The 125,526-nt window shown below is 52.5% G+C and overlaps 4 protein-coding genes and 2 non-coding genes across 13 annotated transcripts; 3 read left to right on the top strand and 3 right to left on the bottom strand.

The window, feature by feature from the left end:
- Window positions 1-11,309: 11,309 nt before the first annotated feature.
- Window positions 11,310-99,983, top strand: GDPD5 (glycerophosphodiester phosphodiesterase domain containing 5). 7 transcript variants are annotated; one of them, XM_069553141.1, is made up of 17 exons: window positions 11,310-12,141; window positions 34,080-34,161; window positions 58,744-58,920; window positions 72,700-72,803; window positions 75,900-75,993; window positions 76,861-76,920; window positions 82,431-82,529; window positions 82,816-82,909; window positions 83,285-83,430; window positions 87,880-87,962; window positions 89,298-89,448; window positions 89,992-90,210; window positions 90,839-90,996; window positions 91,272-91,419; window positions 92,606-92,688; window positions 95,460-95,572; window positions 98,351-99,983. In XM_069553141.1, the coding sequence occupies exons 3-17, from the start codon at window positions 58,804-58,806 to the stop codon at window positions 98,497-98,499; spliced, it is 1,818 nt and encodes a 605-aa protein (XP_069409242.1). In that variant the 5' UTR covers window positions 11,310-12,141; window positions 34,080-34,161; window positions 58,744-58,803; the 3' UTR covers window positions 98,500-99,983. The 7 variants fall into 7 exon arrangements, with proteins under 7 accessions (XP_069409242.1, XP_069409243.1, XP_069409248.1 ...); XM_069553147.1 differs by having other exon boundaries at window positions 11,340-12,141; window positions 75,715-75,993; XM_069553142.1 differs by lacking the exon at window positions 34,080-34,161 and having other exon boundaries at window positions 11,328-12,141.
- Window positions 24,171-24,660, top strand: LOC138420366 (small ribosomal subunit protein eS24-like). The gene has a single exon (XM_069553556.1). It carries the CDS (start codon window positions 24,196-24,198, stop codon window positions 24,589-24,591), a length of 396 nt encoding a protein of 131 aa, XP_069409657.1. The 5' UTR covers window positions 24,171-24,195; the 3' UTR covers window positions 24,592-24,660.
- Window positions 99,984-101,591: 1,608 nt separating the features above from the next.
- Window positions 101,592-111,699, top strand: KLHL35 (kelch like family member 35). 2 transcript variants are annotated; one of them, XM_069553139.1, is made up of 8 exons: window positions 101,592-102,352; window positions 104,905-105,777; window positions 106,739-106,923; window positions 107,601-107,719; window positions 108,595-108,783; window positions 110,027-110,215; window positions 111,150-111,334; window positions 111,451-111,699. In XM_069553139.1, the coding sequence occupies exons 1-8, from the start codon at window positions 102,345-102,347 to the stop codon at window positions 111,590-111,592; spliced, it is 1,890 nt and encodes a 629-aa protein (XP_069409240.1). In that variant the 5' UTR covers window positions 101,592-102,344; the 3' UTR covers window positions 111,593-111,699. The 2 variants fall into 2 exon arrangements, with proteins under 2 accessions (XP_069409240.1, XP_069409241.1); XM_069553140.1 differs by lacking the exon at window positions 111,451-111,699 and having other exon boundaries at window positions 102,205-102,352; window positions 111,150-111,423.
- A 4,210-nt stretch (window positions 111,700-115,909) lies between these two features.
- RPS3 (ribosomal protein S3) lies at window positions 115,910-120,586 on the bottom strand. The gene is made up of 7 exons (XM_069553155.1): window positions 120,499-120,586; window positions 119,532-119,662; window positions 119,167-119,260; window positions 118,192-118,286; window positions 116,958-117,145; window positions 116,332-116,528; window positions 115,910-115,983 (listed from the first exon to the last, which is right to left on the bottom strand). Exons 1-6 carry the CDS (start codon window positions 120,526-120,528, stop codon window positions 116,335-116,337), a joined length of 732 nt encoding a protein of 243 aa, XP_069409256.1. The 5' UTR covers window positions 120,529-120,586; the 3' UTR covers window positions 115,910-115,983; window positions 116,332-116,334.
- Window positions 116,641-116,784, bottom strand: LOC138421433 (small nucleolar RNA SNORD15). Its single transcript, XR_011249510.1, has one exon. It is a non-coding gene; the product is annotated as a small nucleolar RNA SNORD15 (small nucleolar RNA).
- LOC138421434 (small nucleolar RNA SNORD15) lies at window positions 119,808-119,957 on the bottom strand. Its single transcript, XR_011249511.1, has one exon. It is a non-coding gene; the product is annotated as a small nucleolar RNA SNORD15 (small nucleolar RNA).
- Window positions 120,587-125,526: the final 4,940 nt, after the last annotated feature.

Raw genomic sequence — 125,526 nt, 5'->3', positions numbered from 1 at the left:
CTGTGGGAGCACAGAGGCGCTTCCACGAGGGGGTGACTCACGAGCCCTGTCTGAAGCCACACCCTGCCAGTCTCCCCGCAGCAACACTTGAAGTCCAGTTTGACTTGGAGGCAGCTGTGAGACTGAAGGGCGCAGATGTAATGGCAGGGCTCCCTGGGTTGCATATTGGCTGGCCAGCTGGGGAACTTGGGGAAAATCAGGTGCCCTCACCACGTCTCATTTTGCTCATGTAAAATGTGGCAGCTGCTGGCCTAGAGCTGCTGTGTTCTTTTCAACCTCAAGTGTCAGTCAGGTCTTGGAGGCGTACTGCTCAGCTCTCCCTTCAAGAGAGAGCTTGCGAGACTTCCCTGGTGGTGCAGTGGCTAAGACTCTGCACTCCCAATGCAGGGTACCCAGGTCAGAGAACTAGATCCCACACACAGCTAAAGATGCTGCATGTTGCAATTAAGACTCGGCACAGGCAAAATAAGTACATTAAAATTTAAAAAAAAAATTAAACAGAGAAAGCTTGTAGGGTAGGGTGTTCTTAGCAACAGCTTCCTGCTGCAGCCCCTTGGGGATCTATAGCAGTGGTTGTGATGAGGTCACATCCTTCCTGGGCAATTCCCACCAGTGGCTGGGCAGGAAAACAAGGGCCTGGCGATTTCTGACCAATAGGGTGTTTCCTCTAACAGGTAACTCGTGCTCCGGTCTTCCCACCACTCTGGCAGGACTCTCTCGGAGCTGCCCTGCAGTCCGAGGCTCTTCCTATCTAATTCTTCCTTCCTTCTCTCCATTCACAGACCACAGGCCTACCTCACAGCCTGAGGGAGGCTCCTAGGAGGAGGCAAAGCTAGAGCTAGGTCTTCCAGGTTGGCCAGGGAAGAAGGCATTTTACGTAGAGGGTTCAGCAGGTGCCCAGGATTGGGGGGGCCAAAGGAGAGTTTTAATCAAGGGACTGGTGTGGTCAGATCTGAGTTAGATGGAGTGGGAGGTGAGGTGGAGAGGGCAAGAGAGGAGGTAGGCAGAGCAGTGAGGAGGCTGAGATGATGGGACCCAGCCTGCAGGGGTGTGATTATGGGAGCTACAGGGTCAAGGAATGGTTGGAAAGGTGTTTAGGGACCTCCCTGGTGGTCCAGTGGCTAAGACCCTGCACTCCCAATGCAGGGGCCTGGGACTGATTCCTGGTCAGAGAACTAGACCCATATGCTGCAACTGAGGCCCGGTGCAGCCAAATAAATAAAAAGAAAGATGTTTAGGTGTTTAAGAGACAGAAACTCCAGAGCTGGGAGGATGGAAATTCCAGTAACTCTGGAGTCCCCCTTTCTGAGTTCCATGAATGACTGGCTTTGGGGATCTGGCCTGGGCAACCAGGTGGACTCTGGGGCTTGCTACAGAGATGGGGAAGGGAAGGTGCTTAATGTCACTGAACTGCGTACTTTAAAATGGTTAAAATGTAAACTTTATGTTATGTCTATTTTACCACAATATATATTTTTTTAAAGAGTAAAATGCTTGGACCAAGTGCATAACACACGCTCCAGAGTAGACCCTTCTCCAGGTAGGGGAGTGGTCTTAAGATCCAAACTCTTTTCGTAATGATCCTGAAGCATCATTTGTCTTTTCACTGGGATGACATCTCACAGACGAGGCAAAAACAATGGTGGTAAAAACTGCTGGCATCTCAGCACAAATCAGAGAAGTGGCTCCACGTTCTATTAGTAGTCATTCAAACTCTCTGCCACCACACCCTCCCAGCAAATCCCTGCCAGTGTCAGTCAAGAAAGTCTCTCATGGAGACTTCTCTGATGGTCCAGTGAGAAAGAATCTGCCTGCCAACGCAGGGGATGTGGGTTCGGTCCCTGGTCTGGGAAGATGCCACATGATTCAGGGCAACTAAGCTGGTGAGCCATAACTACTAAGGCCCGTGTGCGCTAGAGTTCATGCTCCACAGCAAGAGAACCCACCACAATGAGAATAAGCAAATAAAATGTATAAAAAGAAATTTGTATACAAATAAATGTATAAAGTTTGTTGGAAATTCTCTGGTGGTCGAGTGGTTAAGAGTCTATGCTGTCACTGCTGAGGGTCTGAGTTCCACCCTTGGTCAGGGAACTAAGATGCCCCATAGCATGGACAAAAAAAAAGAAAGAAAGAAAGAAAAAGTCATTGATGAAGCAATAAAATTTATTTAATTTACTATACATTGACTCTTAAATGCACATCTTTTAAGGATCATGTGTGACAAAATGGTAAAGCCCTCCCTCTGTAGACCCAAACACAATAGTTTTCTCCAGAAACAGCATTTGTGAGGTTTGAATTGTGAGCTAAACTAGCCACTATTTTCATGGGACACCATTTTTCCTTGAAAGAAATATTGACATAAATTATGGTTATGCAAACTTGAGTATTTGGAGGACATTTTTCTCAAAAATGAATAAAATCTGTCATTTCAAGGTAAACTGACAGTACTTGTTGCTAATAATAAAACTCAAGCTCTCAGATAAAAATTAGAATTTTGGAAAGCTTGTGTTCACCAACTGTGAGCTTTATAGCTTCCAAAAATTTAAAGACTTTTCTGATGAGATTGGTGGTTATAGTAATGAATTTGATGTTTGATATTATATATTGAAATTTATCAGTATTTGAAATATCTGCATGACTTGGTGAACTATTTTTTCCCCAAATGGCCATTGCGTGCTTTCACAAAATCACTCATGGTAAAAGATACATGCAAAAGAGACCAATGGATTTTAATGTAACTGAGTAAGAAAATCTCATTGATATGGTTTCAGATTTTAATAGTAACAGAACTTCAAGAAATACATCAAGTTTAACTTAGTATCAAGTAATAGCCACAATTGTTTGAAAAGGCCATTAAAATATTCCTTCCCTTTCTAATTCATATCAGTTTGAGCCTGTATTTTCTTTGTAAACTTCAACAAAACAATATATTGCGTGACCGAAAGCAGAAGCAGGTATGAGAATCCAACTGTCTTCTATTGGGCCATCCAGTAACATTTTTTGTAAATATAGAAAGCAATGCCACTCTTTTTTTGTTTTGGAAAATGTAGTTATTTTTCATTAAAATATGTTAACATTTACTAAGGTTGTTATTATAATTTTAAATTAATCACTTAAGTATTTTAAATGTCTCAGTTTAAATTTATAATACTGTAAATATCGATACAAGCCATATAAATAAAGCTCTATGGGAACTTTAGGGTGTGAAAAATGGTCCTGAGACCAAAAAGTTTGAGAACCAGAGCACTAGTGTTCAGTTCAGTTCAGTCCTGTTTGGTACTAGTGTTAGTGGTTAGGATTATTGTTCTGCACCAACAAGGATTATACAGTAGGGGGCAGCAGAGGCAGCCAAATGAAGGTATCCCTTTTGCCTTTGTTTAGTGAAGGGTATTGTGTGCCGGTTTGTTGGGTGTCATTCATAAAGGAAATCAGTCCTGAATATTCATTGGAAGGACTGATGCTGAAGCTGAAACTCCAGTATTTTGGCCACCTGATGCTGGGAAAGATTGAAGGTGGGAGGAGAAGGGGATGACAGAGGATGAGACGGTTGGATGGCATCACTGACTCGATGGACTTGAGTCTGAGTAAACTCCAGGAGCTGGTGATGGACAGGGAAGCCTGGCATGCTGCAGTCCATGGGATCACAAAGAGTCAGACACAACTGGGTGACTGAACTGAACTGAACTCACACCCTGTACTAGAGATGCGAAAGTAAATCTCACAAGGAGTTCATGGTCCCGTGGGTAAGAGCCCCTGACAGTTGGTGGTGGTGGAGCCAACCCAGACACCCCCCACTTGAGAGCATCAGGAGGTACGGGTAGAGGTGAGCTTGGCATGATCATGGATATTCTCATCTGCTGGTGGCAAGGCCTGGTGGAAAGAAGAGAGCCCACAGGATCTGGGGTCAGAGAGGGCCCTGAACTTCCCTGCACTTTCAAGACTGGAGCCTGAGGGACTTCCCTGGTGGTCCAGTGGTTGAGTCCTGCCTGCCAATTCAGGGATTTGATCCCTGGTTCAGAAAGATCCCACATGCCCTGGAGCAACTAAGCCTGTGCACCACAACTCCTGAAGCTCCCTCACCCTAGAGCTGGTGCTCCGCGGCAAGAGAAGCCTGCACGCCACAAGTGGAGAGTAGCCCCCTGCTCACCGCAACTAGAGAAAGCCCACACAGAGCGATGAAGACTCAGGGCGGCCAGAAATATTAATAAATAAAGAAGAGCCTGGAGCCTGTGCACGGATCCAGGAGAACGAGAAGGGGGCCTGGTGTCATTTCTTACTTGACACAAGCATCCCCCGAAGCCGCCCCCAACCCACAGATTTCTGGCTTCCATCTCAGGCAAGTGTTTTCCTCGCTTCTCACATCAAGGCTCCCGGCTTCACGCCACTCCCTTGGCTGCTCCATTTGGCCCTCACCTTGCCCCCTGCTTCACGTGAGACCCTAGCGCTGACCTTCCTCAGCTGCCCCACCCTGACTCGGGTCCTCCCAGTCCCAGAAGTAAAGGAAAGCTGCCTCTCCTGCATCTCAGGCCACTGCCTGCCTCGCTACCCTTACCCATTACCTCCTCCTTGCATCTCTAAAAGCCTCCATCCCTGCCTCCTCCTCCAGCTGCTACCCAAGTATGCACCCTTCACAGCTACCCTGGGAGGGTGCCCACACCAACTTCAAACACACCCCTCCTCCTGTCTCAGTTCCCACCCCGACCCCCACCCTGGACCACCTTCAGTCCCAGCCACTGACCGCAGGATGCTTCCTTCTGGCCCTGCTAACCTCTCCCTTCTGCTCACTCTCCTCTCAGTGTTTGATTCCCCCGTTCCCTCCTCCCTTCTCTGACCAGTCCCTCTCTGGCTCTTTCCTGGGCCCCATTCCCTGCCCAACCCTCTCGCCGTGAGTTTCACACTCCTTCCGTGGGGCCGCTGACCCTCTCCTCCCTGTCTCAGGCTGTAACCTCGGGCCCAGCCCCTCTCCTGAGCTCTGGATCCCTCTCACGGTCTCTCTCCTTTGCCCTTCAGAGACACCATCAGTGGCCTGCCTCTCCCCCCTTTCCCCAAAGTGTTCCTGACCTCCCACCCCTGCCCCACAACAGGGGCCCAAATCGGACCCTCCTCTCTCCTTGTCACCCGGACTCTCAAAACAGTCCCCAGCCAGCCTCCTTGCTTCCATCTCTTCTCCAGACAGTGACCAGTGCAAGCTCGGAAGAGCAAACTCGATCTTGTTACCCCTGCTTAGACCCTCCCCAGGGATCCCCTCTGCCCTCAGCAGAGAAACCAAACTCAGTGACAAATGTGACAAGTCCCCCTGCCGCCTCTCCTTCCATCTGCTTCAGCTTCAAGGGGCCACTCTTCTCATCTCCACTTCACTCATGGAGAAGCCTAGACATAGAGTGGGTGATGCCCAGGCCAGGATGCGTGTCTGGCTCCGGCGGAGTCTGTTGCTTCAGGCCTCAAGTGCCCTATGTCCAACTTCACCTCCAGTTCTGGCACCGGACTTTGTTCCTCTCGCCCATTCTCCACTCAATACACCTTTGGATCCAGTCCCAACGTCCGTTCAGCCCAGCCAGGGCCTGGATACAAGGCCCTGCCCATGGGACCTGGGCCCCTCCTTGACCACCTTTGGCAATTAATTGGGCCATAAACTTTCCTCAACAAGTCAGAGAATTTTCTCTAGATCTGGCAATGATCTTAGGTTCAACATATTCACTATCATATCAGATACTGAGCATAACAAGGCAGGCCATTCAGTGTAATACAGGCTCTGCTGTTATTCAATCACTAAGTCGTGTCCAATCCTTTTTCACCCCATGGACTGTAGCCCACCAGGATCCTCTGTCCATGGGATTTCCCAGGCAAGAATACTGGAGTGGGTCGCCATTTCCTTCTCCAGGAAATCTTCCCAACCCAGGGATCGAACTGGCATCTCCTGCATTGGCAGGCAGATTCTTTACCACTGAGCCACCGGGGAAGCCCCAGAGGATAGGATGGTTAGATAATATCACCAACTCAACGGAGATGAATCTGAGCAGACTCTGGGAGATAGTGAAGGACAGGGGAGCCTGGCATGCTACAGTCCATGGGGTTGCAAAGAGTTAGACATGACTCAGAGACTGAACGACAACGTTTCTTCCTGTATGTCAGGGTGGGGGTGGCCCTAGCCCCTACAGTCTCACTATAAGTGAGACTTTCGATATAAGTCGACTGATGCCATAGGGCCACTGAGGGCACCGGAAGGCTGGGGAAGAGGAGCAGCAGGCACGGCTGGGGGCCAGCTGGGTGTTCACAGGCTGGGAGGAGTGACATTCCCCCTCTGCTAACGTTCTGGTGCCCTCTGGATATAAAGGCCAAACTCACAGCCCCACCTAACACGGCCTCTGCTGGCCCCTCCAGCTCCATCCTGTTTATCAGACACTCACAGTGAGGCTTATCATGTACCAACACTACCCTAAGCTTTGATAGAAGTTAACTCTTTTTAATCCCAGATAGACTACAATGTAGGTAGTTGTATAAGCCTCACTGTACAGATGCGGGACCAGGGCGCAGAGCAATGGTGAGTTGGTGATGGCAGAGCCGGACTTCAAACCCTGGCCATGTGGGTCCAGAGTCTGTGCTCTAGCTGTGCCCTCAATTTCTTCCTTCCTGTGTCATTCCTGCTCCTCCAAACGCACTGAACTCCTCACCCATCACCTGTTAGTTTCCACTTTCATGCTTTTGGGCTCAACGTCCCCTCTACCTCAAGTGTCACCTTCTCAGTGAACCCACCTCAAACCCCCTGCTCCCCTCGCCCCCACTGAATCACGCAACCTCCTCCACGTTCAAGGCACACTCTGTACACGTGGCTACTACAGACAGCCTGGGACTGGGATTCCTTGATGTTCAGGCGGTCCCTCCCTGACTGTCATATCCCTGGATGCCCAATATTTCATCTGAGACTTCATCCAGCCTAAGAATTATTGGTAAGAGACTTGCCTGGCTGTTCAGCGGTTAAAGCTCTGTGCTTCCAATGCAGGGGTTTTGGGTTTGATCCCTGGTTGGGGAACTAAGATCCCAGATGATGCATGGTGTGGCCAAAAAAATTAAATAAAATAGGAATAATACATAAATATATTAATACATAAATAGGAAAAAATAAGTAAAATTTTATTTTTAGTACTCTTTCTTTCTTTTTAGGAAGAACTATTGGTAAATGTGGAATGAGCACAGGCAGGGGGCACAGAGAAACAAGATTCCATTCTTTGCCCTCTAGAAGCTCACACTCCAGTGAGAAAACCGACCCATAAACAGCCAACATCTAAGTAGATCAGAGCCCCAGGAGAGGCACAAAGAGCCTGCAGCATCACCAGCTCCGTTTGATGATGCTGTGCTCCCCGCTAGGGGAGTCGGGCAGGCTTCTCAGAGAGGTCAACTTGCGTCCTGGGCCTTGGGGGATGAAGCAAAGTCCAGTGGCCAAGTGGGGCGCGTGCAGGCGGGAGACCTGGGGAAAGGGTTCCAGGCTGGCAGAGGCAGGAAAGCAGGATGTATTGTGAGCGTGAACTAGTTCAGCTGAGCCTGCTGATCCCACACCAGACAGTGAGCTGCAGGAGGGTGGTGTCTACCCGAACCAAGCGCAGTGCCTGCACACGGTGGGCGCACAGGAGCGGTGTACTGAAAGCAGGTCTCATGGGGCACCCTACCAAGGGGAAAAATGTGGAATTTTTAATGTAAATGTAAGCATCAAAGTGAATGTTTATTTGTACTGCAACTGGGAAGGCGCTTGCAACACAGTTGAAACTGCAGAAGAAAGTAAAGGTCAGAAGAATGTGGGAAGGGGGACTTCCCTGGCAGTCCAGTGGTTAAGAGGCAGGGGGCACAGTTCGACCCCTGGTCGGGGAACTAAGATCCTGCATGCCAAAAGACACGGCCGAAAAAAAGAAGAGTGTGAGGAGGGTGAAGGTCCTTGGAGCAGGCACCAGGCTGACAAGGCTCTCCTTTCCTGTCAGCCCCGGGGGCTCAGATTCAATCACCCTCAGACAAGCCACCGTGACTGTGACCGTGCCTCTGTCACGTGTCGTGAGCCTCTCTGGCTGCAGAAAGGCCTGATTCTCCTGGGTCGGGAGACTTCCTCCCCGGAGAGGGGAGTTAGAGGGCAACTGTGGGCGTCTGAGTCCTGTGTGCTGCGCCCCTCCTGCTGACCTTGGGCACTTGTCTCTGGGGCCTCAAGGATCATGGAGGGTCTGTGCTGAAAGCCTCCTTTTCATGCAGGCATTCTGCTCATCTGACCCCACTCTGGAGACTCTCACAGCAGGGGCGGCCAGAGAACAGCTTTGTGAGAGCCTCATTCATCTCCCAATGCTGAGGTCTCACAAGGGTGCCAGGCTCTCTGCTGGGTGCTGGTGCATGGGGGCACACAGCCTCAGAGGTACTGCTGACGCAGTGGGTCCAACTAGACATGAAATACCTGATTACGCAGCCTTCAAGCCAAGCCATTCCAGACTGAAGGTGGACTTCCTATGAGAATCCAAGGAAGGCTTCTCAGAGGAGGAGACACTTGATTTGAAAGACTGAGCATTCATTCAACAATTATTTACTGAGCACATACTACGTGCCAGACTATACTAGGCTCTGGGAATACAGCAACGAGGAGGACAGATGGGCATTTGCCCCAAAGCTTCTTCCCTTCAGGTCAGCAGGGAAATAGGAATTAACTCAGGAGGAAGGGAGAACATGGCTCCCAGACAAGCAGGAGCAACCACATGAAGGGAGAGACGTATCCTGCTTATAGATGAAGCTGAGAGAAGTGTGGTGTGAGGGGAGAGGGGAGTGATTGGGAGGTAAAGCCGGTGGGGTTGGCAGAGAGCAGCAACAGAGGGACCAGAACACCAGGCTAGGGAACTAGGTCTTGATCATGCTGGCAACTGGGAACCACAGAAGGTTCTGAGCAGAGGGAGCAGTCACAAGGTTTCTTAGCAAAATAGCTTGCAAACCCTCCAGCCACAGCCACCAGTGTTAGCTTCCTGGGGCCAACCTCCCCACCCCCTACCCCTGGGACTGGCTAGGAGAGAACACCTGCTTCTCCCCCCGCCCCCCACTTCCACACACAGCTTGGACTTCAGCCTCTGCTCACCCTTTTCCTTGTTCCTCCAGCCAGACTCTAAGGTGTACTCTGAAGAGGGATGGGGCAGAGCTCTGGGTCCAGGCCTCACAGAGGACTCCAACTCTTCATACCATCTGCCTCTTGTGGGCTTTAAATGTTTTCATGGTATCTGGCTTCCCTATCTGTCTTTCCCATATCAAGACCTGGCTTTAAAACATCCCAGGACTCCCCTCTGATAACCAGTGAGAGAAGAATCAGGGGCTTCAAGGCTGGGGCCTCAGCAAAAACCTGTTGGGTTCAGGGCCAGAAGCAAGACTCTAATAGAGTTCTTGGCCCTTAGAAAAAAAGTCTGGGGAATTCCCTGGTGGTCCAGGGTTATGCTTTAGTGCTTTCACTGTGGGGGTCTGGCCTTGATCCCTGGTTGGGGAACTGAGATCACAGTGCAGCCAAAGAAAGAGAAAAAAAGGAAAAAGTATTCTCCTGCTCCTGTCTAGCTCCATCTGCTTCTTCCATCCATTCTCCTGCTCCTTCTCTACGAGCACCAACTACCCTGAACTTGTCTGGATTCAACAGAGCAGTGCTCTCCCCCACTTCCAGCATTTAGTCCAGGCTGGCCTTTACAAAGACGGAGCACTGTCCGTTCCCCAGGGTTCCCTCCTAAGCTGCTGCTGCTACTGCTGCTAAGTCGCTTCAGTCGTGTCCAACTCTGTGCGACCCCATAGACCTCAGCCCATGAGGCTCCCCTGTCCCTGGGATTCTCCAGGCAAGAACACTGGAGTGGGTTGCCATTTCCTTCTCCAATGCATGAAAGTGAAAAGTGAAAGTGAAGTTGCTCAGTCGTGTCCAACTCTTAGCGACCCCATGGACTGCAGCCTACCAGGCTCTATTTCTGGGCTGAGTCTGCTTGTCACTCCCTGAGGGAAACCTCTCCTAATCCCCTCAGAATAGGCAAGGGATCCCCAGAGGAGTTCTTTCAGACTCCATGCTTTTGCACATGCTATTTCCTCTGCCGGAAGACCTTCCCTCCATCCTCTGAAGCCTGCTGCCTGTCCAGTCCTTGCTAAACAGCAACATCTTTATTTCCCTTTTACAGTTGAGGCACCAGAGGCTCAAGAGGTATCAAGTCACCTGTTTAGAGCCACATAGCTTTGCCCTAGAATGTGACAGTGATGAGTGGAAGGAATCCTGTGCCAGCTATATGGTCTTGGGAACATCACTTGGTGACATCTCTCTGCCTTTGTGGCCTCATCAGTGAAATGGCGTACCTACAGTACAAGGTTGGTGGTGAGGCTTACAGAAAACCTGTACTCTGTAGCCTCCATCCTTTCCCTCCCCAGGCCAATTAATGGCTTTTACATGGCCCCTGCTGGACGTTCAACACTCAGTCAATTATACATCCAAACCCTCCAAGACTAGCTCTGTGCCTCGCCCTGTACGGGGAACCTAGTGCCCAGAGATAAGTCAGACACAGCTCCAACTCCAAGGCTCTGGGGGATGGATGGGGTGGGAGTACAGGTCAGAAACTCAATACTACTGAGATGTCTGTGTGCTGTCCCTACCTAACCTCTGCTTTTAGCTTCTTATTTTTAAAACTAACAACGACGCCCCCCATTCCGTCCCCCTCCCCCGCAGATGGGCTCTGGGAAGGAGGAAATGTTAAAGAAAGACCAGCTCTTTATTTTCAAAAACTTATTTTTCATTGCTTCCAGAAACCTGAATATTTCACAGTATCCAAGTTCATCTCACACTGAGCCTTAGAAGCCAGAGAGGGAGAAGGATGCTGTGAGGCTGTATCCCACCAGTCTCGAGGGCTTCACTATTCCTGAGGACTCCACTCGCCCCAGGCTAACTACCCTAGTTTCCATCCTGTTCCTTTTCCCACCCCGACCCCTGTTCCTACCCCTTGACTGTCCTACTCTCGGTCTCAGATAAACCAGCCCTGCCCACTCCTACTTCCATCCGGGTCCCCAGGCTCCCCTCTCCCTCAGCTTAGCTCTTTCACACCCCACCGTGCCCTCCCTTGTCCAGTCTGCTGCTGCACCTCTCCGCTTCGGCCCCGCCCTCTCCGAGGTAGAGTCCACGTTCGGCTGAGTTCCGCTCTTTTCCCGCTCTCGGATTGGCTCCAGCTGCCCGACGGCGCGGGACCTGAGCCGGGTGGGGGTAGGGGCGGAATCTGGAGCTCGCCCCGCCCCTTGCTTGTAGCTCGGGTGGGCGGGGCCTCATACTGGTCCCGCCCCTACTCGGGAGGGGCCGCGCTGGCAGGCGCTCAGGCACTGAGCGGCGCTACCCCGGCTCTGCTCGGCTCCGGCTCAGACTGCAGCTCCAGTGGGGGTGGGCGGCGGGGATGACAGCGGCGGTGGCAGCGGCTGCGGCGCGGGATTGAGCGAGCAGCGAGCGAGCCGAGGAAAGAGGAGGAAGTATAGCCGCGGCCCGGAGCTCTGGAGTCAGCTGCCGCGCCGTGGACCGCCCCATATTGCAGAGCCAGCCGAGTCCGGACCTAGAAAGACTTCCCCGCAGGCTCCGGCCGCCGCGGCTCCGCGCTCCTCGCCGGCGCCCTGCCCTGCCCCGCCTGCCCCAGCCCGGGGTTCCGGCGGGACGCTCCCTGCTCCGCGGTCCGGGGCGTGTAGCCCGGACGCCCCGAGCCCCCGACCCAGATCCAGTGCACCGGGACGGGACGCTCCTCGCCCACCATACGGCTCCAGGGTTACGAGCTCGCTCGCAGCCTTTCTGTAGTGTGTGTCGGAGCCCCCAGCCCTCCGGCCAGGGTTAAGGCGGGGTGCACCCCAACCCCCTGATTGAGTGCAAAGGAGTCCGGACGCCTCCAGACTCTGGTTCCCCGAAACCCGGACCTTCTGCCTCCTCTGATACGGTACTTCGGACTTGGGATCCGTGCGAAAGTCCAGGAAGCCCCGGCCTGGTCCAGATCCCCGTGAGGGGTCCCAGGAGGGCTGGACAGTCAGACTGAGCCAGACTGGGTTGGTGCTGCGAGTCGAAGCTGCCACCTTCCTGCCGCCCAGACGAGGGGGCTGAACGCTTGCCCCGAAGAGAACACAAGAGAGAGCCGAGAGCTGCAGGTGAGAGCCCGGATGCCGAGCAAAGGCGGCCTCCGACCCCATCCTGGCAGCTCCGGGGCCACCTGCGGGTGTGCAAGGGGCGTAAGCTGCAGCTGGAACTGGCTAGGAGTGGGGCGCGGGAAAGGGAGGAGAAAAGGGGAGAAAACGGGCACTTATTGAGCGCCCATTGTGTGCGGGTCCGCGCCCCACCCTTGCGCAAAGGATCCCTCAAATGGCTCACTCCCACTGCGTGTGATGAAAGGTGTTGTGTGCTGTTAAGAGCGCTTACAGATGGGGAAACTGAGGTTCATCAGGGTTGATTGACCCTGCTCTTTTTTAGCCTGGTGCTGAGACTGGGGAGGAGTGTTAGGCTGGAGAGGGAGAGGAGCAGAGAATGGAGAAGAAAAGAAAGGAAGTGCATAGCTGCCAGGCAGGAGGCGGTGTCAAGGTGGGGCCACCGGGCCAGCGGAGAGCTGATCCTCAGGCTGGGAGGTGGTCTCTCCTGGCCTCTTTCCCTCCCACCCCGCTGTCATGTCACCTCCCAGGAAAGGTGACCCAGAGTTGAGAGCAGAAGTGGGAAGCTTACCAGTTTCACAGCTTCCCTCCCTGACAACTGCCCCGTCCCCTGTGTGCCAGGATCCAGCGTCTCTAAGAGGCTAGGAGGTCCTGAGACGCTGCCTATCTGCTAGGAGAACACACCATAGAGGTCCCCAAGTCAAAGCCTATCAGAGCTGAAGGAGATGAGGCCCTCAGCACTCACCCGGGGCACATGCTTAACATTGGAAAGGGGGACACTGAGGCCTGGGGACAAGGGGGTACCAATTGTTGAGGTCCTAAAGCAAGTGACAGGTTGAGCCAGAATTACACTTGAGAAAAACCTTTGCAAACATCCTGCAAGGCATCCACTCCGCTTCCCTGGTTAGCGTCTTCTGGATGGGTGGCTGGGGTTTTCCCACCCCTGATGTAAGGTCTCAGTGACCACATATGAGGCTGTTGTGAGAATCCATGTGGTTGGTGCTGGGGCCTGAGACAGACCAGCAGCCCCACAGCCTCTGGCCCAGACCTGACGTCTGACCGCAGCCTCTCCGAGTCAGGGGAACCTGCAAGACACCTCTGGTCCGTGAGGGCAGGGGTTTGCACAGGTTCCCAGGGTTGGGGCTGCCGGGGCGAAGGGCACAGTCCCAGGGGCCGGATTCCCAGGCAGGGGTCCTGTTGCCTCCTGGGGTTGTGCATGGAGAGGGATGTTGTGAAAGAGTGCTTGGCGTGGACTCCGTGGGCTCTTGTTCTTGGTAGGGAGGGAACGTAGCCTCAATAAGAGCCCTGGTGGCCTTGGCTGGGACTAGTTAACCCCTGCTGTGCCCAGCTTCCTAGAGTTGAGGGGAAACCACCTTGGAAAGCCCCTGGGAGGTAGGGGAGGGTGGAGCAGTCAGCTGAAGACAGGAAGCTCTCAGTCTCTGAGGGTGAGTGTTTAGGGGAACTGGAAGAGAAAGTGATTGGAGGGGCTTGGGATTCCCAGCCCCTACCTTCCCTGGGGGTTCAAATGCTCATAATAATCCCGCATCTAAACAAAGCTCCTCTTTGGTGAGATAATCTCACACCTGTGATCTCATTTCATGGTGGAGTAGAAAGGATCTGGAACACAGAGTGAGGCAGAAGAGGCTGGGGTGCCCCCCAGGGGCCTCTTGGATGCATCCGTGGCTCCACGCCTCACCTGTAAACTGGAGTCAAGGCAGGTGATATGTTACCTGCTCAGAGAATAGGGCTGTCTCGTCCAGCCGACTGTCAAGTGCTAAAGAGTGGTGTTTGCCGAGACAGGGCTTGTTGCTAATGGCTACCTTGTGTGGGAAACTGAGGCTCAGAGAGGTCAAACCATCTGCACAGAGCCTTTGAGTTTGCTTCAGGAACTGAGTGCTGACTGCGTACCAGATGCCCTGGAAGGTGTCCGGATGGAGAAGGGATTGTGGGGACTAGCACTCAATGGGGCGGGCTGAGTGCACGGGCAGACAGCAGTGAGTCACACCAGGCAGCAGAAATCTGCTCTGATTCCTCCCACTGGCCATGTGGTGTTGGGCAAGTCACTTCACTCCTCTGAGCCCCAGCTGCTTCTCTGTGAATTAGAACTCCTCTTTTACAAGGTTGTTGTGAGGTTTAAATGAGATATAAATATACAGCACGTGGCCAGATAGCTATCTCCTTCCCTGTAAGAAAAGGAAGCTTGAATTTTTGACCAGGAAAGCCAGAGAAATTCTCAGACTTGCCTTGGGTAGGAATGGAGGCTACTGTTGCAGGTTCACAGACCTGGATTTGCTCAGCTGTAAGGGTCAGGCACCTCTGGGCCACCGCCTTCATCCTATAACCCTTTTGAATCTGCTTGGGGGCCCTGGCAAAGGGGGCTTTGGGTTCTGATCCCTCACCTCAGGGCTGGTGGCTCCCTTCAGGGTCAGGGGGAGTGGGTGTTCATTCCCTCTGTCCCATTGTCTGGCCTCCCTAGCCACAAAGGTGCAGTAAATAATTTATGGCTACCCTTGCTGGGAGGCAGCTTGGAGAAATTGATTGCTCTGTGTTCAGCTGGGTTTCTGAACCCCACCAGAGGATGCAGGTTGTCCCTGTCAGTGCTAGATCAAGTCTTAGATACGGCAGAAAGGGGCGACAGGAAAAGAGTGCCCTGTTATCAACTCCAGCTCTCTTAAAGGGAGCAAGGTGGGCCTGCAGGAAACAATGGAAACCAAGCTAGACGAACAAGTATCAAGCTGTTGGGCCCCTGATGCCAAATGGGTCAGGAGGGGTGGCTGGGAGAGGCTCTTGGGGACCAGAGTAACCCGGAAGGCTTTATCAAGGAGAAAGGTGTCTAGACAGGGGCTAGAGGCAACTTGCTGTAGAGAATAGCGGTCCTAACATCAGCTCAAGGTTGAATTCTGGCTGTGCCACTTACTTATTGTGTGACTGTGAGCAAGGCACCTGCCCGGTCAGGCCTCTGCTCCCTCCTCTGTAAAATGAGGTTAGCTACAGGTAACTGTGAGGTCATATACATAAAGATAGCCTGATAGGCATTTAATGAAAGAGTGCCTCACTGTGAATGTGAGCCACAAGGTGGTCTAATGGCGAGAAAGATGAGCCGGTGTAATAAGCAGGGAGGTGGGGAGAACTTAGAGTGGTGATGAATCTGTGGAGTCAGAGAGGGGTGTGAATAAGTGGGGTGGGTGGCCAGATGGTGGAGACCCTTGAATGCCAGACAGAATTCACACTGCAGAAAGCGTCACAGGGCCCCATTGAGAACCCTCTGTGACTCCTTCTTACCAGTAAGATGGAGACTAGACCTCTTCGTGCATTCAAGGTCTTGCCCACCAAAGCCACTGCATGGACCCCTGGTCATTGCTCACCACTGTTTCCTAAACACATCGTGTGTGGCCCCTTTGTTTATGGGGTTCCTCCCATCATCCATGGGCTTCCCTGATAGCTCAAATGGTAGAGAATCTGCCTGCAACGCAAGAGACCCAGGTTTGATCCCTGAGTCAGGAAGATCCCCTGGAGAAGGGAATGGCAATCCACTCCAGTATTCTTGCCCGGAGAAGTTCATGGCCAGACCATGGGGTCGCAGAGAGTCAGACACTGAGTAACTAACACTTTCACTTTTCTTCCCCATTACCCATACCATCCTCTGCTCTGCCCACTTCCCCATCAGTCAAGACCCAATTCAGAACATAAATTCCCCCCACCCACTCACCCCCCACCGAGAAACATTCCTGGATTACCCAAGCCTCTGGTCACACTGCCTCTAAATCTTTCACACTTCATAGTAATAGTATAAACAATTCCTACCATTGCATCCCACTTTACAGTTGGTAATATGCATCCACATACTCATTTACTACTACTGTGATGGTGATATGAGCAATTGCTAATGCTCTTGAGTACTTGTTCTGAGCTAGACACGGTGCTGTTTTACAGACCCTCTCATTCACAACTCTGGGAGGAAGCTACTGTTATGCCTCAGAAACTAGGGCTCAGAAAGGCTCCTTGTCTTGCCCAAGGTCACACAGCTAGATGGTGGGAGAAGTCAGGAGTGCGCTGTTATCTGCGACTGAGCAGACAGCACAGCAGCTCTTAGATGTCCTGCCTCTTCAACTCCACCCAAGTACCTCGAGAGCAAACTGCACATGTGAAAAGCCTGGAAAGGGTCCTTCTTCCCAGGGCTAGGGAAGGGCAGTGCTGGGCTGAGCAGGGGGCCCTGGACCCTGCACTGGCTGGCTGTATGACTTGGGGTGAATCAGACCCGTCTGTGGTCCTGTTTCCCTGGGTCTATGGGGAGGGGAGTGGAGTATCCGAGCTTCCAGAGCTCCAGCCTTCTGCAGTGTCCTTTGTGACCCTGGAAGGTAGGGGAGGAGACCACAGCATCAGAGCCAGAGGATGTGGTACTATGGGCGGCTGTGATTTTTGGCCCAGGCGCTGTCTGGACCAGCAGGCTCTGTAGTTAGCCGCTGCCTCCTCCCCCTGAAGGAGGGAGGCAGCCTGGGCTGCTGGAGCATGGTCATTAACTGGGCCGAGACGACCCTGTGATTGGGAGCCGGCTGGGCCAGGCCGGGTTGGCAGGGCTGGAGGCAGGCGGGCCTGGTCACAGTGGGGTCACTGGCAGGGCAGCTGGCTGAGCAGCTGCCTCTCCTCCCTTTGCGGCCTCCAGGGCAGGACCCACGGGGCACCAGAACTTTGTCGGCCAAGGCTTGCCCTTCTTCCTGTGGTGGTCGTGGGGGTGGAACAATGAGGAAGCGAGCCAGGCCTGAAGGTGTCTCCTTCTAGAAGCTTCCAGGACTCCTCCTCTACAGATCTACAGCCCTTACTTGCCTGCTGTGGTCTGTGGATTGGGTTTATGTAGGTCTGCTTCCTTTGCTAGCCAGTCAGAAGCAGATTCTCTGCCACTCAATTCTCCCGCTGCTCCCAGAGTGCCTGGCACAGAGTGGGTGCCTCTACCCCGTCCCAGGAGAGACAGTACAAGCTGCCCCTTAGGCAAGTTACTCAATCTTTGTACCTCTGTTTCCTTCTCTATAAAATGGCACCGGTAATCACAGCGTTGCAGGGGTTAAATGAGACAATGGCAGGCAAGTGCCAGGCCTGACACACAGACTCTGTCAGCATGAGGCCCCTTGCCTGTCCCCACAGTTGCTTCGTGATCAAGTGACTCAGTAAGAAGCTGATGGAAGAGCCCAGCCACTGAGGCTGGGAGGGAGGGTGTGCCAAGCAGCAGGGAGGGCTTTGCCCAGGAGGAGGCTTTGCCACCTGGGGAGGACTCTGGCAGATCATCCGATTTGGAGAACTGCCATTCCCCCCACCCTCCCAGTAGGTAGGCCAAGTTCCAGGCAGAGGTCAGGACCAGGAGGGATGTCCAGGGACCTGGTCCTTCCCAGACCTTCACAGCAGGAATGACCCAGTTGGGAGGAGCCGTCTGGAGTCCAGGTAGCAGATGCTGAGCAGAACGAATCCTTCCTTTAAGGGAAGCAGTGTTCATTTGGTCTCCCTCTCTCTCTGCACACACACATGATTACATATTACAAAACATAACATGACTGGCGATTTTGGTCCGTGGGGGGAACAGACATTCAACAAGTAAACACAGATACAAAACCTCCAAATTGTGAATACTGAGCTCCCAAGGCGGGGGCCGATCCCATGGACATCTGTGGATGGTTAGAGGGCAATTCTCAGATCACAGCCCAAGTGCACACTTTCTAGCCATGTGACTTGGGCAAGTGATTTAACCTCTCTGGGTTTCAGTTTTGCCATCTGTAAAATGGGGACAGTTATAGTTGTGGCGAGGATTAAATGCATTATTCATGTAACACGCTCAGAAAAATGCCTGGCACATAATAAGCACTCAGTGCATATGTGCTGTTGTTGCCTGTATCTTGAGCATCTTCTGGAGTCTGAAAGAATAGGTGCTCAGCATGGACATAGGGAATGAGTCCCAGGCATAGGGCAGCTGCCCTGGATAATGAATGAATATGCGGCCTCTTCAGGAGGGGAGAACACAAGCAGTGGCAACACACAATGTGGAGGAGGAGGCCAGGGGCTGGGTTTGTTCAGTGCAGGGAAGAGGCGGAGTCTGGAAAGGCTTCCTGAAGGTGGTGCTCCTGGAGCTGCATTGAAAAGTATCACTTAACACGCATGCACACACACCCTGGTATCACTGTGCGGGCAACAGTAGGCACAGGCTCAGAGAGGAGTGGTTCCTGTCCAGGAGGAGTCCCTGCCTGGGCAGACCCTGGGTCTGCTGGACTCCACAGGCCTCCATCTTACCCCTGCCCCATGCTATCTCGCCACCTGTGACATCCTCCTGGAGGGCACCAAGGAGGCAGGTGGGAGGAAGTGTGGGCCGAGGTCTGAGAGCCTCAGCTCTTCCCAGGCTTGGGACCAAATCTCCAATGGAAAAGAATAAACAGGCCTTGCTTGGAGTTCTTTTATCTTCTTGCTCCCAAAGCACGCCCACCGGCAGAGGTGGTCTTCCAGCATTAATCCTACAGCTGTTTAGCTTTTGAATGAGTGAACTCTATGTAAAAGAAAAAAAGGCCTTGAAGAATTTGCCTCACCCTCCTACCCTGGAGGCTCAAAGAGAAACTTTTCTTCCACTAACAAAGCAGCCAGGACCCCCCCCAACTATCTTTTAAAAAGTTCACCCCAGAGGCACCCTAAAGTCAGGGTCCCCTCACGCTGCCTGCACTCACAGCTGATGGGCCCTGAGGACATGACCTTGGCCCTTCTGTTTTGCCTGGTTTTTGCCTCTCTTGTAAAATGAGGTCAGAGTAACAAAGCCCTTCTTTCCTTTATAAGGTGTAGGGTAGAAGAGGTTATAGTGAACATCTGGGCCCATGGCTCTCAAATTTGCTGCATACACTAGAATCACTGCAGAAACTTTTAAAAGGCCTGCCTGGTCCCCACTCCTGGGGCAAGACCTACACAACAGTAGTTTTTAAAGCTCCCCAGGTGATGTCAAAGCACAACCGAGATTGAGAACCACCTGGCCACCCTCTGCAGCGCGCCTCCTACCGCACCCCCAGGTGATACCCGTACATCCCCGAGACAAGGAGCTCTTTGCTTCCAGGGTATTGCCCTCCCTGGAGAAACAGGGACTGGAAAGACTTTGCAGTCTGATAAACCTAGATTCCAACACCCCTCTGATCCCTGCTTGAGTATCTTCTCTGAGCCTCAATGTCCTCATCTGGAAACAGAAATAACATCTCTCTCTGAAAGGACTGTGGAGACCAAATGGGGCCACGTGCAGGAGGCACCAGTGCGGCACTGGCCATGCCAGCAGTGTGCAGTCGAAGGTCACAGACAGTGGCGGAGCCTGCTGGACTCTGGATAATGGGCTCCCTGGGCTCCCCCTGCGCTGCTCCTTCTACTGGCCCAGCCACCTGAAGCTGGGTCTCGGAGACGGAGGCTGGCGTGGGGTGAGATCAGCAGCCAGTCTTGGGGCCCTTCCCATCCCCCTTCTCTCTAAGAGATAAGACAAGGCAGCAAGCATTTTGTCTTGCTTGGTTTTGTTTTAATGGCCCAAGAGTCAAGCTCTCCTTAACAATGAAGCCTTGTCTGAATCTGCTTGTTTTTCCAACCCGGACACCCAGTTGCACCGCCTGCTTGAGGCCTCCGTCCCACCTGGGAGAACTAAAGAATGCCAGAGGTTTTTTTTCTTTTTTCTTTTTTTTTTTTTTCCCATCTCGGGGAGGGTACTGGGGAGACATTGGAGGCCTCTGTGTGGCCCTCACCAATAACTGACCCCATTTAAGTCAGCTGCCTCTGTTGAAAGCCAATCCAAGAAAATTATTTCAGGGTGGTTACCAGGATGGGTTTCAGAAGCAGAGAAAGTCGCTTTTGTGCCCTGGCTTTGTCACTTACTGGAAATACAACCCTGGGAGAGTCATTTCAGCTTTGCTTTTTGAGCACCGGTATTCTCTTCTGTAAAATGCGCAAATAGGATGTGCAACCTCCTTGGGGAGGTTCTGAGAAGTGAATGAAGTGCCTGGTGTATAGTACACAGTGCCTACCGTGTCATGAGTGCTCACACCGGCCACGGCTGTCCTCACTGAACTCTGCCTCCTGCCTTCATGGCCCAGTCCTGCTCCCTGCTCCCAACCTGCTCTGAGTGCTGGCCCAGGCTGAGAGAGCAGAGGTCTGCACACTTATAACATGCCCCTCTGCAGACCCCTATTATGTAATCATTTGTTTCATGCACATTTAGAAGGGGCTCTGAGGGGGAAAGAAAGACTGCAAAAAGGGGTCACTGGCAACAGTACCTGGTCTCCTCTGCTCTGGCCCAGCAAGGTAGGGTGTATGAGCCCAGAATGAGCTGCTCAGACAACGTGGTGTGGCAAAGCAGCAAAGGGAGCACAGCTGCAGGGGGCCGGTTCCTGCCCAGGGCTGCAGGTGCCCCAGGAGGAAGTGGTCAGCTATCAGGAGAGAGGCTCTGTCCTGCAGGAGAGAGACCCAGGTAACCCAGGAGCCCCAGTGGTGGAATAAAACTTCCACTCCCTTCCTCCAGTCTCCCACTGGGGTTTCCCAGTGGGTGAACCTCCCAGAAACCAACAGCAGATAACTCAACACCTCAGCCTCCAGAGGCCCTGACGCACAGTGGGCTGGGCCCAGAGAGGCAAACAACAAACGCAAGGCTTTCAGGCAAAACCTATGAGGTACGTTGGACTCACCCTCCAAGGGATGCAGTTTAAGGCTCATCTTTGATGCTTGAGTTTATCCCTTTCAAAAGGAATCTCAGCCCCCACCCCAGAGCATCCCATCTTCCACAATCCTCTCCGAGAGGAGTGCTAGGGGCACCCATCTTTCTATTTCTGCCTCACCAGCAGTGCCTGAGCACCTCTTTGAGACTGGTGCTCAGGCCCCTGGCCACCATCCCCACCACTTGGCCCAGCTCTGCTGCCACTGGTCCTCAGAGGACCTAGCTGTGAGTTTTCAGCGTGTGTCTCTGTCCCTTTTGGTCAGGAAGCATGGAATAGTGGTTAGAACACAGGCTCTAAAACCGACTTTCTCCTGAAATCCTGACTCTGCCGTAATATGGCTGGGGGATTAACTGCTGTGTCCCTTAACCTCCCTGTGCCTGGGTTTCCTCGTCTTTGAACTGGGATTAGCAGAGAGTACCTCAGAGGGTTGTTGTGAAGATTGATGGGTGAATGAATGCAAAGTGCTTGGGACGGTGCCTGGTGAGCAGGAAGTGCCCAGGAAATAACGGTCTTTACCATTATCACAAATAAGACAGTGGGAGCCCAGTACTCACGATGTGGCCGGACCTTTAATGAGAGGATGGGGACTGTCACCGCCCTCAGTCTAGACTCTGCCCCGGTGACGAGGCCTGTGCCCGTTCCCCACGGCCTGACCCCGTTGTGGACACTTATCTGTCAGTTACCTCCCCCCTCCCCAGGTCCTCCTCTGCAAATCACGTCCTGTGAGAAGTGGCCTCATTCTATTAAGGCTCAGTGTCTGAGAGCAGTCGCCAGTCCCCCCGCAGATACCGAGGGATGACCGTAATCAAATAACTGATTTAATGTGATAAATGCTCTAAGAGGATGTCCAGGGTGTTTTGAAAATCAAAATGGATATTTGGTTTTTTTCTGCTTGCGAATAAATGGCTTATTTGTCAGAAAAAAAAAAAATAAAAGCAGTTGGATGAGATGTCCCCAAGTTCCACCACCAAGTCTGCATGAAGAGCTGGGAGGAAGAAGACTTGAGTGTCGCCACCCTGGAGAAGCCCCAAGGCTGGGGTGGCAGGGAACGGTTAGGGTGTGGGTCAAGTCTCTTCCTCACAGGGCAGGGCAGGCTGCTCTGAGCAGGATACAAGCAAAAACACAGGAGCTCAGAAGAGAATGAGAGAAGCCGGGGGGCTTCATGGAAAAGGAGGCATTTGAAATGAACCTTAAAAAGATAGGCTAGGAACTCTACTGGTCTGAATTGGGTGGGAAGGGTGTTCTGAAGAGGAAGCATAAGGCACGGAGGCATGGCCCTAGGGGCTGCAGCAAGCAGAGCTCAAGGAAGACACTCTGGGGTAGAGTGATGCTCCGGGGTGGAATGATGCTCTGGTGACACACAGGACTTCTGGAATCAGACAGACATGGGTTTGAATCCCTGCTCAGTTTCTTATTGAATTATTTCTTATTCTTTGACTGTGGGCAAGTGGCCTGGCTGCTCTGGCCCTCTGTTTCCCCAGCAGTGGAACAGGGCTAAGCCCTCCCAGGGCCCGGCAGTGACTCGGAGATTGCTGAGCGCAGCTGGAGGAGCCAGGCCTCCCTTTCACTTGTTGCTGCAGAGGAGGCAGGGACCTCGGGGCTCACCCTGGCCCATGCCTCTTCCCCCTAGATCAGGCTGCAGGTAGCTTCCAGGGTGGTCTTACCAGGTACAGCCTTATCTCAGGAGTCAGGCAAAGGCTACGGGGAGGCTGGCGTCAGATGAGCTCAGGTGCATAGTCAGACGGAAGATGTATCGGGCCATATTGCGTGGAAAGAGTCTGGAGGCCTTTGGGGCGTGGCGTTGTGGGGACAGCAGGGCAGTCCTAGAATGCAGAGCCCTCTCCTTAATAGCTGGCCACCACTGAGCACTCCCTCTTCTCCCGGATGGAAATCTCCAGCGTCTGAGGCTGAGGAGGAGCAGCGAGATGCCAGGGGTGGGTGTGGTCGTGCCTTGATCTCAACCGGCTGCCGTGTCAGTCCTGGCTTTGCAGCCCAGCTCTGCCTCTTTAGAGCTTTGAAGACATTGGGTAAGTTACTTACACTTTCTGAGCCTCAGTTGCCCACCTAGAAAGTAAGGGTAAGCAGAAGCAAAGGGTAGCCACACTTACCTTCCAGGTCTGTTTTGAAGCTAAAATGAATTCATGGATGGGATGCGTGCATGCGTGTTAAGTCACTTCAGTCCTGTCCAACTCTTTGCAATCCCCTGGACAGTAGCCTGCCAGGCCCCTCTATCCATGGGCTTCTCCAGGCAAGAACACTGGAGTGGGTTGCCATGCCCTCCTCCAGGGGGTCTTCCCGACCCAGGGATCGAACCCGCATCTCTCATGTCTCCTGTGTTGGTGGGCGGGTTCTTCACCACTATTGCCACCTGGGAAGCCCTGATGGATGAGATAGCATCTTGTATTTTAAGAAAATATGTATTTATTTGGCTCCTTGGGATCTTCCTTGCACCATGAGGATCTTTCATTGCGACAAATGGACTCTCTCTAGATGTGGCATTTGGGCTTAGTTGCTCCAAGTCATGTGATTCTTAGTTCCCTGGCTGGGCGTCCAACCTGTGTCCCCTGCATTGCAAGGCAGACTCTAACCACTGGACCATCAGGGAAGTCCAAGCATCTTGTATTTTAGAAGAGACTCCACAACCACTTTCATCCTGTTTCCTTTCTACCTGCACTGTCCATTTCTAATGCTGCCTCAGGAAGTTCTTTCTTGTGTCTAACTTAAGTCCACTAAGCTGCAATTGGAACCGCCTTCCTTTTGTTGAGGCCTGTGCAGAAGCAGGCTAAGCCCTTTCTGTACAGAAATGTGCCCGTCAGTACCTACAGTGAGTGAGGCAGGGAACAGCAGAGCAACTGGGTGTTGGTTTCCAACCTCTGTCTTGGGAGCCCAGTTGTCAATGGCCAGAGCCTACTGACCAGCATGATGTGGGTGTGGGTGCCTCATCTTGACTGTTTTCACTGTTCTTCCTCTCTGGGTTTTATCCATGCTCCAAAACGGGGACCCAGGAGTAGTGGAGAGTGCTCTGGGCTAGGTCTCGAAGGCATGGGTCCCAGCACCCACTTGACTCCTGACTTGCTGTGTGGCCGGAAGCCAGTGAGCAGCCTCTCTGGGCCACAGTAGGTCTATGAGGATGTCTGTGCCCAGGGTCCCAGATGTCTCCAGTAAAGATGGGTGCAGTTCAGCTGAAGCCCCCCCTTCTCTTTCTCATTTACCTGGGCTCCCACCACCCTGGGAAGTCAGCAAATTAGGGTCCTGCTGATGGCAGTGGTGGTAGGAGCTAAGCTCACCTCTCAGGCCGGGGCACGTTTAAGGTTAGACAGGGTCCTCCCTGGCTGCTTGAAGCTCACCCGCCATCATGAACGACACAGTAACTATCCGGACTAGGAAGTTCATGACCAACCGACTGCTTCAGCGGAAACAAATGCTCATCGGTGTTCTTCACCCTGGAAAGGCAACAGTACCTAAAACAGAAATTCGGGGAAAACTGGCCAAAATGTACAAGACCACACCAGATGTCATCTTTGCATTTGGATTCAGAACTCATTTGGGTGGTGGCAAGACAACTGGCTTCAGCATGATTTACGATTCCTTGGATTACGCGAAGAAGAATGAGCCCAAACATAGGCTTGCAAGACATGGCCTGTATGAGAAGAAAAAGACCTCAAGGAAACAGCGAATGGAACGCAAGAACAGAATGAAGAAAGTCAGGGGGACTGCAAAGGCCAACGCTGGTGCTGGCAAAAAGGCGTAAAGATTCTGCAGTGACTGTATCTGTGGCGATTGTGCAGACTTTTCATGAAAGAGAGAATAAACTAAGACCTTTAACAACAACAACAACAAAAATAGACAGAGAGTGGGGGTGGAGGGATTCCTGGTGGGTAGGGCAGCGCCTGCCTCCTCAAACAGGGATTTTGAGAGCCTGGATTTCCTTCTACCCACCCAGTTAAACTCATCCCACAAAAGGTCAGTTATATTTGTCGAGTCCCTCCTCCGAGCAGATCCTTTCCCACGTGAGGTCTGTCTGCTTTAATCCCTCTTTTGTGGGTGGGGAAACTCAAGGCTAAGAGAGATGAGGTGACTGGCTTGTCACTGGCGCCAAGGAGCTGCGGGGCTCTTGACTGTCCAGCCTCTACCCCGACTCACACCAGGCCAGGGCATCTAGGTCCTCAGCAGAGGAGGACCACAAGGGTTGTCGTGCGTGAGGCCATTTCCAGTCTGGGAGGGCACTGCATGGGCTGTGGGAGGTTGCCCAGGGCTCCTGGGACTGCCGTTTTCCTGGGAAGAAGTTGGTCAAGGAGGTAGAGGGATCAGGTACCCAGGAGTTCTGGGTTGCAGCTAGTTCTCAATGCTCCTGTGAACTTCAGTGTTTGTTTTCCTGGAGATTCCAGACTGATTTCTCTTTGGTTTTGGTCACAGGATAGTTTAGCTTTTATGAAGCAGTTTGCTATTTGTGATGTCACCGAACCTTAGCGGCCATCTGTGCGAGGCAGCGTGGGACTTGCTTGCAAGGGCCAGAGAAGGGGAGCTCTGGAGTCAGGCAAACCTAGATTTTAATTCTGGCTCCCGCCAACTCTCTGCCCTCAGGCATGTGAGTAACCAGCTGAGCCTCGATTTGCTCATCTGCAAAAGGGACAATCATTCCCCACCACAAATAGCAGCAGCTGTCTTGCTGGCTGTGTGCATTAGATAAGATCTGTAACCACTGGTGCAGAGTAGTACTTTAAGTGATTTTTTTGTTTTTAATCTGCCCCACTTTTTGGATGGGAATGTGGAGGCTCAAAGAAGGAAGGTCACTTGCCTGAGGTCACATGGTGATTTAGCTTGGTCCTCCAGAATTCCTGTCTGTGGCTTTTTTCTCCAACACCTCCTTCACTATCCTCAAGTGACCCAACACTTCATTAGTCTATCCAGGTCTTCAATGTGTTACACTGTCCGACGAGGCCTTCCCCCCAGCGCCTAACAGCACTTACCTGGCACACAATAGGCACTTTCAAAATGTCAGGACTTGCCTGGCAGTCCAGTGCTTAAAATTCTGTGCTTCCACTGCTGGGGGATGGGTTCCATCCCCAGGGAGCTAAGATCCCCAAAGAAAAGAAGAAAAAAAGAAAAAAAAAAGTAGTTTGTTCTGTGCATGAATATGTTGATGAGCTGGTATAAAAATGTAAAGTGTTAGTTGCAGTCATGTCCGACTCTTTCCAATCCCATGGACTGTAGCTCGCCAAGCTCCTCTGTCCATGAAATTTTCCAGGCAGAGATACTGGAGTGGGTTGCCATTCCCTTCTCCAGGGGATCCTCCTGACCTAGGGATCAAACCCAGGTCTTACTGCATTGCAGGCAGATTCTTTACCATCCGAGCCTATTTTTTCAGGCAGCTAAGGCTTGTGGCCCTGAGGCTTCCTCCTGCTCCCTGTTCCCTTTTAAAACATCCGTCTAATAGTTTGGGTTGGAAACCTTTTCGAAAAGGAGTGATGTCTTCCTTTCCCTGCACAAGGTCCACATGGTTAACTTCTTGGGATGGTGAACACTGTGAACACTGACTGCTTTGCTTGAAGAGCCAAGACCAGCTAAGACCCCATAGGTTTCCTGCACCCCATGAGCCAGGACTGCTCACTTGTTCAACAACAGTTTCTGCCTTTGTAGGTTCCTGACTCTTCTCTCCCTGACCCTTTATTTGCTGCCCACAGATCTGCCTCCAATGGTCTAGCACCTCTTTTTCCTCCCCTCTTGCCCCTGTGTGTATTTCCTAATTTGCTGCTTCTACCAGTTGGGGACTGAGAAATGGGACAATTGAGCTTATTAGAATTGCCTCATTGATTCATTCACTCGTAGCTATTCTACTAGAAATTTTTGTCCCTGGGTCTTGCATCCATCATCTATCCATCCTGATTGAGGACCTCTGCAGTGGCTTGTGATCAATCAAGGCATGACCACACCCTCCCAGGAGCACACACAGCTATATCATGGTGTACACAGCACAGGACTTTATAATCCACCTTTGCCTGCAGCAGCCCTGAGAATAGCATTATCTCTGTTTTGCAGACAGTGGAAACTCAGCTCAGCTGGAGGAGGTCCCTTGCCCAGTGGTCAGCAGTGAGCACAGAAGTGCAGTGGGAATTCAGGTCTCCAGCCTGGCCTGTTACCTCTTCCCTCTCCTGTGCTCTGTTTGCAAGCCCTGTGATGCCCCATTCATTTACTGCTTCTGTCACAAAGCTGGGGCAGGATCATCTGCCTCTGGATTGGCCTGCGGGGAGTGTGGGCTTGCCTTTAGCACACATACTAGTCCTGCAGTCGGCTTGGGCCCACCATCTGGTCCACACTGCCTGGACTGTGCTCTGCGGAGCCCTGATTCCCTGGGATGGTTCTGGGTCCCAGGACGCATAGATTTGGGAAATGTAAGGTCACATAGCTCAAAACAGGACTTCTCAGGGCCTTTACTGTGTTGATATGCACGAGAGATCCCCAACCTGTGGCACAGGTGCCACCAGCCTTTCCCAAGCTTGCCTGAACATGTGGCTGCTTTGTCACAGAGCAGAGTCTGGGGGCTGATAGCCTGGAGAAAACACAGGGGAGAGCTGATCTGTATACCATCACTTTCCAATTTGGCACAGAAGGCTTCAGCTAGAGCTTGTTTCTGCCCCGGGCAGCTGGCCTTTTGAGAGAGGATCTGCGGGAGGACCATTTGGCCCCAGGAAAGAATTGGTAATAATGGTGGAGTTTCAGGCAACAGGAGGAAGAGAATGGTGGAGATATTTTGATTCTTTCATCCACCAAACACACATCTCTCAGATGTCTTCTGGGTGCCAGGCGCACAGCCAGCGTTTGGAAATGCCAAGATGCATCTGACTAAGAACCTTTCATTTCATTTCCTTGTGCCCGCTAAGGGTTTTTAAAGAAAGATAAATACTAGCCCTAAAAGAAAGAAGTGTTTTTGCTTTTGTTTTTTATTGTTAGGGGTCTTTGTGGGAGGTCGGTGGGTGATGCAGCTACTGCTGAGTTCAGTGGCTCTGTAGTTGCTGGCCCAGAGGTGGGTGAGGGAGATAGTTCCAAGAACATTTACCCTAGACAGAGTTAATATTGCTCCCATATTACAGATGAGGAAACTGAGGCTCAGAAGTCAAGTTGCTTACCCATTTTCACACAGAAGGAGTTCCTTGATGTTGTCAGGAGTGAGGGGAGGCTCAGAAGAGGGAAGGAGCACTTCCCCTGGGCTCCGTTGGGCTGAGCTGGGCTCAGGAATCTGGGGTTAGTCTCTGCACAGAAAAGCAGGTCGCCTGGGGGTTGGAGGGGTAGACAGGCTCTGGCCAGCCAGGAAGGACATTCTTGGAAAGGCAACAGCCTGAAGCACAGGTACAGAGGTGGCAACCCGGTAAGTTACACCTTCTGGACCCTGTGTAGAGCCTGGGGTGATGGAGGCAGAGGGAGGAGAGGTGGGACATTGGAGCTGGGGCTGGAGAAGCTGGCTGGGCAGTTCACAAGGGTCCGAATACCAGCTGAGTGGGAGCACCTTGAGGGCCAAGCCGTTCATCCCAGTGTCCCCAGCACCTGGCCGCTGCCCACCTGGAGGTTTGTGGACTGACTGGACTCTTCCATCATGGGATCTTGGACAAGTCCTTTCCTGCTCTGGACCTTGAGTTGCTCATGCTCATGGTTGGGCTCAAGGTCACCTAGCATGTCCCTTCCAGCTCTGAAGGGCTCTTGGGAATTCTTGGCATGTGTGCAGGGGAGGACCAGACTGTTTCTCCCCCAGCTTTGAAGTCTCCTGGGAAGCCCTAGCAGGGCATGGGCCAGACATTTGCCAGGGCAGAGGTCAGGCTGACTTGGCTGGAGGAATTCAGTCCTCATTCTCTCTTCCTTTCAGCATCCAGTCTGCTGAGCTCAGGATGAAGTGCCATGGTGTCCTCACTGATGGCTCTTCTAAGGACCCAAACTGGGTGGCAGAGGGGAGTTGAGCTTGGCAGGGGTTGTGGGTTGCCTGCATGAAGCAGCTTGGTGCAGGATAGGGAGCTCTGCTTCTTCCTTCTGTGTGAAAATGGGTAAGCTACTTGACTTCTGAGCCTCAGTTTCCTCATCCGTAAAATGGGAGCAATAGTAACTCCCACACTGGGCTTCTATGAAGATTCAATGAGATAAAACTTGTGAAAGCATATAGTAAACTGACCCTCACTGCCCACAATCCCCCAGCCCTCTGGGGACTCACCCCTTTCCCAGAAGTGCTCCCGGGTGGCCACTCGCTAATCTCCGTGCAGACTTCTGTCGGGTATACTTTATCCAGGCCAAAGCGACCGGAGCCCATGAATTATGTACATGTTGCACAGGCAGGCCAGGCCTGCGTGTTTGCACTCCTGTGTATGTGTGCCTTCTGACAGGAGGAAAAGCAATGCTAGGTCCTGGGACCAGACACCACCCCCTCCCAGCTGCACCCCAGAGGCCTGCAGAGTGTTGAGTCTGGCCCCTGGGAAAGGGTGGGGCATGTGTCAGGAACGCTCCCTCCTCAACTTTTCTGTTCTGCTCACAGACTGGATCCAACAGGCTTGTCTTATCTGGGGGACTCTGGCCTGTGTCCCCGAGGGCAGAACAAGACTGTCACCCTCCCTCCCCTCTGCTTCCCAGGAGGTGTCAGTGGGAGCAACTCAGGTCTCTGGTGTGGCTGCTGCTTTATTTCCAATCTGGGGGCCCTGCAGCCTGTCACACACAGTGCTTGGTCAAAGCCACCTGTCCAGTGTGGGGGTGCAGAAGTGTAGGGCTGGGCTGCACCCAGCCTCCATTCCCCAAGAGCTCTGAGGGTCCCTCTCAGTGCCCTTGTTCCTGAGTGGCTCCCAGATGGTATTCCGGCCCCTCCAGGGCTGGGGGTTGGAGGTAGACAACTGGCATCACAGATGTTCCCTCCGCTTCCATTGGCACAGGGTTGGGGGCAGGGGAGGGGGCGGGCAGGAAGAAGGATATAGCAAGGGGGCAGCATAGACTTAAGGAGTTTATTGAAAAGAGAGCCCAGTGGACATAAATATCTATTCTCTCCCACCCCTCTGGCTTAAAAAGCCCTGACACACCTGGATTCTTGTCCCAGCTCCACCCTTATGTGTGCAACCTTGAGTCTGTGACATGGCCAGTCTGAGGCTCGGCCTAGGCTATAAAGCTTTTGAGATTGGTGTGAGGTCAAATCAAACTACCCAGCAGGAGGAACACCTTCTGGTGCCAGGTACTTAGTAGACCACTGATTTGCAGAAAAATTTAGTTCTAGCCCAGAACAAAGCAATTGGTTTTTTAGATACTTGGTCTGTGATCTCTCTCTAAGCAGGAAAGAGGAAATTTCTCTTAAGCTCCATAAAATGATCAGTGCAGCTTAGATACATTCTCCACTCATGAGCCCAGCAGGGGAGGCTCTGAGTCACCTGGGCATTCTCTCTGGGATGGGGCAGCCCTGACTCTGCGTTCTTGCCAGTGGTCTAGGGCGAGTCCCTGACCTCCTTGTTCCTGTAGAAGAAAGTTAAAGAACGCCTAACTCTCAGCATTGTGGAATTACCTATACAACTCTATTGAAGGACTTCCCTGGTGGTCGAGTGGCAAAGCCTGTGCTCCCAATGCAGGGAACCTGAGTTCAAGCGCTAGTCAGGGAACTAGATCCCACATGCCTCAACTAAGAGTTTCCATGCCACAGCTAAAGATCCCTCATGTTGCAACAAAGACCTGGAACAGTCAAAAAAAAATAAAAGAAAAAACACACTCTATTGGAAAGCAAAAAGCACCACTGATACATAGTGGGTGCAGGCCAGTGGCTCAGAAAGCCAAGGCTGTGTTTGTTCCCTGTTCTGGTGACCAGCAGGCTCTGTGACGCCAGCTCAGTGAAGCCTCGTTTGCTTTCCTTAATGGGACAGCTGGTTAATTAGCCTCTGAGTATTTCTGACAAATGCCCCTGTGAACTGACCAACACTGGGTCAGCACTCGCCAGACCTTGTCACTCCTTGTGCTTAGCTGGCCAGCTTTGGGCATGAGGTCATGACCCACCATCCCATCCCCTGATTCTCAGCTCGTCCCTTAGATGACCTGATGGAGCAGTTGCTGTGCTGGCGACGGAGAGCAGGACACAGCTCTGCCCCTGAAGCCTGGTTCCGGGTGGGCAGAAAGAGAGGATTTAGAGAAGGATCAGTGGCAGGGACCCAGTCAGGGCATGGGGGACAGTCAGTGGGAACAGTCCTGCTTGGCTCTGTTACCAATTCCCTGTGCCTTTGAGCACTTGACCTTTTTCTCTCTGGGCCTCAGTTTTGCATCTGAAAGAGCATGTTGGGGAAGGTGGACCCAGGAAGCTGTGAGCTAACATGAAGCAGTGTGAGTTGAGGAATGATCTCTGAAGCCAACCAGGCCTGGAGTTCTCACCCTGGCTCCTCCACGTCCCAGCTTTGACCTTGGACAGGTCACCTAGCCTTTCCAGACCTGTCTGACAGGTGTTTGCTGGTCCTGCTGGCCCAGGGCAGACACTGATAGTGGACGCCCTGCCCAGCAGTGTCTGGTGATGGTGGGCCTCAGGGCAGCTCTGGCCCGTCCCCACCTCCTTTCCCTAGGAGGAAGTTCCCTAGGAACTCTTGTGCCCAGCAGATCTGGGGGGGCTGGGGAGTATTGCAGATCCCAGCACTGAGTCCAGTGGGCTGTATGTGATGCTCTTGCCGGGGACTCCAGGATCAGGATGGAGCCAGCCATCCTCTGCCTCTTAAAGGGAAGGGTGGGGAGTGCATACTCTAAGCCCAGCCTCAGATCTTCAACAGCACCTTGGAAACTTGGTCATTTAGAACCATGGAATCTTTCTGTCCCCAACTCTTGGAAGCACTGAATCATGGAACCCTAGAATCTTGGCTGTTTGAAATCAAGACTTTAAGAAGCAGACTAGACTCAGAAGTAACCTCACAGATCCTCTGATTCACATCTCCCTCTAGCCCAGGCAACCCCTCTGTGGACCCGTGGTCATCCAGGGTCAGGGAGCCCTCATGCAGGCCTCAGGCTTGAGTCAGGTCACCAGGCTGCCCGCCACCTCCTTGTGGTCATGACTGACCCCAGGCCCATACACCAAGGGCTGGTAGCACTGACAGGCAACTGGGAGGGAGCTCGGCACTGCTCAGCTAAGAATAGAAGGCTTTGTGCGATTTAAGTAGCAGCCTGATCATATCAGGCCTCTCAGCCAGGCCTCAGAGAGCTTAGGAAGCAGGATCTGAGGCTACCGTGAGTCGCCTCTGGGTGAGAGAGGGAGAAGGTGAGTTAAAGGTGCTGGGGCCACCAGTGGGCTTCCCTGGGAGTTCCCTTCCATTTCCACGTGGTGATGATTTGACTTTCCATCAGGCGAAGCTCTTTGCTCCTCCCTTCTCCTCCCTGCAGTTGGCTGGGGAGCATCACTCAGCGTTCCCCTAGGAACGCTCAGGAACATCTCTTCTGGGAAGAATTCAGACAAACAAACCAGCCTCTGAAAGGAACAAACAGATCAATGAAAATGGCATCGTCTGCAAAGAGAGCTGATGATGGTGGCCATTTATTAAGCACGTACTATATGCCAGACCTTGGACACAGCGTTTTGTGTCCTTGCCCTCTCTGACCCTCACAGAGGAGGTATCTGTGTCCCCGAAATGCAGACGAGGACACTGAGGCCCAGGTAGTACTTGGTAGAGCTTGGATTGGGGCCAGGGACCATCCCACCTTGTCTGTTCTGGGGACAAAGGATTCCTGAGTTAGGGGAGGGGTGAGAGTCGGGGTTCTTGGAGAGAGCCCTGGGCATGGAGGGGCTCTATCTCTCAGCGCAAATGTGTCACTCTTGTACTGGATTGAGAGGTGGGATTGTGATCCTATCACAACATAGCAGGCACTGGCCCCTGTGTGTAGAGTTGGAATGAAACCTAACCCCTTCCTCTTTGAAGTGGGCAAAGGCTGCCTAGGGCAGGATCATGAGGCTGCTGCTTCTTTTTAAATTTTAATGTATTTGTGTATTTGACTATACCAAATCTTAGTTGCGGCATGTGGGATCTAGTTCCCTGAACAGGAATTGAACCCGGGCCCCCTGCATTGGGAGCTTGGAGTCTTAGCCACTGGACCACCAGGGAAGTTCCAAGACTGCAGCTTCTGATTCTTGCTCTTTTGACCAGTAGTGTCCTGGTGCCCTTCTTGGCAGGTCACTGGTACCTCCCACCTCCCCTCCCTCTCACAGATTATTCCCAGTGAGAACTGGAAGGAATTCTGGGTAACCTTCTGATTGTACAGATGGGAGAACTGAGGCCCCTGAAGAACAGGGATGGCCTGAGGTCATGAAGTAAGTGGGCCTGGGAACATATAGTAGGTGTTTCTTCAGGCCAAGGCTTGTTCCCCTGTGGGGTGCTACATCTGTGTGGAGATCATAGGGGCCTGGAGTGGGCTGGGGATCTCAGCTGGATCCTGAGAGTCAGGAAGGCAAAGGCCAAAGGCCCCGAGCCTTTGCTGTATGCCCCAGACTCATCTATGCTTGCCCCAACCCTGCCCAACTCAAAAGTCCCCTCTTCCATGAAGCCTGCCTGGACTCTCCCCTCTAAAACCTCTCCTAATCTCCCTATCTAACCCAAGAGTGGGATTGTGGTTCAAAAAAACACATAACTTAAAACATACTATCTTAATCATTTTTAAGAATACTGTTGATAGTCTTAACTGTATTCACATGTTGCACAGCAGGTCTCTAGAATGTTTTCATCTCAAACACCTGAAACTCTATACCCACTAAATAATAACTCCTCATCCTCCCACCAGCCCTTGGCAACCACCATTCTCCTTCCTGTTTCTATGAATTTGATTCCTGTAAATACCTCATATAAGTGGAATCATGCAGTGTTTGTCTTGTTGTGATTGGCTTATTTCACTTGACATAATGTCCTCATGGTTCATTCACGTTGTAGCATGTGATAAGGTTTTCTTCCTTTTTAAAGCCAAATAACAGTCCATAGTATATATATACCACATTTTGTTTATCAATTTGTTTGTCAATAGATCCTTAGGTTGCTCCTGTCTCTTGCTGCTGTGGAAAGAGCAGGAGTTTTGAGGTTGAATGAGCCTGGGTTGGATTCCTGGTTTCCAGCACCAGTTGAGCGGTAAGTCTGCTATTGCTATTGGTCACTTGATATTATACCAGATTAAATTGCTGCAAGGATTAGAAATGGTGCACAAGAAAATGCCCCAGCATGTGGAGAGCCACCAGTGAGTGGTAGGGGGATTCACTCTTGTTATCTGCTTTCCTCCTAGGCACAGATCCCTTTGGGGGTTTGTAGGACCCACATACTGAAGTTCACCTCAACCTCCATCCACCAGACCAACTCAGCATCTGGTGAGTCTTAGAACAATGTCACTGGAGGTGGCCTGGATGGGAGGGGAATTTGGAGGAGAATGGATCCATGTATACGTATGGCTGAGTCCCTTTGCTGTTCACCTGAAACTATCATAACATTGTTAATTGGCTATACCCCAACACAAAATAACAAGTTAAAACAACAGTGTCATTGGAGAGCACCTGGGACCAGAGAAGGTCAGGGACTTGTCCAAGTTCACACAGCTAGGCCTTGGCCATGCCAGGGTAAAAATAAGCTCTCCCGCCTCCCAGCCTGGCACCTTCCCATTGCAGGCTCCAGGATCCACAGCTCTTGTTCTTAGGAGGCACTGACTCTCCAGGATTGATCCTGCAGCGTGCAGGGCTGAGGGAGGTGGGGAGCAGGGAGGCAAGCATCTCAGGCTCATCCATGAAGGGCAGAGGTGGGTGGCATCTGCCAGGCTTTCCTCATCACCACCTTCTCCAGGTGACAAGGGGGTCATGTCCAACTCATTTGCATGGCTTGGGCTCATCTAAGGCCCTTGCCTTGCACCTGGGAGCTTGCTCTGCTTTCATTCACACTCACTCGGCTATTCTTTGCTCATCCCTTCTCTCAGTCGTTTATTCCGCAGCCACAACCTGAGGCCTGCTGTGAGCCTGGAGACCAGTCAGACCTTGCAGGCCCTTAGTATGGCATGGCAGTGAATAGTGTGGACTCAGGCTAAACTCCCTGGGTTCAAATCCTGGTCTGCTGGTTGCTAGCTCTGTGACCTTGGGCAAGTTGCTTAACCTCTCGGTGCCTCAGATTTTTCTGCTTTTAAGAGGAGATAATGATGTTCTAGTTACTACTGTTATATAACAAATCACTCCCAAACATAGTGACTTTATGTAAGAACAATCACTTGATTACTGCACAGTTTCTATAGCTCAGGATTTAAGATGGGCTCTGCTGAGCAGTTCTGGCTCAAGGCTCCCCATGTGGTCTCTGGCCTTTGTTGTTCTCTGAGCTCATCTGTGCTTCCCCACAGTATGCATCCCATTTGATGACCTGGCCTTGGAAATCTTGTAGTGTTACTTTAGCCATCAGTGCTAGCCCTCCCAGATTCAAGTCGGGGGTAATAACGTAGACCCCACCTCTCCATGGCAAGAGTGTCAGAGTTCTAAGGAGAGTGTGTGGGCTGGGAGTTATTAGTGCCAATGTCTTTGGAAATACTGTCTGCCAGAAGTGTAAGAGTAAGATGAATCAAAACACAGGAAATATCTAGAACAAAGCCTAGGCATTGTAAACAAATGGTAGCTATACATAGTCAAGGGTGATTTTGACCAGATGCAATTACTCGTGATATGCTGACTTTAGGACCTGACTCCTGCTAACTGGCAGTATTTCCCATTTAGGTACTGAGGGATCTATAGGAGTTCAACAAGCCGAGGCTAGTGGGAAGGCATTCCATGCAGAGGGAACTGGCTGTGTAAAGGTGTGGAGCTGGAGAGTGGAGTCGCTGGGGCAGGGACTTAGCCCCACTTGGCTGGGGCTCCCATGTGTGGGAGGCCAGGATGGTGAATTGAGGCCGAGTTGAGAAGAGTTCACTATTGGGTTGGCCAAAAAGTTTGTTTGGGTTTTGCCATTTGGCCAATCCAACATAAAGGGTTTGTTTGATGCTATGGGTCCCAGGGAGCACTTGGGTGAAGTATGGGGCTGGAGTGCCCCCTTGGAGGAGCTGCTTCTGAGCTGACATCAGCAGGACTGGGGCGGGGCTGTAGGGAGAGAGGACAGGAATGAGGGGACTCATACCCAAGTGTTTGCCTGGGGTGTTTGCATCAGCTTTGCATGTGCTGTGCACACCCACCCGGCTTGCTTTCCCACCCCTTCCAGTATACTGGATGCGTGTGTGCATACGTGCTCAGTCGCTCAGTCGTGTCCAACTCGGCAACCCCATGGACTGTACCCCACCAGGCTCCTCTGTCCATGGGATCCTCTAGGCAAGAATACTGGAGTGGGTTGCCATTTTCTTCTCCAGGAGATCTTTCCAACCCAGGGATTGAACCCGTGTTTCCTGCGTCTGTTGCCTTGACAGGTGGATTTTTACCCCTGAGCCACCTGGGAAGCCCAGTATATTGGATACTTTGCCGTTTAGTCTCTGCTTAGATTGGCTCTCCTGCAGAGGAAGGTAGAAGGTTGCCACCCTCTGGGAAGATGATTACTTTGGAGGAGGGTTCTGAAGGATCCTGGCAGCTGGCAGGGCCAGAGAATATCCAGTGGCCACCTCCTCTGTCCCCATGCCCTCATGGAGAACAGCCCCTGCACCCCACATTGTCTCCCCTTCCCCTTCTGCCACATTGCTGGGTCCAAATGGAACTGACCCTGAGGGTCGTGGTCCCCAGCCCTGCTTATGTCACAGATGGGGAAGCTGAGCCCTGCTGATTTGCTCCACATCCCATAGCAAGTGAATGGAGGAACCCACGCTTGCCCTGCAAGTGGCTGTGGCCACGTTCGGTGGTCCTGGGGACTCCTCCCTGCCAGGCTGTCCACTTGCCGCTCCCCATCTGCCTCTGAGGCCAATGCATCCCTCCTGAGGGTGCTCATGGCTGGGAATATGATTTCAAGGAAAAAAAGAAAGTCTTAGCAGCTGTATGGCCCTGCGTCACCTCGTCTCTCTAAGCTGTGGTTTTCTCATCTGTAAAAAAAAAAAAAGCGTGAGAACACTGGCCCCAGCTGGGTTGTCTTACGGATTAGATGAGCCCCACATGCTGACCTCTTATCTTTCTGATGCTGGGGCTGCACGTGGAAGGGAAGCTGCCAGGGGTTACTCAGATGGGACGCTTGAGCTAAGATTTGGAGGCATGGCAGGGCTAAGGCTGAAAAAGGAGGGGACCTTGATCCTGAAAGCTCTGAGCTGTGATTGAGCTGTGCAGCCCTCCCCTGTATATGAGAAAGTGTCCAAGGGGAAGATTGGGGTGCTGTCCCCTCTGGGGGGGCAGCCTCCTCCCCCTAGCACTGAGAGGAAGGATGTGATGAGGGAGGGCTTCCTGGAGGAAGAGTTTGTGGAAACTAAGAGGGAAGGAAGAACTGAGGCAGATAGTGGTTCTCTGGGGTCTGGCCTTCCCCAAGTCCCTGCGCTGCAGCTGTGAGATCCAGCCCTGAGCCCTTGCCAAGCCAACCTTGACTCCTGGAGCCCATAATGCCCAGAGAGGCTGGTACTCCAAAGGAGATAGCGGTCCTAGTCCATGCTGCTTCCAGGAAGCTGTGTCTATGGGGCCTGTCTGTGCATCTGCGCATACTTCTGCAAGCCCGTGTGCTGGTGCTGAGTACCCATAAGTATTTGCCTGGGAATGCACTCTTGGTGTATTTTTGTATGTCTATGTGTATGCATTTGCAGGGCCCATGTGACACCTCCTTGTAAAAGCAGACGGGTTAGAATGCGTCTAAAAGGGGACAAGGAGATCAAACCAGTCAATCCTAAAGGAAATCAACCCTGAATATTCATTGGAAGAACTGATGCTGAAGCTCTAATACTTTGGCCATCTGATGTGAAGAACTGACTCATTGGAAAAGACTCTAATCCTGGGAAAGATTGAGGGCAGTACTGGGAGGCTCCCGGAGGAGGTGTCTCTACCCAGAGGGCTGGCTGCAGACAGCAGGAGCAGAGGAGGTGGCCAGGTGGCAGCCCGGTGCCGTCCTGGGTTCTGCCAGCCCTAGGGCCTCCATCCACACTGGGTGTGGGGAGGATTGGGGGTCCTTACCCACAGATACTTTTTTTTTTTGCCTCATTGTGCAGCTCATGGAATCTTAGCTCCCCAACTAGGGGTCGAAGCTGGGCCCCCCACCAGCACAGTCCTAACCACTGGACCACCAGGGAAGTCCCCTGTGAGTACTTTTGACCTCCTAGGAGGCAGAAACCCTACAAACTCAGAACATCCTGGTAAACCAGGTCCCAGGTTAATGGTTGAAGCTTAGGACTGTGCGGGGTTGGCCTCACATTGTTTCGTCTCCATTGCTCACTAAAGTGACTTCATAGATGCTTCAAACCAGCAAGGCCTGGGAAGATCAGGACATTGATTCGCTTGCTTCCAAGGGTCCATGACCAACCCCATCCCTGGACCAGCTCCCAATTACTGGGAAGTCCTTCCTCTGGATCTAACCTAAGTCTTTCCTGCTGTGTGCGCCCTTCTCGTGAACTTGTTCAACCCTGCTCTGTGGAGCCAAGCTCATCAGCAGGCCGCTTTGAGTGGCAGCCAGTATTTTTACAACTTGTTTTCATGAAGTTGGTTTGAAGTCTTCCTGCATTCCCAGAATGTCAGACCCGCCCTGATTCACAAGGATTGACCAAAACAGGATCTGTGCCAACGACAAGAATCTAAGGACTTAGTCATCCCCCTTGGATCATCTTCATATTCTCCTGCTTTCCTTCCAGTAAAAAAATAAAAAGAAAGATTAGCTCAGATGGTCAGGAGGGATGTAAATAGACTCAGATGATACTGATGGTGGACAGGAGAGGTCAGTGTTCAGGCTTTGCAGGGGCCTGTAACCTCAGATATGTAGATGACACCACCCTTATGGCAGAAAGTGAAGAGGAACTAAAAAGCCTCTTGATGAAAGTGAAAGAGGAGAGTGAAAAAGTTGGCTTAAAGCTCAACATTCAGAAAACGAAGATCATGGCATCCGGTCCCATCACATCATGGGAAATAGATGGGGAAACAGTGGAAACAGTGTCAGACTTTATTTTTTTGGGCTCCAAAATCACTGCAGATGGTGATTGCAGCCATGAAATTAAAAGACGTTTACTCCTTGGAAGGAAAGTTATGACCAACCCAGATAGCATATTCGAAAGCAGAGACATTACTTTGCCAGCAAAGGTCCATCTAGTCAAGGCTATGGTTTTTCCAGTAGTCATGTATGGATGTGAGGGTTGGACTGTGATGAAAGCTGAGCGCCAAAGAATTGATGCTTTTGAACTGCGGTGTTGGAGAAGACTCTTGAGAGTCCCTTGGACTGCAAGGAGATCCAACCCGTCCATTCTAAAGGAGATCAGCCCTGGGTGTTCATTGGAAGGAATGATGCTAAAGCTGAAACTCTAGTACTTTGGCCACCTCATGCGAAGAGTTGACTCATTGGAAAAGACTCTGATGCTGGGAGGGATTGGGGGCAGGAGGAGAAGGGGACGACCGAGGATGAGATGGCTGGATGACATCACGGACTCGATGGACGTGAGTCTGAGTGAACTCCAGGAGTTGGTGATGGACAGGGAGGCCTGGCGTGCTGCGATTCATGGGGTCACAAAGAGTCAGACACGACTGAGCGACTGAACTGACTGAACTGACTGAGCTCACTTCAAGCCCGTGTTCTGCTGCCTGCCACCTGGACGTCTTTGACAGTCTCTGAGCTACATAGCCTCATCTCTGAAATGAGAAAATGAATGGCACCTACCTCATAACTGTCTGGGGTTGGGGAATCCAGAAGCAAACTGTGAGACACAAATTCCTGTGAAACTGAGTTACTAGGAAGTTTTCTGGGGGAAGAGGAAAGGGTTGGGAATTACTAAGAGAATAAGAAAAGTGGAACCAGAAACAGAAGGAGCAGCAAGAGCGTGACTTCAAGCCAAGCCCCTGGGAGGGGAACTTGGCTGAGCCCCGCGAGCTGGCTGCCAGGGGCGAGGTCGCTGTAAAACTTAGACCTCGCCCGGGGGGGGGGTCCCTGGTAAAGGACCCCTGAGGGGTGGCTGTGCCCACAGGAGAGGGGATTTCGGCAGTTCTGATGGCAGTTCACCCACACGTCTCCCCAGGTGCTGGCTCTCAGGAGGAACAGAGACCCAGGATGGTGAAGGGGTCTCAGGGATGTGCATGGGGACAAGAGAGGCAGAGTTCTCCAGGCACAACCTGGCTCTGAGGAAGCACTGTTAAGTGTCAGCTCTTCCCGCCTGTTAGAAAGGGTGCAGAGTGGGTGCTCCGGGATCATGTGGTCAGCAGGATCTTCTGAGAGCTGCCCTGTGCCTCTCTTCTGCCCCCAGCCCCAGGCACAGTCCCTGTCCCTCAGCACCCAGAGGTAGATCCCTCAGAGTGCCCCAGGACTCTCCCTGACTGCTTGACTTCAGGAAGTGGCTCTAGCCCTGCCAGGGCTGGTCTGATGCCCTGATGTCACCCCTTCTAGAAAAGTCTGCCTCTGTGCCACCCCCACCTCCAGCCCCAGCTGCACTGCAGCGGGGGCTGGGGATGACCGGGAGGTTGCACAGAGCCATGGAGCCCTGAGCACCAGGGAGGAAGTTGAGGCCCAGGGGCCCATCCCCCACCTGAATTGAAGTTGGCTTTTCTTCCCAGCCCAGCCCACTCACTCGGCTGTGTCTACTGGACTTTTTCCATAGGAAGTGCTCAGGGATGGCTCGTGGAACTCGTGTGGGTCAGCGTATCCCAGGAACAAATAAACAGAAGTGGTGCGCCCAGGCCTCTGACTTTGATGGCTTTAACTGGTGATGTCAGCCTGGGTCGGCCCTGATGGAACTTGTCCTAGTCGTTCTCCTGCACCTGTGATAAAGGGATGTCACCCTAAGCTGGCCTCTCCACTCTGGCCTTTGGGGGTCTAACTCCACAGAGCATGACAGGTCTGGATTCTAGTTTGACTCTTTCACCTGTTGTGTGACCTTGGACAAGTCACCTGCCTTCTCTGAGCTGCAGTGCCCCCTGTTTCTCACCAAAGTTTTATACACGCCCACCTAAAAGCAGATGGTTTCAGCATGGTTAATCCCTGCTTGATTCATACCCTGAGAGGTGGAATGATTTGCTTCTGCTCGTATAACAAAGGGAGAAGGTGAGAGGGCCAGGATCCACTTCCCCCAGCCTCCCATGCCTGTTTATCTGAGCACCTTGACCAGCTCTGCTGTGGTCCCTACCAGCTCCAGTCTGATTTGAAACCTGAGCCAACCTCCTAGTGGCCAGGATGAACTGAGCCAGACACCAGAGTGGTCAGTCACTGCTGTTTAGTCAATTAGCCCCTCGTACCACATATGATGTAAGAGGTTCCATGCTCAGATGGGCAGGATCCTGATTCATCGGGCTTAATGTCTAGTCTGCTGCAAAGCTGCGCCCCCATCCTGAAGCTCGGGGGACCTGCAGACCCTAGGGGTGAAGGTGGACATAGGGTGGAGGCCCCAGAGGAGGTGGTGGCCTGAAGTGCGTGGTCCCAGGAGCAGGCATGAGGGGCTGACGACTGGTGGGTGCAGGGGAAACAAGTCTGCTTATTCTGCCTAGGCTAGGTTGGAGGGTGGGTTTGATCCGCTGCCAAGGCCCCCCGGCCCTCTGGCCCAGGCCTCCCGGGGCACACTGGAAAGCTCAGGAAATATGTGTTGGTGACTGGATTTGTGTTGTCTAGACGCTTGGGAGTCAGATAAAGTATGAATCCTGGCTCTGCCGCTTGCTTAGCTGTGCCCTTGAGCAGGAGACCTAAACCCTCTTGAGCCTCTGCTTTGGCATCTGTAGAATGTGCTGTAATGCGAGGTTAAGAGGGCTAAGTGAGAGGACAGACAGGGAATGTCGGCCTCATGCAAAGCCGTGGCAGCCCTCCATAAATGGTGGACGGTGTCTTCACAGAGGGAAGGCCAAGTAGGAAACACAGGAGATGAACGAGGCCCCATCGCATGGTTCGGAAGTTTGCAGTTTACAAAGCCCAGTCAGGTCCTGCTCACTGGGTCTCCCCTAAATCCCACAAGGCCATCTGGGCTGAGTTGTGGCATCTCCATCTGACAAATGAAGACCCTGAGCTTAGAGATGAGACCGACCTGCCTTTCAGTGGCCCAGCCACACCCAGAACACAGGTCTCCCAACTTTTACTCTCCAGCAGGTTCCTCAACCTTCCCCCCTTTAGAACCCAGGTCCTGCCTTCTGGAAGCTCTTCTGAAAGATGCTGGGAAGGTGGAGGGCCGGGAACAGGGAGAGTTGTCAGCTCAGATGTCAGGGAGCTGAGGGTGCATACTGGTGGCTTTAGCCCAGAGTGGGTCACTGTGACCGGTAGGCCCAGAGTGAGGGGACAGGAGGGGGTCATGGGTAAAAGTAAGCTGAGGTGAGTGCAGAGAAGGAGAAAACCAGTGGTGGAGTCCACAGGTCATTCCCTCAGTCTGAGCCAGTGGGCACTCCCAGCCTGGTGAACCAGCAGCAGCTGGGCCCTCCTATCCAGGTCCCTTTGCATATGGGGCTGGAATGTAAGGGACTTTAAAGAGTACCGGGTCTGTGGGAGATGGCCCTCAAGTCATGGCCTCGGCCCTTGAGGATGTATGAGTCAGCTCCGGAAATAAGGCCGACATCTAAGCATGGGGACCTTTCATGTGAGGAGCACTTTCTAAAAGGCAGACTTAGGAGGACAAGGCTGACTTCACCACCCAGCTGATCCTCAGCGAGGAGGAGCCACCAGCTCAAGTGGCCTGAGCCCCACAGAAGTGAGCTGGTGGGCAGGGAGTCAACAGATAGCTCTGGTCTAGACTTTTCCGGGCCCAGGACAGAAGTACAAATGGAGGCCACACAGTGTCATATATCGGGAGGTTACAGAACAAACCAAGAAACTATTGAGTAAGATAGTTTCGTTGTCCCGCTTTGTAAAGTTATGGTTTTATATGACTGAAAGGAACCAAATTTCAAGGACAGTTGTTCTTACACATCCAGGTGTTGTGTTGGTGGGCTGGTGGAAATTTGGATGAGTAATAAGACATATTTCAAATGTTATTTATTTCATAAAATATATTTTGTTGTCTTCATTTTAGCAAGATCACTATAATTGTTATAATCAAGATTTTCACGTCATTTGAAAATTGTATATTGATGATAGTAATCTAAAGGATCAAAAATAAAATGCAGTTATATTTAAAGTATATAGAATTTGAATAATTTCCATAAAAAATGTAAATTAAACATAAAGAAAGGAAATTTTATATTTTCAAAAATTATTTTATTCCTTGAAATTATCTAGGAAATTAAAACTATATGCATCATAATTAATGAATCTCTAATTTAAAAATAATTATTTAAATATATATGATATAGTAATTCAAAGTTTTGAAAATTTTATAAAAATGAAACTATTCATTTGTAATGAAACTATTCATTTTTGTGTTTAATGTCCATCTAGTTGTGAAGAATTAGTATCACATTTCGTGTTACATTAATCTGAGTAATATGAATTGTTAAATACTGTAAGATGTTTCTCAGCTGCCATGTGCATTTATTGTGAATACCACACTAATTCATGAGTACTTTTAGAACCACAAATTGCAACAGGGAGACAAGCCAAAAAAAAAAAAAAGAGGATGCTCAGCATTACTGGGAAATGGATATTTTGTTATGTAAGAAGTTGCCGCTCTCTGAAAGGATCAGACAAGTTTGATTTGTCTGCCCCCCCACAAGCATTCTTGCCACTTAGTCCCCTTCCTCCTGCCAGTAGCATCCTCTTTCCCTCCCCTTCCCTCCCTCTACCCTACTCTCAACCCTGTCAGCAATTGTGCCCCCTCAGACCTTCATCTGGACAAAGTCACCTTTGGTTCCGCAAACCCAAGGGATGAAGAGTGTCTCTGGGGCCTGAGCAGTGTTAGGAGAGCAGATTAGGCTTGCGGTCCCGTGGATGATGTGTGACAGAAGCTCCTGTATGGTCTGTAATGTATTTGTAAGCATGTGTTTGTGATGTGTGGGGCTCAAGGCAATGACCCTTCTTCCTTGAGCCTAAGGGTGATGCAGGAGACGCCTTCTTGCCAACGAGATCCCTGCCCTGTGCTAACGATAGATAGATGACAGTGCTTACACCACACCTGGAGCTTGAATCTAGGTATTGGCGGCCACTGTTTCATCTCTTTCATATAAGCTTTTCTTCATTTATTTAAAACCTATATTCACATCCTCCGATCCTTCATTTCATTGTAGAATATCGGGCCATAGCGGTCTTGCAGTACAGCCCTGTGATCCTCCAGGTGAGAGAGTTGAGCCTCAGAGAGGCACACTGGTATACATAATATCACACAGCAGAGAAGCTCTCTGACCGGGTTTCCCAGTGCAGACAATGGGTGTTGCATTTGAGTTTCAGTTAAGATCTGAATAGGTGTCGCTTTGTCCCAGTCAACTTCCCTTCCTTCAACAGACCCTGCCTGGGGAGAGTCTGCCTTCATCAGCACCTGCCGCAGGGAGCTTCTGTTGGGGGATGAGGGTTCTGTTAGAAGAGCCACTTCCTGTTGGGGCCAGGCACTTCCTTCAAGTGACTCACAGGCTCCCGCTGGCCCCGTGCTGGGAAGCAAGGTGGGGGTGGAGATGGGCCTGGCCTGCCTCCTTCCTTGCCTGCTCCCCGGGCTGGGTGACCCTGAAATGAAGAAGTGCCACAGAATGGGTGCAGAAGATGGGTGACGGAAGGGGGATGCTAGACTGTTCTCGTCCAGCCTGGCAGGCAGGGCTCTGAGAGTGAGGGACAACTCAAGCTACGGTGAGCACAAGGGCAGCCTCCACGTGCAGCCTCTCCTACACACATCAGGTTTTCAGGTGCCCGCTGCCCAGTGGAGCTGGGACCCCCACAGGGGGAGCTTGGGATACTTTCTCTGTCTTGCAGGCCAGTGAGGTGTGATGGAAAGAGCAGTAGGTCGGGGGTCATGGACTTGAATTTCTGAATCAACTTTCTAGTGACCTTGTTAACTCCTGGCTGCTCTCCAGGCTTCAATATCCATGTCTGTCTGATGGTGGAGGGCTTGATGGCTGTGACATGTTGTGGCAAATTGTTATTGCAGGATTTATATTTAACAGATACGGGTTTGAATCCTGCCTCCACCCCCTTGCTGAGTGTGTCCATCTCTCAGAGCCTCCATTTTAAAATTTGAAATGATAATCATCACTTTAAGCAATTTACATAATTTAACCCTCACATCAACCCTATGGGGTAGGTTTTATTATGATGATTATTGTTTTATACATAAGGAAATTGAGGCCCAGAGAGGTTAAGTAACTTGCCCAAGGTCACAAAGAAAGAGCCAATATTTTAACTTAAGCAGTCTGACCCTAGCGTGTGTGCCGTTACCAGCTATGTTCTTGCTACTTAAATTGTGGTCCCTGGACCTGTGGCATCAGCATCACCTAAGAGCTTATTTAAAAAAAAAAAAGGAGTAGAATCTCAGCCCCCAGCCTAGACCTACTGAGTTGGGCTGCCTTTCAACAAGATCCCTAGGTGATTTGTTTGAGAAGCCCTGCTTATTTATATCCCTCTGTCACTTAGGCCTTAGGATCATTGTGAGAGATGAAGAAATTAAGTGTTTTATAAACTGTAAATTGCAGTGCATTCAGGGCTCTTTGAGAAACCTGGGGGCTGGAAGTGGAGGAGGACTCGGGGCACACCAGGAGTCCATCTCCCAGTAGCTGGATGTCATTTCAAAGCTGTCTAGGAGCCCAGTTCTGTCCCCCCTCTCATCCAAGGCTGAGTCTTGGCAGTGCTTCTAGCTGGTATGTGGCTCCAGGCCCCGACTGGGTTGGAGAAGCTCCTCATGTCGGCTTGGTGTTGGGCTGGACCCCAGCTTGAGCTGCCCCTGCCCTGGGTCCCACCCTGGCTCTGGCTCTGACTCCCTGGGTGATGCAGGCAGACCTCTGGCCCCACCAGCCTCAGTGTCGCCTACTGGGCAGTGTGGCAGCATCCTCCAAAGCCTGTGGTGCTGACCCAGCACCCCTTCTCCTCGCTCCATGGCCTGTCACTACCAAGTCATCTCCCCTCCCAGTTCCTGGGCAGGAGGGCTGAAGGAGCTGGCAATGGGGGAAGCAGTGCGTGAGTCAGAAGTCAGCCGCATCGTTGCGGTGCTCCAGATCCCACCTCCAGCCCACCCAGCCCTCCCTCAGCGGCTGCCTTAGAACAGCTGGTTTGGCGTCTACCTCCAAAGAAGCGCGTCTCAGGGCAGCACGAACGGGCCTCTGCCTCCCAGGAGCCAGACGCAACCCCAGGTTTCACCCCGGGGTGGCTGGGCCTTAGATCATGTTTCTGTGGGTCCTGGTGGGGGCAAGAGTGGTTCCGGGAGCAGGCTGTACTGGGTTAGGGCCGGTTTGTGGGTAGCACGTGTGGAGGTGCTTGTGTGGGATCTCACAGTCCACCACCAGATCACGCGGGCTCCCCCACCCACTTGGCGGCTTCCCTAGAACAGGAACTGGATGCAGCCCATCCCTGGTCCCCATACCTAGCACAGGGTGGGCGCAGGGTTGGGGCTCACTAAGGGCCCGGGGGAGGGGAGAGGCAGCATGGATGTATGTGTGATCTGACTGGGTTTGTCCCCTCAGCTCTCCCACTGAAGTGACATCACCACCTCCATGGACAAGACCCCCTCCCCCAGGAGCCCAGCTCATAGCCGCTGGTACCTTCTTCCAGGTAAAGGAAAAAGCAAAGAAGGAGGCAGGCAGAAAGGAGTTGGAGGCAAGCTTCAGAGAACAGCCCACTGGGTTCCAGAATGATGTTCACTCTCATGGGAGTGGTGAGCTGCAGTTCATGGAAAAAGGGGAAATAAGAATTATTATTCCATTTTATAGGCAAGAAAGAAAAAAATAATAATATTCTGAGTAGAGTTATCTGTTGCTCTCTGCAGTGGACTAGATACTTACCTAAAAGCACCTTATAGGTATTAGCTCATTTAATTCTCACAACAGCCCATGAGGCTGGTGCTATTATCTCCATTTCACAGATAAGGAGGCTGAGGTGTGAGGCATTAAGGAACCTGCTGAGTTAGTAAGTGGTAGAACTGGGTTCCAAACTCAGCAGGCTGGCTCTGGGTGCACATTCCTAACCCTTATGATTTATTGCCTCTCTAGAGCCAAGCATTAAACTGAGTTTCCTTGACTTTCAGTTTAGAGATTTGATGGATTCCCATTTCCAGGGGAGATTTGTATTTTTAAGAACGAATCCTGGAGAAAGTGATGCGTCAGCCAAAGGAATGAATGGTAAATGGTGGAATTAGAGGCCTGAATCATGGAAGGAGCATGAACCATCAGGGTTTCCTGGGCCAGCCAACCCCTAGGGCTTTCCTCCTCAGCATTTGAGCAAGGTCAAAAAGGAAACCTGGCTGTCTGAAAGAGGGGAAGAGAAGCTTAGGCCCCAGGTTCTCAGACTTGCCTGGAAGTAGCCCAGCTTGTGCTCCTCTTGGAGCGCTGTGATGGGGAGAGATGCAGGTGGCAGTGAGGAAATCAGTATTCTGTGCTAAGTCTGAGGTCGTCTTGTACTAGACCTGGAACACATAGCAGAGGGTTCAGAAAAAACTGTGGGAGAAAATACTTGAGACTTTTTTTAGTAACTTAATTTTTTCTGTAAATAGGGAAAAGGCTAATTATTATTCAGAGGCAGAATTGGGAGCAGGCTCAGAAGTGGCTCTGCGGTTGGGTGGTTTAAGAGCCTCCGATATGGTCCTTCGTTCCTTCGTTTGCACATTTAACTGGTGCAAACAGGAGCTTCCTTGCTGCTGACCTCGTGCAAGAACATGGGTCTGCTGTGCAGTGATTCCTCTAGCAGGGAAGGGGGCCTGGGGGAGCTCGTGTCCCTGTCTCCTGCAGGGTCACAGATATCATCTGCAGACTCTTCAGGAAAGCTGGGCCAGATGGATGAGAAATCTCCACCTGGGGAGGCTCTCAGCCTGGCGGGCCAGGCAGCCACGGAAACAGATAATTACCATGCACAGAGGCCTGTGATCATGTCTCAAGAGCTCTGCCTGGTGATGGGAGGACAAAGAAGGAAGCAATGGGCTTCTGCAGGGGGGATCAGACCAGGCTTTGTCCAGGGTGCATTTGTTAAGATGGACGGAATTTGGGGCGGGGGCGGGAGGCACTCCTGGCAGAGGGCCCAGCACTGGCAAAGGCTTGGGGGAGCAGGGAAGACTGCGAGGTGCTGTGTTGCTTGGAGCACAGTCGTGTGAGGAGGCGCAGGGGCAGGTGAGGCGAGACAGGTAGGTGTGAGGGGAAAGAAGCAAGAGAGATTCCTAAAATGTCAGGACTTGCTTCTCCTCCCATCCCCAGGGCCTGCTTCGGAAGCCTGTTTGTATAATAACTCTGCTATTTTGCATAAATAAATAAAATAAATCATTGCTCACCATTCCCTCAGGGAGCAAAAACCGGGCAGAGACAAGTTTGCTCAGGGCCAGACTCCGCTTCCGCCTGCCCTCCTCCTGTTCAGGGCTCCCTCCTTCCAGAGACTCAGGGAGAGGCATCGGAAAAAGCCAGCCTGGTTCCTGTGACTGAATCACTGGGCGCCTGGGAGGGACTGGGGCGTCCACCGGGGAGGGAGGAGAGACTGGGGAAGTCTCTCGCTTCACCAGGCCCCAGGCTGGCCCATGCTCACTCTGTCTGCTCCTGGGGAACCTGTCACTGCTGCTGGGGGAGAGGGTGGCTGGGGGCAGGCTGCCCCTCTTAAGAGGGCCTACCTTCTGTTCTCGTTTAAAGAGGAACCTGTCGGCCCTCCAGGGAGGGAGGGGCCTGTCTAGAGGCATATACAAGCCCATGCAGGCCAGTCTGCTGGGAAACCACCACCAGCTGTACAGGGTATTTCTGCAGGGATGGAAGGCTGGAGGGAATAGCTCCAGGTCTTCCCTGGTGCTGACATTTGATGACTGTCATAGTCTGAAATCCAGGGCTAGTTTTGAGATCCCTGTTGGATTGCACCAGGATTCTGTGATTGTACGAGCCTTGGGGGAGGCGATTCTAAGACTCTGGTTAGAGAGTATGTGGGCTGTTCCTGGTGACTGCTCAGCCCAGCCCACAGCCCCGATTTGGGGAAAGAAAGACCCAAGGAGAGGTCCTTTCTGTGCCAAGGGAACCCAAGGGTCCTGGGCAAGGTCCTGAGCTTGGCCCCCATTCAGCTACCCTAAGCTTTCCTCCCAAAGAATGAACTCCCATGACAGGGGGCTGCTGGCCCACCAGGCCCCAAGCATGCAAGTCAGTCCCCCAAGGGCCTCAACCAAGGATGCAGCTCAGCAAACCTGTTCTACCCTCTAGCAGCCTCAACTTCCTCGTCCATAAAATGGGGATCTGGTACTTGCCCGTGAAGTTGGGGCCACGCTTCAGTGTGTGTGGAGACTTTGTACACTGTAAAGTGCTGTGTGTGTGGTTATAATCATAGTTGCTGTTGCTCTGATGAGGTTGTCTCCTTGAAAGGAGGAGCCACCTGATTCTCTGTACATCTCTCTTGGGTCCCAGCATTGCAGAGGCTTCTGAAACATTTACCGCATGAGCTAGAGAGCCTTGGGTATGGAACAGATAATTCCAGAGACTGTGGTTCTGAGAAAGGAGGAGAAACAGGGAGCACTCCCTACAGGAGGGGCAGAAGCACCCACATTTGGGGTGAAGCCAGCCTGCTGGGAATTCCCCTGGAGGAAGAGCCATCAGAAATCTTCTGGGACAAAGTGTTGGGTAAACAGGAGGCCCTGGCACCACGATGAAAAGAGATTAATAGTGACCCTAATTAGGGCGTGGTTGATTCTTTGATGGCTCCTGTTGAGCCCCAGCCTAAGCCACCAGTAGCTTTCCTCCCAAAGAATGAGTGGTCATGACGGGGGTGGAGTGGGGGGGAGTATGCTGGCCCACCAGGCCTCCTTCCCAGGCCCTCCTGCCCCCGCCCCTCCCCACTGGCAGCTGCTTCAGTGACAGACTTCCTTCCTGCCCTCTGTCTGCCTCTTTGCTGATTTCATTAGAATCTAGGGCTTTCTCTGAGGCCCAGAGAAATAGAGTGACTTGCCCAGGGCCACACAGTGAGATGTGGCAGTCCACATCTCTCAGTTTAAGCCATCTGACGAGGCCCGGGCAATGGGGAAGATAGTGACTTTGAGCATTCCTCAAAAGCTAAGCACAGGCGAGCTGTGGGGAGGAGCCTGGAATCTGCTCGGCTCCCCCATCTCCAGCCGCAGCTCTGTGGCCGGGAACTTGTTCTGTGGGTTTGGTGGGTTGTTTGGAGAAACAGCCCAGCTGTTGAGCTGTCTGGGGATGCCTTGCTGCTGGCCCCCTAGGGCCCCAGTGGCCTGGGAGGCTACTGTTGGCAGCAGACCCCACCATCACTACCAGATGAAACCGACATGGGGTTTAACTTCCTGCTGGAGCCCTCAGTCCTGGGAGAGGCCCTTCTCACCCTCCCTGCCACCACGCTTTCCCTATGCTGTCCGCCTAGCAAGACCCCTCTTGTGCTAGAAGTCATCCCTTATTTCTGAGTTCTCGTGATATCCACCCTCTCCAGGAAGCTGCCCTGCAGTGCTGCTGGAGGAAGCACAAGAGTTGTGGGTCCAGAAGAGACCATGACCTGGGGCTGGGTTCCTGGAGGAGGGGCTGCTGCACTGAGATGAGTAGATGGACGGAGTGGCCCTGACCTAAGGTGGCTTCCCAGGTACAGCTGCATTGGGAACAGGGGATGGGCATGCAGCGAGGAAGGACCACAGGGAGGCCCTGGTCTTGCTCCAGGGCCATGTTCCCCAAGCACTATAGGGAGGAGTCCCCACTGCCTTGTGCCGTTTACCCCTTGGGTTTCACTCTAAGTCAGGTGTGGAGTCGTCACTGTGAGTTATCTAGGCCATGGCTATCTATACCTGGGTTCCTGTCGAAGATGGTGGCAGCCCCTGGGCAGAGATGGGGCCCAGGATGACCAGGCTTCTCCCCTTGTCACAGGCCTGCCTGCAGCTTTCATCCTGATCCTGACTGCTCCAGTCAGGGGCGGGCTACTGACTTCCAACCGTGGTTCCTGGGGTTGGAGGAGGCTCTTCCCCGTCAGACCAGACAAGGAAGGACTGGGAAATTTGTCCTTCCATCCTCCTGGAGCAACCCCATCTCTGCTTATCTCCTGAGAATGAGGAGAGAGCAGGTGGTTAAAAGGTTTTAGAAGCTGAGTGTTAAAAAGTCCCTTAGAGATCATCGGATGTGGTTTAGACCCTCCCCTGATACAGACAGGAAAGCTGAGGCCAGAGGCTTGTGGAGGTCACCCAGCCTGCTGGTGACTGAGCTCAGTTTCCGCCCACAAGCCCTGGGGCTGGGCTGGGCTGGGGTTGACACTCCACGAGGGCAGCCATAGTCAAGGAGAAAGGGTGATGGTTCCTTCTCCATGCGTATGCCCTGCCTCCTTCCCTGGGGGCTGGAAGGCTGCTGGAGGGGAACGTCAAGTCTCTGCCTCCCCCAGCCCTGAGCCCATGGTAGGGGTGGGATGGGGGAGTCCTCTCTCCTCCCCAGAGTTCTTGGCCCCACTCTGTGCCCCTGCTGCCCTGGTGCCAACCAAAACATTGAACTTGGCCCTTTGAGGTGCAGCTTTCAGTGACACATGCTGTGGCTGTCATAGACACAGAGGGCGGTAGAAATAAGCACAGACAGACCCTCTAAGGCTGGTGCCTTGGAAAGACTGGGCTTTAGACTTGGCAGCCCTGGCTGCAAATACTGTCTTCTCCACCGTTAGCTGTTTGGTCTTGGCTGAATCATGTAATCTCTTAGGACTGGATTTATTGATCTAGCTATCTATCGATCAATCGATATAGATATTTAAATTAAATGCATGTATGTTTAATTATTGGACTTCCCCTGTGGTTCAGCGGTAAAGAATCTCTCTGCAATGCAGGAGGCACAGGAGACGTAGGTTCAGTCCCTGGGTTGGGAAGATCCCCTGGAGAAGGCCAGGGCAACCCACACCAGTATTCTTGCCTGGTGGGCTACAATCTACAGGGTTGCTAAGAGTCAGACAAGACGAAGCAACTTAGCATATATACATATTTAATTATTAGATGATTTTTTTGGTGAGAGTTTTAAATTTCTTATTTATTTTTTTAAACTTCAGTTCAGTTCAGTTCAGTCTGTCAGTCGTGTCCGGCTCTTTGCGACCCCATGAATCGCAGCACGCCAGGCCTCCCTGTCCATCACCAACTCCCAGAGTTCACTCAGATTCACGTTCATCGAGTCAGTGATGTCATCCAGCTATCTCATCCTCTGTCATCCCCTTCTCCTCCTGCCCCCAATCCCTCCCAGCATCAAAGTCTTTTCCAATGAGTCAACTCTTCCCATGAGGTGGCCAAAGTACTGGAGTTTCAGCTTTAGCATCATTCCTTCCAAAGAAATCCCAGGGCTGATCTCCTTCAGGATGGACTGGTTGGATCTCCTTGCAGTCCAAGGGACTCTCAAGAGTCTTCTCCAACACCACAGTTCAAAAGCATCAATTCTTCGGTGCTCAGCTTTCTTCACAGTCCAACCCTCACATCCATACATGACCACAGGAAAAACCATAGCCTTGACTAGACGGACCTTAGTCGGCAAAGTAATGTCCCTGCTTTTGAATATACTATCTAGGTTGGTCATAACTTTCCTTCCAAGGAGTAAGCATCGTTTAATTTCATGGCTGCAGTCACGATCTGCAGTGATTTTGGAACCCCAAAACAATAAAGTCTGACACTGTTTCCGCTGTTTCCCCATCTATTTCCCATGAAGTGATGGGACCGAATGCCATGATCTTTGTTTTCTGAATGTTGAGCTTTAAGCCAACTTTTTCACTCTCCTCTTTCACTTTCATCAAGAGGCTTTTTAGTTCCTCTTCACTTTCTGCCATAAGGGTGGTGTCATCTGCATATCTCAGGTTTGTGACATTTCTCCCGGAAATCTTGATTCCAGCTTGTGTTTCTTCCAGTCCAGCATTTCTCATAATGTCCTCTGCATATAATTTAAATAAGCAGGGTGACAATATACAGCCTTGATGTACTCCTTTTCCTATTTGGAACCAGTCTGTTGTTCCATGTCCAGTTTTAACTGTTGCTTCCTGACCTGCATACAGATTTCTCAAGAGGCAGGTCAGGTGGTCTGGTATTCCCATCTCTTTCAGAATTTTCCACAGTTTATTGTGATCCACACAGTCAAAGGCTTTGGCATAGTCAATAAAGCAGAAATAGATGTTTTTCTGGAACTCTCTTGCTTTTTCCATGATCCAGCGGATGTTGGCAATTTGATCTCTGGTTCCTCTGCCTTTTCTAAAACCAGCTTGAACATCAGGAAGTTCACGGTTCACGTATTGCTGAAGCCTGGCTTGGAGAATTTTGAGCATTACTTTACTAGCATGTGAGATGAGTGCAATTGTGTGGTAGTTTCAGCATTCTTTGGCATTGCCTTTCTTTGGGATTGGAATGAAAACTGACCTTTTCCAGTCCTGTGGCCACTGCTGAGTTTTCCCAATTTGCTGGCATATTGAGTGCAGCACTTCCACAGCATCATCTTTCAGGATTTGAAATAGCTCAACTGAAATTCCATCACCTCCATTCATATCTATTAGGATTTTCTACACATGAATACTGGAGTGGATTGCCATTTCCTTCTCCAAAGGATCTCACTGACCCAGGGATTGAACCCAGGTCTCCCACATTGCAGTCAGACTCTTTACCATCTGAGCCACCAGGGAATCCCTGGTGAGAGTTTTTAAAAATTGACTAGAAAATGCAGAGTTCCTACGTACTCTCCCCTACCCCACAATTTTCCCTGTATTAATATCTTAGGGGGGTTCATTTGCTATAACTGATGAGCCAGTGTAGATACCATATTATTAACTGAAGTCCACAGTCTACATTAGGGTTCACTCTTTGTGTTATATATACTGTGTGGTTTGACAATTGTGTAATGACATGTATCCATCTTTATAGTATCATACGAAATAGTTTCACTGCTCTAAAAATCTACCTGCACACTCCACTTCCAACCCCTGGCAACCACTAACCCATTTACCACTTCCGTGGTTTTACCTTTTCTTGAATGTCGCATGGTTGAAATCATACAGTGTGTAGCCTTCTCTCATTGACTTTTGTCACTGAACAATATGCTTTTAAGGTCCCTTCATGTATTTTTATGGCTTGATAGCTCATTTCTTTTTGTGAAAAGTGAAAGTGCTCAGTCATGTCTGACTCTTTTGGACGCTATGGACTATAGCCTGCCAGGCTCCTCTGTCCATGGAATTCTCCAGGCAAGAATATTGGAGATCTTCCCAACCCAGGGATCAAACCCGGGTCTCCCGCATTTATTTTTACTGCTGGGGCTCTAAAATCACTGCAGATGGTGATTGCAGCCATGAAATTAAAAGACACTTACTCCTTGGAAGGAAAGTTATGACCAACCCAGATAGCATATTGAAAAGCAGAGACATTACTTTGCCAACAAAGGTCCATCTAGTCAAGGCTATGGTTTTTCCAGTAGTCATGTATGGATGTGAGAGTTGGACTATGAAGAAAGCTGAGCTCTGAAGAATCGATGCTTTTGAACTGTGGTGTTGGAGAAGACTCTTGAGAGTCCCTTGGACTGCAAGGAGATCCAACCAGTCCATCCTAAAGGAGATCAGCCCTGGGATTTCTTTGGAAAGAATGATGCTAAAGCTGAAACACCAGTACTTTGGCCACCTCATGGGAAGAGCTGACTCATTGGAAAAGACCCTGATGCTGGGAGGGATTGGGGGCACGAGGAGAAGGGGTTGACAGAGGATGAGATGACTGGATGGCATCACCGACTCGATGGACATGAATTTGAGTGAACTCTGGGAGTTGGTGATGGACAGGGAGGCCTGGCATGCTGCAATTCATAGGGTCGCAAAGAGTGGACACAACAGAGCGACTGAACTGAACTGAACTGAATATTTCATTATCGGGATGAACCCTATTCCTCCATTCACCTGGAACCCATATTTCTAACCTGTAAAAGAAGACTGTCAAGCTCTACTTTGGACAGTTGTCATCAGAAGATGACACGGGCACAGTGCTCGGCATGGTGCCCTGCAAGCCACCCGCTCTACCTTCCGTCACTGGCTTCTTTCCCTTTAGCATGATGTTGTCAGGATTCATTCACCCTGTATTAATGGCATGTATCAGTGTCTTATTCCTTTTTATTGTAACCTTGGGTCCTTTTTGTGCTGTTCTATCTAGTGCCCATTCCTCAGATAGGTAAAATAAGTCTCCAAGGTCACACAGCAACTCAGTAGAAGGAGACCAGGCTGATAGCCAGGCACTGACACCGGGCTTGAGAGTCTTTCCACTGTCAGGAGAGCGCGCAGACCTGAGACCGGAGGCAGCAGGGTCTGGGGGCAGTGAGGGCTTGGCAGCCGGCCAGTCGGGGGGAGGGATGAAGAGCCAAGGAGTGGGTGAGGTACATTCCCAGGGTATAAGGGTGGGCAAGGCCCCTGGAGGTATGCCTACCGCCAACATCCTTCACCCACTCCATAGCAGACACTCACTCCATCTCCCTCCTGACTCCCTTCCCTGTGCAAAAGGGATGCTGTGGAAGTTCAGGTTAAGAGGTGAGGCTTTCTCTTGTCCCAGAGCTGGCAGGGCTCCAAGCTGGAGATTTCTTTGGAACGTGGCTGATAGCAGCAGCCCTGGGAGGTGACTTGGAGAACCAAAAATGGGAAGTGATGCCATTAGTCTCGGCAGGAGCGGGACAGATGTGGAGAATCTGGTCTCTGGGGACTTGTCCCAACCATTCAGGGTCTGGGCAGCATGTCTCTGTTGGCAGAACTTTCGGGCCTTTTCAGAAGTACAGTCCAGGAAGCCCCCAGGACTGCCTTGTGCTAGCCACTGGGGAAACGGGAGTAACTCAGGTTGTTCCCTGGGGGAGGCAGGTGTGTCATCTGTGCTCCCACAGGCAGCCCAGGAGGGAGGAGGGACTCCTGGAGCCCTCTCACCCAACCTGGGTCTCAGGGAAGGCTCCCCAGAGGAGGTAACATCTGAGCGGAGACTCGAAGCGTCAGGAGGCATTAGCCAGATGAAGGGACAGCAAGTTCTGGAGTGGTGAGGCTGGAGGAGCCAGATCCTGGTCATTTGTCTTTTAGGAAGCTCTCTGGCTGCAGGTGAAAGCTTAGATTGGCCAGGCCAGGCCTACCGCAGGGATTCCCCACCCAGGGGAGAAATGAGACCTGGGCAGCGGCCAAAGGGCTGGTGAGAAAAAGGCCCTGAAGGATGTTACAGACACGTTGGGGGTGGTGAGGTGGTCACTATGCCAGTGTGGGTCTGGGTGGCCCCCCTGGAGAGAGCAAGGAGCCACTGGGGATCTTGATGGCCCCAGGAAAATGTGTAAAGGAAAAAGAAGTTTACCTCTCAGAGATACCCCTGCAGTTATGAATAGAATGAAAATTCACGGCAGGTGGGGGGTGAGAGGGGAACAGTTCCAAGAGCCCCGGTCAGCCAAGTCCTGGGCTGAGACCTGGGTGCAGGCAGTTCTATTTCCCTCTTTTCCAGACTTGAAATGGAAATTCCATTCCTGGGTGGGTTGTAATGCTCAGTTGTGGGGTGTGGGGGAGCAGAGGACACATGGGAATCGGTCCTGGGGTTGAGGGGTCCTGGGAAAGGAATGTGAGGGCAGGGCTCCTGCGTGCAGAGTGCCCACCTGCTGTAGCCCTGTCATTGCAGCCGTGCGCCCCGCTGCCACCGGCCCTCCCTCCCCCCCAGGCATCTGACGTTTTTTCGGAAGTCAAGACAAAAGCTTCAACCAAGGCTCAGGGAAGAGCCCTGAGTGGCTCTGGCTACAGGGCAAATCATTGGCCAAGGCAGGGTGAATCCAGTCCTCTTTCTACATATACCAGCTGCCTCCCCCATTCCTGGGGAAAGTGTGATGGCCAACCTGACAGTAGAGGTCCTCATTTGGGGATGCACAGGGTAAGATGTGGTTCCCTGGCTATGGATTTTGCTCTTTTACCTCCTCTGGAAGGCTGTGGAAGTGGGAGTCTGTATATGAGTACACACTCCTATTTTTTTTTTTTTTTTGGTTGCGCTGCGTGGCTTGTGGGATCTCAGTTCCTCCATCAGGGACTGGACCCAGGCCCTTGTCAGTGAAAGCATCAAGTCCTAACTGGTGGACCACCAGGGAATTCCTACCCTGACACACTCCTTCTGGAGAGGAATAAAGGACACCCCTGCCGGCCTCCCAAACCCCATGGGAGCTAAGCTGACTGCAGCAGCATCCCCATCCAATACTGTTGCCTTGAGCCCTGGACTCGGCTCAGCTCAGAGAGCCCCCAGTATCTGTTCTGTGTCCACATGCCTCCCCAAGGAGACATGGGCACAGGCTGCACCAGACAATTCCCAGCACTTAGGTGGCTGCAGGTCAGTCAATATTCCCAGCAAGCTCCTAATTCATCCCTGCACTTGCAGTGGAGGCTATAATCCCTGTGCTAAGGTTAGCACTTGGGGAGTGGGGGTGGTGTGGTGTTGGGCAGAAGCCCTGAGTAAGGCCCAGGCGTGGAAGTCAGTGGTAGGCCTGAAGCCCAGTGCCCCTGGGGAAGGGAGGGAGCTTCAGAGGGAGAGAGGGAGCTCATCCTGCAGGCCTCCACTCAGCGCCGTCTCTGGGAAGCATGCCCTGACCCTCCTGTCCCTATTAAGTGCCCACGGCACCCTTTCCTCTCTCCACCACACGCTGCGCTTATGATCCCTCGTCATGAGCCACTGTGCCCTGTGGTGGCAGGGTCAGCAGGCTTTCCCTGTAAAGGGCCAGACAGTAAGTACTGTAGGCTTTGTGGGCCCTGTGGTCTCTGTCATAACTCTGCAGTTATAGTCAAAGCAGCCGTAGACAATGCATAAATGAAGGAGGAGTGCTGTCTCCAATAAAACATTTTATGTATGGACTCTGAAATTTGACTCTTATATGATTTTCGCAGATCAAAATATATTTTTGTTTTGGCTTTTTTCCCCCCAACTATTAAAAAATGTGAAAACCGCTCTTAACTTGTGGGCTGTGTAAAAATGTGTGGCTGGTTGGATTTGGTCATGAGTTGGAGAAGGAAATGGCAGCCCACTCCAGTATTCTTGCCTGGAGAATTCCATGGACAGAGAAGGCTGGTGGGCTATACAGTCCATGGAGTCACGAAGAGTTGGACACGACTTACTGACTCACACTTTCACTTACAGTTTTCTAGCCCTCGAGTTAAAGCCAGACTGCCAGACTCTGCTGTGTGACCTTTGGCAAATGGCTAGACCTTTCTGTGCTTGAGAATTCTCACCTGTAAAATGGGGATGATAATGACCGTACTTTGAGAATGTAAAATCGTACAGCAGCTTTGAAAAACAGCTGTTGGCAGTTCTTCAAAAAGTTAGACATAGAGTTATCATATGACCTAGCTACCCCATCCCAAAGTAGGTACTCAAGAGAAATAAAAATACACACAAAAATGTGTTCATAGCAGAGTTTTCATGATAACCGAAAAGTAACAACCCAAATGTGTATCAACTGATGAATGGATATAGCGGAACAACTAAATAGTTCCCAGTCATAAGAAATGCAGTACTGATTCATGCTGTAACGTGGATGAACCTTGAAAACATTAAGTGAAAAAAGCAAAACATACAAGGCCATATATCATATGATTCAGTTTATGTGAAATATCCAGAATGGGCAGCTCCATGGAGACAGAAAGTAGGTCAGGTCGCCAGGGCATGGGAGTAGGGGAGTGACAGCTAATGGGTTAGGGGATTTCTGTTGGTTGGTTAGGTCCTGGGTGGGTGGCAGGGGGCTGCGAAGGATGGGCCTCTGACTCCAGGTGAGCCAAGGACCCACCAGGGCTCTGAGCGGAGGCTGACCCTCCCTGACCTGGGCTACAGAGACACTTGCTGTGTGCAGACTGAGTCCCCGGCCCTGCCTAGCCTCACAGACCTGTACTTCCTCCCACAGGACCAGCTGGGGGCCTCCATGGGCGCCTGAAGGCAGGGCGCCAGGGCCGCGGGCACGAGCATGGTGAGACACCAGCCCCTGCAGTACTATGAGCCGCAGCTGTGCCTCTCCTGCCTCACGGGCATCTACGGCTGCCGCTGGAAGCGCTACCAGCGTTCTCATGATGACACCACTCCGGTGAGCTGTGCTGGGGCAGGCCCCAAAGGACAAGGGCGGGGCGGGGGCGGCGGGCCTCAGCTCTGTCACTCTGCTGCTGTGGCCTTCTGGTTTTAGTTTTCTCCTTCTGTACAGTGGGCCTGTGGAAGTTCCCAAATCTACCTGAGTAGGTGGGCAAGGCAGTAGGCCACCCTGTCATGGGTGTAGCCAGTTGTTGGCGCCCCCCTGACAGTGGGGGAGCTGGGTTGCTCGTGGAGCCCTGGGCAGGGTGGGCTGCTCCAAGAGGGAGGTGTCCCCCCTAGGTGAGCAGAAGTTCTCAGCTTCCTGGCGGATCCCGATGGGCAGGCAAGCAGGCAGGTGGCCAGAGGGGAGGGTGGGGAGCTGGGCCAGGCCATCAGGAGCCTGGGAGCTGGCAGGGCCATGGGCTGGCACCAGGGCCCAGTCACCTGAGCCACACACGCCTGCCAGGGCTGGCAGCAGGTGCTCAGCCGGATACAGAAAGCCTTCTTCAGTGTCCGGCTCCCCAGGCCAGACCCCACACTGCACTTCCGTCCCTGGGGTGCTGTCAGCCAATGGATCTAGTTTCTTCTCTGAAGGAACCCAGTTCCTTCAGGAGGGAATGGAGAGAGAGATAAATGGTGTTTATCTAAGAGCTTTGCTGCCTGAAAAACAACTTTCTCCTCCCTCCTGCTTGTCTGAACAAAGAGGCCAGCCTCCAAAATCAGCCAGTCTGAAAACAGGCTGGAGTGACCAGGGGCGGAGGTCAGAGGTCAAGCATCACTGGGCTACCTGCATGTGGAGGTTGGAAAAGCTTGTCCGCCTGTGTGCCTTCCTTCCCTGCCTGTGATGGTAGGGACGAGGGGACAGAGTGCTAGATTCACCCAGGAACCTGGGCTCATCACCCTCAAGTGGTGAGAAGCAGGTACCACCTGGTGGGCACCTGGCCTGATTCACTGCCATGTCCCCACTCAAGCACACAGGAGACAGTACACCCAACTGAGGCAAGGGAGAGGACGGCCCTGCCCAGGGCAGGCTGGCCGTCTTCTCTGCTTTGCTCTGAGCTCTGTTCTTCTGGAGACAGTGGACAGAAGACAGCAGGGCCTCCACGTGTCAGGAAGGCAGGAGCTCACAGTTTGCTGGCACCCAGGTGTGTCTGTCTGTGTGCCGGGTGCTAAGCTGAGCTTGGACAGGGAGCCACCCCTGTTGCTCCCAAGCCCATGAGCTAGATGTCATCACTACCACTTCCCACCTGGGGCAACAGCCAGGAACGTTGTGACCAGGCCAAGGTCGCAGAGCTGGTGAGGGGCAGAGCTCAGATCTGGTCCATATGGTGTGGATCAAGCACTCTCAGTGGGGCCGGGGTGGAGTGGGAAGACAGCTGAGGCTGAGGAAGGGAGGAGAAGGATGGCTGGCCTCCTAAGAAGGAAGCACTTGGCCATCAGACACTGGAGGAAGCCGCTCTCCTGGGAGACCTCACACCTCTTGGTGGGCCCAGGGCCAGCCAGTCACAGACTGTGTGGAGTCAGGAAGTGATGGGTCTTGGCTGGGGCTAGCACAGAGCCCAGACTGGGGGAAGTGGTGGGTGAGGCCAGTTTTGAGCTGACTGGGGGCCCAAGCGGTGTAGGTTCCATAGATGCCAAGGCCTGGGTGCCAGGTATGGGGCAATGGCAGGAGGCTGCAGGCCAGGAGCCAGCTTGGCGGCGAGAGGGGAGAGGGTTTGCAGCAGCTCCAGGTAGCAGGGCCTCTGCAAAAAGGGCTGAGCTCACCTCAGGCAACCCGAGCCTTCCCACCCACCCCACCCCTCCCCAGTCAGCTCCTGCTTCCCCACCCACTTCCTGGGTTCCCACCTCAGCCCACTCTCTTCTCTCAGCTCCTCCCCAGGACTGTGATGGGCTCCTGGCCTCATGCAGTGAAGGACCGGTGTCTCAGACTCGGGCTGGTGCAGAGAAGCTGTAACCTAAGTTTTGTTGAACAGCTGGAGGCCCAGAGTGAGCCCTGGGAGAGCAGGCTGGGGGGTGAAGGAGAACCCCTGGGGTCTAGGGGGTGGAGGAGAGGCCTCGGCCAGCAGAAGGGGGTCCAGCTTCGGGCCTCATCCCCACCTTCCCCTCCTCCTTTGGGCACCCCTTACCACCACTCCCACCCCTGTTTCCCCCTCAGGACCTCTTGGGGGAGCCTCTTGTGTCTCCAAGTCAGGGAAACCTAGGGTCAGGTTCCTTGGTGGAGCTGGACCTCTCGGGCCTCATCTGTGAGATGAGGTGACAGACAGGTGGTGAGTCATGGAAGCCCTCGTCCTCAGGCTGGGAATGAAGTGTGAGAGTAACAGTTAATGTTTGTCGAGCACGTGTTGTGTGCAGGGAGCGGATGACTTCTTACAGGCACGGCCCTGTTGATTGTGGGGCATGGCAAACACCCCGTGGGGCATGTTTAATTGTTGTGCCCTGATTATGGATGGAGAAATCAAGGCCTGAAGCCCTGTCCCACCTGGAGTCCATGATAGATTTGCAGCAAGAGTCTCAAGAGTTGGAGGCTGCCAGGAAGACAGGCCTGTTTTGAGTCTGGGTATGTTTAAAGGAGAGCTTTCAAGGATGTTATAGCCAAACGCTTTGGGAAACAAACTCACTCAGAAGGACGACGTGGATAGTGGAGTGCAGTTTATTACACCAGCACATCCGAGGCAGAGTTTCCTCTTTAGCCAGGGACCCCAACAGACTTTTGTTGAAAACCTTATATGCCTTTAAGTGTACTGCTCAAGCCCACATCCCCAAATTCCTTAAACCTAGCTTGGAAAGTGTTAAAGGGAGATACAATCAGGTTACAGCCATGATTCATAATCAGAAGGGTCAGCTGATTATACATTGTAGCCTACACCAATGGGTGCCATAAAGATTACAAAGGTGATTGACTACATAGGGGAGTATTACATTCTTTTTGGCGACGGGAAATCTTGGTATGGAATCTGGTGTTTATCAGTCCGGGAGACCAGTTAGGTATGTTATCCCCATGGCTCCCAGGCACATGGTCCAAAGCTCACTGAAAGTGCAAGATGAAGTTTCCTTCTTTTTCAAGATGGAGTCAGCTTGGCCTGTTCCTTCCTTCCCTCAAGGAGAAAAAGGGGAATGGAGAGGACTTGGGAGGCTGCCTGATAGAAAGAGCACAGGACCAGGAGCATCTGGGACAAGTTGACGAGTGGCTGGAATGCCAGACTAGGCACCTTCCGTGCTTCCCTGGTTAAGAGCTGACCCTGCAGTCTTGGGGTAGATCCTGGAGATGCAGGAGGGGGGCTGGGAGCCTGGGAAGGCTGCCCCTCCTCTCCATCCAGGCTGTTCTTCCTTCCTGCCCCTCTTCCACATTCCCACCTCCTCCAACCCTCCCCCCAGGACACACACTTGACAAATAAGGAAACAGGAAACTGAGGACCAGAGAGGTGAAATGACATCTTCTCCCGCCTGCCAACACCCAGGGAGTGGAGGAGCCTGGCAGCAGGAGGCCAGCTCACTCGACAGCTAGGAAGGGGAAGCAGAAGCTTTTTATAACTGGGGTAATTAATTGGTTGTTGTCTGTGACGCATTACTCTAATATTGCCAATTAAGGACGGGATAGGACAGAAGACGGTTCTCAGGCCATCCCCACAGGGCCCCCTGAAGACTCGGCGTCCGCGGGAGGCAGCACAGGGTCAAGACCAGATCCACTGTCCCAAGAGGGATATAGGTCAGAGGCCTGGAGGAACTTCCGTCTGAGACATTGAAGGAGACAGACAGTGGCAGTCTTGCACTTCTGCATTTGCCTTTTCAGGGGCGCTCCGAGCTTTCCTGCCGTCCTCCACTGTATGGATGAGGCTCCAGGAAGAGGAAGTGATTTATTCAAGCCCAGCAGTTGAAGGCACGGCTTGCACTGCCCCTGCTTGCTGCCCCAGCCCTGGGCCTTCTCCCCTGTTCACTCCAGTCTTGTCTGGGATGCATTGGTCAATCAATGAACCTGTCCTGACACCTGCCCTGAGTATATCAAACCTGGTGCCTCCCCTCCCCCGAAGGGCTTCCCGGGTGGGTGGGGAGCAGACCAGAACTGAGGTCCAGACCACCCAGGGTGATCACTGTCAAGGCCCAGGGACATCCTGGGCAGGAAAGCTTGTCTGAGCTGGTGTCAGAGAGAATCAGCTGTCATGTCATGCCAGCGTGGGGAAGGCAGGGCAGCTGCGTGTTACTGCAGCTGAGTGTCTTGTGTTTGAGAACTGAAAGCAATTTGGCCTAGTGCAGCTCTTGATGTGAGGAGGAGAGGCGGGTGGCCAAGGGGACCTGAGCCTGCGCTCCATCCTGGGAGGTGGGGGCCCAGTCGGACTCAGACTGTGCAAGGACCACTCTGGTTCCATCATGGAGAAAGTGCTGAGGGACCTTGAGTGGAGGTGGGGAGGGCAGGGAGCCAGAGAGAAGGCTGAGGCTTCAACTAGGGGGAGGTGTCCACAAAGCAGCAGCTAAGGGAGGGATTCTAGAGATACCTAGACAGTGTCATCAGCTGACTGGCTGCAAAAGAGTTTTGATGATGCCTCCCGTCATCCCATGATTTCTACCTGGCTGGATGAGGCCGTTCCTGGGGTCAGGAGTCCATGCTATGCCCAGGGGTGCATGAGAGGGGCCGCGGTCTCAGTAGAGTCCAGGAATAGTATAGTGGAGGAAGAACACAGACAAAATAAATCCCCTTCCCTGGGCCTGCCACTGCCTGCCTCTTCCGATGGGAGCCCCTCCCACCATGGCAGGAAGACAGCCTCTGCGGGGGAATCCATCGGCCCCTCTCACCTGCACACCCAGGGTAGCCTACCTCACCCCCTCCAGCTCTGCCCTCTGCTCCACTGACCCCCTTGCCTGGAATGCCTTCTCTCTGGTCTCTGCCCCTCAAAGCTCATTGCAAATGTCTCTTCCTCTAAGAAGTCTCCACTTCAAACAAAGGGGGCAGGCCTCGTCCCCCTCTCCTTCCCCTGGACTCCTGCAGCAGCACCCGGAGCCCTGGGCCGCCCAGGTGGGTGGTGACTGTTTCTCAGAGGAGGGCCTTGGGCACGGAGGGGGAGGATGACTGAGCAGGTGAGTTGAAGAGCAAGTGAGGAAAGCAGTTAGGGTGGGCAAGCTAGATCCCCGATGAGTCCCGAGTGAGCACCCCAAGGAGCACTGGGCGGTCTGGAGAGTGGGCACACACTGCGTTCCAGTGCCCCTGGCTGTGGCTGGCAGGGAGCAGTGCTAACCCAGCCAAGGGACCTCCCAGCCCACGCTTGGGGCTGGGGTCAGGCTCTGCCAGTAGGTAGGAGGAGCCGGTGAGTCTCCCAGCTCCATGCCTTCCTGTCCTGTTACACCCTGTGGGCCTCTGACAGGCATACAGGGCAAGGAAGAATGGCTCTCACTCAGGAATCAAGGTGGGCTCCCTGGAGGAAGCAGCCTTGGGAATGGGTTCAGGGGTGTGATTAGAGTCAGCCAGATGCACCTGGCTAAGGGGCTGTAGCCTGAACTCTACCCTGCGTTCTCCCTTGGGAATGGGTTCAGGGGTGTGATTAGAGTCAGCCAGATGCACCTGGCTAAGGGGCTGTAGCCTGAACTCTACCCTGCGTTCTCCAGCGACAGAGTGAGTGACCTGAGGCAAAGGTCACTCACCCCTTCTGGGCCTCAGCTTGCTTGTGAATTAGGTGGAGGTACAAACCCATGCCCCACAGGTCCAGTTAGATAACAGATGCCTGCACAGGACAGACCACTGTTCCAATAGGGGGAAACGTGTCCTCCCTACCAACTTTTAAAGGATGGCTGTTCCCTACTCCAGTGCTTTGGGGGAAAGGGACTCAGCAGGTCAGAAAAGAGCCCTCTGAGCTTCAGCTCTCCCAGGTCTAAACTGGAGATGATAAGACCCATTTAATCCTGTGAACCCTCCAGGGTTGCCATGAGGATAAGAAAATGGGCGATGATATTATTGCATCCATGAGAGAGAGAGAGGAGAGGCTGGCCGAGGCTGTTGCAGTGCGGGGAGCTGAGGATTTATCGCTGTAATTAAAGCCAGGCTGTCTCTGGCCTTCAGGAACCACCCCACCCCCCACCTCACACACCGCCCCCCTCTCCCTAAACCACACTGAAGGGGTGCCTGGCGTAGTCATGCCGCACTCCAGGGCAGAGACAATTAAGCTCTTGTTCATGACCTCCATGACCACCTTGAGTGCCTAGGGAGCATGGATGGGGTGGGAGGTGATGGGCATCCGCAAGAGGCTGTGGCCTCGGCAGCGCCCTCTGCCGGGCCTAGGGATAATCCCTCCGAAGGGCCCCCCAGCTCTTGCTCTCCTGTCTCCACACTGACGAATGCAACCCCCAGAATGGTCTGGAGGGAGCGGGTGCTCCAGTCTGAGCCGGGTTTCATTCTCCTGCCTAATGAGCCATTCTGAGTGCTCCCCGGCAGAAGTGAGGGCAGAGGCCTAATTGCCCAGCTCTCTGTAGCCAGAAAGATAAATCCAGCCTCTTACACTGTCAGGAGCTGGCTGGGGGTGGGGATTTTAATCCCTTTCCCTTCTTCGCCCTAATGCTGCCATCCAGCTCAACCCTTCCCAGGCTGCCCCCTCCCCCAAATCTCCTGGGTCAGAGCCAGAGTAATCCTGCTAGGGCTGCCCAGCTCTCTCTTCTGGGAGCTCCCCACACCCTTCCCAGCTGACATTCACCCATCTCCCCCATTAGGAACTCGATGAGGATGAAATGGGCTGATGATGGGAGGAGCTCGTGTGCCCCAGGTGTAGCCTGCAGGTGGACGGACTCAGCGGAGAGGCACCCCTCAGTCGCTGTCCAGCCTCTGCACAGGGCTGTGTAGTGCTAAATTCACAGCTGGACTCTGTCTGGAAGCCGAGGCAGGACCACAAGAGGGGCATCCGGAGCAGAGCTCAGCCACGCGGAAGGAGCCGTGCCAGGCGGAACCAGTACACGGGAACACAGACTAGAAAACCTAGAAACAGCCCACACACATCTGAGTGTGTGCTGTGTGGTAGACGATCGTGGAAATTATTGCAGAGATGACAAACCGAACGGGGACAGCTGAAGTATCCATTTGGTGAAAGTAAAATTAGATCCCTGCCTCTTACCTCAAATCAAAAGAAATTCCAGATGGATTAAAGCATGTTTTTTTCTTTTTTTAAGCTTTTTTTTTTTTTTTTTCTATTTAGGAAGAACATATTGAGAAAATTCAAACAACTCAGGAAGATAGAAAGTAAAAGAGATTCTCATCTTCATGCCTTAGAGGAAAGGCTTTCAAACCTCTCTCCATACACGTATACACACATACGGAGCTATAGATGGATAGGTGAACTACAGATTTAAGTGTCAACAATGAGAAATTATCAGTGTAAAATATGAGCTAAATATATAATCACAAGGCACCTTCCTTAAACACGATACCAAAGGCAAAAGCCTATAAAGGGAAAGAGGGATAGATTTGACTGCATAAAAATTTAATTTTTTATATAAAAAGCATGAAAACCAAAATTAAAGTCAACTGATAAAATAAGAAAAAATAGATAATCTATATGAAAGTTAATACTCTTACATAGAGGAAACTTTTTGAAATTTCATTTTGATATTTAGTGATTTTTTTTTCAATATTTATTTATTTGGCTGCACCAATATTTGTTTATTTAGTTGCAGCACATGGTATCTTTAGTTGCAGCATGTGACCTCTTAGCTGTGGCATCTGGGATCTAGTTACCCAACCTGGGATCTAACCTGGGCACCCTGCAATAGGAACTCGGAGTCTTAGCCACAGGACCATCAGGGAAGTCCTGACAAAGCTTTTGTAAACCTGCCAGAAGCCAGTTATGCCAAACAAAAGCCACCAGGTTCTGTGCCTTTGCACCTTCCACACCCTCCCTTACCCTGTCATTCCAAAAAGCCTGTTCCTTTCAGCTTTCCAGAAAGCCCTCCAGACCATCCCTGCCCCCATAACTGGCAGTGTGCTCTGTAGCAGCCCATGCTTGCCCCATTCACCATCCTGGTTTCTAGGACCCGAGTTGCCTCCTGGCTGGTCAGTCTTCTGTGCAGGTTGCTCAGTGTGGAGTCCAGGCTTTATCTCCCAGTGTCCAGGGCTCAATATGTGTGTAGAATGACTGGAAGAGAGTAGTGGCTCAGATGTGAGGGGGATGCTGGAATTTAGTTTGGTGTGAGGTGTAAGATAGGAGTCTAATTTTATACACACACACACACACACACACACACACACACACACACAAAAGGATGTCCAGATGTCCCAATAGCATCTGTTGAATTCTCCGACCTTTCTGTGTACTGATTTACTTGGCATTCATCCTGTGTCCATCCTTCCAGGCCATTCCCTGTCTTTGGGTCTCAGTTTTCTCCTGTTCTTAATTGGACCTTTAGCGGATGAGGCAGGATGATCTCTGAAATCTCTAATGCTGAAATCCCAAGGCTCCTCCTCTGGCACTGCCTATGACTTTCCTCCTTGGTCAGACAAGGATAATTACAGGTCCTGCTTCTTGTTGCTTTGGGATAGTTGAAGAAGCTGGCGGCACCCAGACCTGGGTGTGAACTCTGGCTCACGTTTGCCCCTTGTGACCTTGGGCCGCCCACTTCCCCTCCCCTCCCTTTCCTCTGACTGTTCCTACTGCTTTGCAGAGCTATGGAGAGGATGAGATGTGATGGAGCAGGTAGAGGGCTGCTAGGAGTGCCCCACCCCCAGCTTTATGAAGTGCTCTTGCAAGGCTGTCTTCCGGGGCGGCCACATGGTTCTGTGAGCCCAGATGGGGCAGCTGCTGTGCCAGATCAGGGTCTTCTTCCTTCATCTGTGCCGGCTTCTAGGACTGCAACCTGCAGAACTGAGCCTGACCTCTGCGTCCCCCTGACCGTGGCACCTGCCCTGGGCTGGGAAGGGGTGATCTGCTTGGCTGTAAGCAGCTGGGGAAATTTGATGTAGAGCAGGGGGCGGGGAAGACTTGATCACTGTCTTCACATAATTAAAGGGCTGTCAGACATGAAATGATAATTATAGGAATGATCGCGGATTTGGCGACTTACAGCTTACATCTGTAGTCACATTCAGGCCTGGCAGCCCTCCCATGAGGTAGAGGTGATGTCATCTTCAGGAATAGACGAGGAAGCTGGGGATTGAGTGAGGTTCTGAGCAATTGGCCCACAGCCACACAGCTAGCAGTAGGAGGGCAGGGAATGAAAACCCAGCTCTTGATTATATTGCCCCGTGCCCTGGTCATTTGACCCCAGTGTTCCTGCCCTTTGGCTGGACTTGTTCTGGGTGGTATCAGAGAACCGGCGGCAGGGCAGCAGCTGAGGAGCAGACTTTGGGAGGGATGGAGGCAAGAAAAGCAACTCCTGACACCCTGTCATTGCCAGGCACTTCTGTCCAACACTGCCGTCCCCATTTTACAGAATAAGAAGTCGGTGCTCAGGGAGGATAAAGGAGTGTCTTCTCCAAGGCCACCATTTAGTATCAGCCTGTCTGGGACTCTCACCGAGTGTTACAGGACTCTGTCCGGCCACTGTCTCAGAAGGGAGAACCCTCAGCCCAGAGGAGGGCCAAGCAGCATGCAGACAGGAGTACCCATCCCTGGAGCCGTGGGAGCCGAGGCAGGGGCTCTCCTGTCCTGGGGGCCGCAGAAGCAGTCTCTGTCCCGAGGGACATGCAGGGAATAGGAGTCCTGCCAGACAGCTCTGCCTCCGAGTGTGAGTCTGAAGTCCATGGTAGCACCAAGGGCAGGGAGGCGGCTCCCACTCAGGTGCCATCCTGATGCAGATTTCAGGCTCCGGGTTCTATTTGGAGGTGCCCAGATGTTGGGGACCCCCGGGGTGCACCTACAGCAGTGTCTGTGTGTAGAGCTCTGGCCCAGGGCAGTCGGGCGGGCAGCACCCGGCAGCAGCATGGCCTGCGCGCACACGCCCTGCACGGGCTGGGGTCTGTGGCTGCAGCGCTGTGTGACCCTGTGAGCCCAGCTGCTGATAAGCTGTTTCCGCACGCATGGTCTCCTCTGAATGCAGAAGGCTGCAGGCGGGACAGAGATAAGAGGGATGAGGAGAAGACGTGACAACCAGCAGGGAAAATTGGTGCGCTGAGGCCAGGTGTGGGATGGAGGAGGGTGGGGGCGAGAGTGGAGGAGACAGGATGGGGCCGGGGCCTCTGGGACGCTCCCCCACAGCCACCCCTGTGCAGGGAGGGAGCCACCTGCCCGTCCGCAGCCAGAGCTCACCCTTCCCCTTCCCGGGCTGCTCTCAGCCACTTCCCTGTGCCTCTAGCCCGTAAGGAATCACCTGACCTTTGTCCTGCTCTCAGGCGGCTGCTAGACTTGGAAGGGAAGGGGCTGGGGTGTCACAATGGGAGTTCCTTCCCTTGGATCCCAGGGGCCCCTGGGCTTTGCCTGAGGATAAACCCAAGGTTGGATGACGTCCTTGTCCACTGGTGGCCCTGAGGCCTCCCTGCATCCACACCGTCTTCTGCTCCTCACAGCGTGTCTGAGCACCATGGTCCTCCAAGGGCGGTGGGCCAGGGTGCACAGATACCTCAGCCATCCCTGCGCAGGAGTCCACAGCCCAGTGAACTAACTGCCCCTTATTATGCACCTACTGTGTACCGCTTGACGTACATCACTTCATTTAACATCACCCCTCCAGAGTACGGATGCTATTCCCTTTTTACAGGGGAGGAAACCAAGGCTCAGTGGTAACTTTTACCCAAGTGGCAGAGCCAGGTCTGTCTCCCTCTTGAGCCTGGCTTCTTTCCAGGTCAAGTTGGTGGGTACCAAGAGTCTGTGCAGAAGCAGTGAAGAAAGGGAGGTCCTGGGACTTCCCCGGTGGTCCAGTGGTTAAGACTGCACTGCCAATACAGGGGTCATGGGTTTGATCCCTGGTCAGGGAACTAAGATCCCGCGTGCCATGCAGTGGGGCCAAAAAGAAAAAGGAAAAAGAAAGGGAGGTCTTGGGGGCTGCAGGGATGGGAGGAATTCCTGAAGGAGAAGAAGGCTTGGCCCAGGGGATGGGCCCCAGCGAGAGAGGAGAAAGGAATCTCAGGGAGCTGAGCTGGGTTTGGGATCATCACACTTGTGTCCCAGAGGGCAGAGGTGGGTTTCGAGGAGAGCTATGCAGGGCTGGTTCCCAAGAGAGCTGCTGAGGGTTGCCTCCTACCTCCACTCCTCCTCTACTTGGTCACCTTGTATATGTTGCTCAACCTCTGACTCACTACCACTTACCCACTTTGAGCCTTTGTGCAAATAAGCAAAGGGTGCCCCTTCCGCAGGGCTTTTGACCATTACCTGCTGGAAAATTTGTCATGACAAACATGCACGTCAGTGATGTGACCATGATGTGAGTGGCGCCTCTTAGCGCGGGGGCTCTACAACTTGCTCAGCCTGTATGTGTGGCTGCCCTTCTCCGAGACTTGGGATCTTTGTTTGCTCTGAGATGGGGATACATACCCGGGCATTGTGCAGACAGTGGGAGGTGATGGAGGGCCAGTGGCTGAACCGCCCTGGAGCAGAGCCAGGTTGGCTTGTCAGGGGCGGGGCTGGCTCAGGCCCCTCCCCTATAACCTGCCCAGACAAGGACCAGTCGTGCCACTGGAGCCTCTTTGTCAGTGGAACTTCTCCCTAGGCCACTTCCTCCCCGAGCTCCTGGCCTTCCCTCCCCTTTCTTCCAGCCCCTGCCATTCGGTTTTTTCCTCTGATTGTTCTGAGTGACCTGCTGTGCACAGAGCCTCTTCACCCCCATCCACAGGCTCCCTGTGGCCATAGGACCTCTGGCTTTCAGCTCCCAGTACTGTCAGCCTTGGGAGGCCCCCAACCCCAGCTCGTGCCTTGTTCCAATAATGGGGTTCCTAGTCCTTCGTTGTGGGTTTCCAGGGGTAGGGAGGGGGTACCCCTCACTCTTGCCCCATCCTTCCTGCCCCATTGAGATCCAGCCCGGTGAGAACAGAGACCCTTAGCACTCAGGACCCCTGTCCACTGTGGGCCCTCCTGACACCCGCAGTCTTCCTGATCTCCTGTCAGAATTGTCACTGGGTCCTGTGTCACATGTCACCAAGGACAACCCCTCCCAGCACCTGTGGCCGGTTCTCTCCCTGTCACTGTCCCTGACACTATCCCCCTGATTCCCACCACCTACTGACCTCCATGCTGCTGGCCTGGGACAGGACTCATCATCGGCCGAGGCTCCCCCCTCAGCCAGGCCCTTCTCAGAACCTTGTCCTCTAGCCAGAGGCCTCATACCTACTGAGGGATAGTGATCTCTGTGGACAGAGGGCCGCTCACTACTGCTGGCTCGGCGTTCACAGAATACCGAGGGCTCCTCTTTGGAGGGGGTAGTAAGTTGGTAACCCCAGAGTGAAATCTCTCCTGGGTGGGCATACTCATGCCAGCATCGGAGGAGTCTTTTCTCATCTGCATCTCACTATCAAATCTATCTTAAGTTGCCACTCACCCTAGGAATATGAAGACCACCCAGAGGTCAAGGTGGTTACAGTATAGCGGGGGTGGGGGTGAGTCCCTGACATACAGTGGGACAGTTCTAGAACTGCAGGGGTTGTGTCATAACCGACAGGGCTGCCACAGTTATGGGAGCTCTGAGGAGATGGAATCCCTGCTGGGATGGGGAAGGCCTTGAGGAGGAGGAAGAGGGTTGTCCGGTGGACCTGATAGGGCTTGCTTTCTAGACAGAGACATCGAGAGGTTAAACCAGGCTTAGAACTGTAGCTCTAAGCTGGCTGTGCGGTGCAGGAAGGATCAGCGATGCCAGCAAAGCTGCAGGGGGCCCGGGCAGTGGCTGGATGAGAGACGCTGAGCTCCTCCAAGCCCTCCAGCCTCTCAAGGTGGGGGGTGGTCTTGGGTCTCTCCTGCACTGACTTCCCCTCTGAGCTGTTGTTTGTGCTCATGATCTCAGCAGTTTCCCAGAGAGCAGGATGTTCCAAGCTTGCTGTGCCTCTGAGATAAGGGGACGGATGGAAGCAAGGGTACACCCGAGGGCCCAGCCGGAAGTGCCTGCAGACCTCTGGGGGAAGCAGCAGAGGTGGCGTCAGCAGGACCCCCTCCATCCACCCCACATGCAAACTGCCCCCACCCCCACCCCCCGGCCCCATGAGAGAGAGGGCTGACCCCTGGTGGGGGTGGTAGAATGCCGCATTTCTTCAAGTCTAGAGGCTGGGGCACTGCTCTCTAATCCTTCTCTAACTTGCTGTGTGACTCGAGCAAGTTGCTTCACCTCTCTGGGCCTTGGTATAGCAGGGGTGGAGGTGAGGAATGTGGCCCATCGGACCCGGGATCACCCTCCCAGTGTGAAGGCTCAGGCAGATGTGGCCTTTGGTCCTGGAGACGGGCGCACACTGGAAGGGCGTCAGGCTGCAGCACTAAGGGCCCAGCTCTGGGGTGGACCCCCGACCCTGCCCTGGTTCCCCATCATTTTGTGACACCGGGCTTGGTGATGTTGGTCAGGTCACTCCCCTCTCTGAGCCTCAAGTCCCCACCCATGTGAAGAGGGGCAGAGAGTACTGGCTAACACGCCCCAACTCTGCCCCCAGCTGGTAGTCTGAACTTGGGCCTCACTTTCCACATCTGTCAGTGGGCGAGTTCCTACTGGAGCCAGGGGAACTTCCCCTCCTCCATGCCTTCCACTGTTTGGCAAAGGCAGGCCATGAGGGAGCGAGGGCAGGGGGTGAAGGATAGGTGCCCTTGTGCACCCAGCCTGGTGGTGGGGCTGCCACGGGGGAGGGGTGGGAACGTTCTGGGCGATGGTGGCCCGAGGGCCAGCCTTGCCCCCGCTGACCCCTGCCCTCGGTCCGCCCCTGCAGTGGGAGCGCCTCTGGTTCCTGCTCCTGACCTTCACCTTCGGCCTCACGCTCACCTGGCTCTACTTCTGGTGGGAGGTCCACAATGACTACGATGAATTCAACTGGTGAGTGGGGACCAGGGGGCGGGGCTGGGGCCTGGGCATCTGGTGGCTGAGACTGGGGTCCAGGGTGAGGGATGGGTTTGAACCTCTCTCCCAGGCTGGTCCTCAGGGCCTGGCCACCAGTGGCCACCAGCTCTCTGTGTAACCTTTGAGGGCGTAATCCTCTGAGAGAACAGACGCTTAGGGGAGCTGAGACCAGCTGGGGAGAACAGGGAACTCTTTCCTGCTGCTGCTATCATGGAAATAGGGATGTAAGACAGGGCAGGGGCTCGGCTGGGAGCTAGGACCTCTGGACCCCTTGTGGACAAGGACTCCAAGGCCCGAAACCAAGGCCTCAGCAGAGGAAGTGGTCCCCGACCCCAGGCCTCCTGCCTCCCTGAGCAGGGCCGTGGGCCGGGCTGGCAGATGTTGTGGTTCTGGGAAAGCTCAGGGTCCCTTGTGGGCAGCAGCCTCAGGTCCAAGGACATGTCTGGGGATGGGTGCACAAGGGCATCTATCCTTCACCCCCTGCCCTTGCTCCCCCACGGCCTGCCTTTGTCGAACAGTGGATGGCACGGAGGAAGGGAAGGTCACCTGGCTCCAGTAGGAACTTGCCCACTGACAGGTGTGGAAACTGAGGCCCAAGTTCAGACTACCCGTTGAGGGCAGAGTTCGGGCTTGGCAGCTGGTGCTCCCTGCCCCTCCGGTGCTGCCTTTTCCTCTTGGTTAGAAGTTCAGCTCAGTGTGACCATGGGCACAGGACTGTGAGTCCTCTCTCAGGCTTGGTGTCCTCCTCTGTAAAATGGGATAGCAGAGTGCTAGCAGATAGCAGGCCTTTCTGAGGACAAATGAGATGATGGATGTGAGAGGGCTCCAGGCTCCCCTAAACCCGAGGTCGCTTCCTGGGAGGCTGAATCTCCAGCTGGAAGGTGGTCGTGATGTTAGAATTTACCATTTCTGGACTCTGGGCTTCTGATGGGCTGTGGTTCGAGGATTTTGTAGTGATTCTAAGACTCAGTTCATGGAGTCTGGCATTCGCTCCCCTCTGCATGGCACCAGGCTGTGCTTCTGTGATTAATGATCTCAATAAAGGACAGGCTGCTGCCCTGCCACAGCCCGGTGAGATGAGCTGGGGCCCCAGCCGAGTCCCAGAGGTGGCCTCTGGCCTTTATTAAATGCCATAAATAAATTATTCATCCGCACAGGTATCCAAAGCACAGGCACTGCTGTGGGCAAGTGGGAGCCTTCCCCTATGGCCCTTCCCTGAGGCCCTTGGATGGCTCTGCTGAGCTGCAGGGCTGCTGCCCCAGTGGTGGCCCACCCTGTCATGTACAGAAGGAGCAGCTGAGGGCCGGAGAGGGAGAGGACTCCCCTGTGGCCATACAACCAGTTAGTGCCAAGTGCACATATTAGGACAGTCCGGGAGACTGGGGCTCAGCAAGGTTAAGTATCCTCTCTGTAGTCACACAGCAGGATGCAGTCAGATCTGGGACAGGGACTTAAACTACCTGACTGTATCACGTGGCCCACGGGGCCACCCCGCTCTGCCCAGAGACTGAGCTCCCCATCACTGGGCAGCTCAAGCAGAGGACAGATGCTGCCATGTTGGGGAGGCCGCAGAGGGAAGGCCTGCCTGTGCTTGGGGAGGGTCTGGGGACCTGCAGCTCCCTCAGCCAGTCTTCTGGTTTCCTGGAGTTGTGCTGGGATTCAGGAGCCCCTGGCCTGGTCCTCAGAGTACAGAGAGCCTCCAGGGATAGCTCATGCAGTAAGAAGAGGCGAGCAAGACCTGGGTGGTCAGGGCTGAATGGGGAAAGCCAGGGAGGGACTGGCTGGGCTGTTACTGTCAAGGGAATTGGGGGCAGGGGGTCCCTCCCAAAAGGGAGAGGCGCGTGGAGCCAGGTGCTTTGCAGGAGTAGTTACCAGGGCCGGGGGCTGCCTTTTCTTGGGCCTCAGTTTCGCCTTGACTAAACTTGCCCTCGAATTCCGAGGGTGAGGGCCAGGGGAGAGCAGGTACCCACCCCATGGTGTCTTCCTGCAGTCCTCCCAGCCCCAGGAGGGTAGCAGGCCTGAAGCTGCCTGGTGCCGGCTCATTTTCTCTGATGATCCTGTGCACGTTGTTTGCTGCCTTCTCTGAGCCTCAGTTTCCCCACTTGTACAGGGGAGATGTGGGTGGTTCAGTCTTTCTGGAGAGCAACTTATCAGGCTCTAACAGGAGCCCTAAAAACAGCTCATTCCCTTTGGCCCTGTGATTCCATCTGTAGGAGTCTCTCCTAAGGAAATAATTGGTAATGCAGAAAGGTATGTGCCAAAGAGTTTTTGTTTTCATTTATAATAGTGAATAATTGGAAACTATTAATTGTCATTAGTAGGAAGTTGGCTTCATGCGGTACATTAGTGCAACAGAAAACCGCATGACTCTGAGAAAAATCCCATTTCCTCAGGCTTTTACTGACATCAGTGAATGCTTTTGTTAATGAGAAGCAGAGAGTTGAGTACTTACCTTGTTCCTCACATAAACTGCATCCTCAGGAATCCTTAGGAAGGGCACTTTGTTATTCTACCCTGTAGATGAAGAAACTAAGGTGCGGGGAAGTCAGGTGTCACATGTCATCAATGCTAAGACCTCATCTTTTCAAACGCTGACGTTGAAATTGAGATGAATGTCACAATCAATAGCATCTTAGCATCAGGGGAGTCTGTCACCTCCCCAGCGTCCTGTAAGCCAGGGGATTTGAATCTGCGAGTGCCTCCCTCCAAAGCCTGAACTCTGACCCCTGTGCTATACACAGTAGGGTCTTGGCTTTGCTGTTTACAAAAATATATAAGCAGAGCGGGGCACCCACCGGAAGAAGGCAGCAGAGTTTTGGTGATGGTTACTTCTGGGCAGTAGAATTAAGGGAAATTGTTTTCTTGTTTATGTTTCTTCCACGCCCAGGTGTCCCCCCAGAGCCCTCCACAGGCTGACCGATGACCAGGGAAGCAGTGACCTCCTCCCTGAAGGGCCAGAGTCTAGCACCTGAGCAGGCCGCCTGAGAGCTGAGAGCTGAGAGCTGGCAGGCCCCAGGGAGCATCCAGGCTCCCTGGTGGAGGTCTGACCCCTGCCCCTTCTCCTCCTGGCAGGTACCTCTACAACCGCATGGGCTACTGGAGTGACTGGTCCGTGCCCATCCTCATGACCACAGCAGCTGCCTTCACTTACATCGCTGGCCTCCAGGTATGTGGGGCTGTCTCAGAGGGAGGTGGCCCTGTTCTCAGGGGAAGGGAGACCTGGCCTGTGCCCGGCTGATGGAGGGCCCCACCCTGGTTTGAGGAGGATGGCTAGCTTTTCTCCAGACCTCTGGGGCTCGGTTCCTTCAAGGTGGGAGGTCCTCTTGCCTTGCCCCGTTCTGGCATGCTTTCCCCTGACCCTGTGAGGGCATCCCACTGTCAGGCCCCTCTGCAGACTTCCTCTTCCAAGAACTTCTGCTTTGGTCCTTGCTTCCAACACTGTGCTCCTTCAGACTCAACTCAGTCCCCAGGCTGGCCTGGGAGCTCCTGGGTGTGTTACCTGCTCAGTCATGTCCAACTCTTTGTGACCCCGTGGACTATAGCCCACCGGTCTCCTCTGTTCATGGAATTTTCCAGGCAAGAATACTGGAGTGGATTGCCATTCCTTTCTCCGGGGCATCTTCCTGACCCAGGGATCAAACCCAGGTCTCCTGCATTGCAAGCAGATTCTTTACCCTAGTGAGTGAGCATCACAACAACTCTCCAGGCTCCTGGGGGACAGGCTCAAGTCTTCTTCAGAATCCTGGGTCCTGGAACTCCCGAAACATGAATTAGGCAGCCCAAGTGTAGCAGGGCCCAATGAGCTCTTGAGGGAAAAACCCTAGAGGAGAAGGAACCTGGAGGAACCTGAAATAACCTGGAAGGAGGCCAGGCTCAGGCAGGGCTGAGCAGGGCTGGGCATAAAAATGGTTTGCTGGTTAGCTGACTGCTTGAGCCGGGCCTGGAGAGCCATGGGGAGCAGGGTGTCTGGGGAACTGGCAGGAACCTGGGTCACACGTGATGCCTGACTCTTGCCTTCTGGGCCCTTCCTCAGGTCCTGGCACTATGCCACATCGCCGTGGGGCAACAGATGAACCTGCACTGGCTCCACAAGGTAAGGGCTGCCTCCACAGGGACTCAGGGAGGAGGGGAGAGGCTGGAGGCCATAGCTGCAGAGGAAGGGCCCGGACACATCTTCCCTCCCCTGGATCATGGTTATAATTGTTCTAGGAGCTAACACTGGACTGTATTTACTCATTTAGCCCCTCAGCAGCCCTACAGCATAGGTGCTGTTATCATCCCATTTTGCAGTTGGGAAAACTGAGGTACAAAGAGCTTAAGTAACTTGCCCAAGGTTTCCAACTTAATAAGTGGAGAGTCCAGGCTCCTAGATCCACAGCCGTGTGGTTAACCAGCGTAGGTCACAGCTCCAGCTCTCTGGCTGGCTCTGACTTAAGTCTCATCCTCTCTTTCTCTTCAGTGAGCTCATCTTAAAACTCTGATTCAGTGATATGACTCCCAGTTTAAAGCCCTTCCCACAGCTTCCATCACTCCCAGGATGATCCAAGCCCTCCCTCCAGACATGAAGGCCCTGAGCAGGTTGGCCCCTTGCTGACCTCTAGCAACTGCTGTCATGGGACCGTCACCCTTGGCTTCTGCCACACGAGACATCTCAGGCCCTCCCAGCACGCCTGGCTCTTCTCTGCTGTATGTTTTCACTCCTGCCTCCCTTTCTCTCTCTTTTGGACCCTTCCTTGGTTTTCCTCCCACCTACACAAAGCTTCTCAGGCTCCCCCAGTCCCCTAAGGCTCCCTGGCCACAGTCCTGACATCTCATTGTCCATTTCCATCTGGCTGCATGGCCCCAACCCTCCCTAGTCTAGGAGCTCTGTGCAGAGACCAGAACTGACTTTCCATCTCTGTGTCCCCAGTGCCCCATGCAGGGCTGGACCCAAAGCAAAGAGGCATCATACACTCCAGAGCCTCGACTCTCTGGCTCACCGTTCATGGCACACGTGGTGTGGAATGCACATGGCTGATGCCTCCTGCTCTTTCTGAGACCCTAGTGGGCTCAGGAGTGGCACAGAACTGACCCAGAGAGAGGCCCTCCCTCCCAGGAGCACCAGGGCCCCAGAGAGAGGGCCAGGCCACCTCTGTTTCCCCAGAGCCTGACTCCATGGGCTGGCCATTCAGGAAGAGGCAGAAATGTCCAGGAATAATCGAGCCCGTGAGATGGGTCCAGAGTGACTCTGAGGGAGGGGCTCACTTCCAGCTAAAAGGATATAGAACGGGAACTGGAAGAAGGATGTGGTGAGCTCCACTTGGCCTGCGTGCAGTGGGAGGTGCCTGTGGGCATCCAGGCATGCCTCCAGGGTCTGGGGCTGGGGAGTCAGACCCAGGTGACTAAAGTCCTGGAGGGATAAAGAGCAGTGAGCCGTCTCTGGTCGCCTCCCACCTTCCTCTTGCTCATCACTCTTTCCTAAGATCTCTTCTGCACTTCTGAAGCCTTCTCTGTGAGGGACTTTCTTTTCCCAGCTGCAAAGCTGACACTTGAAAGGACGACAACTGCGGGCACCCCAGGTGGGGCTGGTGCACACCGTGGCCCCCTCCTCTGGGGCCTGCCTGGCTCTCAGCAGGCCAGGGCACACCTGCTTGATCCCAGCAGAGAGGCATCTGGAGGCTCAAGCCAGCCAGGACAGCAGTGCAGCGCAGGGAGTCTTCTCCTGGGGGCAGGGGCTCAGATCCCTTCGTCTGCACTGGTGCCAGCTCCTAGGGTGCCAGCCCTGCCTTCCTCTCCCCTCTGATCCCTCCCAAGAGATCTCAGCATGAGGAACGTCCTTCCAGCTGATGCTTAGCTGGATTCACTGCACCAGGAAGGAAGGAGCTCCCTGGGGCTCAGTAGTCAAGTAGGGGCTGGAAATTCTACTTCTCTGTTTGCAAGACTCTATAGTTTTATTCTAAGATTTTAAGGAATTCTTATTTGTGGAGCGGGGGTTGTTTTAACTAACTTTTGCCCGTTAGTACATTGACACGGTTCAACGTTACAAAAGAAGTACAAAATGTAAATCTCCCCAGTATTTTTCCAGAGATATTTTAGGCACATGCAGATGTGTGTATGTCCACACACATACACACACATTCCTTTTTCTTTGAACACAAGTGGTAGCCTATTATACCCTCATTTTGCATCTTAACATTTTTTTGGTAGCTTTTTTTTTTTTTTTTGCAGTATAGTTTATGTATGGGCTTCCCTGGTGATTCAACAGTAAAAGAATCCACCTGCAACGCAGGAGATGTGGGTTCGATCCCTGGGTCAGGAAGATCCCCTGGAGGTGGTAATGGCAACCCCCTCCAGTATTCTTGCCTGAGAAATCTCATGGACGGAGGAGGCTGGCGGGCTTCAGTCCAAGGGGTCACAAAAAGTCCGACACGACTGAGCCCGCACAAGCAAAAATACATGATTGTGCCTATAAAGCCACCCTTGCCCATAAAGTGTTCAGGCATTTCCGGGCTTTGCCATTCCCGGTGGGTGACAATGGTACCTCGGTGTAGTTTTTTTTAGTTGATTTGCAATGCTGTGTTAGTTTCAGATGTACAGCCACGCGATTCAGTTAGACATGTCTCCTCCTTTCAGATTGTTTCCCACATAGGTCATTACAGAATACTGAGTATAGTTCCCTGTATAAGAACCGACCTATACAGTAGGTTCTTATTCGTTACCTATTTTATATATAGTAGTACATATATATATATATATATATATATATATATATATATATCTCAATCCCAATCTCCCAATTTATTCCTCACACCCCTTTCCCCCTTGGTAACCATAAGTTTGTTTTCTATATCTGTGACTCTATTTTGTAAATACGTTCATTTGTACCGTTTTGATTTTTAGATCCCACATATAAGTGACATCATGTGAAATTTGTCTCTGACTCCACTCAGTTTGACAATCTCTAGGTCCATCTGTGTTTCTGCAAATGGCATTATTTCATTCTTTTTTATGCTGCCATTGTTGTTTGGGTGCTAAGTTGTGTGACTCTTTGCAACTCCATGGACTATAGCCCTCTAGGCTCCTCTGTCCATGAGATTTGCCAGGCAAGAATAATGGAGTAGGTTGCCATTTCCTTCTCCAGGGGAGCTTCCCAACCCAGGGATCGAACTCACGACTCCTGTATCTCCTACATTAACTGACAGATCCCTTACCACTGAGCCACCAGGGAAACCCATGCCCACTTTTAAAAATTATGTTACTAACATTTGTCTTCAAAGAGTAGGACACGTCTGAGCAGCTAACACAACATTTAGTAAGCACTGGTTATTTTGCTGTCAGCCATGGTGCTGAGCATTTCACTTGCATGTTCTCACGTATCTTTCCAAACCCCTTTCAGGCAGGTGCTCACTCTCCCCATGTCTGCAGCTCAGGAAACACGCTCTGAGAGGGTAACCACACCATTAGGCACAGTCACCAAGGAATGTGACATGAGTGGGTCCCTGAACCCCGGGCCAACCATCTGTGACTTAAACCACACAGAACCCAGATTCTAATCACCTTCCCAAGAGGCCAACGTGTTGGCAAGGCTGGTTTCCAACTCCTCCCAGGTCCCAGCACCCAGGCAGGGCTCAGTGAATGAATGGACGTACCTCCTGTATCCTCCATCCCTCTAACTGTTATCGTGAACCGCAGTGCCTCCAGCACGAAAAACCAAAGGCCACTTTCTCCGAGGCTTCCCCTGGGCTTTCCCCACTTTCTGGGTGGGATGTATCCTTTGCAGTCAGACTTGAGGAACAGCAGTCTAGCTGTTAGGAATCAGCACTGTTTCCGTGGCTTCAGGACACAGTGTGTGTGGCGAAATCCCACAGGCGCTGACCACTGCAGGAATGCTGCATAATGGTTGCCACTATGACAACTGCCGAGTTCAGAGAGGATAGATTTTCATTGCATTAGGATCCTGGGAAATCAGTTTTATCACAAGTATTTCCACTAGCAGTTATAAAACACGCTCAGGGAGTGACCCTCCAGAGATGCTTGCTGTGCCTGGAGCTGGGGGCAGGGAGCCTGCGTGTTGGGGTGGGGGGTCGAGAGGATGCTCCCCGGGCCTCCCTCCACTTCACTGTGAGGGCAGATCCCCAGAAAGAGCCTGACCTCCAAGACAGGCAAAATGGGGGTTGCTTCTGACTCTGCCCCGTCTAAGCTACATGACCAAGCAAACCCTTCTGCTCTCTGAGCCCCATTTTCCTATGTGTAAAATGAAGACGATGACATCCTGACTGGGCTTTCCCAAGGATAAACATGAGGGAAAAGCGACGGGGCCCACCACAGACCCAGGGCACACTTGGGCCCTCCACGCACCTTCATACCTCTTATTCCCGTGTCTTCTGGGCCGGCCTGTCACAGTCCATAAGGGTTCCTACCCATTTCAGCCTTATTACTGCTTCTTATTAGAACATTTGTTTCCAGGCTGATGGGCCAGAACGACAAACCTCCAAAGGAAACCTTAATCCCAGACAAGAATGAATCTTCCCTGCTTGGCAGGGAACGAAGATGGATCAGCTGCCGTTTTTGCTCTCACGAGCCAGAAACTCAATTTAGAGCCTGTTTGGTTGTTGGAGGGCTCTGGGAATGCTGCTGCCACTGCCAGAAAAGGCACTGTAGGGAGAGAAAGAGGGCGAGAGCTCTGTTGGCACAGAGAACCGCTGGGAGCAGGCAGTAGGGAGTCAGAGGTGGTGGTCCTGGCTGGCGCTTTGTGGAGCTGGGGGGCTGTGGAAGGCTTCAGGGTGAAGGCATGACCTGAGTTTTACAAGACCAGCCTGGTGGTGCAGAGATATAGATCCAGGGCCCAAGGCAGGGACCCTGGGGGCTAAATAACCAGAAGCTAGGGATTGCTTAGTGTGGGGAAGCATCTTGTTTTACGGGACACATGTCAGATCGCATCTGTCCCCACAGCTTTCTGTCCCATAAAGGTTCCATCAGAGCTCCGCTCCTTACTTTCTAACTCGTCAGAGGCTAGAAGCCAGGAGGCTGGGACTGAGAGGCGCCTTGGTGGCAGGGCGCACAGGGCCGCCCCCTGCCTCCCCTCTGCTTGCTCCCGCCTGAAGGCCGAGGGGAGGTTAGACTGGCTATCAGGCTCCTGCACAGGACCCAGCTCCTCAGCCTCCTGCCCTGTAACCTGGGCAAGTCACCCTTCACCCCAGCTCCAGGGGAGCCTTGATATCTTCAGTCATCACGCAGGGTGAAAGGTGGCTGGGAGGGCGGGCAAGGCCTGGAATGGGACCTGCTGGACATGGGGAGGCCCCGATTGCTGAGTGTCTTCCCTCCCCTGGGGCCTGAGCCCTGGGGCCATGTCCCAGCCCTGGGGCCATGTCCCAGCCCAGACCACCTGTCTACTCTCCACCCTCCTGTCCCTTCTTCGCCGGGCCCGCCCACCTGCCTCCTCCTGCCTCCGTCTCTCACTGCCCTGCCAGGTTGGCCTCTCCCGCATGCTCCACTCTCCCCGTCCGTGTCTCGGCCCCTCCCTCTGTCTCTCCACCTCCGCTCTCCCTCCCCCGCACACGGGGGACCCTTGGGCTGTCCAGGCTCTGGCACCCCCCTGACCGTCTGGTGGTTCATCCCCTATAGATCGGGCTGGTGGCCATCCTGGTAGCCGCCGTGGTGGCCATGTCGGCTGTGGCCCAGCTGTGGGAGGATGAGTGGGAGGTGCTCCTCATCTCCCTGCAGGTGAGTGGGGGTGGGGGCCCACAGGCTGGTTTCCCAGGACCCTCAGAACAAGACAGCACCTTTAGGTCACTCCCATTCCTCCAGACTGAAGTCCAGAAGGCGGGGTAAGGGTCCACATCACAGAGCAACTCAGAGACGGGGAGGATTCTAGCACCCAGGGTCCCAGTGTCCTCCGCTGAAAAATAGAGACAGCTGCCTGCCCCACGGATAGAGATAGGCCGGGAGGATGCTGGGTCTGGGCATGGCTGGGAGCTGACAGTCTCCCTTGTCCCTTCCTGTACCCAAGGGCACAGCACCGTTCCTGCACGTGGGGGCCCTGGTGGCTGTCACAGCGCTCTCCTGGATTGTGGCAGGACAGTTTGCCCGTGCAGAGCGATCCTGTAAGTATGACTGGGCAGGACTTGTCCCCACCCATGTGCTCCAAACACCAAGGCCAGCTTGCCCTGCCCCCACCTGGACGGTACCTGGGCAACCTGGGGATGCGGTGGGGCCCTTGCTCTTAGCATGGCGAGTCCTAGTTCAGAGTGGCCTGCAGGTTGCACAGAGGTGACAGCCTCAGCCTTGCATGTTCCCTCCTCTGTGTCTCTACATCTGTGTGTGAGTTAGAGGCCGGGTTCACTTTTGCAGCAGGAATGAGGAGTCTTCTTGGTGCAGGGTCCCCCTCAAAGTGTCAGGGTCCAGATCGGTGGAGGGAGGAGGGCTCTGGCATGCCCTGCCCTGCTGCCTGGGGCTCACGGTTGTGCCCATGTCTGCAGCCTCCCAGATAGCCATTCTCGGAACCTTCTTCACCGTGGTATTCGCCCTCTACCTGGCCCCTCTCACCATCTCCTCTCCCTGCATCATGGAGAAAAAGGACCTGGGCCCCAAACCTGCCCTCATCGGCCACCGCGGGGCCCCCATGGTGAGTGCCATTTGTGGGCCCTAAAGACTGGGTGAGGGGTGGGCAGAGCTGCCATTCCAGAGGGAGACAGGCAAAAATCTATCTCCTTGCAGGGAGGAGCTGGCAGGGAAATGGGTATAATAATAATAGCAACGATTTTTAGCCCTTCTTGGTGATGATGTGTGTGTGGTGGGGGTGGGGGGTGGTATATGGAAAGGATTGGTGTAAAGACTAGAGAATTTCAGTTCAGTTCAGTTCAGTCGCTCAGTCGTGTCCGACTCTTTGCGACCCCACGCCAGGCCTCCCTGTCCATCACCATCTCCCGGAGTTCACTCAGACTCACATCCATCGAGTCCGTGATGCCATCCAGCCATCTCATCCTCTGTCGTCCCCTTCTCCTCCTGCCTCCAATCCCTCCCAGCATCAGAGTCTTTTCCAATGAGTCACCTCTTCGCATGAGGTGGCCAAAGTACTGGAGCTTCAGCTTTAGCATCATTCCTTCCAAAGAAATCCCAGGGCTGATCTCCTTCAGAATGGACTGGTTGGATCTCCTTGCAGTCCAAGGGACTCTCAAGAATCTTCTCCAACACCACAGTTCAAACGCATCAATTCTTGGGCCCTCAGCCCTCTTCACAGTCCACCTCTCACATCCATGCGTGGGATCAAGTCCTGAAGGCATCTTGCTTAAAAGATTTCACTTTTATCCTGAGGGCCCTGGAAAGACATTGTGAGGCTGTGGGTTAGGAAGACCCAAGAGAGAGAGATGCTGGTTGTGGGGAGGGGAGCAGGCTCCCAGGGCCGGGATGAAGCAATAGGAAAACCCTCCTGTGGGCAGGAGAGCTGGGCGCAGCCCCAAGCCCACTGCTAAAGGAAAACATTTGCACCAGGGTAAAACAGGGGAGGAAGGCATCAAAGACAGCATCTGCTCCTTCTCTGCCACCCCTGTGACCCCACAGTAGGCCCTCCCCTTCAAAAGAGTGAGTATGGTTCGGAGCCAGGCTTCCAGGCACCTTGGCAGCTGTGGGAGTCAGGACCAATTCTATCTTCACTGGACCTGTTTTCCCCATCTATTACCCCGGGATGATGGGAGTGCCTGCACCATAGGGCCACGAAGAGCAGGAGTCTGTTAGCATGTGTGATGTGCCTAGATATGAGCCTGGCTTACAGAAAGTAAGAGTTACACTTTCCTGTTTCCTTGGGCAAGCCCTCCTGCTTCCTTAGGTTGGGTTTCCCCACCTACGGAAGCCTTGAAATGCAGTTCTCAACAGAGGCAGTACCTCTCCTCACCACCAGAGGGCGTTTGAGGGCTCTTGAGAGCTTTTTCTTGGTGGTGAGGGTCTTTGGGAGGTCCACTGTGTCACCGAATTTCAGGGTAGTTAAGGGAGCCTCACAAAGGAAGCATTTAAAGGAGGTGTCGAGTCTTACAGGGCTGCAAATCACCCTGAAGGTCCTACACCCCCTGCATATGGGGGTATTATTGTGCCCATTTCCTAGATAAGGCTGAGACCTGTGCCCCTGAGTTGGAGCCTGGTGTCCTCCCATCACACCCTGTGCTGTTTGCTCTCAGCACCTGGAGGCAGCCAGCTGGGAAGGCCATCGTTTCCTATCAGAGGGATCTGGATTTGGGGGTCCAGTTTTGCCACATGCTGCCCATGTGTCTCAGGGAGTTGCTGATCTCCTCCAAGCCTCCCTGCTGCTGGCTTTTGTGAGGATAAATTAGAAGCACAGCCTTCCAGGAAGCAGGGCCCCAGGTTATAGCTGCTCTTCTTTCCATGGCCCCTATTACTCATCCCACCTGCTCTGGAGGCCACAGGACAAGAAGGCGTGCTGAGGCAGGAAGGAGGGGGCAAAGGGAAGGAGCGAGATGGCCTTGTGCAGGTTGTTTTTTTTAGCAGAAGTGGAATGAATAGTATAATGAATCCAATAGCACCTTCACTTAGCAATATTTTGCAATATTTTGCCATTCTTGTTTCATCCATTTCCCTGATTTTTCTTTCCCCTCTCCCTTCCCCCCACTTTAATATTTGAAAGCAAATCCCAAACAGTGTATCATTTTACCCATACTTACTTCAGGGTGTATTGCTAATGCATAAAGACTTTAAAAATGGAACCACGGCCGCAATGCCACTATTACACCTAACCAAACTCATGTTTATCCCCTAATACTATCTAATACTGAATCAGCGCTCAGCGTTCCTTTACTGTCTCTAAAATGTCTTTCTGTAGGTGAAAGTCAAGTGAAAGTTGCTCAGTCGTGTCCAACTCTTTGTGACCCCATGGACTGTACAGTCCATGGAATTCTCCAGGTCAGAATACTGGAGTGGGTAACCTTTCCCTTCTCCAGGGGATCTTCCTAGCCCAGGAATCGAACCAGCATTTTCTACATTGCAGGTGGATTCATTACCAGCTGAGCTAAGTATCTTTTGTGCTAAGTTGCTTCAATCGTGTGACTCTATAGTCCATCAGGCTTCTCTGTCCATGGGATTCTCCAGGCAAGAATACTGGAGTGGGTTGCCGTGTCCTTCTCCATAAGTATCTTTTAGTCTATAATAATCTTCTTCCCTTTTCCCCCATATGTTTATTTGTTGAAGAAACTGAGTCATTTGTCCTGTAGAATTTCCCCATTGTGCATCTGGCTGATTGCATCCTAGCGGCGCTCCTTAAGAGGCTGGTATAGGTGTCTTGACACAACTCTTGTGTCACTGTGAATGCGTGAGTATCAGTGTCTACACCTGTATACATCGGCCTGGGGGGGTTCACACATCTATGTGTGGTAAGCCCAAGTGCCCCTCCCTGTCTTGGAGATGGTATCTGGGTGTCATTCCTGTTGGGGGGACCTGTGTGCGTGTGTGCATACTGTAATATTTGGTCAGACTGACTCCAGAGTTGAGCCTCTGAAGCACAGTGGTCCACCATGAGTCTGTGCCGACCACCCCACACTCGCACATTTCTGACAATACACCCCATCTGCATTTCAGCCTGAGGCAGTGAGAACCCTCTTTCTCCAGGAAATCAGCACCTAACCTAGAGAGACCTGAGTTTTAAAAGCCTCCAGAAAAGAGACTAGGCCCCGCCCAAACACTTCCTCTGTCCCCAAGAGTCTCCATAGCCACTGCTATGCTCTTTTTGTCTACCCACTGTCTACCTCCTGCCAGTACCTCTCCGGTGGTCATTTGTGGGAGGCCTGGCACCAGGGCATTTGGAAGTGATTGAGTAGGAACTCCACCAAGTCCACACCTCCCCTTAGGGGCCTCTGTGGGGTCCTACACAGCCCCCTTAGCTGGGAAACAGGTAGTCCCTCCCCCAAGGCCCCTCTGCCCTGCAGAAAGGGGAAGAAAGAAGCACACCTTTCAGAGACTGCTGACATCTGTTACCTCATCTATGAGCTTGATAACATTAACCCACTTGACAGCTAAAGAAACTGAGGTCCAGAAGGGGAAGTGATGGCCCAGGTCGGTGACTGGGAAGGAGAATTGTTCCACCTCAGCTCCAAAGCCTTTGCCACACCAGGCTGCTTTCCAGAAGAGGGGAGTGTGTTATGTGCTGGGAAATGGGAAAAATATGGCCATAGGGAGCAAAGATGGGAATGAGCATGTCTTGGTGAGAAAGGGATGAGCCATGGGAGCACTTTCCATCCATCTTCACTGCCTGAAGTCTTCCCAGTCTCCCATCCTACACTGCGCTCGGTCCTAGCACAACCCTTGGTATGGTGCTGACGCCTAGTGGCAGAAAAGGGTATGACAAGATCATCAAACTAAACTAGGGAGGGAGACTCAGACCCCCAACACCCCCAACTCCCCCAACTGGAAGGACCCTCAGAGAACACTGTACTTATACCCTCAAGGAGCAAATGGAGAAACCAAGGCCTATAGGATAAAGAGATGCACCAAAGGCCACAAAGCTAGTTAAGGACAGTCAGGACTAAGACTAGGATTTTCTGATATAGATGCTGTAGGGTAACAGCTGTCATTTATTAAGCATTTACTGGATATCAGGCAACAGGCTTGGGGCTTTTAATAACAGTCTAAGAGATGGTGTTTTCATGTCTGTATAGGTGAGGAAACTGGTCACCCTACTGAAACTGTGCCATGCTATCTACCCTCTCCTCTCCCTTGGGTATCTCTACCCGGACTCCAAGTATAAACAGGAGGAAACTTGGCATTCAGCTCAGCCCCAGCCTATATAGAGGCAGAAGACTGTAAAAATATCCTCTGACCTCCACATTTATATTCATCAACACTAACCACCCCTGTTTCCCTACCCCCCCCCCACCAATCTGTGAGACAGGCATGGTTTAACAGATAAGGAAACTGAGCTTCAGAGAATGCTCAGGGCCCCACAGCTACTGCTTGAAGGAGGGGGATTAGAATCAGGCCTGCCCAGCCTCCCGGCATGGAAGACTTTCGTTGGCTGGGGAGGGGCACACCAGCTAAAGCCTGGCTTTCCCCTCACCACCACCTTCCCCCTCAGCTGGCCCCAGAGCACACACTGATGTCCTTCAGGAAGGCCCTAGAGCAGAAGCTGTATGGACTCCAGGCTGATGTCACCATAAGGTAGGTGTGCGGATTGGGAGGACAGCACCTCTTCCCCTCCTCGATGCATCCACATCCAGGTCTCTGGAGAAACCTCTGGTCCCAGAGTCTTGGGGATGGGAGAGTGGAGGCTTGTGTTGCCCACTGCAGGGCAGGCACCATGTTTATGTAAGTAAACACGTGCTGTGCGTGTGTGCGCTAAGCTGCTTCAGTCGTGTCTGACTCTCTGTGACCCCGTGGACTGTAGCCCGCCAGGCTCCTCTGTCTATGGGGATTCTCCAGGCAAGAATGCTGGAGTGGGTTGCCATGCCCTCCTCCAGGGGAGCTTCCCAGCCCATGTTCCTTATGTCCTCTGCATGGACAGGCAGGTGCTTTACCACTGGCACCACCTGGGAATCCCCCTGTGCCATACTCCAGGATATAAAATATGTAGAGAACAAAACAGACTCTCTTGGTTCAAGCAGAGTGGAGGTAGGGACCTGGAGTCCTGCCACTGATCCACTTAATGGAAATATTAGATCTGTATGGCTCAGCAAGATGGAGCACAAACACTCTGATGAGTGAAATCAGCAAGTTCCTGAGTGATCCATTCACTGTGATGTCAGTTATATTTTTAAAGACCAGATAAAACTGATTGATACATTTTCTACATGTAGATAAATAAGTATGTATTAATATTTATATAAAGGGCAAGAAGAATCCATACCAATCTGATGACATCATCTCTGAGAAGGGGAAGGGGGCAGGGTATTGAATTAGGGTACCACAGTATGGACTCCACTCCCATTGTAGACATTTTGGAATTGTGTGTTTATCAACTCTTCCTAGCAGATGGTAGAAAAATGTCTTGAGGATAGGCAGCACAGGGGCCTTTTACTGTTCCATACTTAGGCACCTTATGGGGCTTATGGCCAGCAGTGGGGGAGACCACGATGATAGTGGGATGGAATTTGTCAAAGGAGCCTGCATATTCCCTCTTCTCATATGGCATCACATGGACTGGGTTCTAACCCAGGTTCCACCACTCACTGGCTGGTAGGCCTTGAGTTAAGATACTTCTGTCTCCAGCCTCAGTCTCCCCATTATCAAATGAGATAGCACCTGCCTTCCAAGGTTGCTAATAGGCCCAGCCCTCCCTCCTCAGCCGTCCCCACCCCTGTCTGACCCTCAGAGCCAGAGGGAGTCGCCTATCAGTCCACTGACTTCCCTGTGCAGTCAGGACACCTGAGGCCAAAGAGGGGCAGAGCCATCCTGAGCCCTTTGGTAGGCTGGTGTAAGTGGGTGGGCAGGAAAGAGTGGGACGAGCAGGTGAGGGACCTGGGTGGGCAGTGACTCCGTGGCCCCACCCTCCCGCAGCCTGGATGGGGTGCCCTTCCTCATGCACGACGCCACCCTGCGGCGCACCACCAACGTGGAGGAGGAGTTCCCGGAGCTCGCCCGCAGGCCCGCCTCCATGCTCAACTGGACCATCCTGCAGAAGCTCAACGCCGGCCAGTGGTTCCTGAAGGTCTGGCAGCACCTGTCCCAGTCCTAGGCATGGAAAGCATGGGCGGGACTCCACAGAGAGGACCGGGGGCCGCCTGCCGCTCAGGCGACCCTCACACGCCCAGCTTCCTTGACTCACAGCCAGGCTGGCTGGCGGCCTCCTTGGCTCATGCCACTGCGGCCCAGATATCGTGGCTGTCACTGCCTGTTCTGGTTCTGCCCCCCCACACCAGAAAAAGTTGATGGTGATAGTAATAGTTAAAACTGTTAACACTGTAAAACTAGACAAAGTCGGTTCTCTGATCTGAAATGGTACTAAAGGAGAAACGTACTGGGGTCTGGGAAATGTTCCAAGCAAATAATTCTTTTGGTAAGCAGACTGGGATAGAGAGGTTAAGGTTGGGTTAATCTAGAGTCCCCATGAGGCCACAGCCTTCAGTTTGCCTGACTTGCACACACCAGCAGACACTGGCAGCTCAGGGGTCTCCAAGTTCCATAGCCAGGAAGGCATGTGGAGGCCCCATAGGACTGGTGAGGCCACCGTGTGTGTCCCTATCTCTGATAGACGGACCCGTTCTGGACAGCCAGCTCCCTGTCACCCTCCGACCACAGGGAGGCCCAAAACCAGTCCATCTGCCGACTAGTGGAGCTCTTGGAGCTGGCCAAGGGCAATGCCACGCTGCTGCTCAACCTGCGTGACCCGCCGCGGGAGCACCCCTACCGCGGCAGCTTCCTCAACATCACGCTGGAGGCCCTTCTGCACTCAGGCTTCCCTCAGCACCAGGTGAGGCCCGGAAGCGCACGGAGCCCCGCCCCTGGGGAGCCCCGCCCCGCCCCGCCCCTGGCAGCAGGGAGACCAGGCCTGCCTGCAGTTTAGTTCCAGCTATAAACTCCTCTCCATACCTCGAGTTTCTACATTAGTAAAATGAGGGTAGCATGCCCCACACCTTCCTGACAGGGTTCACCCTAGGGACAAGAAAGAAACAAAGAGGTCCTTTAAAATATACAAAGGGCAGGAGCAGGGCCAGGTTCTCGGGAACACAGTACCCCCGTGAACTGCTGCCCACATCCTCGGGGTGTAATACTTGGGAATCAAAAGAATCTGATACCAACTATGGCAGCACAGCAGACGCTGTTGTCCATGTGCAGAGTAGTGGACGTTTGGGGGGTTATCGATCTTGTCCTGACTAGGGTCTGGAGGGAAAACTCCCTGAGGTGTCGCCGGAGCAGTTCCTAGCCTTGGCTGGGACCACATCTTCTGGAGATGGTCCAGAGGACCACCTTATTACCTGTAGGCTTTCACTGTGTGCCAGGTCCCGCCTCTTTTAACCCTTCCAGGTGCTCCAGGAGGGATAGACACCCTTCCCCACTTATAGAAGAGAAATCAGAGGCTGCCTCTCTCCTGCCTGCAGGTCCTGTGGCTGCCCAACAGGCAGAGGCCCTTCGTGCAAAAGGTGGCTCCCGGCTTCCAGCAGGTGTCAGGCTCCAAGGAGGCGGCCGCCAGCTTGAGGAGAGGCCACATCCAGCGGCTGAACCTGCGCTACACTCAGGTGTCCCGCCAGGAGCTCAGGTGCCTACCCTACCCAGCCAGGCTCACCCAGAGGACTGGACACGCGGGCTCTGGGCTCAGAGAGGAGGGGTGGAGAGCATCGGGCAGACCTGGGCTTGTGTGTGAGCTTGGCCCTCTGGGAGCAGAGGTTCCTTCCACCAGTTGTGAGCATGGTATGGGGGTGTGAAGGACCAAGCTTTACAGTTGTGAGCATGGTATGGGGGTGTGAAGGACCAAGCTTTACAGGCTTCCCGCACAGGCCCAAGGGCTGACCGGCCTCTGTCGCTGCCCCACAGGGACTATGCGTCCTGGAACCTGAGTGTGAACCTGTACACGGTCAATGCCCCGTGGCTCTTCTCCCTGCTGTGGTGCGCAGGCGTCCCATCCGTCACCTCCGACAACTCCCACACCTTGTCCCAGGTGCCTTCCCCACTCTGGATCATGGTGAGTTGGAGGATTACTGGGGGTCTGATAGCTACCTGTGACTCCCAGGAGTGGGGAGCAGGCTCCACACCTGCGGCTGTCTCTGGTGAGGTGTTAGGGGTGGAGGGAACACTTAGGGGGACATGAGGAAGAATCTTCTGACCTAAGGTCAGGAGATTCTGGGAGGTGGGAGGAACCTGGGCCTGAGCCAAATGGGAAAAACACCAAGAGCCCTAGAGAAATAAACAATGAGTTTTTTTTGGTTTTGAGGATTATTACATTTTGTTTTAAAGGAAGGAAAGTAATTGAGAAGAGAGGGCAACATGAAGGCAAGAATAGGAGACACTGAAATCTGCTCAGAGAGTATAGCCAATGAAACCAGATTTCAACTGGTTGAGCAGCTGAAGACTGGCCCGAGTGCTAGTCTCGGCTCTGCCAACCAGGGGTCTTGGGGAGCCCTTGACCTCCGTCCACTGCCCCCACTGCCACTTCCCTGAAGTCATGAAAGGCAGATGGAGGGTCTCATTATGGCTAAGACATTGCCAGTGTCAGTGAATCATCTAGGATTCGGGTGGTTATCTTTATCCACCCGCCCATTGTCCTTGAAAATCTCCAAAGGCTTAGCTCGGAATGAGATGAAACAACTGACGTGGCGGCCGCAGCTACGAGCACACTAATTTCCAGGCCATGGGAGCTGACCAACAGCAGAAAGTGCATCTGGCCCGTGCCTGCCCCTCTTCCACAGCTCCCCTGAGATCACGGGGCTGTGGGGCCTGGCTCTGCAGGCTTTGCCTTCCTAGGCACCTCCCTGGCCCCCTGGAGGGGAAGCTCCCACACTCCACAGCCTACAATGACACGTACCCTCCCATCCACATGGTGCCACATCCACCCACACTCACCTGTGCACCCGCTCGTCACGTCACAGCCTCTCACTCAGCTGTTTGTCTTTCATATTTTGACTCTCGCATTAAGCTCCCTTAAGCACATAAATCCTCAAGGGTTAGCACACACCACCACCTCTACTCTGACTACTGCGTGGCTCTCTTTTATCCTACACACCCACACACACAAACCCCAAGCCCCTCCAAGTCCTCCTCTGCCCCTGTCTGAGGGTGACATGTGGTCCTCCTGCCCATGGGCCCTTGGTCTGGAGCCCTGGTCTGGACCAAGCATGACTGGAAGCTGGCCACGGGCCTTCTGTCCACAGCCTCCGGACGAGTACTGTCTCATGTGGGTCACCGCCGACCTGATCTCCTTCACCCTCATCATTGGCATCTTCGTACTCCAGAAGTGAGTAGGCCCCGACCGCCTTCCGTGGTCTTCCCTGCCCAAGACAGGCCAGTCCCCACCCCAGCCAGAGGGTGGGGTCCCATCCTCTTGAGCCCTTGGCCGGGAGACATCCTGACCAGACCGCCCTGTTCAGGGGAGAAGGAGGCCTCCCAGTGGCCCCCAGCCCGTCCCCCTCAGCCAGAGCCCAGTGGCTTCTGGAATGAGCACCCAGCAGGGAGCCCAGAGCCAGGCTGGGTGGAGATTTGCTGTGTAAACTCCTTGGTGAGTTTCAGCTCCTCTCTGGGCTGGTCTCCCCACTGCCCCCGTGTCACCCAGGGCCTGGGTTCCCACAGTTCCCGTGCCAGCTGCCCCCCACCCTTCAGGACGACAGCTGGGGTGGTGGTCGCAGTGGGAGTGGGCTGGTCCCGGGGAGGGGGGTTTTACTCTTGACTGATGTTCTCTCTCTGCCCCATACCGCTCTGATCCGGCGCATGTCCCTCCTCTCTCCCCCTCCCCTCTCTCTGCTGCACTCTTGGCATCTCACAGCTATCACTTGATCAGGTAATTCTGGTGTGGTCCTCCTCCTCCTGTTCCTCTTTCTCCCTCTTCCTCACCACCCCCTTCTCCACTTCCGTCTGAAAGCCTGCCTCTCGCGGAGCCCTAGGCCCAGGTCCCCCTCCCAGGCCCTGGCCCTGCCTGAAACCTCCTCCCTTTCCTCACTCCCCTTGTCTCCCCTGCAGCCCTCCCGCTCTCTCTCCATCTTCGTGTGTGTCCCCCTGCTCTCTCTTCCTCCCGCAGACATTTCCTTGCAGGTTGCTGACCTGGCATCTCTCAGCACCGAAGTGTCTCCCTCTGTGGAGGGGGTTCTGCCTGGGCAAAACCCCCCCGCACCTCCCGCCACAGCCTGGCACTTTGGGCAAGGCCTTCCCAACGCCCGGAGCACAGCTTACCAAGTTCTGTCTCTCCCTGCCCACCTGCTGCCCTCCCGTCTCCGTTTGCCTTTTCCACTGCTCACTCTGTTTACCTTTCTCTCTTATCTCTTTCACTTTCTGTCTCTTGACGCTGACCCTCCCCCTCTCCCCTATATGCACCATCTTCCCAGCTTTCCCCTGGGAGGAGACCCCAGTGGTTGAGCTTCCTGTCCTAGATGTACCTTGCTGCAGAGACCCGGGCCTGACACTTCCCTCCTGGGTTTAATGTTGATTTTCAAGATGAGAAGTCCCCCTTGGGCAGGTGCCTCCTAGGTCAGGCACCTTCACTGACCAGCTTCTAGGAAGAGGAGCCCTGGGCTCCCTGACGGTGGGGCTGAGCCCAGAGAAGGGCCGTTTACCTGGAATTTCCACCATCCTCTCCGTGGGCAGATGTCCTCCCGTGCTGGCTGGTGCTGTGCTGGGCCTGTGGCAAAGAGTCGGGTCTTCTGCCCGGAGCCCCAGGGTGCTCCGTGGGCATGCTGGGCCACTCGAGATACTGTCAGGGCGACATGATTGTCTTCCTGGGGGTCAGGCGAGGCCTGATGGAGGAGAGGACCCTGGGGGAGCAGATCATTTCCCCGTGGGCCTCATTTTTTCCTTCATTCACGCAACACTCCTTATAGCACCCACCACACAGCAGGCATGGGGGTTGGTGCCAGGCACGCAGTGATAAATAAGACCCTGCTACTGTTCTTGAGCGCGTGTAGGGTGGCCAGCCCGGCCAGAGCGCAGGCTGCCTTCCCCTCTGCCTCCTGCTTTCCCCATGTCTGTCTGCTCTCTTCACCCACCTGTCTGCCTGTCCATCTGTCTGTCCATTTCGGCTGCGCTGATCCCATCTGGAAACAATTGATTTCTCGTGGAATCTGGGCTCCGTCCAACCACTCCAGCCAGGCTTAGGGCCCCGGGGGAGTTGGGTTTTGTTTCCAAGCTGACCCCCCGCTTCCCTGAGTGTGGGTGGGGGTCCAGTGAGTCCTTCTCTCTTAGATCGCAGGAAAAATCTCTGTTTGGAGGCCAGGGATTTGAGACTAATTCAGAGGAACTGTGACAATCAAAACTGTGCTCTGGGCTGGACCAAAGAAACAGTTCTCCTGGCTCCACCTGGTCCCTGCACACCCCATCAGCCCCACCTCAACCCATTCAATCAATTTTGCTCCCACCTTGCCCCAGCTGTTAGAGGGATAACACTCCAGCCTGCCCCTTCCTGTTAGGGGATATGCACCCCCACTCTTCCAGGGCTGTAAGAATGGAGCAGCAGCAGGCCCCACCCCAAGTCACTCCAGCACCCTTGCCTTGATCCCCCGTGAAGACAAGATCCCCGCTGTCTCCCCTCTCCTCCTTCCTTTCCTTTACTTCCTCTCTGGGGTTCCTCACTGGCTTCACTCAGGCTGGTCCTGATGGTGGAGCTATAGGTGACATTAGCTGGGACTCCCCAGGATTGGTTTGTACCCCAGGGCAGGTCATCAGTCATGCCTGTTAAGCCTGCACCCCCCAAATTTGTCCTATCCAAAGAGAGCCAGGTGTATAATTGGGGGCACCTGAGACATAACTAACCAACCCCTAAGCATCCTCCTGGGCAAGGGGAGCGGATGTAGGGTTCTGGAGGTAAGAGGGCTGGAGAGCCATGGCTGAGAGTCGGTGGACTCTGATCAGGCCCCAGCTCTGCCCTTCTCTGGGCTTCAGATTCCCCACAGATTCTATACAGTCAGACAAGATTCCTGCTGGTCTCTCGGGCCAGTTCCAGAGAGTCTGTGGAAGTGGGCATGATCCCTGCTGCAAGGAAGGGTGGGGAAGGACCTGATGCCCACGGGGCCGTCTCTGCAGGTGGCGCCTGGGTGGCATCCGGAGCTACAACCCCGAGCAGATCATGCTGAGTGCCGCAGTGCGCCGGACCAGCCGAGACGTCAGCATCATGAAGGAGAAGCTCATCTTCTCAGGTGTGCAACTCCACAGACAGGTTGAGACAGGCTCTGGGCTCTGTTCTCTGCACCCTGCAGGTTCACACGGGTGTGTGTACACATATTTCACATGCAGCATGCACAGACAGGCACATGGCACAGACATACGTATACCCACCTGGCTTCATGTCACAATGACACGGAAGCACACACACACACACGCACACCCCTCCACCTGCAGCCATCAGCTCCAGGTCCTGTGGCTCAGTGTCAGCCCCAGGGGTGGTGGGCTAGGGTGACATGCTAGGGTTGGGGGAGGAGTCTGCTTTGAAGGTCCATCCTGCCATATGCCTGCTTCATACAGGAACCCCACAAATGTTGATTTCCCCCCCCCCCTGCTTGCTGCCTGTTGACATTCCCAGACTGAAGGAGGAAGCCCCTGTACAAACAAATACATGGAGAATTAGATATAACAGACGGGGATGCAAGGAGGAGAGGGGTTCAGCACTCCCTGGGACAGTGAGGAAGGTTTCAGGCCCACTCTGTGAGGAGTGATGTCATTGAAATGGAGAGGAATGATAGGAGGGGCCTGGCTGATGGGTTTGAGGTGAGGACTGCACAAGCAGAGGGAAGGAAGGGCACTCCAGGCAGGAACAGCATGTGTTCAGAGGCAGCGAGGAAGGCCTACTTGCTGGGCACCAAGAACTCCAGGTCACTCCGCATGACTTGAAGGGAGTGCCTCTGGCTGGTTCACCCCAAGGTGGCACTGGGGAGGCACTTGGGCCTGAGTGTGTGGTCAGGAGCTTGAGCTTTGTTCTGAAAGCAGAGGAGGGTCACAGATAGGTTTGCCTTTGTTACAGTAGGGCTGTAACAAAGTACCACGCGCTTAGAACAGAGATGGCTTAAAGGTGGCTTAAAAACAGAGATGTATCGTCTCACAGTTGGGAATGCTGAGTCCACGATCAAGGTGTCAACAGGGCTGTGAGGGAAAAATCTGGTCCTGGCCTCTCCCCTTGCCTCGCGAGAAAAATCTGGTCCTGGCCTCTCCCCTTGCCTCGTGAATGCATCTCTGTGTTTGAAGCTCTCCTTTGCAAGGACACCAGTCCGCTCTAACGACATCACCTTAACTAATTACATCTGCTGTGGCCTTATTACCAAAGAGAGTCACATGCGGAGTGTAGGAATATAGGAATTTGAGGGGAACACAATTCAACCTCTTTTTGGGGGGTGGGCACACCACACAGCTTATGGGATCTTAGTTCCCTGACCAGGAATTGAACCCATGCCCCCCTGCAGTGGAAGCATGGAGACCTAACCACTGGACTGCCAGGGAAGTCCCCACAATTCAATCCCTAACAAGTGTGGAGGGTGGTAGGTTAGAATGGGAAGCTGAAAGCAAGGAAACCAATAATTCAGATGGGAATCGTGGGCATGGAAATGGGAAAGGAGAGATCTGGGAGGTATTTACAAGCCAGATGGCCCTGGATTCAAAGCCCAGCTTACGCCCCTCGCTGTGTGAACAAGAATGTGTTACCTAACCTACCTCAGCCTCAGACATCTCATCTGTAAAATGGGCGAGGTTTCCCTCACAGAGTACTTGTGAGGGTTAGTGCCATGCCTGGCCCAGAGGGGTGCTTGCTAAATGCTGCTTGAATGAACCTGGACCCAGAGTGGGTGGTTGTGGTTTTAGGGGGGGGCTGGCTCCAACGACTGTGTGAACGTCCACTCATTCAGTCACTCCATTCACCCTTCTTTCAAGGCGTGGCAGGCACTGCTCCGGGTGCTAAGGATATGCAGATTCTTGCCTCTGGGGTGCTCGACTCCTCCTACCCTCACTCAAAACCCTCCTCCTGGGAGCCTTCCCTGAGCACCAGAGCTGGGTTGGAGGGCCTACCCTAGTGTTCCACAGCTCTCTGGCAACACTGAGGAGCTCCTGGAAGGAGGAGCCAGAACAGGGCGTCTGGGATCCTCAGGCTCCTGCACTGTACCTGACTCCAAGAAGCCAGAAGGGGTGGGTAGAATGAATGGAAGGCAGGCCAGCACTTAGGCCTGTCAGATCCTGCACCCCACCCCTCACCTTTCCTGCAGTGCCAAAGGCCATTCACTTAGCATCTTCTGGGTGCTGGCCCTGAGGAATCAACCACAGGTCTTACCCTCTGCCCATTCCTGGTTGAGAAGTCCTCTCTAGGGACCGTCAGCCCCACCCAGGCACCTGGAGTCCCCTTGGGGAGGCTTTGCTGCCCTCAGCAGACCTTTTCTGAGGCTCTGCTGTGCGTCCAGCACTGCACCAGGCACTGGGAACACTGATGCCCAGGCCTCATCCGTGTCCTTGAAGTGCTCCGGCTGAAGGGGGTCACAGATGGTGATGGAGCAGGGGGAGCAGCAGGGGGCAGGGTGAGGAGGCCCCCTCCCAGCCTGGGAGCAGTAACAGAAATGAGAAGAATTTAGCCAGGTTTTAAGAAAAGGAGGTGATGTTGGGGGGTCGTGCCCAGGAGATAGGCCAATGTGTGCAAAGCCCCAGGGAGAGTAAACACGCCGGTGCCACGCTCAGGAGGGTGCAGGTAGTTTTCTGTGGCTTGAGGGTAGAGTTCCAGGGGAGAGGAGAATGAGGCGCAACCAGAGTGTTTGCAGAGACTGAGAAGGGCCTTGAATGCCAGACTCACACCAGTACCACACCTGAAACCTGAGGTTGCATCAGCCTCCAAGTGCCTGCTCGGGAGTTGCTACAGGCCACGCCTCCCCACCGCATCTGCCAGCCCTCCTTATGTGCCCCCTCTCCTCCCTGCACTCACATCTTGCCTCCCTGTGGCCCAACAGAGATCAGCGATGGCATGGAGGTCTCCGATGAGCTCTCCGTATGTTCGGACAACAGTTACGACACGTATGCTGACAGCGCCACCGCCCCGGTGGCCCCTCGGGGGAGCGGCAGCCGTGCCAAGACCCTCACAGACCGGAGTGGGCGTTAGCCGAAGACCCATCTGTCCAGCTGTACCTCGTGTGGAGATAAGAGAAGCGCACAGAGCTGGCAGGAGCATGCTCGGGGCGCTGACTCCACAGGCTCCTCATAGGCTCCGGCCCCTTGTCAGCCACGGCCTCTCTTGGAGGGGCTCCCCTCTAGCCTCTCAGATGCCCCTGCAGGCCTGGGGCTCCGTTTTCTGGGAAGTTTGGGGCCCAGGGCCCGGGGCCTGGTCCACTCCCTGAGGCCCTCCTTGGCATCCTTACCTGGAAGCTTTGGGGGGTCACTGGGCTGTGCCATGCCCGCTGCAGCAGCAGAGGACGTGGCGCCCGCGCGTGCCCACATGTGTCTGTTCTCCTGTCGTTGCTGTGAGGAAACCGCCTTCTCGGTGATTCTCCTGCCTCAAGGGGCTGGGCTGGGCCTCTGCCCCAGCACCTCCGCTCTTCCGTCAGTCTCAAAGCACAAGGAAGCTCGGCCCAGGAGGAATGCCTGCTCCAGTGGTGGGGACACTTGTCCTCCCCACCCAGCCTCCCGCCGATGCTGGCCGTGTCCCCCAGGAGCCGCTGGAGATGGCAAGAGCAGGCTCAGGGCTGCTTGATCCACACCCAGGAGATCCACAGACTGACATGACCTCAGGTTCCCACGCCAGTGGCCAAGAGCACGGCCACCTGGGAAAAGTGTTCAGGCATGGTTGATGGTGGGTGTATGACCAAGGAGGCCTGCAGTGGAGGGAGCCTGAGGGGCCTTGGGCAGGATGATTAAAGCTGCCATCTTGACACGTCTCATCTCTGAGTTATCAGTGGGAGGGTGGGGACAGAGCCTGCAGGGTTTGGGATTCAGGTCCCATGACTGAGGAAGAGCCATTCTCGGGAGTGAATGGGAGAGAGGCAGAGGGGTGGGCCCCTTCTCCGCCTCACGTGGCACTAGGGCTTGCTTCCTTAAGAGTCCTGGGTTTGGGGGGGCCAGTGTCCCCATCCTGTGGTGGGGGAGACAGTCTTGGAGAGGCAAAGTGACCATCCCTGGCCACATAGCTTAGTACAGCAGAGCTAGGACCCCACCCTGGCTGTGGACCTTCTGTAACCAGCTGGGAACGGTAAGGCAGAGAGGGCGGGCTCCTGGGCCCACTGTAGGACTGGCCAGTGGGACTAGCAGTCACATGAAGGGTTTCTGAGCTCCTGGCCTATGGAGGAACAGGCCCTTAGTCAGGAGATGTCTCTCCCTGATGGCAGAGGTTTGGCTTTGACTGAAGAAGCCCACTCCCATTCCTGGCACAGGGGGGCACCTGGGCTGAAAGCCAAAATACAGCCCCTGGGATCACAGATGTCCTTGTCTTTCAGTCCTTGGACCCCTGCTCCCTGCCCGCCCTGGGAAGATGTCTGTAACTCCCATATTTGTCCTAAGAGTCTGCATGGTCTTGGGTGTGTCCTAAGGGGGAATGGGGAGGCTGAACCCCAGTTCCAGCCTGCATTAAATAAACATGGTGCTTCGTGGGAACCAAGGGCTATGTCTCTTCTCCAAATGGGGGCCTGCTGAATAAAATTCTTGGGCTCTGGAGGCTTCATTCAGAAAAAGAAAAGAAAAATCCCTCCCAATGTTGGAAACCAGACTGGGCCCCCACACTAACCTCTAGGACCGTCCCTCTGGAAACTGTTGGGGGACTCTCCCTCCTTTCCCCTTTTCAAACATCTGCCAAGTGCTCCCTTCCTGGGGCAGAGGTCAGCTCCAGCTTTCCCTGGGCATGAGGAAGTGTGAGTGAAACCTGGACTGTCTGGGTCAGCAGTGGGGCACACTGCCCTACCCAAACACCCCAGTAACCTCCTCTCCAGTGTCTGGCAGGCCTGCCCAGGAAAGTGGAATCAGTCTTTCATGCCAGCCCCTCCCTGTCCAGTCAGTGCCTCTAGGTCCACTGGGCAGCATGTTCCAGGCTCCTGGCCACAGCTGGGCAACTTGAGTTAACCTAGAGCCTGCAGGAGCAGGGAGAAGGGCCTGGGAGTGCTGAGTGGAACAGCCAGTCAGCAGCCCACTCTCACCAGGGTCCTACACTGGACCCCTGCACCCCCCAACACAGAGGCAGTCTGGCTGCCTCCCCTCACCCCAAACAACGGGAAGATGGAGGCCGTCCCCCCTCTAGGCAGATGGCTGGGCCCCTCTCCACCCTCAGCTGAGCCTGTGCTCAACCCTGGCTCTTGTCCCTTGACCTGGGGGGTTACTGGGAAGCCCACCTTCCCAGTGCCCTCTTCGTAACCTCCCCCTGTCTGTGGAGGACAGCCTGACTGCCCTTCACAGGGAAACAGGAGACAGGGCCCCTCCCTCCAGCCATCTCCACAGACCCACTCCTCTCTTGCTACCTTGGACCTTACTGGGTGAGGCCTGTCCAGGCTGAGCCTACCCACACCCTCCAGTGCCCTCTCTGGACCCTCTGTCCCCAGTAAAATGGTGCCCGAATCTCTCACATCCTTTAACATGGAGCCATGTACAATCCTTTCTTAGGGGGAAGCAGGATACACCATTCCCTGGAGCAGAGTCCCTGGAACAGACTCCCCCAGGCCTCAGGGCACATGCTTAGCCACTGACCCCTCCCATTACAATTCCTTCCACTAACTCAGCCAGCCTGAGCGTTGCTGGGGCGGGTTCCAACAGGATCCCAGTTTCACCCACTCCACTCCACATGGCACATGGCTTTCACAAACCCCTCTTGATTTCACAGCACCCTGGTAAGACGAAGCCGGAACCACAACTAGACTACCAATCCTGTTGAAATGAAGAACCAAGGCTAAGGGTTGGGCAGTTATCCGCCTGGAGCTGCACGCAGAATCCCGGCAGAGCCAGGGCCAGGTCCCAGGTGTCCTGCCCCATCCAGGTTCTTGTCCAGGCAACCTCCCCAGAGTCTGCTGCCCTCTTCCATGAAGGCAAATCCCCCCTTGCCTGCCCCAAAGACACCAGGCCCAATGGCCCTGCATAGAGGCAGCAAATGATCAGACACCTACCCAGGGCGCCACCTCTCTCTGGCTCCAGGACTCCAGGCCGGCCCAGAGCTGCCTTGTTCTCTCCCCCACACCCACCACGCCTGCCTGACTGTACTCCAAGGGTGGGTACACCGTTGAGTGAAAGCCATCTCAGCTCATACCATGCCACAGAGCCAGGGACCATACGCTGTCCACACACACAGTCCACGAGACACAGCCCCCTGTTGTATGCAGACACACCCCTGTCACAGAGATGAACAATCACACAGAGATGCAGACAAAGACAGGGACATGCAATGCCTGTAACCAGATACACAAAGTCCCACAATGACATGTCTGCTGTAAAGCAGGAACACAGACACTGCACAGTCACAGAGGCAGGAGGAAAACCTAGACCTCTAAGCTGCGCAGGTGCATTCTTAGTCACATCTGCCCCAATGCCACACGGTCACCACATCCCCATGCACTCCCACACGCACATACAAGTACCCTGGAACACCTGCACGCACACACACACCCTCACATCCACGTATCACTCAAGGGCACAACCAGCGCCAGATCACCCCCAATCTGGGCACATGGATCCCAGAGTTGCACAGTCAATCCTACACCTACTCCCAGCTCCTCCTTCTCCCCCTCCCAGGGCTGGTCCAAGAGCAGAACAAAAGCCCAGTGTCCCCTCCTCCCCTTCCCCCTTAACTCTCCCCTCCCCCCCACTCCCCCCCCACCGACCAGCGTCCATCCCCTTTGTCCTCCTGCAGCTGAGCCTGAGCGGGAGTCCAGGCAGAGTGGCAGGGACATTGCACCCAGGCTGCCAGGGGTGCAGGCGGCAGGACAAACAGGAGTGGTCAGTGCAGGAGCAGCAGCTGCAGAGTGCCCAGGAGAGGTCATGGCCAGGTAAGTGCCAGGTACAACTGGGGACTTAGGCAGCAGCGCTGCCCTGGCTGTGTGGTGTCTACAAGTCTGAGTGTGTGTGTGTAGGTGTGGGTGTGAGTGTGAAAAAGAGGGTGACATGTCAATTTCTAGGGGCTGGGTACCTCAGTCTGTGTCAGGACCCTCAGTTTGAGGTACCTAGAATCTTAGCTGGGATGAGAGAAAACTGAATCAAGCCCTGCCCAGGGAACCCTACCTTTCATGTTCCAGTGGGGCATTCTTCAGCCCCCAGACGGGAAATCCCTAGGGTGGAAACTCGGTCTGATGTGTCAGGGTGTTCTAAGTGCCAGTGCCGTAAACAGTAGGAGAATGAATGAAAAAACACTGCTGCACTTCCCCCAAGGGGACTCCCTCCCTCTCCCCTTGTGCCAGGACATCTCTGCAGAGAGAAGTCCTTCCTGACGCTGATGAGATCTGCCTTCTTGGATCTTAGCTCAGAGTGTGGCTGCCTTCTCAACCAGTGGAGAACAGAATGAGGGCAGCGTGCTCCCATGACCCCTCCCAGCTCCTGCCAGTGTCCCGGGCTGCTCCTGAGACATGCCCCCACTTTGGCAAGTGTGGCTGAGCCACGGGGCATGCAGAGTGCGTTCAGGGCTCAGCCCCTCTACTTGGGCAAAGTAGTTAATTTGCTGGGACCCTGCCCACCATGGAGCTCATTTCCTTTGATGCTAAGACAGGGGATCCACTAGCAAGGATGGCCCAGGCATAAACAGTGAAAGCCAGACTGACTACTAAGCAAGCTCTGACTCCCAGGGCAAAGCAGGCTCAGAGGAGGCATGGCAGCTGGGATCAGGAGAATGGAGGGAAGGACAAGGAGCAGAGAGCAGACGTCTGCTCCCCTAGAGTAAGTGGCCACATAAAGGAGTGAGCCCCCTGTCCCTGGAGGTATGGAAGCAGAGGCTGCATGTTCATAATGGCCAAATTATAAGCAATTCGTTACAGCCCTTCAGGCTACAGAATGCTTTCACAGACACCCCTCCTTTGACCCTCACAGCAACCTCTGAAGGGCAGGTTCTATCTATGTGACTGCTTCCTCATGACAAACTTAAAAAAGAAAAGGAAGAGTCTGAAGAAACTTCAGGTTTTTGAGGATCAAATGAAATTATGTACATAAAAGCAACTAACATGTGATGTGCTCCCTTCCTCCCGGGTAAAAGTATGTAAGGAAACATTTGTTCAGTTGGTACTATAAACCTAGCACTTCTCATACATTCCATTTAACAGTCACCAGGTCACAACCACTGCACAAGGGAGGCATTTATGACCCTGTTTCACATGAGGAAACTAAAGGGCAGGTGTTGCACAGGTCGCACAGTGAGCGAGTCAGTGGCAGAGGCAGGATCGGCACCTGGATTAGTCCTTAGAGCCAGTGTTCCCACCACCTGCCACAGGGCTTCCTAGAGAACAGAGAACTTACCAGAAAGAGGGTCAACTTCCCTCCCAGGCCGGGCTCTTAACCTCATGCCTTCTTTCCCTCGGTCTTTGCACAGGCTGTTCCCTCAGCTGGAGACTTCCTCCCTCCCACTCCTTTTCCTTCACCTGGCTAATTCTATCTCTTCTTCTGTCTCTTCTCAAGGATGCCTTCCCTGACTCCCCTCCAACTGGGTGCAGTGCCCCTTCTTAGATCCCCTAATGCTCTGTATTTCCTCAGGGGATCCCACCTCAATGGAAGCTCCAGGAGAGCAGGGACAATCTTGTTCACTGCCTTTCACAGAATAAACACCAGCTCAATATATTCACTCGACCTTGAGCAGGCACTAACTGAGCACCCACTATGGGCCAGATCCTGTACTCTTGGGGGAGGGGCAGATATTAACTAGAATAATCAGCGTGTGGTTAATGGGGAGCACCTACAGAGATCCCTAGGCGAGCAGATGGGATGAGGAGAGGGGGTTAGCGCCTACTTCCCCCAAACATACTGGATCTTTGTGAGGTCACCAGAATTCCTTGACCAAAGGCTGCAGCTCCTGTCAGAGGGCTCTCATACAGGTATTTTGTATAGTTCCCAATAACCTCCCAGCCCTCTGCCTTTAGACCTTGGGAGGTAAAGTCTCCTGGCTGTTGGTAGCCACGCGGCATTGCTTTATCCTTTGCAGGAGTCCCAAAGCACGGCCTATGCTTTTGTAAATCCTCCCTTTATTAGAGTCTTCTTAAATTACCCGTTAAAAGTATGCCATCTGTCTCCCGCTGAGACTGACAGGGAAAAGCTTAGCGAGCCTGAAGCACAGGAAGAGCAATATGGCTGAAGTGGGTAAGTGGGGTTGGAGATGGTACAACTACGGGTCTAGCCTGTTGGGTAAGCAGGGACCAGCTCTTTGAGGCCATTTGGAATCTCGATGGGTATATGGAAGGGAGTGCGGTTGCATGACTGGGGGGAACACATGTTAAGATCGTGTGCACCTGCCTGGGTAAACTAGCGAACTAAAGAAGGAATGATGGAAGAGGGGCCTCTTGTCCTCTAGCAGGGCCCCAGCCAGGTGGGTTTGCCGACGCTGACTGTGTTTTTTGCCCGGCAGGATGCTGAACGGCCCGGTGTTGGAGGAGTCGGAGTGGGGCTCCGAGGCGCCATGCGCGGGGTCCTGCCACGCGCAGCGTGTCCTGCAGACCCTGAACGCGTACCGGCGGAGCGGCATCCTCACCGACGTGGTGCTGCGAGCCGGCGGCCGCGACTTCCCGTGCCACCGCGCGGCACTTAGCGCGGGCAGTGCCTACTTCCGCAGCTTGTTCGCGGCCGGGCGGCCAGAGCGTGGTCTGGCCGTGGTGCCCGTGGTGACCGAGGCGCCAGGCCCCGCCGGGACAGCGGTGGCGACGGCCTTGGCCGTAGTGCTCGACTACGTGTACTGCGCGGGCGTGCGGTTGCGCGCCGAGGACGAGGCGGCCGCGGTGCTGGCGCTGGCTGAGCGGCTGGGCGTGGCGGGCCTGCGTGAGGCCTGCGCGCGCTTCCTCGAGGGTCGCCTGCGCGCCGCTAACAGCCTGGCGCTGCGCCGCGTGGCCGCCGCCTTCTCCCTCGCCTCTCTGGCTGAGCGCTGCGGCCGCGTGCTGCGCCAGGCGTTCGCCGAAGTGGCGCGCCACGCTGACTTCTTGGAGCTGACGCCTGACGAGGTGGCAGCGCTGCTGGCAGACCCGGCGCTGGGCGTGGCGCATGAGGAGGCCGTGTTCGAGGCGGCCATGCGCTGGGTGCGCCACGACGCGCCGGCCCGCCGCGGCCAGCTGCGGCGCCTGCTGGAGCACGTGCGACTGCCCCTTCTGGCGCCCGCCTACTTCCTGGAGAAGGTGGAGGCCGATGAGTTGCTGCAGGCCTGCAGCGAGTGCCGCCCGCTGCTTCTAGAGGCCCGCGCCTGTTTCATCCTGGGCCGCGAGTCTAGCGCACTTCGAGCCCGGCCGCGGAGGTATGCCTCCCGCCCTGCCTTACTCAGGCATTCTTCAGCAGCTCGCACAATCCTCCACCGTCCTTTAATCCTATCACTTGATCATGCCTCTTGAATGAGATTGTCATACACTCAACAGACATTTCATAGGCTTGATTCTGGGTCCTTGAAAAATTCTCATGTACAAACTGTCCCGTGTAGTCTCCGGAGTGATTTGGAGACACCCTTTAACCTCAGGGAGCGCGGTCTAGTAAGGGGTTAAAATAGGCTGGGGAAAAATGAAAGAGGCATACTCCCACCCCTGGAACATCAGACCAAAGACTTTGGGTGGAGTAGTTAGGATGGTCTGTCGCTCTCGAAGGAATAAGGGACAGTCTGTCTTAGTCATCAATGTATCTCCAACAGTAAGCTCAGGGCCTGGAACAAGAGTACAAGATGTTCAGTATTTGTCAAAGGAATTAGGTAGGAACTGGCTAAAGGGTTTAATAATTCTGGTGGAGTCAGAAGTCTGAGGGGTCAATGGGAGGGGAGAATGCTTTGCTAAAAGGGTGTGTACCTTGGTTCAATGGATTTCGTGATTAGGGGATGATGGGTTTAGGAGACGGTATGGTTATAGGAGGAGGGACACGGCAAAATTACTCCCCGATGGAGGTAAAGAGAATGGGCTTGAATTCTAGCTCTGTTACTTTCAGCTATATAACCTTTGGAAAGCCAAAGTCGATTAAACAAGATAACTTTTCTAAGTAAGGGTGAGGGCTTTGTAAGCATTCTTTTCCTGTAACTTAGAGATCAGCAACATGGGGTCAGGAGTAATGATCCTCTTCCCCTCAATAGCCAGAGGGGAGGTTGAAAGTGGTAGAGTCCAACATGGGGAGGATGGGGAGCAGAAGGGGAGCAGGACCACATAGTGCAGTCTATGAGAGGGTGAAAAGGCTGAAACTTGGGTGTAGCTTAACCAGCATTGGGTTTGTCCCCCTGCCAGATTCATGGACCTAGCTGAAATGATCGTGGTCATCGGTGGTTGCGACCGAAAGGGGCTCCTGAAGCTGCCCTTCACCGACGCCTACCATCCAGACAGCCGGCGCTGGACCCCGCTGCCCAGCTTGCCCGGCTATGCTCGCTCAGAGTTTGCAACATGTACTCTCCGCAATGACATCTATGTTTCTGGTGAGGGTGGAGGCCATAAATGGAGTCCCACAGGATTGGCTCATCATTTCGTGCCCTCTGTTTTTCCTCCAACCAGATCCTTTTGATAACCTACAGTTGTTGATACTGTAGAGGTGGGCTTCCCTCATAGCTCAGTCGGTAAAGAATCTGCCTGCAATGCAGGAGACCTGGGTTCGATCTCTGGGTCAGGAAGATCCTCTGGAGAAGGAAATGGCGATCCACTCCGGTATTCTTGCCTGGAAAATCCCATGGACAGTGGAGCCTGGTGGGCTGCAGTCCATGGGGCCCGACTTAGGGACTAAACCACCACCACCATGCTGTAGAGGTACTGCAGAGCCAATCGCTGGTGTGACTCCACCCTTATTCAGCAGTGTTTACTTCAATTCAGATTAGTATTAGCCACTTCTCTTTATCTAGCCCACCATGTGCTGTGCATTATGCTAAGCAGCTTATATTAGTTAATTCCCATGACAACACAATTTTATAGGGAGTCAACAATTTCCCTGTTGTCATGGCACAATGGCAAAGATCGATTTGATTCCAGTGGACTGTGCCCTCCCTGAGATTTGGGCCCTAGAGATTCAGAGAATAAAACACAGCCCTTGCTCTCCCGGAGTGCCCTGGGGATAGGGGATAGCAAGAGGGCCTGGGGACAACAGCTGCTTCTCTCCCCCTAGGAGGCCACATCAACAGCCGTGATGTGTGGATGTTCAGCTCCCATCTGCACACCTGGATCAAAGTGGCCTCGCTGCGCAGGGGCCGGTGGAGACACAAGATGGCGGTGGTGCAGGGGCAGGTAGGGGCGCCTCGCCGCTGCCACCCTGGGCCCAAGGCAGAGATTTGCAGCCTTCTCGGGGAGGGCCCTCTAGGATCCTCTCTTTTTAAGAAGGGATCTAGGGCACCTAAAAGAAAAAGAACTTGCTCCAAGTTGCTTAATAATGGTAATGCTAATAAAAATAGCAATGACAGTACAGTCTGGTAGTCAGGAGGTCAAGGGTGTGGGCTCTGGGGTCAAAGAACCTAGGTTTGAATCTTGACTCTGCCACTTAAGACCAACCACAAAAAAAAAAAAAAAAACAACTGCCAATTATCTTTGTAAGTTACACCCCAAGTTCAGAAATACAAATAAAATGGGTCAGTGAAGTTAGGTGGTAAACCTTTAAGAAATTACTAGCTATTTTTATAGTATTTCTATAGTAATTTTTATAGCTGTCCATAAGCATTAACTTGGTGCCAGTTATTTTGCAGATCTTATCCACATTTGGGCTTCCCTGGTGGCTCAGAGGTTAAACCGTCTGCCTGCATTGCAGGAGACCTGGGTTTGATCCCCGGGTCAGGAAGATCCCCTGGAGAAGGAAATGGCAACCCACTCCAGTATTCTTGCCTGGAGAATCCCATGGACGGAGGAGGCTGGTGGGCTACAGTCCATGGGGTCGCAAAGAGTCGGAAACGACTGAGCGACTTCACTTCACTATCCACATTCAATACCCATCCTAGAAACCAGTCCGCATTAATAGAGGAAAATCTAAGGGAGGATCAGTAATGGCCGGGGCAGAGGCGGAGCCAGGAGCTGGGATGCTCCCTGGGTGGGACAGTTTCTCCACACCCAGCCTGCGGCTGTGGGGCGGAGATGCAGGCAGCCCTGACTCAAGGTGACCTCCTCGTCCACAGCTGTTCGTAGTGGGCGGCTTCGATGGTCTGCGTCGACTGCGCAGCGTGGAACGCTACGATCCCTTCTCCAACACCTGGGCGTCCGTGGCCCCGCTCCCCGAGGCAGTAAGCTCAGCCGCTGTGGCCCCCTGCGCCGGCCGGCTCTACGTGATCGGGGGCGCTGGGCAGGATGGCGTCAGCACCAACAAGGTGGGCCAGCAGAGCGCGGGGGAGGCCTGCTGCGTGCCCGGAGCAAAGCTACCTCTTTCATGTCTTTGTCCATTTTCTTGATTTAATCGACAGCACTGAGTCATCCTCCCCATATTTCAGGCAAGGAAATGAATTCAGAAAAAGGACTCCAAGGTCACACAGTAGGTCTGGACCTGAATGTTTGGCCTGGGGCCATATGGGTTTCAAAGATTTAAAAACTTAAGTGAGGGCAATGGTAGTTAAAATGCTCTTCCTCCATTCGAAAATATAATACACTTATTATTGCAAATTTAGAAAACAGAAATAGAAACCATAATCTCATCAGGTAAGGATAACTACTGCTATTAATATTTGGTACATTGTCTTCCAGGCTTCCTCTGAATTAACTTTTGCTTTTCTGTTTCAATTTTACATTCCACTAGTAAAATTTTCTATCCTGCTTTTTCTTCTTCAAAGTATAAGTACTTCCTACATGCTTAGAAACTCTTCACAGCTATCATTTCGATGTCTGTGTAATAGTCTACTGGGTGGCTGAATCATAGTCTATCAAATTCTCCATCTATCAAAAAATGTACAAATTTTGTACATTTAGGCTTTTTGTGAACAAAACATTGTGGCAGCTTCCTCCCTGCCCTGATGGCCTCACAGGAATGTGGCCCTAAGATCTAACTTTCCAAAACTAGGCCTCTCACTAAAGTTCCACTCCCACACACCTTCCTGGTGTGCTTCCTGGGCTGGCTGGGGGAATGCCCTTTAGCACCTTCTTGTGCAGCAGTTCGAACATTCAGAAATTGTGGAGGGCATAAACACCTGTGGGCCTAGGAGGCCTATAAGACAGCTATAGGAATGGGGGCGGCAAGACACCCCAGCTGGAACCTTGTCACGACCTCAGCACACCAGAAAGGAGAAAGAGGGTTGACAGTTTGTGCAGCCAGGAATGCATCTCCATAGGGGACCTGCTCTGAGAACCCTGTACAGCGCTAATGCAGACAGTACTTCTACCTCCTGGGACACAGACCTCTTCCTGGACCTTGAAAGATGAGAAAACTTTTGACAACAGGAGTCCAGGGAGAGGGGCTAGAATGTGGAACCAGGCAGAGCACACTTGCGGGGAGGGACCCAAGCTCACAACTGGTGGACATAGGCAAATGTGCTGAATGAGCGCCCCCAACAGAGAAGTGGAGGTGTGGGCAGCAGGGCAGTTAGGGGCTGAGGCCTCACCACTGCCACTCCTGCCCCTCAGGTGCAGTGCTTTGATTCTAAGGAGGACCGGTGGAGCCTGCGGTCACCGGCTCCCTTCTCACAGCGGTGCCTTGACGCTGTCTCCCTGGAGAACACCATCTATGTGGTTGGTGGCCTTATGAGCAAAATCTTCACCTACGACCCTGGCACAGATGTCTGGGGGGAGGCAGCTGTCCTCCCCAGCCCTGTGGTGAGTGGAGGCTCCTGGGTACAGCCCTGGCACTGGTTCCATTGAGGAGGGTAGAGACTCACTTCTAAGGATCTGGATCTCAGAGGTAGTGAGTCTGACTCCATGTTAGGTGGTGTTACATGTTCTCTAGTTTGGTCCTTACAATGATAATCAGCCTTGGGCTTCAAAGGTAGGAAGACTGGCCTTAGAGAGGTTGAGGCCACCAGCAACGCCACGTGAGGCAGAACCTGGAATCCCAGCCCCGAAGTGCTGTAGCTTTGGACGGGGAGCTTGGTCTCAGTGGCCCTGCAGTCTCTCCTGCTCTGTAGGCCACTACCTGGTAGCTTCTTGTGGGAGGAGGAAGGAGGCGGAGAGGGGCTTTGCTGAGTTCCCTTGCCTCACTGGTGTTAGAGAAGGGAGGTGCTCGGCCCTCGGATGTTCTGCCTCTGCATTCCTTGCCCCTCCTCACTGTTCTGTTTCCTCTCCAAAGCTCCTGAGAGTATCTAGGGATGTGGATGGATTGGTGGTCCTTGCCAGTTCTGATCTCCAACAATTCTAGGAGCCTAAGATTTCTGGCTTCTCTGAGATCCGAAGATGGTGGTGGTGGTAATTACTGTTATTGGAGTGCTTACTATAATCCAGGCACTACGTAAAATGCTTTATGTGCTTTCTCATTAAGTTAAAGGAACGTTATGAAGAAGGTACTGTTATTCTTACTTGGCAGGTGAGGAAACTGAGGCCCAGAGAGGTGAAATGACTTGTCTAAGGTCATTCATTTAGTAAAGGTCAGGCCAGAGCTTGAAGTCAGGTCCATCCAATTCCTACTTCTCTACTATCCAGACTGTCTGCTCATACTCTGTGGGTCAAGGTTTTGTTGTCTGGCCTATCCAGTTAGGGACAGAGGGAGCCCCTGGCCGGACCACATAGCTAATTGTCTTTTCGTCTGTCCACCCAGGAAAGCTGCGGCGTGACTGTGTGTGATGGGAAAGTCCACATCCTCGGCGGGCGGGATGATCACGGGGAAAGCACCGACAGGGTCTTCACCTTTGACCCCAGCAGTGGGCAGGTGGAGGCCCAGCCGTCCCTGCAGCGCTGCACGAGCTCCCATGGCTGCGTCACCATCGTCCAGAGCCTGGGCAGGTGACTCATACTTGAGGCAGGAGGTGGGAGGGGAGGGAGAACTCAGGCTCACCACTGCTCCCCTTATGACACCTCCATGTAAACAGCATCTTAACTTACTGCCCCTTTTCTTATAGAAATAAAACCTTCTTCAAAGGTCGAGTCTGTATTCCAGCTCAAGCCTCCTTTGCCTGGAGAAGTAATGCCCAATATCTGCTCCCTGCTATGACTCTTTACAAAGCACTTCAGCACTTCATGTTACTTCATTTACCTTTGTAATAACAGTATGGACATTTTAAAGAATCATGAAATATTTCATGCATAAAAAGAAATATATTTTGTACAGTTTAAGAATTCTAATAAATATCTGTGTTCCCACAACCTAACTTAAGAAATAGATCATTACAAATGCCTTTGTAGGTCCCCCTATTTCCCAATCCATCCCTTCCCACGTTCCTCCCAGGCACAGTCACTATTCTTGTTTCAAATTGTGCTAAGTCACTTCTGTCATGTCCAACCCTCTGTGACCCTATGGACTGTAGCCCACCAGGCTCTGTCAATGGGATTCTCCAGACAAGAATACTGGAGTAGGTTGCCATGCCCTCCTCCAGGGCATCTTCCAGACCTAGGGATCGAACCTGCATCTCCTATGTCTCTTGCATAAGAGATGTGGGTTCTTTAATACTAGAGCCAACTGGGAAGCCCATATTTCAGATTATCAAGTTTAAAAAAAAAAAAAAACTTTTAGTCAGCTAGTTACTAATATCTGTAAGATAAGAAGGCTCTCCCAAGGCCACATACTTAGTAGAAGGCAGAATATATAGCCCACAGATTTCATGAAGCTTCAGAATCTAAGAGGAACTTCTGGTCAGAATGCTTCTCCCTTTCTAAACCATCCTCTCCAATTTAACCACCTAGCCCTGCTAGCTCAGATGGTAAATAATCTGCCCGCAATGCAGGAGACCCAGGGTTCGATCCCTGGGCTGGGATGATTCCCTGGAGAAGGAAATGGCAGCCCATTCCAGTATTCTTGCCTGGAGAATTCCATGGACAAAGGAGCCTGGCAGGCTACAATCCATGGGGTCACAGAGAGTCAGACATGATTGAGCAACTAACACTTTCAGTGATGGATAAAATAAAAATCAGACAACTAAAAAGAGGCATAAGCTCATAAGTAAGCAAACATGTCTGAGGACCAGAAACAGAACTGTAAAACACAAGGCAGAAGCTCAAGCTTCTAGATTCAGACTCTGGGATAAAGGTGTTAAAAACAGATTCCAAACCCAGGCTCACTGCTATAAGCCTGGTCCAAGGTGGGGCTCCTCCATTCATGAAAGAAGCTGAAACAAAACAAAGACAGTTGCAGAACCCTGAGCAGACTTGGGGTCAAGGCTCACAGCAAACTGGAAGCCCAGGGTAGTGGGCACCAGTGTCACAGGCCTCTGAGACACCAATGAGTCCAGCTCTGCATCTGGACGTGCCACCGCCCCAGCATAAACGGGGGTCACAAGCTCTTGATGCCATTATAAATAGCTGGGTTGGCTGGGGCTCTGGGGCAGCAACATAAAACTGTCGGGTCGGGAGGGGTGAGCCCAGTGGAGGATAAAGAGGGAACAAAGGATGGACGCCACAGATTCTGAGGCAAGGCCCAGCAGAGCTGGCAGGCCCCATCTGGGACTCCCCTTATTTGCACTCAGATTGCCTTTTGAAGAGCTATCATCTGCTCCTCTATCCCCTTCAGTACAGGGCAGCCCCATGCTGTTCTCCATCTTCCAAAGCCCCAGGGCCCTGTCTGCATGCTCTCTCCAGCTGGGGCTGGCCCATCACACCCAGCACAAAGGCCTGGGTCCCAGCTGAGCTCCTACCCTCCGATTATCCCAGATTAGGGACCCTGTGACCATCTGGACATGCTGATAATGGCAAAAGGGGAGGGCAGTGGGATAGAGGCCTAGCTTCAGAGCCTGCCTGCTCCCACCCAGTGGAAAACACCAGAACAAGGCAAAGAAGGTGCTCTATTGCCTACCCAGGTAAAAGCCAGGGCAAGCTTTCCCCAGAGACATGGGCATCTTCCCCAGGCTTAACAATTCTGTCTAGCTAGGCAGACTGCCCAGTTTCTCCCATGATGGCCATTTGCCCCAGTGCTTGCTTATGCCAAGTGCCAATGCTCTTTCCTGCTGTTGAGGAGGGTGTCAGGCCTGGGCAGACCTAACACCCTCCACCCCAGACAGGGTATTGTCCCTGATCTTATGGACTTGGAACTTGACGAGGGGAGACATAGTGCTTATCCCTGGAGAGGCTCACAGGAACACAAGCAATAGGTGACAGCCACAGCCACGTGTCCTAATGTCCTAGAACCACTGGTTAGACCATATATACAGGGTCCCCCGGCTCTCTGGGTTCCCAGATTGCCTGCCAAATTTGAGTTGTTATCATTCAGTAAGCTACATAACTGGAATTCTTAGTGGGCTTCAAAGGAACTAGGAAGACTTCATTTACTTCATACACAACAGAATAAAACTCGCTATCACACGATCCCTCTATGGACTCACTGGGTTCTTTTCCATTGACGGTTGCCCTGGGTCTTTGTTGCTGCACCCAGCCTTCTCTAGTTGCAGTGCCTTGCAGTGGTCTCTCTTGTAGGGCACAGGCTCCAGGAATGAGGGCTTCAGCGGTTGTGGTGCACAGGTTTAGCTGCTCTGCAGCATGTAAAATTTCCTGGATAAGGGATCAAACCCATGTCCCCTAACTGGCAGGTGGATTCTTACCCACTATACCACCAAGGAAGTCTTGGATTCAAAAGTCTAAAATGTATCTATGCTGTGTATTTACCCACCCATTAGTGTAGGAAAAAACTTAGTGTACATAGTTTCCCACCTGCTGTATCAGGCACCCCTGGAGGGCCTGAGGTGTATCCGCTGCAAATAAGGGATGTGCATGTGCAGGTACTACTGTACTTGTTAAAGAAGAAATAAAACTTTCATGAAATGTAAAAATCTTGTTTCTGAGGGAGAAAATAGAAAAAAATTACCTTCTGACATAGAAAATGTTGACTGTTAGTCACGTCTGACTTTTGTGACCCCGTGGACTGCAGCATGCCAGGCTTCCCTGTCCGTCACCAACTTCCAGAGCTTACTCAAACTCATCCATCAACTTGGTGATGCCATTCAACCATCTCATCCTGTCCTCCCCTTAACCTGCCTTCAATCTTTCCCAGCATCAGGTGGCCAAAGCATTGGAACTTTACCATCAGTCCTTCCAATGAATATTCAGGACTGATTTGTTTTAGGATTGACTGCTTTGATCTCCTTGCAGTCGAACAGACTCTTAAGTCTTTTCCGACACCTCAGCTCAGCTCAAACACTCAGCTCAGCTCAAACACTCCAATTTTCAGCAACCACCTCTCTCGACCCTTTACAGAAAACTTACTTCAGCTTGAGAAAGGACTCACTCCTGGACATGTGCCACCACCGAGTAACGGGAATGTTTTGGTATTCAGGCTCTAGTTCCTAGCCACAAGATGAAATATACATACATGAGCCCATTCCATGGAACACAGTAAACAGTGATTAACACAACAGCTATTCCAGTGGTTGGAGAATTCTAGAGGGGAGTACTTTTACCACTGAGACATGGTTTCAATTCCACTAACACTGACAAAAACAACTAAGGTATTACCGTCTAGACAGTAGAAACATCCAATGCTCTGTTAAAAAGGGGACAACACAGATGTCAGTATGCTCTCAACCTAATTCACTACCCTTAGTCTTGTAGGATTTTCATGCCAGCCTGTCCCTCACGAGTCTCACCTGAATAAATGAAGACAATCCAGTTTCTTATAAATACATACCAGTATGTTGCTGCTGCTGCTAAGTCGCTTCAGTCGTGTCTGTCTGACTCTGTGCGATACCACAGACAGCACCCCACCAGGTTCCCCCATCCCTGGGGTTCTCTAGGCAAGAACACTGGAGTGGGTTGCCATTTCCTTCTCCAATGCATGAAAGTGAAAAGTGAAAGGGAAGTCCCTCAGTCATGTCTGACTCTTAGCAACCCCATGGACTACAGCCTACCAGGCTCCTCCATCATGGGATTTTCCAGGCAACAGTACTGAAGTGGGGTGCCATTGCCTTCTCCACATATCAGTATAAAACTTTAAAAATCATCAGACTGAACGGTAGTTAATTTAAGTACCCTTTATACTTTCCTAGAGGATAATGGTTAAGAGAACAAGGACACAGAGATGTAGATTCTGATCACAGCTCTATAATGCTTAGGTGAACCTACTTCTGAACATCAGGCTCTTCAGCATTTGCTTTCCTTTAACCCTGAATTTCAAGTTGAGGCAATCAAGGTGCTGTCCTGTTAATATATTATCAGTCTTCACCATCACCAGATTTACTCCCCACAAGGACAGGGTTTGGTTACTTCCGCTTGGGTTCTCTCATTCTGCCCCTCTCCCCACACTGAAACCAACAGGATTTTTAAGGAAAGCACAGAAACACTGTGAACCAGGCAGTCCTAAGAATCGATCAAGCAATGCTCCCACGGGGTGACATGACCCTCAGCCTGAATCCTAGATGCAGAGTCTGGTAGGCCACATGTCTTTTAAAAAGATTTTATTAAAGGTCTTTGCAGAGCAACATTCAGACTCCAGATCCAGCGGCCAAGGAGACCTAAAAGCAAACAAAGTACAGTAAGAACAGAAAATTCACCTGAGTATCGGGTCTGCATGGAAATTAATACACACAGAATATCTAGGAACAAACCACAACAGGCACTAGGCATAGGTGAGGCCTGTCACCATTTTAACGGATTGTGGGAGGAACAGCTAATTACTAGTAAGAGTGACCTGAAACTTTTGAACTAAAGAAGACAGTGCAAACACTCTTCCCAAAAGAATACCAGGGCTAAATGAATCCCTGGCTCCAATCTGAGTCCTCTCATGTAAAGCAAGTGTAACCTTTTTATTCACTAGGTGGAATACTGTTCCATTATGCCCCAAGAGGCCCTTACAGACATACCTATTATGCTGTGGGTACCGGCTGGGGCATGGCAGGCGGCTCTGGCTTCCCACCCTTCTGTTCAGAGATGGGAGTGGTGGGCAGTATTTCATCTTTGGGTTCCACAATGCTCACATGATCAGGCAGAGGCTTCTTAGGGCCAATCTTACCAGTTGGGTCCCAAGGCAGCATGATCTTTACCTTGATGCCCAGCACACCTAGAAGATGCCACAGTTAAGACCTACCTATAGTTCCACTGCCCCCCACTACACAACAGAACAGAGCAGAAGGAAGAGAAGAACAGGTTACTCAAGCATCCTGTGTCTGGCCCCTTCTCAGACAAATGCCTCTAATCAATCAATGAACAGGACACTTTGCAAAAGGAACCCATGCACAGCGCCACAGAACGTGGCACCGACAAGGACCGAGAGCAGAACGTGCCTTTTCTGACTCGTCATCGTATCATCACGGAAGGGTACACCGGTGGCTGAGACAAGGACAAACCAACTCTTCAATGAAGCAAACAATGAGCCCAAAGAGAACAAACATGTTCCACTACATTCCAGATTCCCCAAACACTGGAGAGCATATGTAAAACCACGTCTACCCATTCAGGCCCACTGCACCAAGCACTCCTGGCTACTCACCCTGTCTGAGCAGCACATGGCGCACGGCGGTGTCAACATAGTAGTTAACAGGGTCCCCACTGTGGATCATGAGGCCATCCACAAACTTCATGGATTTAGCCCTCTGTCCTCGAAGTTTCCCAGACACCACGACCTCGCAGCCTTTGGCCCCACTCTCCATGATGAACCGCAGCACGCCATAGCAGGCCCTTTGGGAGCACAAGAGACAGAGCGCCATGTGACATCACCAGACATGCCCACCCAACCCCACCCTCCTTCAAAACAGAACTCAGTCTGCACTTGAACACTTTCAATGTTCCTTTAATGTGAGTAAGTGTGACCAGAGCTTGACATCAAGTTCCTCCTAATCAAGCGCTTTCCAAACTTGGCTGAACACTATAGAATCGTCTCAAGGTCAAAACGAACCACTCAAACTTCACTGTGTGCAAAATTCACCTGGAGGGCTTATGAAGACAGCTTGCTGGGCTGTATTCCCCTCACTCCCCAATTCAGTGAGTCTGGGTTGGAAACGGAAAATGTTTATTTCTCATCAATTCTTACTGGCAACACTGATGCTGGCCCAGGCACCAAACTTACCACCATTGTACGTGGTGGAGATGGCAGTCAAACCGGGTATGCAGTCTTCTGCACATCCTTGCCTACAGCATTCCTCCCATGGGAACCTGTCTACAGCACAGCTTTCACATCCCTCCTCTGTTGAAAAACCTCCCAAGGTTCTGCATTAAGGATTAATGAATTCCCAACACCCAAGCAAGGCATTTTATTTACTCCAAGTAGTGAAATTACTCAAGGAACTGCCAGCTGAAATCTTATTAGCAAGCTCAGCTCCGGGGCCAATCTAACCACCTCATGTCCTCTGTTCCTCACATCACTATCTATAAATACCTACTGGGCATACCTGACTAGATTTTAAGCTCTCTTCTCAGCAATGAGTCTTCTCTCTTGAATCCCCAGAGTTACCACCACACAATGTATGTGAATGACTTCAACATGAACCCAAACCATTCCCCACCCCCATCCTACATTCATACTCCCACCGTGCTCTACTAACACCACTCGCTTTTTTAAACACTTGTCTTTACTAGTCTTTCTAACTAGGCTGCAACATGGATTGACAATGTCTTATTGTTAAAGCCCTCAGAGACTAGCTGAGCCTGTCAGAGTCCACTTACTAAATTAACAAAATAGCTGATATACTGATTCACAAAAGGACACAATTCATAAGGACTCTTACCTCCGCACAGCAAGGCCTCCTAGGAGTTTGTAACGCAGAGACTCTGCCTGGGCAATGGCACACAGTCCTCTTGTGGCTACCTTTTCAGCATAAAGCTTTAAAGAAAACAAGGCACATTCTTAAACTTGTTACACTCACCACCGTTTTCAACTAAAAATCAGCACATTCATGATTCAAGCAGACACCACTCTATGTATCACTCTATTTGTTCTCATTTAGTGGATGAGTGTGCAACCCCATTGGCTACAGCCCACCAGGGTCCTCTTCTTCTCCAGGCAAGAATACTGGTGTAGGTTACCATGCCCTCCTCCAGGAGATCTTCCTGACTCAGGGACTGAACCCGCGTCTCCTACATTGGCACGCAGATTCCTTACCAGTAAGCCACCTGGGAAGCCCTTCACTGTACTACCCAAGTATTAAAGCACTTCTAATGCCCACATCTAACAAACACTCAGGGACGTAGACTGAACTGAACCATTCCTCATTTTTCTCCCACCCCCACCTCTTTCCACAGCCAAATCATGGAGATCAATGGACAGCCAACCTCTCCTATGTATCATTACTAATTCCAAGATGGGTATAAACTGCTGCCAACTGCTTATTAAAAGACCTTCAACAAAATACCAATCCATTTGTAATACTCACTGATCACAAGTAAGCTTTCAGGGTGATAATATGAGTTTTCAGAAGTACCATCCTAAAGAGGGCTTCCCTGGTGGCTCAGATGGTAAAGAATCCGCCTGCAATGTGGGAGACCTGGGTTCAATCGCTTGGTTGGGAAGATCCCCTGGAGGAGGGCATGGCAACCAGCTCCAGAATTCTTGCCTGGAAGAATCCCCATGGACAGAGAAGCCTTGGGGCCATGGGGGTCACAAAGAGTTGGACACGACTGAGCGACAAAGCACAGCACAGCACCATCCTGAAGAGCCATTTCTAGCTCCAGAGTAGCCTCTGGCACAAGCCAGGATCACTCACCTCTACACTGCCTTCAGGGAAGCCGAATCTCTTCTGAACCACAGCAGTCAATTCCCGGATCCGCCGGCCCTTCTCACCAAGTACATTCTGTGTCCTGGGGAAAATGAAGAGTGACAATTCACAGCTCTCATAACATTACAGATGTAATTTTAAACCTTGCACACGTGTGGTAGTAAAAATCTAATTCATCTGACACAGGAAAGCATAAATTTTGGATGACAAGAACTAAGAGATTATCTTTTTTTTTAATGCAGCTTAAAAACTCATTCACTACGACTCAACTGTTGTTCTGCTACGTTTACAGAAGAAATCACCTTAGTGCAGACAACAATTACAGGTGATGGCCAGAAAAATGAATTTTTTACCTGGTGGCCAAGATAATGATCTCTGTCCTGGTTGGTGTAACTCGGACCTCAACTCCAGAGTACCCATCTTCAGCCAGCTCCCGAGTGAGAAACTCGTTCAGTTCAGCTTTGAAGATGCCATCAGCGACAAACTAACCAAAAGCAAAATGAAAATGAGGATCTGGACATGGGCTCAGGTTTCTAGCCCAGTCAATGCAACCCTAATCAAGATTCAACACCTCCAACCAACGACCCATCATTAATTATTTTGCCTTGTTCCAGAGAAAACAGAGCAACCCTTCTCAGACAAATGCCTCTAAGTCATCTTTTGGAAGTTAACTTTGACCCAGGCCCTTAAAACTGTGCCACAGAACGCGGCACAGGGTAGGGGTCACCTGGACAAAGAGAACACCTCCAGTCAGACTCGTCATCTCCTCTTCATTGAAGGGTTTTACATTATCAAACCGTTTCCCCCAGATCCCTTCCCTTATTTCCCCAGAACGTTTCCTTGACCCCAAGACAGAACAAGAAATTGTCAGTAACCTTCCCAACTGAGGTCCTTGGGGTCAGAAGCCTGCACCCAGACAAGCCTAGGAAGAAGGCAAGCGAACACTGCTACCTCCCTTTCTCAAAGCTATCATTAGATGAGGGAAAGGCTCATGCATTCAAAACATCACATTTAGTAACTTTACTAACTACTGACTAAGAAAGGCTCACAAGCGCTCCTCCACGGCAGGAGGAGCCCTCAGTGCTCATCTCTGCTCTCCGCCCGGAACCGGCAGAAATCCTTCTCTCCTATCCCAGCCATACCGCTCTCAGCAGCCACGGGCCTGCGCTCAATCCACCGCCATCCGCAGCCCACGGGAAAGCGACACAGTCCGGCCGCTGCCCCGGGTATAGCGAAGAGCTATAAGTCTCGCAATAGCACCCAGAAAGGCTCCTGACCCGCGAAACGCCACTTCCCTGCAACCGGGCCCCGGGATCTCACCTTCCTCTTTTTGGAAATTTGCACGGCCATCTTGCCGACGCGAGCCGCCGAAAGGAAAGGAAGTGGCAAGCGGGCGGAAGTGCGTATAAAGGTCGCTGTGCGACGACAAAGAACTGCGCGACGTCGACGCCTGTGAGCGCTCATGGGAAGTGTAGTTTTCACTTTGGTAAAAGGAAAGAGAAAAGCGCGGTGCAAGGGTTGATGCTTTTGAACTGTGAGGTGTTGGGGAAGACTCTTGAGAGTTCCTTGGACTGCAGGGAGGTCAAAGCAGTCAATCCTAAAGGAAATCAATCCTCAGTATTCATTGGAAGGACTGATGCTGAAGCTGAAGCTCCAATACTTTGGCCATCTGATGCAAAGAGCTGACTCATTGGAAAAGACCCTGATACTGCCTTCAGAAAGACTAAAGTCAGGAGGAGAAGGGCAGGACACAAAGGATGAGACGGTTGGATGGCATCACCGACTCAATGGACATGAGTTTGAGCAAGCTCCGGGAGATGGCGATGGACAGGCAAACCGGGCGTGCTGCAGCCCATGGGGTCGCAAAGAGTTGGACACAACTGAGCGACTGAACAACAACAATATCCAGAAACCTGGGCTTTCCAGGTGGCACTAGCGGTAAAGAACCCGCCTGCAAATGGAGGAGAGAGAGTGGTGAGGGGTCGATCATAGGGATGAGGGGTCGATCTCCAGGTCAGGAAGATCCACTGGAGGAGGGCATGGCAACCCACTCCAGTTTTCTTGCCTGGAGAATCCCATAGACAGAGGAGCCAATATCTCAATCAGAGCTTTAAAAATTCAGAGAAGTTTAGAGTCCAGTTCTCATCAGTTTAATTAGAGCCCAGTTCTCATCAGTTTAAAACCAAGTATAAACACACACTTATCTGCTAACTTTATTCTTTAATGAAAAAAAGTAAAAGCACTTTTGGGCTGAAAGCCCTCAGAGAAATTCACTGAGGCACCTATCTCTTCCAATTTGTGTCCACTTCCTCTGTTGCAAACTGATAATATATATATATAGTATGTATTAAATATTCTAAGGACTGTTTTAGGACTTTATATTATTAATTCATTACCTCTACCTCACGTTCATAAAGTATGTTACAGCTTGTAACAGAAGTCACGGTAATGGCTCACAATTCTTTTTCAATTAAAAAAAATCTCCCCTCACAGATTTTATTACAAAAAATTTCAAACATACAGAAAAGTTGGAATAACTATACAGTGTACACCCATATATGCATCCCTTAGGTGCTGCAATTAACATTTTTTTCTGTATTTGCTTTATCAGATATTTATCCTTGCCTCTATCTACCCAACAATGCATCTTTTGATACATTTCAAAGTTACTTTCAGGCATCAGGACACTTCACGCCTTAAACTTTCCCAACAGTTTTTTTTTTTCCAGTTTTATTGAGAAATAATTGACATACATCAATGTATAAGTTTAAGGCATACAACATAATGGCTTGATTCACATATCATGAAATGATTACCACAAAAGATTCAGTTAACATCCATCATCTTATATAGATACAAAAATAAATTGAAAAAAGAGAAAAAGTTTCCTTGTGACGAACACTTTTATTTTCAATCTGAAGTTTGTTTCTATTTAAAAAATTAGAAAATTTCTTTATAAAACTGTTTTACATTTTTCTTAAAAATATAGAAATATCTAGCAAAATTGTGGCCCCACATTTCCTCATACCAGCACTCTCCTTTCCCGTTATATGGGAAAGGGTTTTCCAATGTGCCACGGTTCCTGACAGCTTCGCTCACTGGTTGTCTGGTCCTAGAAGCCAACTGAAACACCTCTGATGCTGAGATGCTCTGATCCTATAATCGTGGCCTTAACAGAGTTCTGGGGGGACTCTGTACAGAGGGACCAGGGAAGATGGAAAGAAATGGATGAACCAAAGAAACTTGCTGTGGATCTAATGTACCTTGGTGATGGACTGAGGTTGAGGGGAGAATTGAAAATGACGTCACGGCTAGATGCTTAGTGACAACCCTCACTGAGGTAAGGAAATCAGGAATAGGCTTTTTCTCCATGTCATCTCCCTCTGTCACTTCCTCTAGAATTGGGCCTCTTCTAGTTGTTCCCGTAACTAGCACACTCACCTCACTGGGTTGGAATGGCCTATTTATGTGTTTCTCTTACTAGACCGTAAACTTCCTAAGTGCAGAGACCAAGTCTATTTTGTTCATTACACCCAGAGTCTAGGATATGGCCTGGCTCAGGCCCAGTGTCAATCAAAGTTTGATTATCAAAGAAATTAATTAACAAATTCTGGTTTTAGATCAGTTCTTAGTAGTGTGGCTCATATAAATATCCTTGCATCTTACTGAGATACTCACAAAACCAAGTTGTGGAGACTCAAAGCTAAGGATCAGACCATGGAGAATTCTTTGATGTAAACACCACCTCTGGAGTCTCCATGGTAGTTCATCTCCTGCCCCTTCCCAATGACGCAAGAGGATGCCTTCCTGGGTATTCTCCTCCGGTCCTAGGAGAAAGCCCATGAAGGAAGCCTTTATCATGATGCCTTCCTCTTTATCTATTATAAGAAGACATTATATCACTCAAAATCACACTGTAAAAATAATAGTAGTCACAATACACTGAATTCTAATTAAAAATAGGGAATATCCTGGTTGTCCAGTAGTTAGGACTCTGCTTTCTCCCAAGGGCCCGGGTTCAATTGCTGATCAAGGAACTAAGATCCCACAAGCTGCTCGACATGGCCCAAAAAAGAAAAGATATCTGACTTTGGGACTTCCCTGGTGATCCAGTGGTTAAGACTCTGTGCTTCCACTGCAGGGGTGCAGGTTCCATCCCTGGTCAGGGAGCTAAGACAAGGCATGCCCCACAGTGAAGCCAAAAAAAAAAAAAAAATGTTGGGACTGTTAGAGTGAGTTGTTAATCTCTTCCCAAATATCCAAAATGTAAACAGGGTTTACTCAGTTTGGCCGTTCATGCCACAGAAGTGTACCTGGAACTGTGAAGAAAGGGCGATGTATCTGTGAGGGCCACACAAGTCTTGTCCTGAAATTCCTAGAAATCAAAGGTAAGGCATGCCTGGTTGAATGAATATAGCCCACAGTTTTGGAGAACAGTGTAGTTACTTAAAGACCAGCCCAGTGGAATCTCATAGAAAGCATTTCGCATATGTGGATCCAACTAGAGGAGCTTGGCAAAAAAGGAAGAGAGAACTCAAGTGAACCTGGGTGTGCCTGCCTCCCTGCTCCCTGAGCATGTGAGATGGAGAACTGAAGAGCCCTTCTGCTTAACCAGGCTGTGTAGGTCTTGCTTCCCTGAGGGCCTGCTCTTACCTGAGGGTGAGCATCTAGCTGGGCTGAGTGTTCAGTGACTTATATTTTTTTTTCTACAAGACCCCTGAATAAGCCAACAACTTTTCCTAGTGTTCAATAAGAGAACCAGGGATCTGTGCGAATCCTGAGGGAACACTGGATTCACAGAGAGAGGCTACATCAGTCTCTACTAGAGCCCCTCTTAAGGGATTGCTGTTTGAGGATAATATCCATGCTATTTGGTCATCGCTCTTTTGTTTACTTATTTGGGCTGTGCTGGTCCCTGCTGCTGTGCATGGCCTTTCTCTAGTTGCAGCGAGCAGGGGCTACTCTTCACTGTGGTGCTCAGGCTTCTCATCGCTGTGGCTTCTCTTGCTGCAGAGCCCAGGCTCTAGGTGCTCAGGCTTTAGCAGTTGCAATGAATGGGCTTAGTTGCTCCAAGGCGCATGGAATCCTCTGAGACCAGGGATCAAAACCATGTCCCCTGCATTGTCAGGCGGATTTCCAACCATTGGATCACCAGGGATGTCCCAGTCATCAAGTACTTTAGATAGTAACACCTTCAAGTGAAATATGATGATTCCATCACATTTTCAATGATTTGAATAAAATTCATCAGTGACTCACTCTGAACCTGGAACTGAGTCTCTGACTATCAATAGAACAATATTACAGAATAAATTTCAAAATAGTTTTCATTATTTTGTTTTATTTGGCCTCGCTGTGTGGCTTGTGGGATCTTAGTTCCCCAATCAGGGATGGAAGCTGGGCGGACAGCAGTGGAAGCACCGGATCCTTACCCCTGGATCACCAAGGAAGTCCCCAAGAGTTTTTAAAATTTACTGTTTTGTATCATTTCTAAAAGGCTCACACTACTGATACCCCTGGGGAAAAAAAAGGGAAAGTATTAGTCTCTCAGTTGTGTCTGACTCTTTGTTACCCACATGGACTGTAGCCTGCCAGTCTCCTCTGTCCATGGAATTCTCCAGGCAAGAATACTGGAGTGGGTTGCCATTCCCTTCTTCAGGGGATCTTCTCGACCCAGGAATCGAACCCAGTTCTGTATTGCAGACAGATTCTTTACCGTATACCCCTATGTACAAGAAAAATAAGATCCAATGCACAGAAGAGTGTGAGAAAGAGCACAACCTCACCCTGGAGTTGGGGTGTAATCTTCGTTTTCTTTGTGAAGGCATCTTGGTGGTACCTCCTACTCTCACTTAAGAGGTCGATTCCCTTTGGCCCTACAAATATGTTCATTTTTATCTACTCAGAAAAACACACAAATGTAAATGAAAGTGGTGCAAGAGTGCTTATTATGGTACTACTAATAACAGTGAAAATACAAATTTAAAACAATCTGACAGCCCTTCAGTAAAACAATGGTTATGGGATATTATGCAGCGCTTAAAAAGAATGAGGTGAATCTGTATATGTACATGACAAGAGCACCAAGAAATATCACCATGTGACCAAACTTTTTGCAAAACAATATAGACTGTGTAATATATACAATAAAATAAAGTGGATATACATATAAATATACAGGAGGATCTGGAATAGTATTGGAGAAGGTTTAGGGGCAATTTATTGCTTGACTTTTCTTATAAGAATATTTTCATGTATCATTTGTGAAATTTATTTTTTTATTTTTTGGGCACACCACAAGGCATGAAGGATCTTCCCTGGCCAGGGATCACACCTATATCCCCTGTA

The sequence above is a fragment of the Ovis canadensis genome, chromosome 15 (assembly GCF_042477335.2).
Source record: "Ovis canadensis isolate MfBH-ARS-UI-01 breed Bighorn chromosome 15, ARS-UI_OviCan_v2, whole genome shotgun sequence".
Classification (NCBI taxonomy): domain Eukaryota; kingdom Metazoa; phylum Chordata; class Mammalia; order Artiodactyla; family Bovidae; genus Ovis; species Ovis canadensis.
The sequence above is the reverse complement of the archived record's forward strand: the minus strand, read 5'-3'. Positions and strand labels throughout refer to the sequence as shown.

Coding starts and splice junctions, on each gene's coding strand:
- LOC138420366 (XM_069553556.1), top strand. CDS start 24,196: ATGAACGACACAGTAACTATCCGGACTAGGAAGTTCATGACCAACCGA.
- GDPD5 (XM_069553141.1), top strand. CDS start 58,804: ATGGTGAGACACCAGCCCCTGCAGTACTATGAGCCGCAGCTGTGCCTC. Junction 89,449..89,991: donor CCGGCCAGTGGTTCCTGAAG/GTCTGGCAGCAC, acceptor TATCTCTGATAG/ACGGACCCGTTCTGGACAGC. Junction 95,573..98,350: donor GGAGAAGCTCATCTTCTCAG/GTGTGCAACTCC, acceptor GTGGCCCAACAG/AGATCAGCGATGGCATGGAG.
- KLHL35 (XM_069553139.1), top strand. Junction 105,778..106,738: donor CTTCGAGCCCGGCCGCGGAG/GTATGCCTCCCG, acceptor TCCCCCTGCCAG/ATTCATGGACCTAGCTGAAA. Junction 106,924..107,600: donor CAATGACATCTATGTTTCTG/GTGAGGGTGGAG, acceptor CTCTCCCCCTAG/GAGGCCACATCAACAGCCGT.
- RPS3 (XM_069553155.1), bottom strand. CDS start 120,528: ATGGCCGTGCAAATTTCCAAAAAGAGGAAG. Junction 119,663..120,498: donor AAATTTCCAAAAAGAGGAAG/GTGAGATCCCGG, acceptor GCTTTTGGTTAG/TTTGTCGCTGATGGCATCTT. Junction 116,529..116,957: donor CCATGTGCTGCTCAGACAGG/GTGAGTAGCCAG, acceptor GGCATCTTCTAG/GTGTGCTGGGCATCAAGGTA.